At 40.8% G+C, this 144,179-nt stretch overlaps 1 protein-coding gene across 1 annotated transcript; it reads left to right on the forward strand.

Annotated features, from left to right (window-relative positions):
- The first annotated feature begins 4,784 nt into the window (after positions 1–4,784).
- Positions 4,785–98,904, forward strand: ALDH1A2 (aldehyde dehydrogenase 1 family member A2). The gene is made up of 13 exons (XM_060003745.1): positions 4,785–4,968; positions 40,693–40,797; positions 40,980–41,120; positions 43,995–44,124; positions 59,031–59,092; positions 61,089–61,217; positions 61,344–61,457; positions 86,780–86,882; positions 88,538–88,722; positions 90,667–90,831; positions 91,515–91,672; positions 91,984–92,058; positions 98,656–98,904. Exons 1-13 carry the CDS (start codon positions 4,852–4,854, stop codon positions 98,726–98,728), a joined length of 1,557 nt encoding a protein of 518 aa, XP_059859728.1. The 5' UTR covers positions 4,785–4,851; the 3' UTR covers positions 98,729–98,904.
- The last annotated feature ends 45,275 nt before the right edge of the window (positions 98,905–144,179 follow it).

Genomic DNA, 144,179 nt, shown 5'->3' on the forward strand with positions numbered 1-144,179 from the left:
AGGCTGCAGAGCTGGGATTTTAATTTCTCCCTACGCCTGTTAAGCGTGATTATTGATAATGTACTGAGCTCATCTCTGCACCCAAAATTAAGCCTCTAAAACATATATGAGGTGGAACTGGGCTTTACAACAAAGAGGAATCTAGTTTCCACTTTTAAAATAGTCTCCTGAGGCTCTGAAAAGATGGAGGATATATTTTAAAAGGAAAGAATTGTGTTTTGTAACAAAACATGATTTTTGGAGTCATGACCAATTAGGAATCTACTCCCTGCAACCATAAATACTCTTTTTCATAGAATATAGTGACCAGAGGCCACATTGGGCATGGGTACTTAATATGTAGAGAATTTTTATGGTTAATAAATGCCACAATCTCAGCCTCTTTTCTTCTAGATATTGGAAGGAAAAGAATAATTAAGTGAGCATTTAGATCCCAATAAAAAGTTAACATTCACATTAAATTAAAAATATAAGTGAATTTATTTTATAGAAGTTTTCATAATGGGTCGAAAATACTTCGTTAAGCATTTCTGGATAAAAATATGTAAAGCTCTTATAAGCTTTTGTTAATATATTAAATACCATTTCTCTATAAATATACCTTACATTAAGCTTTCCTGTTAGAGTTTTCAGGAAACATTTCAAATAAAGTAACCAGGCATATCCCATTTGAGATGAATGAGATCGTTAGGAAACACTTATATCTGAAATAAGCACTGAGATCATTCTGCATACAACCCAAGGGCCCTAATTTTTAAAATATGTCAAACACCATGCCTCTTTCAAATCATTAGACTTAGAGACATTTAAGGAACTGGTTCAATTAACTCAGAAGAAGGCAATGCTATAATGTGTGATTTATTTTTGCAGATAAATTAAAATGCAAGTGTATCTGTTAGAAAAGGTAGGCTGTCATCATGGTTAGTGATGGGAACAGGATGGCAATTAAGCAGGGCCACCTGAGGCTGAAATAGCCCCTAAACACGAAAGATTGAAGTTCAAGCTGGACATTCAGTTATTGTCAAAACCAAAAGTGTTCCTTCGTTGTGCTCTACTTAGTTTCCCTCATTGACTTCTAAAACATGTTCCTCAGTTTAACAAATACTTTTCCCCTTTAACTGTAATCTGAAGAGAAGCCTAAATTGCTATGGTTTCATACCTAAAGTCAAGCTTCATCACATAAAGCTGATGCCTGAAAATTACAACTTTGCAATTCTACTATTTAGGTGAGGAAATATGAAGCAAGAATTTATTTTTCTCCCTACAACCCCAAGATATTGGCTCCACCAGGCCTAATAAAATGTTTTCACAAGGAAATAAATAGAGCATGCTGTAGCTTATGTTCCCTTGTGCAGGGGGTTTTAAACAAATGTATCCTAAAAAATAGATAATTACAAGTGGGGGAGGGTGGGAGAAGGAAACATTATAAGGGTGGGCAAAAAATACGTTTCTTAGCCAAATCACGGAAAAGACTGAAATTCAAAATGTTAGAAACCTGAAGATAAAGACTGCTACTTCAACCATTGTTGAAATCTATGGAGGAAATGAGAGGACAACAAAACAAGATGATAAAAGAGAGAGAAAAGGAAAGAAGAATGTGAGAAGAGATTTTAAGGCAGCTTTGAAAGTAACAGCAGAATAAATTCTACTAATAGAAACCAAGAAGACTGAAGTAGTTATAATTCACTATTCTTTTCTGCTAAATCTTGTCCTGCATCTTGAATTAGAGTTTGGACCAAAAAATGGCCACAATCATGAGCTGAAGATAGGGGGAAAAGAGAATGATCATGCAAAGAAAAAAAATCTTAGAAATCTATGAACAGAAAAGCTTATAGTAAAAGATGGGGAAAAGTGAAACAAAACTTAAGATCAGGAAGAGAAAATGTCCCTCAATCAGAGAGCTTAGGAAAGTTACATTCATTTATGGTTGAAGTAGTCAGCAGAAATGGAAATGTTTAGGAGAAGAAATGTTTTGGATATGTTTAGGAGAAGAAGCCAAAAGATCCTCACTTTCTTGCCTGAACAAGAAGGGAATGTCTTATTATTCTTCCTCACTGTGTAAAAAACGCTAATAATTCTATCATCCTATTCCTTCCAGCCATGGTGATGGAACTGGAGTTAGCACACCAGAGTTAGGTCAAGGGTGAACACACCCTGTCATATACTTTGTGGAGAATATAAATCAATGGTTTCTGGTTTGTGATAGTCTTCCTTTTTTTTTTTTTTTAGTTTTTTTTAAACTTTATTCTATAAATTTATTTATTTATGACTGCGTTGGGTCTTCGTTGCTGTGCACAGGCTTTCTCTAGTTGTGGTGAATGGGGGTTACTCTTTGCTGCAGTGCGTGGCCTTCTCATTGCGGTGGCTTCTCTTGCTGTGGAGCAAGGGCTCTAGGCGCACGGGCTTCAGTAGTTGTGGCACACAGGCTCAGTAGTTGTGCTACACAAGCTTAGTTGCTCTGTGCCATGTGGGATCTTCCCATACCAGGGCTCGAACTCATGTCCCCTGCATTGGCAGGCGGATTCTTAACCACTGCGCCACCAGGGAAGTCCCTGTGATAGTCTTTCTTGACAATATTCATTTATCAGTTTAATTTATACAGGTTTTCCTTTTCTCTTCCTCAGAATCTTTTGATGACTTGTCCTTCTCAGTGCCTCAAGAATAAAGGCCCTTACAACCTTGAGTCATCTGCCTTGCCAGCCTCATCTGCTGCTCCCCCAGCACCACTGATGTCCTGTAAAAAGCATTCTCACATCTCTGCACCTTTGCTTTTGTGGACTCTTCTTCCTATACTGTCCTTCTCTCCCTTGTTGAAGCCTGACCTTTTAAGGCCTAGCTCAAAGATCAGCGTCCCCAGAGAGCTGGCCTCTTCCTTGATGGGGCACCCAGATCATGTTGTTGATGCTCTTTTGTAACTTTTCCCCACAGCCTCTCATAGTCAGTGATCTCCCTCTCCATGGGGAAGGGCTTAAGCTCACTAACGTCCAGGGCTGTCCATCTTGTTTGTAAACAAGTCTCTAGCACCTTGCCTTGCATTGGAAGGTGCAAGCATGTTTGTAGAATTGTTCCACAAGCATCACTGATTTCCCTTGCTATAGACTTCTCCCTCTCCTCACCTAACCTTACTTTTTATCTCTCAGTTGTATCTCTAACCCTATAAGGTTTTCATCTATTTCATGAACATATTAAGGCATAATTTTTGGCCATAGAGATCCCCTGTGAATTGAAATCTTGTAACTGCCTAAGCTAAGGTTCCTAGTTTCTCAAGAAAAACCAAACCAAAACAAAACAAAAACCCAATTCACTCTGGTAACCTTGTGTAGATAACTCTGGGTTCTGAGAGGCTGGAAGTTATTTCTTTAGACTTAATACTAAAATGAAATATTTAGGTCTATTTCTACTGTTGTTTAGTATCCAAGCAATGAGCATAGGGCAGTTTTAGTTACTGAAAGTATCTAAGGCAGGATCTTTTCTGGCTGACACTTAACATCCAAAGAATCAGTAGGCCTCCGCCAGGCTTACATTGAGAGTTAGGAAGGGAAGCGACCTATAAAGGTCTTTTTATCTGGACCCCAGATTTAGCGCATGGAGCCCAAAGCCCATTCTGACATGGGGTGTCTGTTCTTGACGTAGACCTACATACTGACCTCTAGCGTCCCACAAACTAGAAGACCTGTTAGAGCTACAGAAACGCTTAAATTAGGGGGGGTATAGGTATGGGAGCTCAACCCCAAAGGGGCAATTAAGTGAGAAGCCCAGTGTCTGGCGGGATGATAGCTGTTAGCGTGAAGAACAACAGAAAAGCAAAACTGGTGTATTCTTATGTGTTTGGGGGCGAGGAGAGTACGGGCTGGAAAGAGGGATGCGAGAAAGACCAGAGGGGTCAGTGCAACTTGCAATTCCCCAGAGCGTACCAGGGCCAAGGCTCCATCCTCCCAGCGCAGCCCAAACCGCCCGGGGTGGTCCCGGCCAGCAGAGGGCAGCAGCTGGGCGGGAGAGTTCTGGCGAGGGCCGCGCGGCGTCGACAGGCTCGCGGGGATACTCATTTTGAGTGTGGGGCGAGAGACTCGCGCCCATCACTACTCGTACCCTACCCTGTGGCCACTGCGCGCTTCAGCCCGCGTTTCGGGAAGTGCGTGTGCGCGGGGACTGGGGTCGCTGCGGAGGGCCGGGCGCACATGCCCGGGGAAGGAGAGCGGAGGGTGTCCCGCGGGTCCCCGGGAGAGAAGGGGAGACGGGCTTCCGCGGGCGCCGGGCGGTAGGGGATCTCCGCGTCCGCTGCAGCGTCGCTCGCCCCATCCTCTGCCGGGCCCCCTCAGCGCCCCAGGCTTCTCCCGCCGACACCGCGACCCGCTCTCGGGGCCGCGTCCGCACCGGGCCGCTCGGGTCCCCCGCCAGCCCCCGCTCTGCTTCCGGGACCCGCGCCCCATATCCACCAAGGTGTGCTTTCCGCTGACACTGCCCCGGCCGGAGCGAGGCCAGTCCACCCAGCTGAGACCCGCGCAGCCGCGGCGCAGGTTTGCGCTCCCGCCGTCGAGGACTGCGGCGGCCGCGTGGGCGTGGGCCGGTCCCTGCGGCCAGGGGGGACAGGGGTACGGCAGGCGCACTTGACCGTGGGCCCCAAGCGTCCGAGCCGCGCTGCTCCGGCGGCGGGCTTTATGTAAATCGGGGCTGAGCCGGGGCGTCCTAGGTAGGATGGACCAGCCCCCCGCGCCTCGGCCCTCACGTCCAATAAGAAGAGCCCCAGCTTGACACCTGCCTATATACAGGCGAGCGCGCCCCTGGCTCGCGGACCGAGCGCACATCCCGCACAAACCACGCCGCGGGCGAGCGAGACCTCGGCCCGCCTTCATGACTTCCAGTAAGATCGAGATGCCCGGCGAGGTGAAGGCCGACCCCGCCGCCCTCATGGCGTCCCTGCACCTCCTGCCGTCGCCCACGCCCAACCTCGAGATCAAGTACACCAAGGTAAGGCGCCGAGAGGGCCTGCCGTCCACGGAGACTTTCTAGATCCTTCCTTCCTCTCCATGGTCTGTTAGGGGGAGAGGGTGGCGTGACGGGGTCTGGGGCCCGGGTTTCCCGGGCCAGTGTGTCGTCCCCGCGCAGCAGAGGGACAACACCCCATCCTCGGCGTTGGGGTTTCTGAAGTCCTGCTGGGATATTGGGACGCGTCGGGGACTCGCCCCAGCCTGCCGCGCGGCGCTGAGGGTCGCCGTCAACGGCTCCTTCCCAAACCGCATTTGCCGCTGCCTTCTGGTCGGATTCTCAGCGTCCCGACTGCTGCGGGGAAGGCGTCGGCACCGCTTCCACTCCTCAAAGGGGTAAGAAGGGTTCCCTGCCAGGTCGGCTACGCAGCCTGGCCGTCTCTTCTTGGCCGTCCACCTTCAGGGGCCGCAGGGCTGCTGGCCGCGCTCGGGTCCTCGGCAGTCCGCACGGTGCGCCGCGAGTGGCTTTCGCGTAGGATCGTCCGGCACGCAGCACTCTGGCCGCCTTTGCAGATTTCATGGAAACCTGGCTGCTGAGTACAGTAGATCCGATGTCAGCATTTCATTCAAATTCTGTAGGCAGTGGCAGTTTTCCTGGAAAACTTGAGAAGTCTTTAAATTCGTGCAAATTAACGGGTTCGCTTTTGAACTGAAAAAAAAAATTTTTTTACAATGAACTCTGACATCTCGGGTTGACCAAGCAGGAATTTTTTGTTGCACCACAACATAAAAAGGAAATGAGTTCGCTACCTTAATGTAAATAGAATTTACTTCCCACAAATTCGACATGGAAAAAAATGCATTGATTACACACACGGTGGGGGGGTGCGGTTATGTTATGGCATTGGGGTGGGAGAGAGAGAGAAATAGATGCGATTTAAAATAATGTTTCTTGGAGTTCCTTTTACAGTTGTCCTGTTTGATTTTCTATTCCTTTTAGTTGATTTCTACTACAGACATCGCCCAATCAACTTAAACACATACTGCACACACACGGTTAAAGTTGTTTTCCATCATGCTTATTACGAGATAAACTAAATTTTGTCCAGAAGTAAATAGTTTGGTTTTGGCTTAAGGGTTGAAAGTGAAATTTATAAAAAAATCCATCAGAATATTGAAATTTTACCTGCTAAGTTTTAGGATAAAAATCAGGGTGACTTGTGTTTTGAATGCCAACTTAGATGGATTTAATGTACCTGTTAGCTTTTTAGATGGTGTGACAAATTCTTGAAAGCCATTTTAAGGAGAGGTCGTTAATGGTTACAACCATTTAGGCATTGTTTGCATAACAATGGTGCCAATGTGTGGCAATTCTCCGGGTTTAGGAACAAGCAGGGAAAGCATGCAGCAAAAGAGTTTTGTTTTATGAGAGTCCCTAACCTCTTCAGGCTCTCTTTAAAGGTCTTAGGAGGCAAGAGCTATGCTGGAGAGAGGACTTCAGATTTGGGAGGGTTTGATTTTAGTCTTACTTTGGATTGGATTTTCCTCACAGCCCCTGAAAGGAGTTTTAGGTATCTAGGAATTTAATTTTGAAACTCTTCCAGTTCTCTTTTACTCTGACAACCCTCGCTCTCTTTTTTTCTCTTGTTCTCCCCCAGTAGGAAAGACAACTGATTTATAGCTAATTGAAGCCTTTAATGTGGAGTCTTTTAGCTCAGGGGAGACTTTTATCCAGTATCCACTTTCCCACTTATTACAAAGAAAAACAATCAAAAATGAAATAATGGATTGTAACTTGATTCTTTAATTTGTGGGGAGGAGGCACCTTATTTTAGGCTTGGCAAACAACCCTCATAAACACTGAGTATTACTAATCTAAAGGCAAGCTCTTTTCACAAAACCTTGTAAAATCAGGTATCTGCGAACATTCCCAGCAGCTTTCCTCCTCAGCTCTTTAGTGAGACTTCTGAATTTTCTGAGACAAGCGGCATGGGCAAGCAGCATCTTTAACATGAAGAGCAGAAGCTGCTTTTTTGGTAGCTGAGGGTAATGGGTAATGATTTTTTTTTACTTAAAAGGAAAGTAAGATTAATGGAGAGTTTAAAAAATTCACTTATGATCATGAAATTATATTAGTGAGTTTAAGCAGAAGAGTGAAGAAGGTACAGTGCACAGTCCTTTAGAGCAGTGATACCACATTCATTAGGAATTTTAAAAAGGGTAATAGCTAAAACATTATTATGCTAGCATGATTGTTGAATAACATGTAGGAAAGAAATACAGTATTTGTGTCAGAAAATGGTACAAGACAAATATAGATGGATCCTTAATAATTTTTGTCTTGTTAAATAAAAACTCTTTAGTGAAGGATATATAATGACAGGACTTTAAAATATGACTTGAGGACCAGTATAAAGTCACTACTTTTATGTAAGTGGTGATACTTTGAGTATTTGAAGTAGCATGCATTCAGAAAACTTTGCACTTGTGATGTTGTATTTTTCTGTATTTTTTCACCATTTTCTTTCTTCTTCTAAAAGTATTTTACATTTTTTATAAAAGGGGAATAGGGGAGATCATAAGAAATAAAAGTTACTGCTATTGTCCGTCCATGGAAATGCTCCAAAATTAAAGTTCAATCCCAAAGAACGCTGAAAGGGCTGAACTCGTGGTTTTGTATTGACTCTCGGGCAATTACATTTAGTTTTTCAAATAAGCCTTCCTCTCTGAAGTTCCAACACCCATTTAGAACTGATCATCAATAGCAATATCATTTTTTGGAATATATCTATTTTTATTTTCCTAATACAGCAAGCTAGACCCCAAGTTTTAAAAGTGATTCTTTTTTTAAGTAATATGTTTAAACAAAACAAAACAAAAAACTGCAGACTGCCTTAGTCAAGAAAGACTGATAACTCCACCAACATCAAGTAGCGAGGGGACCACTTTGGGGCCGGGAGAATGTGCACTCTCCTCCTTGTATCCTAAGGAGACTGCTTAACAGCTAGCACAGGAGTGTTATTGTTTTTAGCTGTGCTTTTACGAATTAAAGATTTTCTGAGTTGTTCCTATTTTATCAGTCTGGTTTTTAAATTTTTGTATATCTGAATATATTATAGGAGTACACATATTATAAAATCAAGGCTTGCTCTTTGCTGACTGCCCCTAACTACAGGGGAGATCTCTTCCAGATTCCCAGAAGATCTTTGAAAACTACCGACTTTATCCCACCCCTACCTTCTCTATTGTCTCTATCATCTTTTCTGACTCTACTAGTCCCTCCTCCCCCCACCCACTATACACACATGCATTGTGCTGTCTCTCTGTTGATCACTCTGTTGATCTCTCTGTTAGTTTATGCCCATAACTAACACTAACATAAAGGGTTTTGTTTTCCTCTAGTATTTGATACTGTGAGGAGCTAAGACATAGGGAAGAAGGGGGTTATGGAGAGCTGACCCACTAAACTAGAAGAGAAAAAAATAAAAGGCAATTAACTGAAAATTAGAGCTAATGTGCATTGGGTAACTACTATTTATTCTTTTATTTATTCATTTAACAACCTTTTATTGAACACCTACTGTTTTCTGGGATCAATTTCAGTTCAGTTCGAAGGATTTTTAAGTGGCATCTTCCTAACAACAGCGCTTTTCGTTAAGCTGGTTGGGCTGAGGAAGCATGGGCCTCCTAGGAGCTTAAGGTCTTTTTAGAAAGATGGAATGCCAAAATTTGGTTACCAGTATGGCAGTAATTCAGTTGATCAATGTAATAATAACAATAATGATAATACTTATAATGCCACTTACATTGTGTATGGGACCTAATGGCTTACCTAGCACTTTCATATGTATCTTATTTGATCCTTGTAAAACCTTTTGAAGGAGACAGAGTAGGAAGAAGTAAGAATAATTGATAAGGAAGACCTTGGCCTTGACTTATAAAAAATTGATAAGAGCTTTCCTCACCATACACTTTGCTTTTCCTAACAGTCACATACTTTTTTGTGAGAGAGAAAGAGTTTTAAATCTTTATTTTTGTATATTGTTTCTGTTGCAAACATGGAGAGAATATGAACTGGTCTACTTCTTTTAAGAAGGAGCTACGTTTTGTGACTTCTGATTCCCTGGCTTTAAATTACTATATTTGCTATTTCTATGAGTTAGTGGGGGGGGGGGTTATAGATCTGAGGCAAGATTCTTGCCTATACCAGGGATTATTTCTTAAAAGATGGTACAGGTTTGGTTACTTCCAAAGCTCTAATCAAGATTGTCTGCTTGATCATTAGTTGTTAATCAAATTTCACGTTTAATGGGGACCTCAGGTTTTCAAAACTATACTTTTTCATAATTGGACAGCTTTTTGATGTTTGTATCATCTCCATTTAACCCAGGAAAGCTAAACAACTTCATTGTAGGATTTGAATTAGATAACTTTTCGGGGGTCCTGCCTGATGCCTTCTACTATACAGGCAGGAATCATATGGAATCATCATTTGCTGAGGTGCTTTTGTCCTTTATTTCTATAAAATGAGGAATTATAGTTTCTCTATGTAAGGGTAGAAGATTCTCTGAGGTGCGTGTTCTGTGAGGTCTGATTTCCTTGCAGCCTGGCTTAAGAGAAGCCAGGCATGCACAAGTTCTCTGTTGCATTCGACGATGATTAGCGTGATGATCAAACCATGACCAAAACAAAAACATCTCAAATATCAACATAGTTCTGTCTCCAGTCTTTCTCAGTTGGATAATAAAATACAAATACTAATGTCTATTTTTATCTTTTTAGTTATCTTAGTGACAGCTTGTAGGGGTCAGCAAACTACAGACTGTCTCTTTGATTTTGTAAATAAAGCTTTATTGTAACACAGCCACACCAATTCACTTACATATTGTCTGTAGCTGTTACTACAGTGGCAGAGTCAGGTAGTTACAACAGGACTGTATGACCCACATTTCAGAAAAAGTTTATAAGCCCTTGACTTACTTAGAAAAAAGAAAGGCTCTGAATAAAAATAGGCCTTTGTTCAAATCTTGGTCAGATTTGTACTTATTAGCTGTGTGCGCAGATAACATTTATTCACCACACAATGCCAGGTATGGTGCCAGATTCTGGAGATGCAATAGTAAGTAAGGTATGGACAGTGTCTCTTCTCAGGGAGTTTCTTCACTGAGTATCAGTTTCTACATCTGTCAAAATTAAAGGTAATGGTAGTACCTACCTTACATGATGGTTATTGTCAGGACTAGGCGAGCAGGTGTGTGAAAGTAAGTGGCATATAATGATAATCAGCTAAGGGCTAGATCCATTTCATTTTTAGGAAGTGATGAATACATCTTTTGTTTCAAATTAATGGATGCCCATTTTAAGAAAGATCAGAAATGTATGACCCATAAAGTTTTCTGAAACAGGCCATTGTTTACCATTTTAATTAAGTATAAGAGTTTAATATTCTGGGTAGCTGTGGAATCCTTATATGTTTACACTGGATTTTCATCAAATGGGATCCCTTGGAGGTTTCCCTACCAAGGACTTCTCTTTACTAAAAAGTTACTAAAACAATTTCCCAGCCAGTATTTTAATAATCAAATTAGATGTCTGACACTTGTGCCAAAATTGTGCATCCATTTGCCTCAGTATACCCAATTGGCTGGGCCTGAATGTCAGATGGCAAAGAGTCATTTCTGGTATTTTAAGTAGTTTGAAGAAAGATCTTGCCAAGTCATTGGTGCAAAAATCTGGGAAGTATGGCAGCACAGGAGGACATTTTCAGAAGATACCTTTTGGAAATGGGAAGGTATCTTAGTTTATGAAATTGAAAATTGAAGAGTCTTTCAGTGCCCAATCTGGGGGCACTTCACCCTCCAAAAAGTAAAAGCACGCACGTAGTGACTATTTTGAAAGTTCTCCTAGCGTTTCTTTAATTTCTTTGTTTGCTGTGACAGGTAATTTCAAAGCCAGTCCTTTCCCCTCAAACACCAAACCATTGCAGAGAAATGATTGCCATAGTGTCACCTTGGTTAATTTTTAATTGCCTTTTCAGACATGTCTTTGAGCTTTATTCCATTTTACCTTTCAGATATATGAGATAACCCAAATTGGGAATTTCTTATCTCTGGCATTTCTCTATTGCTAGTCTGTCTGCTTGTAAGATGATGGAGTTATGTGTAAGTTGTTTCCCTTCAAAATCTTAATGAGTTTATTTACAGTAAGTCTCTGTTTTGTCACATGATTTGAAAACACTTCCAGCCTTTGAAAATTCCAGTTGGAATAATAATTGAGTGCTTTCACCATCTAGACTTTTTCGGGGCTCTCAACAAAACTTCCCTGGGGCTAAACATGGGGATTTATTGACTTTTGTAGAATGTGGTTAAAAATTAGAATGTCTGTGAGTGAACATTCTAATTTTTATTATAGAAGGAATCTTTCCTTTTACTGCAGTTCAGCTCTGTTACCTCCAGAAGTAGATACCTGCTCTATTTCCTTTCCTTACCACAATCTGACCTTTGGAGAGCCAAAGTAGCAGTTTCTTTATCCCTAGATCTCTGGAAAGATAAAACCTATTGTCCAGTTGAAACTGGAAACACCTTATTTAGACAGAATTTAGGATATCATGGGTACCAAAACACTTTCCAATATTGATTATCGGGGGGAAATTCAAAATAATTAAAGATTATATTTTTATATATTTTCTTATACATAATTTTAATTTGTCTAGCCTGTCTTCAGATTTCAAGTCCAATGACTCTTAGGATATTTTGCCCTGGGTCATTTCTAGGGATTTCTAAGAGATTAAGCTGAGTCAGAAAATGGTATAAGATGTATGGTTCTTCCCTCAGTAAGGATGGAGCCTACCTCCAGGTAAGTGGATCTACCAAAGTAGTGTGAATTTAGTAAACCCACTAACAGGCAGAAATCACCTATTTCCCTCCTCCTCCAACCCCCACCATTGACACACACCAAATATATGGATTGAGGTGTGTGTAATGATGGAGGGTGTAGGGTGAAGGAAGAGGGGAAATAAGAAGACCTTCCCTGGGAAGACAAAATGATGAAATGTCTCTACAGATCTGCAGAGGATAACTTAAAGTCTTATTTCCCCAGGTGTGAAAATTGGACTCTCTCGCTGAATCCTTTTTGGGAGGAAATTAGGAAATAGTATGAGACTGATTGGTTGAACATGAAACCAGTGAATTCTGCCTTATCTATATTTTAGAGTCTGATAACCAGCATACCAATATAACTTGATTTTCACAGGGAAGGTTATCTAATTGTATTATCTCAGGGTTATTTTTATCTTTAACTTCAGTCAGAGCTACCCTTTTGCTCCCCTGAATTTATTTGCTTGTTTCTTCATCTGATGTTTATTAGAACCTCTTGTGTACAAAGCATTGTTAATCACTGTCTGGCACAAAAAGATACATAGATGTGTACCCTGTCCTGAAGAGGCTGGAGAGGATTCCTATTTGGGTGTGGGATGAGAACATACACACAGATAACTATGGTGCATGATAGAAGATGCTAAATTCTTGACATGAATGCACTTAAAGCACCATGATGATTCAGAAGGTAAAGAGATGTTTCAGCCTCAGCACAGCAACAGCACATTGTATTGTTAGACATACTTGAGACGAAATCAAATATTTCAATCATACAGCAGAGTATAGACAATATAACAAGCATGCATACATATACCCAGATTTGTTTGTTCTTAACTGTTTGCCCTATTTGCTTCTAATCTTTTTAAAGAAATACACTGTCACTTCCCCTATGAACTTCTCCAGTTCCCCTGTCTCCTCTCCTTCCTTTCTCAGAGGTATTTGGCATTTATCTTTCCCATTGGTGTACGTATTCATACATGTATATGCATTCATAAATGATATATGTTATTTATTTATTTTTACTTAGTAAATATTTATTGAATTAATTCATGCTTTCTTATATTGTCCACGGAGGTTATTCTGCTGGATCCCATTAATAAATAAAATAACCATTTAAACAATTTGTACTTAATAATCACATATTTCCTGGCAAAATAATGAGTCCAGCAGCCAGGCAGCCTGGACTTCAACATTGACTCTGTCACTTGCCTAACTGTGTAACCGTGGGCGAGCAAAAGTGTGCCTCACTTTTACTATCTGTGAGATAAGGAAGGTGTTGTGAAGATTAAATGATTTAATACATGGAAAGCACTTAGAAAAGTACCAGACGGTAATGCCTCAATAAGTTATTATTATTACTACTAGTGCAACTATCAATATTATTATTCCAGAAATAAAACACTCTTTTAAAACAATACTAAATATGCTATATTACTCAGTTTTTTGTTTTTGTTTTTTTTCGAGTTTCTATGTGTTTCTTTTTTAACATCTTTATTGGAGTATAATTGCTTTACAATAGTGTGTTAGTTTCTGCTTTATAACAAAGTGAATCAGTTATACATATGTTTCCATATCTCTTCCCTCTTGCGTCTCCCTCCCTCCCACCCTCCCTATCCCACCCCTCTAGGTGGTCACAAACCACCGAGCTGATCTCCCTGTGCTATGCTGCTGCTTCCCACTAGCTATCTACCTTACATTTGGTAGTGTATATATGTCCATGCCTCTCTCTTGCTTTGTCACAGCTTACCCTTCCCCCTCCCCATATCCTCAAGTCCATGCTGTAGTAGGTCTGTGTCTTTATTCCCATCTTACCCCTAGGTTCTTCATGACCTTTTTTTTTTTTCTTAGATTCCATATATATGTGTTAGCAATGATATGTGTTATTGTCTCGCATGATAAACCTTTTAATATAAATGGTACCATTTATATCTTGGCTAACTAATTCAGTACTATACTTCATCCTGTTAGTTTAGAGAATTTAAATTATTCCTTAGCACCAGGCTTGAAAATAGCATTACTTTGTTTTTTGTTAATATTTGAACTTATTGTGTTTTAAACTCAAAGCTGATGTTATACATTCACCTTCGTATTTGGATTTCGTAAGTTATTTGATATGTGCATGTGTGCCTCTAATTCTAAAGAACCTACCGAAGAATGAAATTCTCCAACCTTAAAACTGAATCTAGCCCTTCTGTGGATGTTACTTATGTAATACCTAACAGATGAACATATTCTCTGAAAGCCCTTGTTACTTGTTTGCACTACTACTAAAATGTGTAATTTTTGCCTTGTATTATATTTTTCTGCGTAATCTTCTACTCCTAAACTGTACTAGATTATAAACTTTCATTCATGTTAGTATTTTGGAAGCATCTAGTTCAGTGTCTTACAGTGTAAATGCTTAGGGCATATTTGTTGAATGAATACTTGTTATATTTTATCATTAATAGCTACTAATAGCAGTGAATTATCTTTTTATTAATACTTTATTAATTAATATATTATCCTTTCATTATTAATGCTATGGTTTCCAAAGTACTTTTCACATATGATTGCTTTTAATAATTGTGGCAGTCCTATTATGTGAATATTATATTAATATCCCCATTTTATAAGTGATACAATCAAGCATATTAAAGTTAATTAATTTTTCCAGGATCAGTAGCTATAGGTGACAATTCCAAGACTCAAATAATCCTTTTCCTTCTCTCCTCATAACAATAAGAACAAGCACAAAAACCACAACAAAGACAAAACATTTTGGATTATTAGCCTAAAGCTCTGCTAAATGTTTTGCAGGATAATCCCAAACCCAGTTCTCTGACTACAAATCCCAACCTTAAGTCCAGTTGGTATTGTAGCTATCATTAGCAACAATTTCAGCCTGACATAAAGATGAGAGTGTGTGTTCAAACAAAAAAAAAAAGTTGATATAATCAACACTTTAGGTATGAATCACCTGGGTAGGTGTGATTCTTTAGGCTATGGGAAAGAACTGTATTTTTGGATTCTCACTGGTTGGGTAGTCACACATGGCCCTTAATAACACCTGCTTGTTTGTTTTTTCAGTCAAAAAGTGCTTTTCTTTGGTATGGTTATTCAGATTCACTTGGGAGTGAGGATTAATGAGACTGTTGAAAGCGAATATATTTCATAGTCTTTCAAATCTTCCTCTCTCCCCATAGGCCATCATTTTGTGTTATTTGACTATAAATTGTGTGGGAGAGGCACTTGCCAGAAAGAGTTGGGTGGATATGTTCTATCTTGCCTTTATGAGCAACCGTTTCTCACTAAGGCTTAACTACTGTTAGATCCATCTATTACATGTAACCTCAGCGGGGATGCAGAATAGAGAAACAGTGGTCCGCAGGAGTTCATGCAATAACCAAACTTTAACAGAGTTAAAGTGACAGAGCGTGGTGGTGATTGGGATGCACAATTAATGTTTCATTGTAAATGGCTCAAAAATCCTGTCTAAAGAAACTACTGTCAGGTTATTGCCTTTAAGCCAGATTTTATAATCTCCAAATTTCTGTCTTCACTTTTATTTAGAGAGAACACATTGCTCTTCCTCCTCTACTTCCCAGTCAAACATCCCTTCTTCTCACCTTTCCCATCTCCTTTAAAATTTTTACGCACTTGTGCTTCTCTTCCCCTTCCCTAAGTATTTCTCTCAGACAGGCCCTTGATGACCCTCATTCCTTGGTTAGACTCATTTACCTGTTTTCATAAAGTGCTTAGCTGTGCCTGGGAACCTTTGTAGTCAGCTCTTCCAGCTGTTGGCCCGAATGGTCCCTAGGGAGACCAGAAGCAATGAACCTGGAATAACCACATTTGACTTCTGTGAGCCCTCTTGAGAATTTAGTAATTACTTAATGGATTGAATTGGTGACATATACTATTCCAGATAACAGCCTAGGTTGCATTAAATTAACCTTCACAAATGGGTATTTATTGGGTACTCTTAAAAGACTACATGTGTTGGCTGTAATTGCTCTTCCATGTTTCTCCATGCTGATAGGTATTTGTACCGAGTGAAAAATTTCTCAGATTAAAGCCTGGGTGGTAGTTGTAGCCATTTAGTGATGTGTGTCATTGTGTTCAGCACATTGAGCATAAATCCTGTCTTGTAAACAGCAGGGAGACTAATGAGGTTTGCCCACATTCTGGTATCATTACCAGGAATTCCAACAGAGAAAAAGAGAAGAAAGAAAGAAAAGAAGTTTTTTTCAGAGTGATTTTTGGAACTCCTGATGATCCAAATTAAGGAGAGAGATGATTGCTCAACATTAAGTATAGTCACGTATGTATAAATATGAGTACGTAAACTACATTTAGCTAAAACAGAAACCAAACATTCTGCTTTTATGAACACTGGCAAAGTCAGTGACTTAGTTCTATAGAGAGCTAATGAAGGGCTTATTTATGAGTGTCTTTAATTGTGAGGGTGTAGTGGGATGGCTATTGAAATAATGCAGCTGTTAACATGATAGCACACTTTTTGCTTTCTCAGAACTCCTTATCATTACAGCCAATTAAAATTTCACATTATTTTTTGTCTTACAATTTTTGGAGTGATTCTGCTGTTATTTTTATAGTCACAAATGACTTCTGAACAAACCAGCTGTCTTGTGAGAAATCTTTCAAATGTGTTTTTTTAGGTTTATCTAAGGTCTTTATTATTACTGCTAAATAACTTGTGTGTTTTGATAATGTCACATCAAGGGATTCAATTATTGCTTAATGCCTGGGCTACTTATCTTCCTGGATTCAAATTTTCATGAAAGCTGGTATCATCGCACCTTTGGCACAAAGTGTGGTCCGCACATTTTTGTGTTTGGATAAATGAGTAAATGGATGAATACTAGAAAATAATATTGTCTGATCCATTTGCAGAGTTACTAATACACAGAATGCTGGGACTAGAAAGTGAATTCCAGGGTAAAGTGTTTTGAAATAAATAGCTTTCTCTCTTTAAAGAAAGCGCATGCATATTCTCTGTCTCTCTCAAGGAGAACTCCCTTCCTCCACTCCCACTTACCCCTTCCTTTGAAATAGAAGCCCTCAGGGTACATTGTAGAGTAGTGAGCAAGGCAGTGGCCTGTGCATTAGAAGACCTGTGTTCTGGTCCCAGCTCTGCCAGGGATGTATGCTCATTTAGCAGTTCTTTGTACATGTGGGCACACGATAAATAGTCACTGAATTAGTGAATGAACAAATTACTCGATTGCTTATTTAGTACTTCCTCGTACGCTAGGCTCTCAGGATGTGAAAATGCTTTGTGATATTGGGTAACTTACTTAAATTCCTTAGACGTCACTTTTATTACTTATAAAGTGATAGGACAGAGCGAGTTGCTTATTTACTAACCCACCTAGTACTTATAAAAATGACTGGATTAGAAGAGTTGTAAGATTTCTTTATCCCACCCTGACTCGGCAGAACTCTTTAATTTCCTGGGTCCCGACCTGGGATCATGAGATCAGAAGGACAATACCAAACTTGTTTGTATATCTAGTTACAGTCTTTCTGGGACCCAAAATTTTCACTCAGAACAGTGTTTTTTAAAAATATTTTCCCAAGGATGTCCTTATAATTACCAAAAAGTAGTCCACAGAAATCTCTGTTTATGATTCTCCTTATGTAAATGAGTGATTAGCAGTGTCATAAAGACCCACTGGAAATAAAAATTTTTGTGTTCGCTGAACACTTAGAGTACTAGAAATTAGAGCAGTGACTCCCAAGAGAATTCCTCCTTTAAGTCTTAGGGAACATTGATTTTAATACTTGGTGATAGTGGTAGAAAGAAAAGGTTTGTTGGCACTTTTCCTCCAAACCATTTTGGCAGCTTCTTTGTCAACCTAAGCTCATGAAAACCACGGTGGGTCGGGTAAACTCTGTGGAGAGGGAACTTGTCAGAAGCTACGGCTTTTCACTTGAGTCTAATAGAGACTTAGCACTTTGCAGGTCAGTGCCACTGCTATTTGTCTCTGACCCAAGAGATCTGGAGTTCTTCACATCAAAACCACATCTTGCTGAGCAGAGATCAAACGTAGGAAGGTAAGGATTCTGCCAGTGATTTATCATGCCAAGGAGAGTGATCAGGCCATATGGGGCTGCTGCAAATGAAGTTGACATTCCGGCAGTTTCTCTTATAAGTCTCACATGTAGTTATGGCTAGTTTTTCTTGTAGAGGAATTCCGGGTCAAGTGGCAGCTTTCAGTGGCATTTCTTAGCAAGCCTTACCCCCAACATGAGGTTTACTTCAAAATCACGTCCTAGCAAGATATTTTCTTATGGTTTATGTAAATAGCAAAAAAGGATTTCTTAACCAAATATTTGAAGGTTAATTTGAACTTTTCATTTGATGTCTCCTTTTTTTCCCTTTTCTGGGAAGGTAACTATTAAAAAACAAAAGAAAAAGAAGAAAGAAAGAAAGAAAGGAAAAGAAAAATTAAGGTGATTTGAGGTCTACAAAAAAACACTTTCTTCCTAAATATTAGATGTGACTTTAAGGTAATGAAATTGACTCTATACGCTATGCTTAATTAGGCTCATTAGTTCATCACATTTTATTAACTCAGGGCTTTAGGAATGAATGACTACGAATATTACAATCCAATTCCTGGGGTAAGGAAGGTATCACGTAGACCTTTCTGTATATTTGTAATGGCCAAGAGCAAAGAGGAAGGATTTAATTATTTAAGTACAAAATAGGTATAATTATGTTTGAAAGTATTTGCTAACATTTAAGTCAAGGACAAAAATTTTAATTTTAATTGATAGAAAAAATTCAATAATCCCCCTGTTCTTTTAACTATCTATATCAACAGATACATGAAAATAGTTGTGCAACATAAAATTCAGCTTGTTGTTTGTTTACTGTCACAAGGAAATGTTTAGTCTCCTGTGGAGAAATCACTCATTTATTGGTTCAAAGGCCTCTTCAACCTTAGGATATGCACTGGGGTGTTTCAGCCCCTCTTTGCACAGGATCTTTGCTTTGTAACATCAATGAAAGATGATATTGGCCTTTAAATGTAGTAGTTCATGACATTAACTTCTAATTCAACTGAAGATATCAGTTGTCCCTTTTGTGTTTTACTTTTTCTTAATGAAAAAAATTACTATAAATGGAATGGGCTTCGGTAGTTAGAACTGGGTCTCATCCAGTAGTCAAAATTCACTTGATTTCCTGAGGTGTCAGTATATGTGTTTATTAACTGGGAATTATTATTCTGACTGATGAAGTACTTCAAATCTGCAGGAGGCAAGTTTAAATATAGTAATAAAATGGACTTTCTCCCAGTTTTCATCCTTGGCATCCTTGGAGTGTGTACAACATCCACAAAAACCTGGTAGGGTTGCCAGGTAAAACATAGGGTGCCTGGTTAAACTTGAATTTTAGGTGAATAATGAATACTTTTTAAATATAAGTATGCCCCATGATTTGCTAGTGATTTAGGACATACTTATTCTGAAATTTAATTAGCTGTTTTTCTGAAATTCATATTTAACTGGCATCCTGTATTCTTACTTGCTAAAACTGGCAACCCTAAACTGTTACACACATGGTTTGTGATTTTTATCTGTGACCAGCAAATAAACATCATTTTAATGGAAAATTAATTGGCAATAAAATCAAAGACCAAAGGAATCCTTTAAAATTATTGCACTTGAATAATGAAAAGGCATGTCGTAGAAAGATTTTTTTTTTTAACCCTATCAGTACTAGTAAATAAATAGGGCAACTAGGCCCATTGTAAGACAGCTTAATCTCCTAAATGAATTGCCCCAACCTTTTAATTCAAAATCATACAAACAAAAACATTGAGATAAGCTGGGTGCTTTTTCAAATGGGGACCCCTGTGGCTTTGAAAATAAACACTTCAGTCTCCTCCCCACCACTAACGCCCACACCCACACTCACTAGCCTTTCTGATGTCTTCCATTTGCAAATGAACAGGCTGAATTCTGAGCAAGAAGACTAATTAAACCTGGGAAAGATAGGCAAAGGAACATTTGTTTCCAAGCAGAAGTCAAAAAGAAATCAAGTCACATTCTGCTTTCTCAAGACTGACAGGAGGGCCTTAAAGTCCTTCCTGAAGTTCCTTCTTCTCCAAGCGTATTTCCCACACCACTGCTCAGACCCTCTCAGGGCCAGGCTACAGTAGTGTGTTTGAACCGACCCGCATTAGTCTGTCTTCATGGCCGAATCAGGCAAGGGTCACAATCAGAAATTCTGAGAGACTTAGTCAGAGTGTGGGATGACCTTCACCATCTTTACCTTCTTCTCCCATCCTTTTGCCCTGTGTGTCTCTCGTGGTTTGGCAAAGGGGTCTTACTGGCAATAGAGAGAAGAATAAGTGGAACAAATAAACACAGAACAAGGAGTGTCTAGCTTTTTAAGAGCACTAATAAATTGCCTTGAATTGATGGTTTACATTCAGAATCAGAATCAATTAAGAGTTTGAGTGCACACTATACCAGACTTTTCAGTAATCCAATACTTTAATCCTTACAACCACTGGATGAGGTGATTTTCTTATTTTAGAGTTGAGAAAATTGAGCCACAGAAAGATTAAATGACACACCTAAGTCACACCATTTAGTAATCTTTATACATGTAGAAATCTGATCCGTAAAGAAATAGTTTGAGAGCAATGGGGAGGCAGAATTTGATCTTAGGACACCTAAGAAGACCAAAAAGACCTCCATGATATTCAACATAGGTGCTAGTCAAACCTGGTGATATGACTGAGGCTGGGAAAGTCACACAGTTTAGGTCTGTGGTAGAGATACCTGCCGTAACCCTTGGGATCCTGAATCACTAGGTCTGCTCTAATCTGTGTCACAGGTTCTTGGAATTACCCCCAGAGCCCTTTAATCTCAGTAATCCTAGCTGCCTCATTCTGGGAAAGAAGGCAGCCCCCTACCCCCCATACTTCGCCTCCTAGTTCATTTGGATGGAGCCTCGTCCCCTGAAGTCTGGCCAAACTGAACTGTCCTCTGGGGGACGTGACTAATGATCTTTTGTCTCTGTACTCTCATCAGTGTCCTTTCACTTTCAGAAACAGACCTTGAGGTTAGATGGATATGTGAGAAGCTGGGTGGATCTTGGCTACCTAACTGCTAATATCCTAACTTATTTCTGTTTACAGCGTTAACACAATTTGTGTAATCATGGCATGTTAGTGTAATATGTTGGACATACAGCATTTATTTTAAAATACTCTGGCACAATCAATTTAGATTAATATTTTAAAGCTATTTTAAAATGTTGCCTCTAGTTTCTCATTTCTTTGACTTTGTGCTATTTACATACTTTCAAAGTCTAGTTTGCAGTCTTTTCTGTTGAAGCCTTTTCCTTTCTCCTGCCTTTCAGCCTAAGACTCAGGATGAGTGGGATTCAAGGCATACAATGTTGAGTCTATTATTTAAAACTGTTAATTGATTAAAATTAAGATTGATAAACTAGTCCTTGTCAAAGCAGGCTTTGTAAAACCATGCTTTTTGCCAGGAAACAATTACACCTATTGAACAAAGGCCACGTCTCGATAATATCAAAACATTGACTTTAAAGCGAAAAATGCAATCAATCATCTAGGTGTTTTCCTATACAATGCCATTTGGGTGTTTTTTCACTTTTTAGCCAGATGTTTTGGCGTGAAGCAAAGCGAAGAATGGAAGGCAACAGAACCACTGTTGCTCTCACTACCTTAGATATTTCAATAGGAAGCTTCTCCTCTCACCCCATAAGTGATCTGGACATTTGCTTCTTTGTTTTATTTTATATAGGTGGCCTCTTAATTAGAAGTAAAATAAGGTGGGGATTTTTGTTCATTAAAGTTAAAAATACCTTTATTGCCTTTGATTATAATATTTATAGGCTACCAGCTTTGCAAGGTAGCATACTGAGGTGATCATCAATATAATTTTTTATAACAGTAGAAATTTAATTTTATATAGGTAGATGATAGTGCTGTCTGTACTTTGTTGTCTGTAAATCTCTTTAAAGTACATCAGCAGAAACAATGGAACAGTCATGTAAAAGGATATAACTAACGTATGACAAGTCCTCAAACTACTTCTTTCCTTTCTTAATTAAAAGTAATTGAACTTTTTCCTATAAATAGATCAGTCTGGTTATTGATTTGCTGTCTGGTACTCTCCTTTGATGAACCAAAAGCAGTTTAGCGGCAAGCCGAGTAAAATTCAACTCTCCAAGGCATAATCTACTGCAGGATTTAATACAAATCATTTGAAGCATTTACTATTAAAAAAACAAAACATTTTATTAGTGAAATAAAACATGGCAGCTTTATGTCAAAGATTCATTGAGGATAGGAAGTTATTTACACCTAACTCCTATTAATGCCTGCTGCTTTGAGAACTCCTCAGGGGTTTAGATTCTCCAATTAGAAAATTCATGGCAGCCTCTCTGTATGGTCACAGCCACTTTGCTGTGGGCTGGAAGTGTGGTGAGCCTGATTTGTCCTTGACTGTTTTCCTGCTGCAGAAGTGGCCAAGTGATGTGGCTTGGCTTGCATGGCTAAGCTTCACTGTTTTGAATCTTTATCCAAGTAACTCCTGAGATTTATAAAACAAATTAAAGCAATTTTTAGAAGAATCAAATTCCTGTTGACAGCCAGTCTGAATTCCTTATCCCACCTTCGCTTCTTTCCCCAGTAACATGATTTATTAAATCTTTCGAAAACTGTCTGCATGTTAAGTGCTGTGTTAGAATGTGGGGGGAATCCAAATGATGCCGGGAGACCTTTCTTCAAGGAACTTAGAAAAGGCAGAAACTTCCGCTTTAGCCAACTAAGCCTTACGCACATTCACATTTTATCTCACCTAATTGTACAATAGCCCCGCAAGGAACAGGCCTTATTTCTGCTTTTATAGAAAAGGAAACAAAGCTCAAAGAGTTTCAAAGTCTATTTTAGATGGCTCCGGATTTACACAAGTGGTAAAAGGAAGACTGATTTTAAATGGAGATTCAACTCTAGTACTTCCATTCTAGTTTGTTCTATAAGGAAGATACAGAAGTACATGCAAGATTAATCACCTCAGTGCAGTGCTCAATGAATTTCCTACTTCGTTTTACATACATAGACATGACCCTCATGACATCTTACCATGACTGTTGAATAATTAAGCAACTTCAGTCTCTCTAGTTGTCTTGGGGAGAACAGACTTGCATGTTACTTTGTTATCCTGGTGGTATGTTTTGGAAAAAATTGTATAAACCAACCTAGTCATCTTGAATTGGCTTTCAAAAAGCCTGCCTTTATCATCTTTACTGTTTAAAGCCAGGGACACAACCATATATTTCATTCATACTTCAGGCCACCTCTCTTGGATGCTATGAGATGTCTGTTCCTTTCAGGTTCGGGAAGGGACACTTCTGTTCGGCAGAAGGCATGTGGAGTATTGTCCTTGTTAGAGTTCTTAAAAGCATTCCACCAGGAAGGGAATAAAATTTGTGAGATGGGGAAATAGATGACATTTCCTGACCAGGTTCTCAGAATTCTAGGATGCTATGAAGTAATTACAGAAGGAAACTGTACTTACAGATTTTTTCCAAATGCCTGTGTGGCATGTCCCTAATTAACTGCCATTATGAATTTTAATTTTAATTCCCTTAGCTGGGTGAGGCAACTGAGGGCCAGGTAGCTGTGATCGTTTCATAAAGACTGGCATTTGATGCCTGTTTTGGTAACTAGATTCTTCAGAGAAAGAAACATATGAAAAAGGAAGCACTTTGATGCAGTGAATTTGTAACGAGCTTCTAAATCAGGCAAGGTTGGCCATTCCCTTTTTCTTCTGCGCATCCAAAACCAACCCTTCTGTGGAAGGTCGTTAGGATAGGAATTGGTTTTGAAGTCCCCTTCCTGGACCCTCAAATATAGCCCTGTGGTTGTAAGAGCACAAAACTTTTCTTTAATAAGCCTAGGAAAATAATTTTCTCTCTGAGGATCACAATATTGTGGCTGCTGTCCTCTGGCAGAAGTTCTTGCTTCTGCATGTGAGGAGAATGCAGAAAATGTCCCAGGACCTCACCTCTGAGTGGAATCCACTAGGAATGTAAATCACTACTGTTTCCATAACACATTTTGCCTTCTAGAAAGAAAATGAAAAAGTATTTTGCTGTCACCTGTGTTGATTGTGCTGAAGGAAAAAAGGACTCAAACAGAATTCCTTGTGCTGAATAATTTTAAAGAGACATTGTGAAAGAGGTGCTCATATTTCCTGGTCGACCATCAAATCTTCTTTCTAAAGAAACATCAACAAAATTTAAATTTAGAAAAAGCCCTGGGATGGGAATCAGGATATTGGGTTCCAGTCCCTATTCAGCCACTAATGGGCTGTATGACCATGGGCAAGTCATTGGACTTCTTTTGACAAGTTTATTTATATAACACTTTCCTTCTGCATAGATTGTATCTAAAGCCCTTTCCAGCTCTTTGAATCTAGCTCTTCTTTTTTTTTTTTTTTAGCTCTTCTTGATTAAAGCAGCCTTTACTATATTTAGACCAAGAAAAAAGTTATTCATTCATTAGTGCATTTAAAAATAGTACTTTAATAAGGCTTAGCTGTTAAAGTATGAGCTTGGCATCCTGCATAGTTTCAGAATAAGAAACTAAAACCAATTTGGGGGGAGGTGAGCTGTTTCCAGTTGTTCTTGGTGATCACTTTGCATAAGTTTAAACATGTTTGTTCTAGGACTTTTTTCCACCTAAATTTCACTTTTTTCAAATGGTATATTTCTAGCACATTAGTTGCATGTTCAAGTATAAGACATAATTGGAAAAGGAGGCAGTAACTTTTGAACCTGGAGGATGGAGTAGACTATGGGCATGGAGATATATGATTCAAGTAGTTATGAAACATCAACCTGCACTTAGAAAAGGAACAAAACAAATCTACAGTGTCACAGAACCTCTGATAAACTCTCTTATTGAGCGCCCACTGGTGGTCACATGTGTTCTATACCCAGTACCTCAGACAGGCAGAGTATTAGAACTAGGAAGTCCTTAGAGATGCCATCTTCCATTCAATTGGTAGTAGCTTTCTAACGTGCCATGTTGAGAAGTATTCAAGAGTTTAACTGGGAAGTGTCATGATCAGTTATCAATGTCTGTCAAGGGACTGGAAGGAAGATTTGTATCACAGGTGCCATCGATGAGCCTGTCTTCAGTTGCCAAGTCTGGTATTGTTATAGATGAATGAGGGACGGTGGGAGACTTGCCAAACATTTAGTGTGAAACCAAGACCGGAACACAAGCACTTCTCCTCCTCCTCCTCCTTTCGCTGTGGAAGAAAATAGAACTGTTAAAGTGGTATCCTCTTATAAATAAACCCCCAGGCATAATCAGCCTAAATAATGAACTATAAAATGGCCAAACTACATAATTGGTAGTGGTCAAAGAAGGACCACTGCCATGCTCCAGTTCCTTTACATAGCTGAGCTTCCACTTCCTCGCCTATGACGTGGAAATGATGACAGTGCCTACCTCATGTGGTAATTTTGAGGCTTAAACGAGTTAATACATGTAAAGTGTTTGGAACAGTGCCTGGAACATAGTAAGCACTCACATGTTAACTTTCATCATTATTCTTTTGATCCATTTGGTTTTCAATTCTGACTTTACAGTAAATTTTCTAATTATGTTCTTTCTACTGCCTTTCGCCTAACTGAACACAGATCTTTAACTTACTGTTATAGTTCAGCAGAGAAGAGGGGGGGAAACCAGTAATGTTAAGAGGAATGGAAAAGCTCTATACGTAACTTTGGGAGACCTAGGGTCAAACTTTTGCTCTGTAAGTTATTTGCAGTGTAAATTTAGACTTGTAACATAAATCTTAGTTTACTCATCTGGAAGGAAAATACCCACATCACAGATTTGTTATATAGATTAAGTGAAATAGTGAAAATGCTCAGTAAATGGTGGGTACCTAATAATGTTAATAATCAGAATTATTTTTTGAATGTGTATTATCCATATACTTGGAGTTAAAACGAATTTGATCTTCATGGTATAGTTGGGCCTGTGTAGGTGTGCTCTGTTAGCACAGCTCTTGGAGAAGGACTTACTTATCAAACAATTCTGTTTTTTCATCTGTGGGTTCAGAGATCTGGTGCTTTCTTTGATGAACCCCAAGTCCTCTCCTCAGAAGGATATTCTCTTGGCTTCTATCAGGCAGGTATGGTTCTTTGGTTGGATTTCTCCGAGGCACACAAATTACTTGTCTAGTGTTTGATAAAATTAGAATTTAAAATCTATTATCCTTAAAGCATATTCATAGTAGGTATTCAATAATACTTTTGAATGTTGTTACCCCATCATACCATTGGAGCTGTTCCTATGTTGGTCTTTCCCCACTACAGTGCTGAACACTTAGTTCGAGGGCAGGGGCTGACCCTATTTATTTCTGTATCCCTAGTGCCTTGCATAGTGCCTACCATATAGTGATTGTGAATAACAGAAAAATTAATAACTTTACGGGAGACAGGACAAAGACACTCCCTTTCACACAGGACTGTCCTTTTTCTTCTTTTCCCTCTCTTTTCAGCTCCTCCCTTCCTCCCAGTAACTAGTGTCATGAGTCATTTACTAGCCTTAATTCACCTTTTTAGAAGATAATATTTCCTTCATTTCCCCTTTTCACAAAAGTGAAAGGTGACATGTCTTCATATAAGGAAATGGCCTCGGCCAATTCTGGAAAAACTCTGTGGTTAATCAGTTACTTTTAATTTAAATATATATGTTTAATGCTGTATTACATTGTAAACTCCCAGGCTGATTTATGGTCTCAGTCTGCCTTAATTAACATCGATTCTAGGGGAATAGTAAATGGGAATGGCCTTCACAATTGAGGCTGAACAATGAACTCTCTGGGTGTTGTCCAATTTGTAACATGATTTACATGGAAGCCAGCCCTTCCTTTCCTGGGGTTATCCTTTTTTCATCTAGTGTTTAGGACGGGTTATATATAATCCATAGATAGGAACATTTGCTGTCAAATACTTTTGCTGATTTAGAGCTAGGCCACAAAATGGTCACTATTAATAAAGGAGGAGAAAAAAACCTAATCTGAGGCTTTGCAGGGATTCCAGGTTCTTGCTATGTGTCATCGCTTGTCCAGTCTGTGGCATTTTTATGAAGTGACCATAATGAAAGTCAGATTAAACGCACAGGATATATACATTTAATCAACAGCCATTGGAGTCTGTGGTGCTGGAACAGTTATAAGAGCCCCATGAATGCAAATTTATTGCAAAAGAATCCAAGGGGTGGGGAATGAATGTCTGCTGAATGGTACTACCTGACACGGGACACCAAAAAACTTTCCAGAGTGAGTGATTTAAGTGTAAGGTTTGGCTTGTAAAGCTGCCAGCTGCTTGGTTTCAAAACTTGAAACATTTCCAAAACATTGGATGAGGCACTTTATATGTGCACTAGAGTAAATACTCTGGTTTTACTGCCAATTTAAATGTGCTCAGTTTACAGTAATGAGCTTGTATAGGCATTACCTTGTTTATAGAAAGTGGAACAGGAAGAAATGAACATTAACCATTACCAGTAGCAATTCCCGTTGCCTTCTGCCATATCACTGATGGCAAGCAAAGTTTCTTCCAATTTGAGAATATGTCACAACTGACATTGGTGTGTACTTGGCTTTAACGCCGTGTTGCTTCAACATGTAACAGAGTAACAAATGCTGTAATCCACTGTGGCTCTGATAAGGCTGCTCAGACCAGTTGACTGTTGCCTTACTATTTTTCCTAGAACAGATGTGAAAAGCATTCCCAGATACGGGAATCATGGGACAGTAGAGTAGGTAGGTACCCTGGCTATACACAATTGAGTTTATTTTAGCCAGGTCTGTTTTCTACAAGCAAATCAGTAATGTGAGTCATTTATTTTCTCCTAAACAAATTATTTGGGTGTGTTTTGGTGCTGTACATGGAAGCATTGGCCTTTGTCTTTTGGGATGACTGGCACAGGAACCCCTTTAGCCCTCTCGTACTCTTGAGATCATATACTGGAGACAGACAGATATATTTAGCCTGAAAGACATAATTTGCTCAGCCTGGAAAAGAAAGAAAGTATAGAAATCTAAGGAGATGTTAGTGAGCACAGTGCCTAGAAGGGAGTAGGCACTCAATAAACATTGTTGAAGGAGATAAGAAAAGAAGGGAAGAAGGGAAGGGAGGGTGTTCAATAGGAAGAGACCATGGAAACCCATATTTTAAGAGACATATCCTCATGAGTTCAGCTGTGTTTAGAATCGACTTTTTAAAACAAAGAAGTCCCTACTGATCGCCAGGGACTCCTTGTCTTTATTTCTGCGTTTCTTTGCGTGGCTTCTGAGAACCTTTTGGCCCAAGTACGCATACTTACGAATATCTGGATTATGCTACCCAAGGAATACCACACTTCCCCTACAGTATAATTCCTTTTCCATTGCGTGGGATACTAGCGAAATGCAGAAATTGACCAGAACCACGAGCACGGTATATGTCTGCAAATAGTAGGATTCTGATGATGCAAGTATATGGCTATGAAATTGATCTTATGACACAGACTATGCATGTTTTCTAGCTGGTCTTGCCTTAAATGCTTTTTCTAACAGTATTTTCATGGTGCAAAAAGAAAAGAAAGCTAGTCATTCAGCACTGAATAGTTCAAAATATTGAATACCTGAACTTTCATGACAGGTGAGCTCTACCTCTGTCTATTTTCCCTGTCGTACCCTCTCCCTTTTCCTCCATCCCCACCTCCTTTCATCCTTGGTTCCCTTCTCAGTTCATTGTTTCTCAGTATGAAATCAATAAGGCTTATTTTTCTTAGTCTCTTCTATTCAAACAGAACTGTATTTTTAAAAATAAATGTGTTTTCTAACATTATTTTTCAATATTCATTTCCTTATCTTTTAAAAGTCTCCTCGTCTCCTCTACAGTATTTTTCACGCCTTTAATTGCTGCTATTAAATGTGATTAGTTTATATTTTAAAAATTCTTCTCTCTTTTCTCGTGTCTTCCTTCTTTATATGACTCTGTTTGACTAGGTTTATGTTTTTCTGACCTATTTACTCTGACTGTGAGTTTTCATGGCTTTTTTGGCCCTGCTTGCCTGAAGGTACCCTGCTCACTCTGAAGACAGTGCTGTGGTAGAGGCCAGTACTGAGCGTGCTGGGGTCCTCAGCCACTGGAGCTACTTGTAGCGTCTGGGGACTTTAGGTGGGAAGGAGAGAAGCTACACTTGTATTTCTTCCTTCTCTGTCACACATCTTCAACCCGGGTATCAGATAATCTTTGAGAGGAGCTGAAGTCAAGGAGGAGGGACTGATGAGGCCAGCTGAATAATTTTATTAGGGATAAAGTTTCTTTCTTCTACCTTATCCGTTCCCTACCCCAGGTCATACTCCCTCATTATTTCTTGTTTCCCTGAAGTGTTCTTCTAACATGTCAGCCCACACCAATATCTCCCTTCTCTGAAGCAAACTCCTGCAGTGCTTATCTCTACCATTCATCTTGGCACTAAATCATAGAGTGTCTTAACATTATTTAACTTTCCTGAAAGTAATCTTGTCTTTGAAGCATGATTATAAGCTCAAGGACAGCAGAGTACACATCTTCTGTAGATTTTCAGTGGTACCTATAAACAGCTCCCTGTTTAGAATAGGCCTTTAATGAACATTTTGCAGTTGTTTTCTGTGAAATCAAATTTCTGCTCAGCTATTCCTTTCCCACTTAATTTGAACTCAGGCTGTTTTTGTTCTATCAAACCTGCTTCACGGAGGAGGATTGATAGGGTTTAGCAGCTCCCTCAATTTTATGAAGTGGTTGCATTGCAACTTAGAGCCATTAACTCTTTTTTAGACTCTTCTTTAGATTATTATTTTTTAATTTACATCATTTAAAAGATTAATAGTTGCTGCCCAGGATTTCCACCTTGGGCATTAAACTATCATACTCTAAAGGATCCTTCAATCTCAATGCAACTAGCTCTTGTATGAATTAACGTGTGTGAGTAAATACATGTACTTGAATTTCAGTTTCCAATGATTTGTTGATAGTATACTGATCTTGTATCCTGGGACTTTGCTAAATTATACTTCTAGTACTTTTTTTGGTAGATTTCTTAGGAATTTCTACACAATCATGTCGTCTGAAAATAAAAACTTATTTTATTTTCAATCTTTTGGCCTCATAACATCAAATATTATTACAATATTAAATAGAAATAGTGGGAGCAGCTATCCTTACATATATTATTTTTAATGTATTGCTTACTTAAAAGAACAATGATCTGAAAACAAATCAAGGGGCTGAAGGAAAATGCAAAGGCTGAGTTTTCTCTAGAAGCAAAATGCCAATACAAGTTCTAGGAATAGTAAACTAAACCTCCATCCAGCAACAGCAGAATACACATTTTTCTCAAGTTCACATGAAGCATTCAACCAAGTTAGATCACATTCTGGGCCATAAAGCACACTTTGGCAAAATTGAAAGCATAGAAATCATATAAAAAATATACTCTCAGATTACAGTGAAATTAAGCCATAAATTAATAACAGAAAGATAACCTGGAAAAATCCCAAAATATTTGGAGATTAAACAACACATTTCTAAATAACACATGGATCAAGGAATAAGTCTCAAGATAAATTAAAAATATTTTGAAATAAATGAAAATACAACTTATCAAAATTGGTGAGATGCAATGACAGAAGTATTTAGAGGGGAAGTTATAGCACTGAGTACATATATTAGAAAATAAATATTCTAAGCTTCTACCTTAACAAACGAGAAAAAGAAGAGCAATATAAACCTAAGTCAAGCAGAAGAAAAATAATAATAAATTATACCAGGAATCAGTGAAATTGAAAACAGGAAAACAATAGAGAAAATAAATGAAACCATAGGCTGGTTCTTTGAAAAGATCAATAAAATTGATAAACATCTAGCCTGGCTAATAAAGAGAAAAAGAGAGAAGACACAAATTACTAATATCAGAAATGAGAGAGAAGTCATCATGGACGTTAAAAGGATAACAGAGGAATATTATGAGCAACTCCATGCTCACAAATTTGATAACTAATGGACAAATTTTTTAAAAGACATTCTACTAAAACTCACACAAGAAGAAATAGATAATTTGAATAGCTCCGTATTTATTAAAGAAATAGAGTTTGTTGCTAAAAAACTTTTTCACAAAGAAAACTCCAGGCCCAGATGCCTTTGCTGGTGAATTCTACCAAATGTTTAAGGAAAAAATAATGCCACTACTACATAAACTCTTCCAGAAAATTAAAGAGGAGAGAATACTTCCCAGCTTATTCTTTGAGACCAGCATTACCCTGACACCAAAACCAAAGACATTACCAATATATATTTAAAATCCCAACATCTACCAAATTGGCACCCAGTCCTGAAATAGTCATCACTTCTTGCCTGCCCCTCCATGGTTCTTTTGATTGTAAGTTATCCTGACCCAGGACTTAGAGTTTAAATGGCCTCAAACCCTACTGCATGACTTTCTGCTTCCTGGTTCCAGGTGTTTGGACCCAAGGGCAGTCATTTAATTTACATCTGAAGACTGGCTTGAAAAGATGTACTGGAACCCAATCAACTGCCGTTCTCCTGAGATTGACCTAAGAGACACAAAAGGAAGGAATAGTTGATGGTGAGAGCTGAGGATGGAGACTCATGCTGGCTAAGCCTGGATAGACCTATACCTGTTTAAGAAATTGAATCATCCCCCATTAAACATCCATCAGTCCACATGGTTTCAGTGGTGACTTCTACCAAGCATACCAATCCCTATAATCTCTTCCAGAAAATAGAAGCAGAAGAAACACTTCCTAATTCATTTTATAAGGCCGGCATTACTCTAATACTAAAACCAGAAAGACATTACAGGAAAGGAAAACAACAAACTGATGTCTCTCGTTAACATAAATACAAAATCCTCAAAAATAAAATCTAACAATGTTTAAAAAGTATTATATACCACAGCCAACTGGAATTCATTCCATGTGTACAAGACTGGTTCAGTAGTCAAAAATCAATTACTGTAATCTGTCACATCAACAGGCGAATGAAGAAAAATCATGTGGTAATATCTATACATACAAAAATAGCGTTTGACAAAATCCAACAACCATTCATGTTAAAACCTCTCAGTAAACCAGGAATAGAAGGGAACTCCTTAACTTGATGAAGAACATCTATATGAAACCTATAGCTAATATCATACTTAATGGTGAGGAACTAGATGCTTTCCCTCTATGACTGGGAACAAGGCAAAATATTCTCTCTTCAATGTTGAGTTCCTATTCAACATTGTACCGGAAGTCCTAGCTAATACAGTTAAGATAAGAAAAAGAAATAAAAGGTATACAGATTGGGAAGGAAGAAATAAAACTGTCTTTGCTTATGACATGGTTTCTATGTAGAAAATCCCTAGAATTGACCAAAAAAAAAAAAAAAACCCCAGAAAAACAAAAATAGCCTCTGGAATTAATAAGTGATTATAACAAGGTTGCATGACACAAAGTTAATATACAAAAGTCATTTGCTTTCCTATACACCAACAATGAATACTTGGAATTTGAAATAAGAAAAACAGTGCCATTTGTATTGCCACAAAAATGAGAAATACTTAGGTACAAACCTAATAAAATATGTACAAGATCTTTATGAGGAAAAATGTAGAACTCTGATGGAATTAATTAAAGGAAATCTAGATAAATGGGGAGATATCCCATGGATAGGACAACTCAGTATTGTCAAGATGTCAGTTCTTTCCAACTTGATCTGTAGATTAAATGCAGTCCCAATCACAATCCTGATAAGTTATTTTGTAGATATCAATAAACAGATTCTAAGGTTTATATGGAAAGGCAGAAGAGCCAATAATATTGAAGCAGAAGAAAAAAGTTGTAGAATCGACAGTACCCAACTTCAAGACTCACTGTGAAGCTACAGTAATCAAGACAATGTACTATTGGTAAAAGAACAGACAAATAGGTCAATGGAATAGAATAGAGAGCCCAGAAGTAAATCCACACAAATATAGTCAATGATCTTTAACAAAGGAGTAAAGGCAGTAATTGAGAAAGGATAGTCTTTTTGACATGGTGCTAGAACTAGACATCCACATGCAAAAATGAATCGAGACACTGACCTTGCACCTTTCACAAAAATTAGCTCAAAATGGATCATAGACCTAATGTAAAATGCAAAACTATAAAAATCTTAGAAGATAGTGTAGGAGAAAATATAGATGACCTTGGGTTTGGCAATGAGTTTTTAGATACAACACTAAAAGCATGATCCATGGAAGGAAAAAATGATATGTTGGACTTCCTTAAAATGAAAACCTGATCTGCAAAATGTACTGCAAAAGAGAAAAGACAAGCCACAAGCTAACAGAAAATATTTGCAAATCACATGTTAGATGAAGGACTTGTGTCCGAATTATATCAAGAACTCTAAAATTCAGCACTAAGAAAACAACTCAATTAAATAATGGGCAAAAGATCTAAGATTCCTCATCCAGGAATATACACAGACAGCAAATAAGCATATGAAAAAATTCTTAACACCATATGTCATTGGGGAATTTCAAACTAAAATGAGGTGCCATTGAACATCTATTAAAATGACTAAGATCCAAACAAAGCGAAACAAAACAAACCTGACAACACCAAATGCTGACAAGGATGTGAAGCAACAAGAGCTCTCATTCATTGCTGGTAGGAATGCAAAATGGTACAGTCACTTTGGAAGACAGTTTGGCACTTTCTAACAAAGCTAAGAATAGTCTTGCTATGTGATCCAGCACTCTCCTAGGCATTTACCCAAGTGGGTTGATAATTTATGTTCACACAAAAACCTGCATATGGCTGTTAATAGCAAATTTATTCTTAATTCCTCCAAACTGGAAGCAACCAAGATGTCCTTTAAAAAGTGAATGGATAAACAGACTGTGGCACACCCATAAATGGAATATTATTCAGCATTAAGAAATAATGAGCTAGTAAGCCATGAAAAAACATGAAGGATGCAATATTTTTTATGCATTGCATCCTTAATGCAAATTACTAAGTGAAAGAAACCAGTCTGAAAAGGCTACCTCCTATATGATTCTAGCTATATGATGTTCTGGAAGAGGCAAAATGAAGGAGACAGTAAAAAGATCAGTGTTTGTCAGGAGTTTAGGGGGAACAGGGAGGGATAAATTGGTGGAGCACAGGATATTTAGGGCAGTGAAGAAACTATTCTGTGCTAAGTGATGGTGGATACATGACATTATGCATTTTTAAAAACCCATAGAACTGTATAACACAAAGAGTGAAGCCTGATATAATCTATGGACTTTATCAATACTGGTCCATCAGTTGTAACAAATGTACAACACTAAAGCAAGATATTAAAAACAGAAGAAACTGAGGAGGGGAATAGCAGGTATATGGAACCTCTCTGTACTGTCTGCTCAGTTTTCTGTAAACCTAAAACTGTTTTAAAAATTAAAGTATTAAGTTTTAATACAAAAACAAAAAGACCACGCAGATTTGAAAAAGAACAAAGCAGAACTTTTAGAAATAAAAATATAAACATTGAAATTAGCAGATTAGACCCTACTAAAGAGAGCTGAATGATAGATCTGAATAAATTATTCAACTGCCGCACAGAGGAAAAAGGAGAACAGAAACAACTTAAATGTCTTTCAGTAGAGGGCTGATTGAATACATTAAGCTACACCCATGCACACACATGCATGCGTGCACACACGCACCTATATACATACACACAGAAATACGCATTGGAGTCCAAAGAAACCATTAAAAGCGTCTATAGCGTATTGTTAACTTTTAAAAAAGCAAATTCTAAAGCTCATGTACAATTGATCTTGTTTCGTAAAATTGTGTGTGTGTGTATATCTGCCTAAAGACATGTCTAGAAGGATGGTCGTGAATATGTGAACTTTAGTTATTTCTGGATGATGAAATTTGAGGTGATTTTTTACCTTCTCTTTGCTTTCCTTTATAGTTTGAATTGTTTAGAAGAGTATATTTTCACACATTTACAAACACAACAAAGCTATGTTTACAGAAAATATTTTTAAAAAGAGATGGAAAATATGAATGGTTAAAGACACTGAGGATGGACTAAAAAGGTATAACACTTGGAGTTCCAGAGCAGAGAATAGAAAGAGTGATATTCAAGGAAATGATGATAGTGATTAAGAATATCCAGAAATTATAAGAGACAAAAACTCAGAGATGCTGCAAGCACAATGCTTAACTATCAAAATAAAAAAGAAATTGATACATAGACATATTGTGATGAATCTTAAAACACTGAGACAAAGACAAGATCTGAAAAGCAACCAGACAGAAGAGGCAAATCATCAGCAAAGAAATGATAACCAGAGACTTACAGCAGAGATTTCTTGTAAACACCATTGCAAGATAGAAAATATTGGAATAATATACTTATTATAATAATACTTATTATATCACAATAATAAGTATTGTGAGAAAATGATTGTCTTCCTAGAATTGAGTAACCTTCTGGGAGTATCTTTTGAGTATGAGGGTGCAATAAATATATGTTCAGAATTGAGTCTTTACCCCCAACAAATATTTACTAAATGATATTCTAAGAAATCATTAGGGTAAAAATTTTTAAATCTTATTAAATATAAGAAATCCTTCTCTGTATAAAATAATAATTTTATAACATGCCCCTGGAGAAGGGTGATTAGATTTTGTGTTCTAAGGCCCTTGTAATTGTTTGGGAGGAATGTTAAGATATATATTAACTTTATACTTAATTTTCTTAGATATGCATGATAAAATATCATGGATAATCAGTGAAAGAACATGAAAGATGTTCATGTTCTTGAAAGATGTACGTGTTCATGTACATGAAAGATCATGTACAATTTCCAAACCAATAAAAGAGGGAAATTATAAAACAAACAACAAACATTAATCAAGTTGAAAAAAGAGGCAAGATGGGAGAAGACAGGAAGTAAAGTAAAGCAAGACAAATAAAAAGCATTAAGTCCAAATATCACACGGTACATTATTTAACACAAAATATGATCACAATAAATACAAATGTATTAAACTTGCCAGTTAAAAGACAGAGATTTTCATATTGAATAAAATAAAACATAGCCATACATCATTTAAAGGGACACATGAAAATAATAAAGATGTAATTGAGAGAGAGTAATATGATGGGAAAAGATCTATCAGGAAAATACTAAAGAAAAGCTTACGTGGCTTTACTAATATTAAACAAAATAGTCTTTAAGACACAAAGCTTCATTAGTAATAAAGAGGGTCACTTCATATTGATAAATGGTTTTGTTTTATCAGAGAATCTTAATAGTTCCATTTAAATTCACTAATAAAATAACCTAAAATTTATAAGTATAAAAATGATAGAGCTAAGGGATCTATTGACAAATCTACCACCAAAGTGGGAGATTTCAACACAGCTTTCTAATTATCAGTAGGACAAGCAGATGAAATGTTAAGAAAGATCAGTTTCTCCCATTACTGGTGATGTTAGCTTTGATCACTTGATTAAGGTGCTGCCTGCCAAGTTTCTCCAATGGTAAGTTACTATTTTCTACTTTGTCATTAGTAAGCATCTTGAGGGGAGATACTTCGAGACTACAAAAACATCCAGTTTTTCATTATACTTTTACCCACTAATTTTACCATCCATTGATGATATTTGCCTGAAGCAATTACAATTGTGGGGTTTGACACATTGGTGGTAATCTAATTCCATCATTCTTTGTCAGCTATTAGTTTGAATTCTACTGTTAAGAACAGCTTTTCCTTATCCCCCATTTATTTATTCATAAAAAATTTATATCATTTTGGACTCTTGGATGCCTTTTTTATTCTTTGGGTAATAATCCATTACTATCACTATTTGTTTTGTTGCTTAAATTGTCCCAGTATTGGCCATTGGGAGCCCCTTCATGTTGGCTCCTGTGTCCTTTTGATATGTCCCCATCAGTTTCTGAGCATGTACTTGATTTCTGGCACCAAAGTATTCCAGGATCATCTTGTCCTTTCCCTCTAGAGCCTTGAGATATATTGTTTTTTAAGGAGCCCTGGTCAGAGAAGAACACTTTAGACAGCATTCAAAACTTTTGAAATTGCTCAGAGAAGATGAAAACCTTCAAGTATTTTGGAGGAATTTGCTTTCCTTTGTTTTTTAACTGTCATAAGGCTAGCTCTATAAGAAATAATAGTATAGTAAAACTATCAAATATTTTAATGTTTGGCATACCAGGAAAAATAGTCATCACATTTACCATCTGGGTCCAATGGAGGCTATAAAGTTTTAAAATTAAGTTATTTTATGAAAAATTTAGAAAAGTGAAAGTAAAGAGACAGTGAAAACAACAGAACAAGAATTTAAACATAACAAAACCAATTTTTCTTCCATATTTTCCTGGTATTGGAGGTATATGTACATGAAGTGAGCAATGGCCTTTGAATACAACTAACTACTCATCAGCCATCATGTTTGAAACTGGAAATATTTATGCCATAAATACTGATTGCAGATTTTAAACACATCTCTTATAGGTTATATCTTACTGTTACTTCTGGTTCTTCTTGCATTTGCATTATCATAATGTAATACTGTTGAAAAGTTTGAAGGCTCATAATTTTGTAAAGGGAGCATGGCCATTTTTGCTCCATAATTACAAAAGCATTTTCATTTTTAGTTTTATAAATGTAAATTAGATTGATCAATCCAATGAACTTTTTTATTTCTACATAATATCTGTACTCCAGTCGCCTTGGTGTATACACCTACCTTCAGCATTTGTCCACTTTTGAATCACATCAAGTAAATTTTTACCCACAAATATCATGAAAGATAAAAGAATTCTTACATGTTCTCTTATCAAAACAGGATGGTTTTAAATTATTAAGTCCTTCCTATTAATGACTAGTTGGATTAGACTGTCATATTTCCTTTTTGTGTTGATAAGTATCTTGTTTGCTCTCTGATTATTAATTTGGAGAAAATGCATTTATTTATCCTAAAGACTCATAGTCCAAGATTTTGCTTATACAGTCAATTTCACCCTCATCAGCAGTCTCTAGTGTTTCTGTCTCTTTGCCTTCAGCTTCTGACTCATCTAACGGTTATGAAATGTCTTTTTCTATTAGTTTTCTTCTCTTTCTCATTATGGACAGAAATGAAAAATTCTGAATTCTTAACTGTGTTCAGTGAAAGGTAAAAAGAATATGACAAAGATGGTGTCTCCACACTTCTTTATTTATACCCTTTTGAGACATAAGGCATTATTTTGGATAGTACAATAATAAAACCAAAGGATGATGAAATAGTGGGGATGTGTTTATTTATTCATTTCTAGACAGTTCCATAATGTTTTTGTTTCCTTATTATTTTAGGGTTTTTTTAAGCATACTTGGAAATAATTGATGAGTGATGAAATAATTCCGAGAATGATGAAATTAGCAATATGTTTCAAGACACAGGAAAAGCTCACTAAGATCCCATAAGGTATTTTAGATTGATAAAATGATCAGTGTACTTAAATGATAACAGTAAGAGAATGAATTTTATTCTATTAAAAAATAAGTAATTTTTCTCTTTGATCTTCGGAAGACCTCTAAGAAACAATAAAAGTCATGAAATATCAATCCTTACATACATTTAGAACTGTTCAACAAAGAAGCTTAAAACTATAATTGGATCTGATGATGTTCCAAGGGTTAAGAAGTTTCAGTCAAATAGTGAATAAAAGGAATAAGGAATATTGGCAAGACCCATTCTCCTTTAAACCTGATAATCTCTAGAAGTGAATCTTTAATGAAACTAACCTCTTAATTTTTTTCTTTTGCTACCTTTGAGATCATATTGTATTTCAAAGGAGTGTGCAGATTTGATGAGCTGTGAAATGATAGGAAATTTGTTAAATGGAGTGAAAAGAGAACTAGATCAGGAGTCCAAGAACTATAGATCTAATTTAGGCTTGGACATAACTAGTTGTGTTTCTTTGGGCTGAGCAGTCCTGGAAACCACGGTGTAGTGGAAAGAGCAGCAGACTTTGAATCAGAGCCACGATGAGAACCTGCTTCTTAGGACTTTTAACCTCTCAATTTTTTCATCTTCAGTTGAGATAATAAAATCCTGCCATTAGGGTTGTTGTGAGTATTTAATGAACTACTAGAGACTGTTGACCCTGGAAGGCTGGAACTCTTAATCATCTTTGCCTCTCCTGTGTCTAGAAATATCTATGCATTTATTGAATACATTATACAAATGAATACAGTATGTTAAGCATGTTTAGACATTCATAGTAAAAACTTAAAAAAATCGTTACTCAATTACAAGGTCACTGTGTTTGTGCTCAATACATTTGTATTAAGTGCTTTTACAGGTTTAAGGTCTTCCCCCCCCGCCCCGCCTTTATCTTAAAAAGCCTTCAGGAAAAGAAGACTCCTTCAACACAGACTCATTGTTTTATCAAATCAAGGAATAAGCAAAGCTTTGGCATAATCTAGAACTTAATTTTTAAAATTGTAGATCTACACTCAGCCTCGTCTGTGATTATTAAAATGCCAGGCAGTAGCAAATCAGTTTATCATTGTGTTTGTTCTAAACTGACTGACTACTGAATGGTTCATAGGTTCAGAAATTTTCACTGTTGTGCCATAATTTTTTTATTTTATTATTATTATTATTTTTGCGGTACGCGGGCCTCTCACTGTTGTGGCTTCTCCTGTTGCGGAGCACAGGCTCCGGACGCTCAGGCTCAGCGGCCATGGCTCCCGGGCCCAGCCGCTCCGCAGCATGTGGGATCTTCCCGGACCGGGACACGAACCCGTGTCCCCTGCATTGGCAGGCGGACTCTCAACCACTGCGCCACCAGGGAAGCCCCATAAATATTATAGGGTAAAATATCTTTGTGTATTCTTTGGGCTTTCATAGTCCAAAAATATTAGTTTGGATTTCTCTCTTAATATCAATAAAATTTTTTAAATGTTTTTGCCTATATTTTCCCTCCTTTGTTAATGCATATCTTACAAATCTTCTGAGAAATTGACTTGAATAATTTCTTAAACCATTTCTCTGCCATTTTAATATAATCTTTATTTTCTATATAAAGAAACCAAGGCTCTTAAGAAATCCTAGAGAGACCCATTTGAAAGTTATAGGCCTTTTCCCTTTGCTGAGCCACATAGCCTACCCAGCAAAAGGAAAGAAATCTAACTTGGATTTACACATGTAAGTTGTTTAACTCACCAGTTGGTTTGGTCAGAGTCATTGCTCAGTTCAGGATCTGACTGTAAATTAGGCAAATGCTTATTCCAGCACCCTTCAGATTTCCCTGTGAAGTCACTTATTTCTCTGACAGAGAAACTAGTAGCTAAGGCCAGATGACTGTCAGTTTGATCCACGATCTACCCTTTTGGGATATTGGCCAGAGCTTGGATTATAATAAATACTTTCTCAATCTCAGTGTGTGGTTTGTAGGTATGTGAGACGGTCTATCCTTCCTTCCTTGTTTGACTCTCTGAGTAGTTGACAGGTTCACTAAAGGTAAGAATTATATTTAATCTTTGGCTGATGTTGAGTTAAAAATATAACAAAGGAAATTTCTGAATTGGGGGTGAGGCTGGACTGCATAATGGTCTAGGGTTTCTTGTAACACTTCAAATTCTATACTTTAATTATATAGCAGCAAGCACACAGAGCCAGTATTACTACTATGGTACTTCCATATAATATGGCACCATTGACTGACTTCCTGTCACCTGTCTCATGGATCCCATTCTGTTGTCTACTCCCTTAGATTTTTATTAACAACGAGTGGCAGAACTCGGAGAGTGGGAGAGTGTTCCCTGTCTATAATCCAGCCACAGGAGAACAGGTGTGTGAAGTTCAAGAAGCAGACAAGGTATGTTTGTCTTAGAAAAAAATTTCGTATGAAATAACTACCTTCAGACAACAAAGCAATAAACTTATGCTCTCCAGACATCACCACTGACATTCATTCATCACCTTTTTTGTGAAAGCAGATGGTTCTTCCTTTATTTGTAGCGATCCCTCTCTTCACTTGTGCCTCTTCCTCTCTAACAGGCAGATATAGACAAAGCAGTGCAGGCAGCCCGCCTGGCTTTCTCTCTTGGCTCAGTGTGGAGAAGGATGGATGCTTCAGAAAGAGGACGTCTGTTGGATAAGCTTGCAGACTTGGTGGAACGAGACAGGGCAGTCCTTGCAGTAAGTGACCTAAGAAAGCATCATGTCTTTACCCCAAATTTACCATTCCATTGAAAGTTAGATTCCTCAGTCTTTCTGAAAGTATGATGTGAAGCAGACCTGGGGAACAAGCTAAGGAGTACGTAATACACATGAAAAATGGGAGAGGTTTGGCTTTTGGGATCAGATGGGAAAGTGGAGGACCAGCTGAGTGTCTCTTCTTATTGAATTTTGAAGAACAAAACCATAGCTTCCCATGACTGGTAAGGACCTTCCTGCTTTCCTCGTCCCCCTTCCTCCCACCCTCAACAAAAAGAACAAAAACAGTCAAGCAACAGGAGAGTCACCATGCTCCTTGCAGGAAACCAATACCAAATTACTGTTGACAGTCAAAAGAGTTTTACCTCTCCAGAGTTAGCCCCTCTTGGCTAAAGAGAATCCTTCAGAAGCAGAGAGCATGATATGGACCTCTCATATCCTTCTGCTCCCTTTGTTCTTTTAGAACTAATAGGAGAGACAGAAGGAGACAGCAACTTTCTTTCACTAAAACAATCATTTTCTCACATAAGGAATGTCCCCTCTCCTAGTGGTTTATTGTTGTTATTGTTGTTGCTATTTTAAAAATAAAAGTCAGTTTCTTAGAGAATACCAACTTTTTTGGAAATTGGAACCATTTAGGAATGCCTGTGCAGTATACCTGTCTTGCAGGGATCTCCACCTGCATGACCCATAGTTGATCATTTAATATTTAGGGCATCCTCGTTGAGTCAGGGCATTAAAGCCATGAATACTATATTCTACCCTCTGCTTGGGAAATCAGATCACTATTGGGTTCGCTTTGGGAGAGGGAAGCATTAGTACTCTTCCTCAGTGTCGTTTCTACCATGGCTCTCCCTCCTACCATCCCTTTCGTGCGTCTGTTCATAGTGTGGAAACAAAAATGAATCCTTTATGGAGATGGTTTAGAACTCTTGCTATATATAACATTTATTTATCTATAAAAATACTTTCTAGTTTGGTACTTCAAGGAATACTGTTTCCAATGAGGTGTTTATATATATTGGGAAAAGGTGTTCCATGGAAATTCATAAGACACTTAGCATATTAAAGATTCTGTCAAGCCCTACTCAGTGTTTCTCAAACCTGTCGGAGCCTCAACACTATTTTTCTGGCTAACCTGTCAATATCGTACAAAACAGAATTCTTTGGAGTACCTTGGGGGAATGCTGGTCTATATGCTGCCTCTTTGCTGGATTATGATTTCTTTGAGAGTGAAAATTATATTTTACTCCATTTTTTGTAATCCTAGCATAGTTTGTGACAGACACATAAACGGTGAATGGGGGCACATTGGTGGTCTGTAAGTATCTGTTTAATTGAGTTAAATCCATACAATATTTATAACATTAGATTAGCAGTACTTACTAGATGATGATATAGTTAATTTCTGCTGTTATATTTTCATGTCATAAAATTCATATGCCATCCTGTTTCTGACATATGTCTCACTGTGGTCAAGTCCTTTTTCCCATCACACTTAAATGTGATTTCTACTTTTAAACACTCCCAAGCCATGAGGGGAGTGACTTTTGTTAAGAGGTAGCCTCTCGAATATTGGGGGAGCTCCTGACCAGAATACTGAAGTTAATACTGCACCCAGGTAAACACAATTGAAAATAAACTTAGGGCTGGCAACTCTCAGGTAAGTTTAGCTGGTGTCAACAACTCATAGGGATGGACCATTTAGGTGGCCCAATTCTGGTTATTGACTCTACTTCAGTCTATGCTGTCAGGACCTTGGCTCTCTGCCTGCTGTGTGGAGAATGTAATGCTCATCTCACAGACGTATAAATATTCTAACAAGAACTGGGAAATAACTTGATTTCCTTTAATAAAGGTGAGCCAATATACACTGAATAGGTCACATGATATTTTAAAATGAGTTCCATCTTATACACATGGTAAGTGGAAAAATTGCACTGTAGATAATATTTTCATGTCATTGAATGGAAAATATTTCAATTTTAGTTTTGTCAGCACTCAAATAATTTTTGTACCAGTATGTGTTGTAAAATGTCCTTGAAGAGAAGGACATGAGATTACAAACATGTTTTTTTTATTTTATTTGTTAAATATGTAACACCTTTACTATTTCTTAGGTTGAAATACTCTTCTCATTTCATTGTGTTCATTTGTAATTCTTTATGTTACAGATTTACCCTATTTAGGAATGTGTCATTAAAATAATAACATTTATCATCTAAAACTGCATAATAACTCTAACTCTATTTTTATTAAATGGACCAGATACTTCTGTCTTAATAGATAATGGTTATTAATGTAAATATTTATGAAAAAACAGCCCTCAAGTTATTATAGTATGAGCTTCCCTAGAGGAGATCTTGTTTACTTGGTGGTAATAAATAAACTCGCTGTACACCGTGGCTATTCCATTTCTCAGCAGGGGTCTTGGCAGTGTGGAGAACGTTTTATAGTCTCATCAACTGCATAAAAGCCCATGTCCCTGCCCCTCATTTTGGATTCAGAATACTGGTGTAGACTCCGAAAAATCCCCACGCAGCTCTGATCATTAATACAACAGAAGCTGGTTTGACAAGCAGAACACTTCTTTATCACCAGTTGTGTTTATATATTGGGATAGTGGTTACTGGAAACACACAGGCACAAGAACACACACATATAAGTTCATTGTGGTTTTTACTGGAAACTAAACTAAACAGATGGTCCTAAAAATCTTTTCATTTGGGAAATCAGAGTTGACCAGGTATGCATCATTGTTCAGATTCATTTGTATTCTCTCTATTCCTGTTTTCTTCTGCTGTAGAAGTTACTTAGTGTATCATTGGAAAGTTCTCTCCATTTCTTTTCCTACAGACCATGGAATCCCTAAATGGTGGCAAACCGTTCATGCAAGCTTTTTACGTCGATTTGCAAGGAGTCATCAAAACCCTTCGGTATTACGCAGGCTGGGCTGATAAAATTCACGGGATGACCATTCCTGTAGGTATGTGTAATCTGAGTATGTTGAAAAGGGAAACATGAGGCTTCACCAGAAACACACTTTCACCACCAAACACAAACAGCAGTCACATGGAGTACAGATCTGAGCACACTTTTACAGCAGCTTGAACCGAACAAAGAACTAAACAGATTATGTCACTAATTCTGACAGTGTCCTTATTTCAGTATGCAGACAGTCCACACACAGGTGTGGGGGCAAGCCACATCGGTACGTCTCTCAGCTAAGGAACAGGCCTGTGTTTTTCAGCTGCAAAGTGCTTAGCACTGTGGTAGGTTAGGTGCTGGGAGTGTGGAGAGGCGCTAGGTGTGGGGAAGCCAGGGAGGATTCTGAGAAGATTAAGACTTGGCCCTTGCTCTCCTGAAACTAAGATCTTGTTTGGAAGGAAATCCTCTAAAATGTTAACAGTTGTTTTTTCTTAGTGGTGAGATTATGGATTATTTATTATTTCTTTTTCATATTTTTCTATATTTTCTGTATTTCCTATAAGTTACTTTCACAGTCTGTAAAAACAACCACCATCCTGACACTTTGTTTTAAGATCCAGGTTTGGAGACAAAACCAGTAACACAAAACAAAGATCTCTACAGGAGAGTTACAGTTAGGTGCTAAGTCATGTGGCTTGGCCTGTCAGTGCTGTAGCCCTTTAAAGGAGAGGGAAAGTATCCAAACTACGTTGGGGGAAAGGTCTCGGTCTGAGCATGAATACGAGCTGTAGCTAAGGTCAAATGAAATGCTTTCACAGCAGCCCCAAGGGGAAGGCACTGTTATTATTAACATCTTCATTGACAGAGGAGAAAACTGAGGCCTAGAAAGGTGAGTTTTCCTGATTCACCCAGCAAATAAATTGTAGAGCTGAAACTTTGACGTTAGAGCCTGGTGAATCACTTCACTAGAAGATCCATTTTAGATACTGGGTAGAAGAGATATCACAACAGGAAAGGGACCAACTGGAAGAGATAGGATGATATTGGCAGTGGTGAATACATATAAAGAAAGAAAATACATGTCTTTGAGTGGCTTCTGGATGCTGCTGAGTCACGTGCCAGGTACTCTACCCGTGTTCTCTGGAAAACAGCCTGCTTTCCATGTACACACTAGGAAGAGTGGAAAGTGATGCTGGGGGCTCTGGAGTGCCCAGTTCAGGCCTTCCTAGGCTCGGGAGGATTGGTTTACCAGACAAGGGGATGATTGGCTGATACTGTAGCTGGCTTAGAGCAGTGCTTCTCAAACTTGAATGTGCATATGTGTCACCTGGAATCTTCTTCAAGTGCAGGTCTAGGACAGGGCCTGAGATTCTGTATTCCTAACAAGCTGCCAGGTGATGCCTGTGCTGCCGGGTTCTCTGCCTTGCGTAGTGAGGAGACAATACAGAGACCAGCACCAACCATGTGGCCATTGCGATGCCTCATTTAGCAAGAAGAGAAGAAGTCACAGTGAGACGGGAGAAGGGACAGAGATGAGGCTTCAAAGGACTATTTTAAAATTACCTCCGTGAATGATGGTGACACGTGGAATGTTAGTCTTTAGAAAATGTGTTTCTGGCTATAGGGACTCTTCCCTGCCGTCCAGAAGTTTCCCACGTTCAGCAGACTCAGAAGGATGGAGAAGACTGTTCTTAAGGAACGTCAGAATCTTACTTCATTCCTGCCTCTGGGATATTGCAGACCACTGTTCTCTGGCCTCATTTGTAGGAATGAGGAATGGCCTAAGTGAGGCAGAGTCATTGCCTGGCATAAGCGTACCTGTGGGAGGGCCTGGGAACGAAAACCGTTGTCAAGAGCAGGACATGCGCCAGCCTTTTCAGATTGACCTCTTCTGTTTCAGTGCAGAAAGGAAATTATCAGGATCAAAGGCCCTGGTTGTTTTGCACCCCACCCCACCTGCCATTTCACTAAGACAACAAATATGTTTCAGGTATTTAAACATCTTTTCAAATGATTTAGAGATATCTTAGAAATAAGGCGAAACAGAAGGCTGTACACATTTGACCTGGTATTTCACCTAACGGTGTCTTCGTTTTCTTTTGCCTCCTTAGGAGAGAAGACCTTGATTGATTAGATAAAGATTTATTGGAGTTCCTGATAATGTTTGATAACTTCACTGTAACTTTATCTGGCAGAGGTGGTTGGTCTATAAGTCTCACTGTTTTCATCTGATGCTCTTTGGGGATTCTGAGTTAGAAATACAGGGCTTAGAAAAGTCTTTCACAGTAGTCTCTCCCACCTTTACTCATAAACTGGTGTCCAGCCTGTGAAGGAAAAAAAGTGAGGAATTCCCTTAAATGGCAAGTAATTTTTGTTTCCCCAGTTTTTCCTAAAGTGCGTTTAGAGGGATACCAGGATGAGGGACTCTCCAGGGATTCAGGTCATTCAGCAGAGCTCCTAGAAAGCTGAGGGTCTGGGATGTAAGACCTTTTTGCTGTGGTGTCTCAAGCAGTTGAAAGGAAGGATGACAGCAAATGTGAACTTGGCCGCTTTCCCTTCTGTTCCAGTTTTAGATACATTTGGACATGGCTGTAGGCTCCTGAGAATTCATCTCACAACCCTTTTGGCTAGTTCAGTGCTTAGGGAATCTAGTTGGCTAAGCCAGAGGGGTGATAGTGGAGGATCAGGGAAAGGGAGTGTCATTATTATTTACTTATTTATTCTCAAATTTGTTCAGTCAATCCATTTGTGCTTTATTTGTCATTTGTAACTTCATAATGTAACATCAGCTTGATTTTTGTCTCTGTGTTCTTGGCTTTTTTCAATGAAATCTGGAATATAGGAAAGCTGTTAGCCTTTAACCATGAGGTCTTCGTTGTGTTACATACATTTCCCTGTGAAACACCCTAATTTTGTTTGAAATTATAATATAAAGGGATAATGTACTTTATGTTTGCAAAGCACTTGAGCATGTAAAAGTTTCCTTCACATACAGGATCTATGTGATTCTGTGTATGATCCTGTGAAACGGGTCAGATTTTAAAAGGTATTGTACCCATTTTGCAGGTGAGAAAATGAGACGGCGAGGGTTTAGTGTCTTGAACAAGGTCACATGTGAGTAAGTGGCAGGCCTGAGATTTAAACCCAAGTCTCTTTCTGCCTAAGCCGTTGTAGACCCTCTTGTGGAGACCTGTACAGCAGGGCGGGAAAAGGAAGAGGCCAGTCACCCTCTTCCGATTTTTAGATTAACATCCAGCTGATTCTCATTATTCATGGTAGTTATGTTCTATAAAGTTGGTGTGGACACTGGGTTAGTAAATACTGAACCATTGCTCCTAGGAGAAATACAAGGACGGAAAGCACAGGTCTGCCTGGTCACCCATAAAAATAAACCTGAAAGGTTTTTTTTAATATAAGGCTGCTTTGTTACATTGAATCGTACTCCATAGTTCATCCAGCTTAGTATCCCTGACACTAAAGGATAAGAACCAGAAAGAGTGGGAAGAATTATGCTATTGTCTCTTGGACCCCTTCCCATTTAGGAAGCCTGGGCGTTCTGCCTTGTAATGGGAAGAGCTCTTCCTTCACCTGCTCTACCAGACTTCAACCTCGGTCTCTCAGGCATCCCCTCATTCCTTCATACATTCATTCATTCAACAGATTTTTTTTTTTTGAGCACCTGTGTTAAGCACTGCAGTTGCAAAGGTGGACAAGTAAGATGTCCATAGTATAGTAAAGAAAACAAACAGGTAGACAGCCAAGTGCAATACAGAGTGGCTTATTCACATATGGAAGTGCAAAGTACAATGGTACTCCATAGAAAAGGCATCTCACCCAATATTAAGGCTACCTGGAGAAGGAAGTGGGATGTACAAGCTGATGCCTGTACAAGGGCAGGTAAGTGAAGATGGAGATAGGGCCATCACCAGCAGTGATAATAACCTGTGCGAGGTATGGAGAGAGGAGAGTACAGTGTGCTAGTGGATCTGAAAGTATAGCCAGATTTACAAGACAGAGGGGCTCTGGGCCTGGGGAAACCGTGCTGCAAGTTTTATGCCACAGTAATGGTGAGTCACTGAATTATTTTAAGTAAATGAATGCATTGATCAGAATTGTGTTTTAGAAAGAGATTTTGATTACATGATGGATAATCAGTTGGAGAGAGCAAGTATGTACTTTTTCCCCTTCCCCTGAAGGGTAGCCTCCCTCTAGAATATTTGGGAGGAGGAGAAAAGGGTTATGGCCTGACCACTTTTGAGCCATCCACTGGACAGCTGTTTCTCCCTCTGAATTGAAAGATCCTCCCATCCCTTTCTGTCACATCCCCCTCAAGGCCCACAGTTGGATGTTATCACAGAATCATGCAGTATTAGTTTGATTCACAAGGGTCTTGACGTTCTTCCCTTTACAACATTGTCTATTATTCCCTGCCATGGTACTCGATGGAGCCATTCTTTCTGACCATAAATCCTGTGCTTTGACCCGTCTGTAATAACATCTGCTAATTATGATGATAAATAATTATTATTATGATTTATTGTACACCTTCTTTGTGCCCATTACAATATCTCTAATCTCATAGAAGCTCTCCAGGGGAAGTAGTTTTATCCCCATTTTGATTATTTTTAACCTCTCATGGCCACAAACTCCTTGTGATGGGGGAAGGAACAAAGATTGTTTTTAGTTCACTGAAGGAAAAATAGAGGATAATGGATTTACATTACTTAGATTTTTTTCTTTAACAGTATTGATTTTATTTATTTTGTGATACGTAAGCAGAGAAAATGTGGTCCAGCTTTAAGCTGAATTCTGACATAAAAATGACCTTATGATACATTAGCATATAGAAAAGTTTAAAAAGCTACTCAGGCCATCTGTAATTATTTATCTACTTCACCTCCTTTCAGTTTTACCTGTTGAACTAAATAGGCTAAAAATGTGCGGAAATTGACTCACATCCTAAGGTTTTGCCTTTAACAGCTCGATCTAATTTAGCGTTGTCAGCAGATAACCCATATGGTGAGATCTTACTGTTCACTCAGAATGAGAATGAGGAGCTATTTGCTGTGCCCACCTAAGAACCCAGGGTAGGTAGTTACCTGAATTGGTGGTGACAGGAGATCGCAAAGTCTGCTTCACATGTAACCTCCTTGAGAGGTTAAGGCTGAAGAAGAACTCAGGGATCACGAAGGCCAGTCTCCTCATTTTTCAGACAGAGAAACTGAGGTCCGGAGAAGTAAAGTAACTTTCCAAGATGATGTAATGGAGTAGTAGTAGAGCTAAGATATCTTCATAACTGACTCAGGAGCATGTAGTTTAACTTCTGAGATGCTACCAGCAGCCTCCTGGGAGAAATAGTGTTAGCACCACTGTATGCTAATGTCGTCTCCAGTGTCTGTATAAGCATTTATAGAGTTTATCCTTATAGCTATAAAATGTTCAGTGAGGTCTGTTCAGTCTCAGAATACATAGGAATCTGCTAGAGGATAAAATGAACTAGTTCAATGTAGTTGGTCTAATTGTTTAATACTGGGGTCACCAAAAGGGTTGCTAGCTCCTTGAAAGGTAATTCTGTATACAAATTAGAGATTAGAAGATGGCCATCCGTTCATTGAATTCTGTAACAGATTTTGATGCTGTTAAGTAAACTCATTTTTAGTGTTACCCGATATATAAGATTTGTAGCAATTCTTGAAATACTCTTCGTATTGTAGTTGGGAGCCATTTCTTTGTTTTTTTTTTAACATCTTTATTGGAGTATAATTGCTTTACAATAGTGTGTTACTTTCTGCTGTATAACAAAGTGAATCAGCTGTACATATACATATATCCCCATGTCCCCTCCCTCTTGCGTCTCCCTCCTACCCTCCCTATCCCACCCCTCTAGGTGGACACAAAGCACCGGGCTGATCTCCCTGTGCCATGCGGGTGCTTCCCACTAGCTATCTGTTTTGCATTTGGTAGTGTATATATGTCCATGCCACACCCTCACTTCATCCCAGCTTACTTTTCCCCCTCCCTGTGTCCTCAAGTCCATTCTCTACATCTGCGTCTTTATTCCTGTCCTGCCCCCAGGTTCTTCAGAACCTTTTTTTTTTTTAGATTCCATATAGATGTGTTAGCATACGGTTACTTCACTCTGTATGACAGACTCTATCCATCCACCTCACTACAAATAACTCAGTTTCGTTTCTTTTTATAGCTGAGTAATATTCCATTGTATATATGTGCCACATCTTCTTTATCCATTCATCTGTCGATGGACACTTAGGTTGCTTCCATGTCCTGGCTATTGTAAATAGAGCTGCAATGAACATTGTGGTATTTGACTCTTTTTGAATTATGATTTTCTCAGGGTATATGCCCAGTAGTGGGATGGCTGGGTCATATGGTAGTTCTATTTTTAGTTTTTTTAAGGAACCTCCATACTGTTCTCCATAGTGACTATATCAATTTACATTCCCACCAACAGTGCAAGAGTGTTCCCTTTTCTCCACACCTTCTCCAGCATTTATTGTTTGTAGACTTTTTTTGTTTGTTTGTTTGTTTTTTGCGGTATGTGGGCCTCTCACTGTTGTGGCCTCTCCTGTTGTGGAGCACAGGCTCCGACACGCAGGCTCAGCGGCCATGGCTCACAGGCCCAGCCGCTCCACAGCATGTGGGATCCTCCCGGACCGGGGCACGAACCCGTGTCCCCTGCATCTGCAGGCGGACTCTCAACCACCGCGCCATCAGGGAAGCCCCTATTGGTTTTTTATGGGGGTTTTTTTGTGTTTTTTTGTTTGTTTGTTTTGTGTAGACTTTTTGATGATGGCCATTCTGACCGGTGTGAAGTGATACCTCATTGTAGTTTTGATTTGAGTTTCTCTAATGATTAGTGATGTTGAGCATCCTTTCATGTGTTTGTTGGCAATCTGTATATCTTCTTTGGAGGAATGTCTGTTTAGGTCTTCCGCCCATTTTTGGATTTGGTTGTTTGTTTTTTTGATACTGAGCAGCATGAGCCACTTGTATATTTTGGAGGTTAATCCTTTGTCAGTTGCTTCGTTTGCAAATATTTTCTGCCATTCTGAGGCCTGTCTTTTCGTCTTGATTATGGTTTCCTTTCCTGTGCAAACGCTTTTAAGTTTCATTAGGTCCCATTTGTTTATTTTTGTTTTTATTTCCATTTCTCTAGGAGGTCGGTCAAAAAGTATCTTGCTGATTAATGTCATAGAGTGTTCTGCCTATATTTTCCTCTAAGAGTTTTATAGTGTCTGGCCTTACATTTAGATCTTTAATCCATTTTGAGCTTATTTTTGTGTATGGTGTTAGGAAGTGTTCTAACTTCATTCTTTTACATGTAGCTGTCCAGTTTTCCCAGCACCACTTATTGAAAAGGCTGTCTTTTCTCCATTGTATAATATTGCCTCCTTAATCAAAGATAAGGTGACTATAAGTATGTGGACTTATCTCTGCACTTTCTATCCTGTTCGATTGATCTAGATTTCTTTTTTTGTGCCAGTACCGTACTCTCTTGATTACTGTAGATTTGTAGTATAATCTGAAGTCTGGGAGCCTGATTCCTCCAACTCCGTTTTTCTTTCTCAAGATTGCTTTGGCTATTTGGGGTCTTCTGTGTTTCCATACAAATTGTGAAATTTTTAGTTCTAGTTCTGTGAAAAATGCCATTGGTAGTTTGACAGGGATTGCATTGCATCTGTAGATTGCTTTGGGTAATATAGTCATTTTCACAGTGTTGATTCTTCCAATCCAAGAACATGGTATAACTCTCCATCTATTTGTATCATCTTTAATTTCTTTCATCAGTGTCTTATAGTTTTCTGCATACAGGTCTTTTGTCTCCTTAGGTAGGTTTATTCCTAGGTATTTTATTCTTTTTGTTGCAATGGTAAATAGGAGTGTTTCCTTAATTTCTCTTTCAGATTTTCCATCATTAGGCCCACAAATGGCCCTAAGTGTGTTCACTTTAGCTGGCCAGAGTTTTACTATATAGATCACAATACATTATCCTTAATGGAAGAACTATTTGGTAGCATTTAATAGTTAATGTTTACCTTTTTCTTGGAGCCATTCATTTAAAAAATGAAAGATTTCACATTTAGATGGGCCAAACAAAGTCCTGAGAGCTTGCATCAGAAATCAAATGGCAATTCAGTGTAAGTGAACCCTAAACTTTGATGAGAACTTTGGCAAAATTTCATCAGTTCTATGAAAATACTTCTGCATTGCTGAGTAAATGATATGAGGAAGTAAAATGGGAAGAGGACTAAGTAAATAGCTCCAAAAAGGGAAAACTTTTTAAAATAGAAAAAAAAAAAGTCCCTGTCTTTAATTTTTTTCCCCATTACAACCACCTCCTTTCCTTGGCCTAGCTGGAATGCACAGTAACATTGTGTATAGGAATGCCAGAGATTTCTGTGCATTAATTTTGTATCCTGCTACTTTACCCAATTCATTGATTAGCTCTAGTAGTTTTCTGATAGCATCTTTAGGATTCTCTATGTATAGTATCATGTCATCCGCAAACAGTGACAGCTTTACTTCTTCTTTTCCGATTTGGATTCCTTTTATTTCCTTTTCTTCTCTGATTGCTGTGGCTAAAACTTGCAAAACTATGTTGAATAAGAGTGGTGAGAGTGGGCAACCTTGTCTTGTTCCTGATCTTAGTGGAAATGGTTTCAGTGTTTGACCACTGCGACTGATGCTGGCTGTGGGTTTGTCATATATGGCCGTTATTATGTTGAGGTAAGTTCCCTCTATGCCTACTTTCTGGAGGGCTTTTATCATGAATGGGTGTTGAGTTTTGTTGAAAGCTTTTTCTGCATCTATTGAGATGATCATATGGTATCCTTCAATTTGTTAATATGGTGTATCACATTGATTGATTTGCGTATATTGAAGAATCCATGCATTCCTGGGAGCCATTTCTTGGGGTCCATATTTGATAAATTTCTTCTCAATTTCTGGCACATTTCAGATTCTTCTGATTTCATTGACCATAGGTATTACCTTATCATACTCTGTCTAGTTTATATGTAGATTATGTCAATGCCAGATATTCTTATGAGAATAATAATTCTGTCAAATTTTTTTTCAAACAACTATAAAATCTGCTTTAAGAAGTAATGTTTACGCTGAAGAAATAATCCAAATATTTAAATTGTTCTAAATAACTAAGTAATTGCTATATTGCTTGTGTAATTTAATGAGCCCCCATCAAAGAACATAGAATAGTGCCTTGACATTCACAAATGTGGAAGAGGTTTTTCTATTACTCATCTCTAGAGACAAAGACTCTTCTTAGTTTAATTCTAGAAATGGCTCAATCTATACATACTCAGTAAAATTTGATCCATAGTTCAACCAAATTCATGGTAAAATAGAGTTTTTAATTGTAAGATTTTTATATTCTTCATAAAGGGTACAACATTCAGGTATGAAAACACATAAGAGAAGCTGTCTCTGGGTGTGTCTTAAAATAAACTCCTTTTAAGAACAGTATATTTTACTTGAGTGAAATGGAAAAGAGGCTGAGAGATAAAACGTTCTAAACGTGAATTAGTATCTCTGTTTCGGTGTGTCATCACTTCTTTAGTTTTCTCTACCATAGTTATATATGCTAACTTGTTGTCTCAGAATGTGATATTCAGAATATTTATTTAGTATTTTCATCACATGCAGTCCTTCCTTGCTGAGTCTGAACTCTCTCTGTAATGCCTCATATTTCGTAAGAAGACCTAAGATCATCATAACCTCAAATGGAGTATCAGAGTTTGGATGGAGATTTTTTCTATGTCAGGCTGATTTATAGCACAAAAGTAGAGAAATGAAGGGAACAATCTTTTTAATCATCTTGCCATATTTAGAGAGCGTTATTAATGTAAAAGATGGGAAAAAATGGGCTGCAATTTTTCTTCTAGGCAGAGAGCAGTACTCATTATACATCATCTTAAGTGTAGAAGAGAGGGAGAAGTAACACTCCACACCCTCTTGGAGTCGACTCATCCCAGATGCAGAGAGGTGCTCAGCCTTCGGCTCCCCCACCTGAGGAGAGGGCTGTTGCTCTGTAGCGTTCCCTTTATAACTTTAGATACAAGAGTCTATGTGAGTTCTCTGTCCACACACCACATCCTCAAAGAATCATCTTCACCCTTCGTAAAAGGGTTGTCTTTTCCCCCCCATTTGCACTCCTTGACGTTACACTCTGATTCCATGGTTTGTGATAGCCACCTAAATCCAATATCTTTTTCACAAAAGAGCCTTTAATATGTTTCTGAGGGAAGTGAATTTGAAGTCTGATGATGCAGATGCAAGTGCAGGAGCCACAACTTAACCAGTGATATCACTTTAGACTTAACCTCTCTGTGCCATATTTTCTCTAATTGTAAATTTCTAATAATAGTACTTGCCCTAATTTTCCATAGTGTTGTTTTGACCATGAAATGAGGCAAGAATGTAAAAATATTTTGTAAGGTTCTGTAGAAGTATATATGTTTTTGTTCTTATCTTCCTATTTTAAAAGTGTTAAAAACATTGTTTAGATTCTCCTACACTTCAAACTCCTTTCGGGCAAATTAGTTATCAGAGAGGCAAAAAGTAAATAGAAATGAAGTCAGCAGCTGTAGGTCATGACAATACACATGGACTACCCTTTACCTGCTTGGTTCCTCTGAACCTCACTACTTGGAGTGTGGTCTGTGGATCAGAAGCATTGGCATAATCTGGGAGCTTATAGAAATGCCAACCCTTAGGTCCCACCCTAGATTTACAGATTCATAATCTGCATTTTAACAAGAACTCTAGGTGCTTTGTGTACACATTTAAATTCGAGAAGCACAATATGGCAAAACATGTGGCACCAGTAGCCTGCAAGGTGATTCTATAGAAATGCAAATCGGAACCACAGGTCAGAATGGCCATCATCAAAAAGTCTACAAACAATAAATGCTGGAGAGGGTGTGGAGAAAAGGGAATCCTCCTACACTGTTGGTGGGAATGTAAATTGTTGCAGCCACTATGGAGAACAGAATGGAGGTTCCTCAAAAAACTAAAAATAGAGCTATCATATGATCCAGCAATCCTACTCCTGGGCATAGGTCCGGAGGAAACTCTAACTCAGAAAGAATCATGCACCCAGTGTTGATAGCAGCACTATTCACAATAGCCAAGACATGGAAGCAATCTAAATGTCCATCGACAGATGAATGGATAAAGAAGATGTGAGATATATATATATATATATATATATATATACACACACACATACATACACACACACACACACACACACATATACACACACGTGTGTGTGTATATACACAATGGAATATTACTCAGCCATATAAAGAAAGAAAGAATGCCATTTGCACCAATGTGGATGGGCCTAGAGATTATCATACTAAGTGAAGTAAATCAGACAGAGAAAGGCAAATATCATATGATATCACTTATATGTAGAATCTTAAAAAAATGATACAAATGAACTTATTTACAAAACAGAAATAGACCCACAGACATAGAAAACATACCAAAGGGGAAAGGTGGGGGAGGGATAAACTTGGAATTTGGGATTAACAGATACAGACTACTATATATAAAATAGACAAACAACAAGGATCTACTGTATAGCACAGGGAACTATATTCAATATCTTGTAATAACCTATAATGGGAAAGAATCTCGAAAAGAATATGTATATATTTATAACTGAATCACTTTGCTGTGTACCTGAAACATAAATCAACTATACTTCAATAAAAAATAAAAATAAAGATGATTCTTTACAGTAATGCAGTAAGCATGTTTTATTTTAATCATTAGGTTTGAAGAATATTAGAAGAAAATATTGCTAGCTCATGAAATCTGTTATTTCATAGATTTTCCCTAAGGTGAGGCTAACAAATAGCTGACAAATAGCTTTTAAAAGACGAGTTAATTTAAGAAATTATAAGTAATAGGGTAAGTGATACTTGAACATGGCAAAAATTAAGAAGGTGGCTCTTGAGTGATTGGCCTTTGGGTAACCTTAGCCTAGAAGCTTGGTGAGATCCAGAGCAGGGTCATAGTAGCTGTGTGGGACCTCTGAGGTGCCTCCAGCCCTGGCCAAGGGTGCACGTAGGAGGTATAGTTCTCGTGTGTTCTGGGCACCCTGTTCAGACTAAGGGTGTTCAGAATCCTCTTCCATTAACCAGATGAGAATACGGACTGAGTACAAGGTCTGGGACCCTTTCTTTATCTCTTTCACTCAGCGGTGTTTTGGGAAGAGCTCAAGCACCAAAATACCCTTTATTTATCTACTGCTTAGAGGAACTTAGATGGAAGATTCTTCGATTTCTTTCACTGTGCCAGCCATTGTCAAATCTGTGAACAGTTTATCCAAGAAAGTTTTCATTCCCCATAACTCAAGTTTCTCTTGGGATCAGTTATGGAGTCGAGTTCAATTCCTTATGAGGTCAGCTTTTTAAGATTTTCCTATATTTTTTCTTCTCTTTCATTCCTTCAGTAACTTTCAAAATAATAAAAGTAATACAACTAAATTCTTCAGCATTTAGAATGTAGAGGGGGGAAACGCTTCATGAATTACAATGCTGTGCTTGTGCAAGTGCCCTGTGAATTCTCTCTGAACCATTCTAGTGCTGCTAAAATAAACACCTGTGTGGTTCTTCAGTTCATATTCCCATTTTTTTTCTCAGGTCATTTGTACTCCATCTTGACATTACACTCTCTTTCTATGGTCTTTGATTAATACCCGAATCCATCACCTTAGCCAGATTATGGAGTTTACTTGAGAAGGATTTCCTTGCAAATGAAACTCTCTAGCCTGTTGATCAGTGTTTTTGCTCCCCGTGAAAAACCTTCCCAGGAAGAGGAGCCTAATATTGCATTTATGTCTTCTGGGGAAAAAATGTGAAACATTAAAACGTATTAATAGGAAAAAACTTTTTCAGAGATTTATAAATTGAAGAAGGGTGGTAACTTGCACTATTGTAAACAAAGATATCTATGAAAGTTCTTGAATTGTCTGCCTACAAAGCTGAGATAGTTAAACTTGATTTTTAAAATATTACTCAGACTTCTTATTGTCATCCTGTGGACAGTTTCCACATTTTGGCTATTTTTTTTGTTGTAGTGGAGATACATTCTAAAATAATTTCCTTCCTACAGTTGCTGAGCTTACCTACTTCCTAAATTCTTCCATTTAAAGTAATATACATGAAACAAAATTAGGAGACAAGTAGCAGACTAGGGTAAAACTTCGCATATACACATGACAAAGGCCTAATTTTCTTAATATACACAGAGTTCTGTAAATGATTAAAAAAGAATAACCTAGTAGAAAAATGAGAAAGGATATAAACCTGAAGAAAAAATTTTAAATGACCATTAAACATGAAAAAATATTCAATCCATGTATCATCAAAACAGGTTGTCATTTTCTTACCTATCAGGTTGACCAAAATTAAAATGTTTGAAAAACCCCAGTGTTAAAGGGTAGGGAAAAAAACATGTTGTTTTGGAATTATGAATTATGTAATTTTTCTGAAGAGTGATTTGGCAATATTGATCAAAATGTGAAATGCATGTACACTCTGACCATGAAATTTCACAGATACACAGAGAGATATAAAATGATAGTGTTACAGCATTATTTATAATAGCTTGAACTGAAAGCAACCTCTGTCGTCCTTCAGGACAGTTTACAGTGGTACCATTATTTATTGAGCCAGTGGAATAACATTCAGCAGCTTAAAAAAATGTATTAGATTTATATGAAAAAAGTGGGAAAAACCAAAGTATAGAAGACTGTGAATAATATGACCCCATTTGTATTTTTTTTTAAAAAAAGAGGGGATAAAAGGATGCTAATGTATGTGGGAAGAAAAAGTTCTTTGAAAAGATGTACCAGCAACAGATAGCTGTTAATTCTAGGAAGAATTAGCATCTCCTCCTGTCCCCACTTTCATTCCCATCCCTAATAGTAATGCTCTTCCTGAGTATTAACTGAGGGTCTTCACTTTCCCTAGTGAATGGCTTTTGAGAGAGAAAACAAGTATCAGTGAAGCAGCCAAAGGGTTGGCAACTGAGGGAAAAACAAAGACCCAATATCAGAAATGAAAAGCTTTATGCTAAGAAAAACAAGCCATTCTTTGGCTTGTTTAAGTGGCTCAATTAGCCACTTAAAATAATTCAGATAAACATAATGGTATTTTCCTAAAGAAGAATTTGGTTTGGATTTCCTGGGTATTTATTCCAATTTCCCATTGCTCCTATAGGGAAAACAAGGTTATTAAATTGTCCTCATTTCCATGGCTGGCTTGAGGGGGGAGGCTTTGGGTTATTGATGTAATCTTCTTTGAAGTGAACTTTTGCCTTCTTGAAATAGACCTAGACATGCCTGGGTTCCCCCAGTGCCTGGAAGTGCATTTGGACACCAGGATTGAGTTATGAAATAGATCCTACTTTTACACCTCACCTTTTCCAGTTACCTGGCATTTTAAATTTATCCAATAGCATTTTACTTAGTTTCTTTTTTTTTAGTACTTCCAGAAAACTATTTAAAATTTTGAGGTACCTCAGTTTTTAACTCAACTGTTCTATATATAAATATCATTTTAATATTTAATATAATATTTAGTATTTTCCAGTTCCCTGGCCCGCCTGCCCCCGTCCCTGCCCCACCCTTCACCCCCAGGACTGCATCTAGTGTCATAAACTTGTCTTTTATTTTGCCTTTGAGGGCCTCTTACCAGTACTCTGTTTGGGTGTCTGGGGACCATATCTGGAGAAACCCTTTGCCAAGTGACAGCTCTTCTACCAGCTTTCATACACAGTTGAGTAGGAACCATGGAAAAAAAAGTTTTCTCAACTTTATTTCTGCTTTTTGCTGCCACCCAAGTTCTCCCTCTGCAGTTTTTCTTCTAGTCTGAACTCTGTGGTAGTGACGGTGCTCGTTTCTTTCAGATGGAGACTATTTTACCTTTACAAGACACGAACCTGTTGGAGTGTGTGGACAGATCATCCCAGTGAGTGTATCTCCTCACGCCTCATATTTATTTTCATTTGAACCAGTTCTCTTAAAGATACATAAAACATGGACCTCAGCAATGTGTGTTTTCCATTACTGGGGGAAAAAAAAACTGAGTTCATGTTGACATATCTTTAACAGCCTCCCTGCAAATGCTTATTTGAACAGGTTAATAGGGTTTCAGCTTTGTTACCAGGAGTTGAGTTCTCAAGTCATGGAATTCTCATGATTAAAATAAGCAAAGCAAAGTCTAGTGTATTAATAACCTGCCCTTGGTTATGGATGTCCATTCTGCTTATGGAAAATTAATACTTTGTTATATTTGCTTGTTTATTTTTTAGAACTGTGACTCACCATTTTTCCAGGCATATTGTTTTATATGATCTTTTAATCCCATTCTTTCCCACTGTTTCTTTTCATAAGAATCTAGATAGAAGACTCTACAGAAGACACAGCAGTACAATTAACGTCACAGTCATAATTGAAACCATGCCGGGCTGTTGTGTATCTTGTACAGGGAAATATATGTAGTGCTTAGTGTTTGGATTGGAACATTAAACATTTTTTTTTCTCTCTGTCTCATACACAGCCTTGGCACTATACAAAACATCATCGAATCTGCCAACAGAAGATTCTAGCTAATCGTTCTGGCAAGGGTTTCAGGGAAGGCTCAATTTAAATTCTTACAGTATAGACAAGAAGTTTTCTCTTCTCAAAATATAGGAGAACAATTCGAGATAATCTTTGGCTTTGGAAACCACAGATTTTTGAGAAGTATTAATATATTATTTTAGTGGTCCATAAGCTCTAGGTTACTGTGAGATTTATTAGAGAATGAAAAGGGAAGATGAGAGATTTGGTTTAACTTCTTCTGCTCCTAAACCACCCAGGGAAATCCTACTCAGCTCAGAGCAGGGTTGAGGTCTGTCACCTTAATTGCAGGAACTCAAACCTGCTTTTCCTGCCCTTCCCCAGACTCTTGGAGCTGCAGCTTTCACTGACAGGACAAGAGCCGCTTGTCAGCCAGCTCGGCTCAATTACTGCACTCCAAGATTTATATACTGTAGATGGAATTAAAACATCACTGTGTACTCCCAAGTTTATAAACAACTAAGGGGAAAAGAAATTGGGTGTTTGGTGAAGGCAAGACACTTGTATATTTTTGCAAGCTTGCCAGGGCCAGTGAGAATCTTTCAAGGATGGCAGCTGAGATGCTTCAGGCAGAAACACATTGTGGTCAGGGGCTGAAGCCAGGGGACCAGGATTTTTGTTTTCTTTCTTAATGAAATTATCAACGACACCTGATAGTACTGAGGCTCATGCCTGCACTTATAACAATACAAGCTTAATATCCTTTTAAAATCAGTTTAAACCATTTTAGGCTGCAGACTCAGATACTCACATATATTTTTTAGTCTCCATTAGCTTTTTTTTGCAGTGTCAAAGAGACAAACTAAAACTTTTGCATACTCATCAGTAGATGCACTTTATTTTTTGTAATCATTTGTTTTGTGACAATACATGTAGGTAAAAAAAAAGGTGCTGCCTGGAAATATACACTGACTTCTAGTTCTTCCACACTGAAGAGCTTTCATACCAGCCTGAAATCCTGGTGTAAAAATCACAAGTGCAAGAAGAAGTTTTCATACACAAGAACTTACTGGAACCAAAGGCTAATTTTAAAAACATATAAAGTAACACCAATGAAAAACCAAAACAAAACAAAGAAAAAACAAAGACTCCCTTTTTACCATGAGATTTCTTTTTGTGGGTAGCTGGAAATAGTAATTTGCTGACCAGAGAGAACAGGAGAGATTTTCACGGTTAATCCTATTCTGTTCTTAATGAAGTAATTAAAAAATCCAAACATCTATACTCTGGTGGGACAAGATTTATGTTGAGGACTGGTCTGAGACATCTGAGAAGTCACAGCTTGAAAACAAAGTAATGGAGGAATATTGTTCATCTATCAACCTGGAGTTTTTGCCTTTCAGTGGAACTTCCCCCTGCTGATGTTTGCCTGGAAAATTGCTCCAGCTCTGTGCTGTGGCAATACAGTAGTTATTAAACCAGCAGAACAAACACCACTCAGCGCTCTCTACATGGGAGCCCTCATCAAGGAGGTAAGAGAAACTGACTTCAGGAGCGGCTCCCACTCTCCTTACAGTGGGGGCCTACTGGAGCATATCTGATTTAACGTGCTTCATCAGCTTTCACAAGCCACGTTTCCTCCAATTCTGTTTTGTTAGGCTGGCTTTCCACCGGGAGTCATCAATATTTTGCCAGGATACGGGCCAACGGCCGGGGCAGCAATAGCTTCTCACGTTGGCATAGACAAGATTGCGTTCACAGGGTCTACTGAGGTAGGTGCCTGAGAAACCATAGCTTGAAGAACAGTTCTGCAAATGAGTAGAGGATTTAAGAGAAAATTGAAAATGTCACCCATAGGCTGAACACCTAAAGAGCAGTGAATGCCCAAGGTCTCAAGGAGCAGCGTTGGTATCATAGCTAGAAGACTGATGAATGTCAAAGTAAAGGTGTACATTGACTATTTGATGCCACAGATCTCTGAGGTCTTTTGGTATGCCATTTGTGGGACTGAGACCAGTCCCAGAAAAACAAACAAAACCCTATTATATTTTGAAATAAAAGGAACACATATCAGAGGCAAAAACAAACTAACAAACTGTCCCACAAAAGTGTCCCAGAAGCTGGGATTCTGAACACTTTCTTAAATCAAGATCATAAGATAAGAACTGGAGATCTAGGGACTTCCCTGGCGGTCCAGTGGTTAAGAGTTCACCTTCCAATGCAGGGGGGTGCGGGTTTGATCCCTGGTTGGGGAGCTGAGATCCCACATGCCTCGCGGACATAAAATAGAAGCAGAATTGTAACAAATTCAATAAAGACTTTAAAAATGGTCCACATCAAAAAAATCTTAAAAAAAAATATAAAGAACTGGAGATCTAAATTAATCTCTGGTCTTATTATATCAGCAAATCCTGTAGATGCAGTTTGCAGCTTACTATGGCCATGAGCCATAAGGGGTGATATAGAGTAGAGGTCAGCAAAGTTTTTCTGTAAAAGGCCAGTTGGCAAATATTGTAGACTTTGCCGGCAATATGGTCTCTGCTGCAACTATTTAACTCTGCCCCTGGAGCACGAAGTAGCCATAGGTAATGTATAAGCTGAACAAGGCTACAGGCCAGCACTTCATGTCCTGTGCTGGCTTTGCTCTGGGGGCAGTCAGCTCTGCTTGCCTGCCTCTTGGCTCAAGCACTACCGAGCCACACAGCTTTCACGAGTTATCAGCCCTTCTGGTCACATGGGGCCGGAAGACACTCTACAGTGGGTGGTGCCGTGATTCAGCTCCTTGTCTGGGCGGGGCAAACTGGGCTCTAGGGCTAGCAAAAGTCCTTATTTGAGTAGCTGAATCAGGCAGATCTGCCACCCTCTGTGTTCCCTGATCAGAGTGTGCCCCCAGTTTGGTTCTGCAGATGAGCAAAGCCACTGGTTGGGATTACTGCTTGGTCACCGCAGGTAGGAATTCAGCCTGCCAAGATTTGTGTGCTGCAAGCCCCTACCCGCTTCACTGTCACAGTCACGTTCCCAGTGCTTGAGCTCTGCAGAGTCTCCTGCGATCCCTGTGGTACGAGATCAGAGTAGTGGCTCCCACAAATTAACTCACAATTCTGACTTCTCTTTTCCCACTGGAGGAACCAGAGGGTCCAGAGAGATCTCTTCACATGGTGCTGCAATGGCCTGGGGGAGGGGCAATGCGGTCACAGTGTAGGCCGCTTTTCATAACCCTTCTAATGGAGTCTGTCTGGGTCTCTATGGTGCAGGGGAGTGCTTCAGGCTTAACCTTGTGTTCTAGGATTCTCTCAGTGATGTCTTGTTTTTTTTAATAGTTGTTAGTTATGCTTCTCGTGAAGGGAAGCAAAGTCTGGAACAACCTATGTTGCCATCTCTGTAACATCAGTCCTCAGTATTTTCACTAGTACCAGGTTGCTTTAATTATTAGGTTTTAAAAGATGTGTTGTAATATGGTAGGCAAGATGCCCTCTTATTTGATTTTTCAGAACCTTTTGGCTATTCTTTCCCATTCTTTCAGATAAAATATCAAATTAGTTTTCCAAGTATCTTACCTTCCTCTACAAAACTCTCATTGGAATTTTGATTGGTGTCATATTACCTGTCTATATTAAATTGAGGGATAAGTGCTCTCTCTAGAAGATTGACTTCTCATCTAGGAACATAATATAAATCTCTTCATTTATTTGTCCTATAATGTTCATCACTGATATCATCATTTACGTGTTAGGCTTTTCTTGATAAATTAATTTCTGGGGATTTAACTTTTTGTTCCAAGGATATTTCAGTTTAAAAACTGAGCACTTTTTTTTTTTTAAGTCACAGTACCATGTATTGGAAAGTTATATTGAAATGATGACTTAATCTTTCAGGCCAGACAAGAAGTGACATAGTGAATCAATAAGAACATAAGTGCTTGTTGCCAAGTTGCCTGGGTTTAAATCTCTGTTTTGCCATTTAAAAAGTTTTTAAACTTTTAAAAAGACTTCATTGAAGTATAATTTACACACAGTAAAATGCACCCATTTAAGTACCAAATGTACACAGTCATGTAACCATCACTCAAATTAAGATATAGAATATTTCCATACCCTAAAAAGATTTGTCATACCTTTGGCCCCAGGCAACCACTGACCCTTTTTATTAATTTTTCTTATTCTATTAGTTCACATAAATGGACTGATACAATATGTACTCTCCTGTGCCTGATTTTTTTTTTTTTTTGGTGAGGGGGTTGTTGTTCAGTATTTAACGAATTTTTGATATGATTGGGTTTGAATCTCCCATTTTGATTTTATTTTCTACTTGTCCCATTTGCTTTTTGTTCTTTTTCTCCTCTTTTTCTGCCTTATTTTGGATGAATTTAGTACTCCATTTTATCTTTTATTTTGGATTATTAGCTAAGCCTCTTTTTTATATAAATTTATTTATTTTATTTAGTTTTATTTTTGGCTGTGTTGTGTCTTTGTTGCTGTGTGCAGGCTTTTCTCTAGTTGCGGTGAGCGGGTGCCACTCTTTGCTGCAGTGCGCAGGCTTCTTATTGCAGTAGCTTCTCTCGTTGTGGAGCACGGGCTCTAGGTGTGTGGGCCTCAGTAGTTGTGGCATGCGGGCTCAGTAGTTGTGGCTCACGGGCTCCAGAGCACAGGCTCAGTAGTTGTGGTGCATAGGCTCAGTAGTTGTGGCTTGTGGGCTCTAGAGTGCAGGCTCAGTAGTTGTGGCTCACAGGCTTAGTTGCTTTGCGGCATGTGGGATCTCCACGGACCAGGGCTCGAACCTGTGTCCCCTGCATTGGCAGACGGATTCCCAACCACTGCGCCACCAGGGGTGCCCCAGCTAAGCCTCTTTTTAAAGTGCTTGCTTTAGTAATTACAACATGCATCTTAATCACAGTCTATTATTTAAAAGTATTATGTTACTTCATATATAATGTAATAACAGTACAACAGAATTCTTATATTTCTCATTCCATCCTTCATGCTACTGTTGTTCTGTAATTCACTACTGATGTACGTTATATAGCCCATAGTACATTGCTACACTTTTTGTTTTAAAAAGTCAACTATCTTTTCAAAAAAATTTTTAAATGAGAAAACAAAATTATTTTACATTTACTCACATACTTGCCTTTTCTGACCCTCTTCTTTTTTTTGGGGGGGGGGTTTGGTCCATGTTTCTTTCTGATATCATTTTCCTTCTATATAAAGATCTTTCTTTAGCATTTCTTATAGTGCCGGTCCGTTAGTGAAAAATTCTCTCAGCTTCTGTTTGTCTGAAAATGTCTTTATTTTGTTTTCATTTTTTATGACTTTTTCCTGAATATAAAATTCTGATTCAACAGTTTTTATTTTATTTTATTTTACTTTCAACACTTGAAAGATGTCATTCTGTTTTTTTATGACTTGCTCTGTTTCTGATAAGAAGTTAGCAGTCATTCTTATCTTTGTTTTACTGTATATAACTCTTTTTCTCTGGGGGCTTTAAAAATGTTTTCTTTTTACTGATTTTCAACAATTTGATTATGATGTGCTTCTGTGTAGTTTTCTTTGTTTTTCTTCCCATTTGAGGTTCATTGGAAATTCTTGGATCTATGAGTTTATATTTTCATCAAATTTGGAAAACTTTGGCAGTTATTTTTCAAATATATATGCTTTTTTCATGTCTGTTAATTTTTGAAAGAATGCTGAACATTGTGACCATTACCTTATTGAACATGTGGATTTTGTTTTCTTTCTTTAAAGAGTGCTGGACTTTCTTCTGTAAAGTGGTTAAGTCACTTGCAGTACAGCTTGACCCTTTTGACACTTAATTTTAAGCTTTGTTAAGTACTAGCTTATCTTTTACTAAGATACTAAACTTTATTAAGATTACTAAGTTGGGATCCTTCTGGAGTTTCTGCTGAATGTTCTCAGTGTTCAGCTAGGTCTTTCCACTCTGGCTAGTCAGAACTCAAATGTCCCCAACTCTGTATGAGCTCTGGGGATTATTCAGCATACAAATTACCTGGTCTTTGTTCTTTATCCAGTCTTGTGGAGTTTCACCATATGTATACCCAGTTTAGCCTTCAGCCAAAGACTTGGTGGGACCCCCGTAAGGTTTCTTGACTGCATTGTCTCCCTCTGGTACTAAGCCCCTCACATTTTAACCACCTTATTCTCTCTAAACTCTGATCTATTTCATCAATTCAGTGAGACCACCGTGTTCTACTTTGGTCTCCCCATCCCATGCTGCAATCTAGAAAGTCTTTTGGCAGAAAGGTCTTCCCTTGTTTGTTTCTTTTATCTCTAGAATCACAGTCCCATACTGCCTGATATCTCATTTAAAGAAAGCAATTCCTTGTACCTTTCTAGTTTACCATGAGAGGGCAAGTCCAGTGACAGTTTTTGACAAATAGACTGCCAGTTATTCCTACAGCCAAAATGGGTTTATTCAGAATCAGCAAAGAATTGCAGTTTGGGGTCTGCAACCATGGCAAACCACATGCAAGTCCTTCCACAGCAAGGAGAGGACTCTTAAAGAAGGGAAAGGGAAATTCGAGGGCTATAGTAAACAGAGTCCGTTGGAGAAATTGACAGTTTGAAGTATAGTGGCTTTTCATTGGCTGAGGTTGTGACAGTCTCCTCTAATTGGATGAGCTCTTGCCAGGCAAGAAGAGGAAGTCTTTCTTTTTCCTGTTAGGCTCTACTCTTGTCATAGGTGTTAGAGCTCCCCTTTCTGGTCTCCCAGCTCTATCTTAATTGAGGTTTCTGTTTATTAATTTTTACACTTCCCCCGTTTGATCAAGAGCTTTCTCTGAAAGCATTGCTGATCAAGAGTCCAGTTTTCTGGTTTCAGCAGCTTTTTGTCTCTCAATGCACGGAAGGACCTTGGGTGTAGTTTCCCATGTCAGAGGGAAAGTACACAGATTGAAAACCTATTGAGGTCGCATTCTAGTAACAAGGAGGGATAGGAGGGAGAACTCTCAGGCACTTTTTGTGTAAAATCCATGTGTTATCAAGATCGTAGACATAGGAGATCTTCTGAAGTGTTATGTCATCATTAAAGGTCTGGCAGGCAAGCTTCCAACAGGACTGGTCCAGATTATCTTGAGAAAGCTATCTCATCAGGTGTTGTCTGCTTCAATTCTAGAAAATTTTTACTTTCAGGACCCCAGATGATATGCAGGTCCAGTCAGGGTTTGGTGCTTTCTTTTAGTGTATCACGTGAATCCAAAAGTCTATTCCCTGGAGTTCAGTGGCACAGGGGTTGGTTAGCAGTACCAGATAGGGGATCTTTCCAGCAAGGTTGGAGAAAGTCTTTCTGGAGGTCTTTTCCAATTAGATAAAATCTCCAGGGTGTAAGGTGTGATGCTGAACGTCTTTGTCTCCCAAGAGCACACTGTAAAAAAGGTTGCTCTAACAAAACATGGTTATTTTTAATAGAAGCAATTAGGCCTTTGCAATATTGCAGTATCTCTCTTATCAGTGAGTCAAAAGGGGCAGGAGCCAAGTTCATTGGGTATTCTATGACTGTTTCAAAGTATGAGAGTTTATGAGTTCCAAAAGGGATGGATCTAAGATTTAGAAGGACCTATGGCAATGCTTTTGGCCAAGGTGTTTTTAGGGACTCTACAAATTTGCCGTTTGAGTCTTAATAATATCATTAGTGCATTTGACTAAACTAGAGGGTTAACAGTGGTACACATGGTGAAAGCGTTGTAAAACTGGCCAAACAGTGCACAGTTGTCAAAGTACTGACTAGTAAGATGAGTTCCTTGATCACTATGAAGTTCAAGAGGAGTTACCCAGGTAAGGATAATCTTTTTCAAAGGGACTTCAGCCACAGAAGAGGCAGTAGCCTGTCTGCAAGAGATGCCTTCAGCCCAGTGTGAAAACAGACAGACCAGGACTAAAACATATTTATATTCATGAGACAGAGGAAGTTGTATGAAATGCTTTTTCCAGACCTCAAATGGTTATTAGGCAGTTTGAAATGTCCGGGAGCAGTGCAAACAGGCTTCTCTGGGTTATATTTCAGACGCGTGGGATAAGTGAGGTAGGAACTTCTTGCAGCCTTCTTAATGTTTCTTCACCAATATTGATTCATGAATGCTATCATTATGTCAGTAGACCAATGGTTTAATGTATGTACAGTGGTTAGGATTGGGAATTCTAGAATCACTGCTAGGACTGAGTTGTTATTTGGTCCAAACCAGAGCTTTCTCTTTTTGTCAAACCAAGAATTGTTGAACTTCCAGTCTTGTTTTTCCTTCTCTGAGGCCAATTGTGTTCAGCTTCTCTAGCCAGTTTTTCTAAGTTCTAATTTGGGGAAATATCTCTTTGGACCATGCCAGAGGTTTGGCTGTTGTTGGTTCCTTTAAGGACAGCATTCCTTGTGGAAATGTCAACAAGGTGATTTCTTTTAGCTTCCAGAAAGTCAACTTTAGAATCTTAATAATAGCTAAAGCAGCAGATGAAAGTATTGCATCTAGCAATTCCTGAATATAAGAGCCATTTAAAATTTTATTTCCACTACAAGTAAGGAAGCCATACTGCTTCCTCAACATTCCAAAAGTATGGGCTACTCTGAAAGCACATCTACTATCAGTGGCACTTTTGTCCTTGGCTGAAGTACAAGCCTGTGTAAGAGCACATAATTCAGCCTGTTACGCCAAAGTAGCCATAAGTAAAGATGCTGCTTCAACAACATTAAAAGGAGTTGTAATAGCATGTCCAGCACAATATTTGTCATTGTCACTTTTTAAATAGAAACCATCAGTGAACCATGAGAAATCAGTGTTACCCAAAGCATTTCCCTGCAGATCATCTCAAGGAGTCGCGAGGTGATCTATCAGCGTTAAGCAGTCATGAGGGACTTCATCAGTGACAGAGGGGAGAAGAGTAGCAGGGTTACCGTCACTCTGTAAAAGAGTGATGTGAGGAGCAGTTAACAAAAAGACTTCAGAGGAGGTGAGGCAGCTGACTGAGAATTGTTGAATATGATGAGAATTCAGGTGAGCTTTTACTGCATGAGGTACAAAAATGGTTAAAGGGGATCCCATAATAGTTTTCTTGGTGGCTTTCACCAAACGGGCAGTGGCAGTAATGAATTTTTCTCCTGTTTTGGGAGAAAGAAATTCTGGCATGATACTTCCCTAAGAAGTCTTAGCTAAAAATGGATAGGGGTGGAGGAACTAAGGAGAAAAGAGTATGTATTTCTCAAAGGGTCTAAACAAAAGGGTATAGGTTCAAAGACAGGAACCTCTTGTGGTTCAGTAGAGATCCCTGATATTTGAACTGTTCAGTACTCCAAGGCAGGGGCTGCTTTATAGTAGCAGAGTTGAGCACCGGGTGTGTTGGCTTTGGTGTCAGTTAGGACTGGAGGAGATTCAGCCCCAATCTGGAGAAACATTTCCCTAAGATGGTTAAGAGGGAGGATTGGGAAGATCCCCTGTAGTTCCTCAGAGCCACTTCCTTGAGGACTGGGAGAGCAATGGAAAAACTGGTTAGAGGCCTCAAGGTGCCGGAAGTGCTCGAATTTATAACAATCTCTTTTCCAGTGTCCCGGCTGTTTTGCAAAGATAGCAGAAACTTAGGAGGGTTTTGGTTTCATTTAGGGACCTTCATTTGCTGGAGTTGAAGATGAAGAATTTTGTTGGTCTTCCTTTTAGGTGACTGCTCTAGAGTGCGAGAGAGCTGGTTCACCAGATTACCTAAATCTGAAGTGGACATAGTTTCCCATTCCATCCTGGTCCTTTATACCAGAAGGGAAAGGTCCCGGTTCATCCTATTGATAAACATAAAATTAGAGGCTCCCCAGGTGGGATCAACATTTGAAGGAAGACCAGAATTTTCCTTAACAATCTGGAGTTAATTATAATAGTCATGAACAGATTCATCAGATTTGCGTGCAAGCTTGAATTTTGTCCCAGTCAACAGGCTTTGGAAAAGTCCTAGGAATTGCTTGATGAAGTTGTCTAGCAGTTGCCTGAGCCTGATCACATAACTTAGCGGGCTGGTCTCTAGCTTTAACTCTAGAGACCTTTCAGGAATTTCCCAATTAGCAGCTTTCATTCCAATGCTGGGCCTAGCCTTCACCAGCAAGCATATGAACTAGCAGAGATGAATCAGAGAAACCAGGTTGATAAGTTTTGTTTTGTGTATCCCTTAACTACTTATTGTGGATATAGATGATTTTACTACTTTTGTCTTTTAATTTTCCTGCTAGCTTTATAAGTGGTTGATCTGCTCTCTTTATCGTATATTTGCCTTTACCAATGAGGTTTTTCCCTCTCATACTTTTCATATTTCCAATTGTGGCCTTTTCTTTTCTGCTTAGAGAAGTCCCTTTAACATTTATAAAGCCTGTTTTGTGCCACTGAACACTTTTAGCTTTTACTTGTCGGTAAGACTCTTGATCTCCCCTTCAACTATGAATGATAGTCTTGCTGGGTATTCTTGGTTTTTTCCTTTCATCATTTTAAACATATCATGCCACTCCCTTCTGGCCTGCAGAGTTTGTGCTGAAAAGTCAGCTCATAGCCTTACGGGAATTCCCTTGTATATAACTAGTTGTTTTTCCTTTGCTGTTTTAAATATTCTCTCTTTATCTTCAATTTTTGTCATTTTAATTACAATGTGCCTTGGTATGTTCCTCTTTGCATTAATCCTGTATGGGACTCTCTGTGCTTCCTTTCCCAGGTTAGGGGAGTTTTCAGCTATTATGTCTTCAAATATGTTCTCTGCCCCTTTCTCTCTTTATTTTTCTGGGACCACCGGCACATTTGATGTTGTCCCAGAGGTCTCTTAAACTGTCCTTATTTTTAAAAAGTCTTTTTTCTTTTTTTGCTTGGGTGATATCCCCTCCTCTGTCTTCTAGTTCACTGATCTGTTCCTCTGTATCATACAATCTACTGTTGATGCCTTCCAGTGTATTTTTTATTTCAGTTATTGTATTCTTCAGCTCTGTTTGGTTCCTCTTTATATTTTCTAACTCTTTGTCAAAATTCTCATTGTGTTCATCTGTTCTTCTTCTAAGTTCTTTGAGCATCTTTATGATTATTACCTTGAACTCTTTATTGGGTAGATTGCTTACCTCCAGTTCACTTAGTTCTTCTGGTGTTTTATCTTGTTCTTTCATTTGGAACATATTCCTTTGTCACCTCATTTTGCCTAATTTTCTATTTCTATGTATTTGGTATGTTGGTTATGTTTCCTGATCTTGGCAAAGTGGCCTTATGTAGGAGACATCCTATGGGACCCAGCAGCACATTCCCCTTTGTTCAGCAGAGCTACCTGCCCTAGGGGGCCCTCTGTGTGGGTTTTGTGGGCCCTTCTGTTGTGGCGAGCTGACTACTGTTAGCCTACTTGTAGGCATGGCTGGCCCCTGGCCTGATTGGTTGATAGGCTCTGCCTAATGTGGAGGCTGCTGGCTGCTGGTGGGCAGGGTGAGGTCCTGGCATAACTGGCTACACAGGGCATGGGATTTGTGGTCCTGGTGCTGGCCCATTGGTGGGCAGGACTGGGTCACAGGGCACCTTGTTGCAGAGCTTCAGAGGTTCTGGGGCTAGTGCTGGACCACTGGTGGGCAGAGCTGGGTCCCAGGGGAGGGGGTGGCAGGTTGCAGGGGCAGGAGTCTCGGAGCTAGTGTCAGCCTGCTGGTGAGTGGTCTGGGTCTTGACCAGTGCTGGGTGTGGCTGGGCCCAAGGGATCCCAGAGCTTGGTACTCACCCACTGGTGAGTGAGGCTGGGTCCTGGGGCTAGTGCCAGCCCACTGATGGATTGGGCCAGTCCCGACAGCTGGCTGCAAGGTCCTGGGGACCTGGGGCTAGTGCTGGCCCACTGGTGGGTATAGCAGGGCCCTGGGCCCTCTGGTGGCTGGGGCCAGTTCCAGGGCATCTTGGGGCTCAGGGTGTCCTATGGCAACAGCCCTGCTAGTAGGTGGGACTGTGTCCCTGCACCACTATGTGCTAGGACTGGGGTGTCCCAGGACTGGTGGTTACTGGTTGATGGGCAGGGCCAGGTCTTGGTGCTAATAAGCTAGAGGGTGAATTCCAAAATGGCAGTTGCCAATAGCAGTGCCCTCGTGGTAAAATGAGCTCCCCAAAATGGTTGTTGCCAGCGTTGGTGTCCCCAGGGTGAGCCCCAGTTGCCCCCTTCCTCTCTGGTAGGCTCTCTAAGATCAGCAGGTGGGTATGACCCAGGCTACTTTCAAATTACTGCTGCTGCCTTTGGTCTCAGAACATGTGTTGTGTGTGCCCTTTAAGAGTGGAGTCTCTATTTCCCACAGCTCTTTGGGTCTCCTGAAAGTAAGCTCTGTTAATGTTTGGAAGCATCAAATTACCAATTGAAATAGGTGCTCCATTCAGTTTGGGAAATTTTAGAGCTGTGTAAGTTTGAGGATTTCAAAAGTTTCCTATAATCACCATTGATATTCTAAATTGCCTTTGGTTAGGTAGGTGTCAGGTAGGTCACCGATTCTCATAGTTTATCATTGTCTCAAATTGAATATATTATACTCAATGAGGTTACAAATTTATATACTTCTGTTGATACAACTAAAGTCTTAAGAATACAACCCTAACGATGTTTGGATTTAAAAGTCATTGGTTTCTTCAGTGTAGAATATTTTTAAAGTATTTTAATCCCATAAATGACTAATTTCTAATCTTTTAAAAAAATTATTTTAATTTTATTTATTATACAAATGATAACATTTCTATGCAAGATTTGCCTATAAAACACTAATTTCTAATCTTTTGGGGTGAGATAATTTGCTTATCAGTTTAGTGGCGATTTTTTAGCATTAATTTTTGAAGATTACAGTTTCTGCTCAAACATACCGATTTTGGGGTAGTGGTGGTTTGCATTCTCTTTGGACTCTATCCTTTAGTCATTCTTCTCACTACCCCGCGTAGCATCTGATGTGTAGTCAGCATGAATTATAAGTATTTATTAGGTACACGAAGGAGGAAAGACTGAATTTGAGAAATAAAAGCTTAATCTCAGAACTAGAAGGTGATATATCAGTGGAACACTTTCTTCAAAATGTCACTAATAGCTTAGGGTTTAATGTTTTTTACTTTGTAGCTATATAATTATGGACCACTTAATTCTGTACAAAATTTGCTTAATAGTAAGCACACATTTCTCAGGGTTGTGAGAATTAAATGCACAATGAGTTTTATAAGTTGTAAGCAACAAGCAAATGTTAGTTTGTAATATGTCATTAGCATTCTAAAAAATGAGAGAGCTCTGTGAGTTGGATGATCTGTCAAGGCTTCAAGAGAAAGAGGGATTTGATACAGGTTTTGTAAGATATGGGTAAGTAGAGTGAACGGAGAAGAAGTAGAATTAGTCAACAACTAGAAGCTGGAGTGTACAGAAAGTCTTAGTGGAGTAGAATAGGGATAGGGAAGGGGTTGGAGAGAAAGGTTGGGAGGCAGATGAACTAGAAAGTAATATTCTGCAAATCAAGCCATTGAAAATAATTCTCAGTTTAAAAATTGAGGCCAGATAGTAGAAGACCTTTCAGACAAAGACATCCCATGGAAACTCTACACCAGTATCCTTTATGAATATAGATGCAAGAATCCTCAACAAAATACTAGCAAACAGAAATCAGCAACTTAAAGGATTATATACCATGACCAAGTGGGATTTATCCCAGGAATGGAAGGTTAGTTTAATATCCAAAAAATCAGTCAATGTAATATTCCATATGGATAGAATAAAGGACAAAACCGCACCATCATCTCCATAGACATGGAAAAAAGCATTTGACAAAATCAACCACCACACAGAAACATACAGAAATATTATTCCTAATTCCCAAAAAGTGGAAACAATCAAGATAGCCATCAAATGATGAGTTGATAAGCAAAATGTGGGTGTACCCATATCCATACAGTGGAATATTATTCAGTCACAGAAAAGAAGGAAGTACTAATAGAGGCCGACATGGGTGAACCTTAAAAACATGCTAAATGAAAGAAGCCAGTCACAAAAGGCCACATGTCGTGCGATCCTATTTCTATGAAGTCTCAAGTATAGGCAGATCTATAGACAGAAAGTAGATTAGTAGTTTCCAGGGGCAGGAAAAAGGGGAGAATGGGGAATGACTACTAATAGATATGAAATGTTCTGGAATTAGATACTAGTAATCATTGAGATGATTGCACAATTGTCTGAATATACTAAAATTGAATTTTAAAGTTCAAAAGGTAGATTTTATGGTATATGAATTATATCTCAATAAAGCTGTTAAAAATGGATGTTTTTAAAGAAGTATATAAGGCTTAAAATTGTGGATATTAATAGCCAACATCGATTGAGCACTTACTGTATGCCAGATACCTGCTAAGTGCTTTGCATATATCATCTCACTGCATCTTTACAGTAGCTCTAGGAGATACACAGTTGAGCAAGTGTGGCTAGGAGAGGTTAAATTACCTGCCCGTAGTCACGTGCTAGTAAGTTGTGGGTCTGAGAATCATACCCAGAGCTTATACTTCAAATGACAGTGCTATGCTGCTAAGGGGCTGTACTCGGTACCATAGAAGGAGGGAGCCATTAAAATCAGGAATGACATATCAAAGGGGATACTTAGGAAGGATAATATCAGTGGAACATATTCTGTTCAAAGCATGGTCAAACGTATGTAATTCTGAAAGGTCATAGACACTATGCTAGCTCAACTTTTTTTCCTTTTTTCTAAAATTTACTTTAAAATCGCATCTTTAGCCTCTTGAAAACTTATTCGATACATTATAGGGCTTCCAGTGGATGATCTCTGGCATAGAACTTACAGTTTTAAACCTAAGCTGTCTTGTCCACTCTGCAAATATTTATTGAGCACTTACTAAATATCAGCTACAACGTTAGACCTTAGAGAAATTGTGCAATTCAGTCTAACCCAGTGATAGTCTGCGAATATGTAACTAGTATAGTGTGATGTGTATGGGAGCATGGAGAAAGAGAAGAAGAATTCTGCACCATTTCTCTTAATACTTCCTTATTGAAGATGCCTTCTAAGACCAAGGCTAGAACTAAAATTCTTTTGCTCAACATGGTTTTCAAATGTATCTATATCTGTACATTAAGGAGAAATATAATTTATTCAAGATGCTTAAATTCAAACGAAAAGCTATTTCATTCAAAGGTAACACCATTTAAGAAAAAGATAATTCTACATCTTAATTCCACAGTTGTTAGTACTCACAACTGTGGGAAATATAGGTCTATCTTCCTTTTCTCTTTGGAGAAAATGAAATTATGGTGGTATGGTATGGGAGCCAAAGTACGAAAAGGACTTGTGGGGAAGGAACCCCAGCTGTGGGGACCCTTGTGAGTAATGTATTGCTTGATATTGGCGAAGAATCATCAAACACTGGTATCATTCAATTCTCAGAATCATTTCCCATGCCTGATAGTCCAGCACTTTCAAAAGGCTTGATACATATTTTGCTGGAATGTAAAATGGGATGTTAGGTTTCACTGTTGCCTCTCAATAGCAAATGCAGTTTTTGTTTTTTGCATTTTAGTCAGCTCTGCTTTTAACAGGCATTTTAACTCCAGAGCTGTGGATTTTATACTAATTCAGTATATCCTTAAAATCTCTTCTAAAGTGAAAAGGCTAATAGAGATGGGGGAAAAAATAGCCCTATGAATCTAAATCACAACAGATGGGACTTGTTGAGGAGTTAGTGGGTGTCTGATTTCCTCGTGCCCCGAACACTTGGTAGAGTGATCTAGTGCTGGACACCAGATGTTCAGTCAGTGACTGCTAAACACATAATTCCAGTGTTCTGGTGGAAGTATTTTTATATTTAAGGGACACACAAGTGTGCAAAAGCGAGGAAAAATATTAGGTTTTCCCGTATACCCATTTTCCGTAAATCATCTTTCTAATGCTCAGATTATATTACTCTCACCTACATTCAGGCCAAGTTAATTTCCATCTACAAAACTATCCAGTGGTTTATGATAAGCAAAGGTAATAACTGAGCCGAAGGGTTAATAGTCAATCTGATCCATCTCACGATCAACAAAGACCTCCTCACAGGATTTTATATTAGGGAGTTTAGAGCTTTAATGAAGTTCACCTTGAGTTTATTTCTTTCAATCCTTTATTTAGAGTCTCTGAAAGAAAAATAAAGTACTCCTCATGGCTCTGCTAAAATGAAAGCTTGAAAGAATGCTGCATCACACTACCTCTAAGAAAACTAGAAGAAGGTATTTTTTCAGTAAGAAATGCCAAACATAGTCTTCAAATCATACTAAAAGCAATCAAGATTAAATATCAGATCTAGATGAGAAAACTAGACATAATTTAAACCTCTCTCATGGTAGTGTGCATTTGTTCACAGTACATGTTAATATGTAATCTTTCCCACCCTCAGATTCCGTCTGTAGGTAAGGGATGACTGTACCTGACTCATCGAGTGTGAGGAGGAAGTAAGCTAGTGTATCTAAAGTATGCAGCACAGGGCCTGGCCCTTAGCAAAGTGTCAATAAATAGTAGCTGTTACTGTTTTCTATTTATTGTTAAATGAAATTTGTATAACAATGTAGTCTTGGGAAAATGTGGTGTAATATAGAAGGGGGCTGGGTTCAACCAAGCTTGGATCAGATCCCAGCTCTCTTTGGCATATTATTTAGTCTTTCTGATCTCTCATTCATCTGTTAAGAGGGGTTATGAAGAACTGCTTACATGTTTACTTGTGGATTAATGGAGATAGTGTATTTGAAAGTTCCAGTCCTATTGCTGTCACATTGTAAGAATTCAGTGAATATTAGTTGAATCTGATTGATTCTAGTTGAATCTATTTGCAAAGGATATGTCTGTCGAAAACTAATTCCTGCTTTCCTCTAGAAATTTTACTTTCCTTTTGTTTTATGACTTTTATAAATATTTTACAAATATTTTTGTCTTCTAATACATGTTTATTTTTGTTTTGTTTTGCTTTTCTATTTCACTTTTTTGGAAGATTGCCTGGGTGCTTGCTTGAATAAACTGATTTTTAATTTTTTTTTTTCGGCTGCATTGGGTCTTCATTGTTATGCATGGGCTTTCTCTGGTTGTGGTGAGTGGGGCTACTCTTCCTTGCGGTGCATGGGCTTCTCATTGTGGTGGCCTCTCGTTGCGGAGCATGGGCTCTAGACGCATGGGCTTCAGTAGTTGCGGCACGTGGGCTCAGTAGTTGCGGCACGTGGGCTTCAGTCGTTGCAGCACACGGGCTCAGTAGTTGTGGCTTGAGGGCTCTAGAGCACAGGCTCAGTAGTGTGGCTCACGGGCTGAGTTGCTCCGTGGCATGTGGGATCTTCCCGGACCAGGGATTGAACCCGTGTCCCCCGCATTGGCAGGTGGATTCTTAACCACTGCAATGCCAGGGAAGTCCCCACAGTTCTGTGACTTTGCACATGTCATTTCTTCTGACAAAAATGACCACCCTTCCCTTGTCTACCCAATGAGATCTTAGCTCAACGATTTTGTTCTATCTGTGCAGATAACTGAGAACTGGTCAATTTCTATAATGAGTATGATGCTTTATTCTTATTTAGATTGATGGTCTCAAATTTTACCACCCTTTTACTTCCAATAATTTCTTTTATTGGCTTCTAATCTGTTCTTTGTTTTCACCACCTTTTGCTTTCCCTTAAGTTTAGTTTTTTTTCCTCTTCACTTGTTCTCTTTCCCTTTCAGGCTTTAATTATTTTAAAATTTAATTAACCTATTCTAATGCATTTAACTTTAATTAAAACCATTAAATCATATTTTAAATAGTCATGTGGATTCAATATCATTTCCCCACCAATAATTCACAAAGGTCAACAAAAAGAAGTGTGGCATAATTACTCTAATAAAGTAACATTTTTATTGCTTAATATATCTTTATTAACAGCTTTATTGAGGTATAATTGATATACAATAAATTTCACATAAAGTGTACAGTTTGGTAAGTTTTGACATATGTATCCACCTGTGAAACCATCACCACAGTTCACATAGTACATACATCCATCAGCCTCAAACGTTTCCTACTGCCCCTGTGTAATCTCGCTTGCGTCTTTCGCTCTGCTCCTCCCCCCATTCCCATTCCCAGGCACTGATCTGCTTTATGCCACTGTAGGTCATTTGCATTTTCTAGAATTTTATGTAAATAGAAACATACAGTATGTACTGTTTTGTCTGACTGTTTTTACTCAGCACAGTTATTTTCAGATCCATGCACATTTTTGCATATATATCAAAAATTAATTCCTCTTTATTGCTGAGTAGTGTTCGATTTTATGGATACATCACAATTTGTTCATCTGCCTGTTGATGGACATTTAGGTTGTTTCCAGTTTGGAACTACTATACATAAAAGCTCCTGTGAACATTTTATGTGCCAGTCCGTGTGTGTGTGTGTGTGTGTGTGTGTGTGTGTGTGTGTGCGCGCGCGCGTGCATGTAGGTGGATAGTTAGATAGATTGATTGATTCTTTTTTTCTCTTGGGTAAATGCCTAGCAGTGGAATGGCTGGATCTTCTTAGGTTCAGAAACTACTAAATTGTTTTCCAAGGTGGGTGTATCATCTTACCAGCAATGTATTAGACTTCTAGCTCCTTCACATCCTCAGCAGCATTTGGTATGGTCAGTCTTTATAATTTTAGCCATTCTAACAGGGGTATAGTGCTATCTCACTGTTGCTTTATATAACACAGGAAATTCTTTATCTTCACAGGAAGAATATTAACAACTAAATATGTTATCTTCAACAATGCAGGTATCCAATGGGGGAGCTGAGAGAGAAGGGAGAGTTGGGGAAAGAGAATAAGACGGAAGGTGGCCCCATGAAGTATTTTGCTGTTAGGAACATTCACACAGTGAGATAGCTTACAGCAGTGTGCATAGAGCAAGTTTCACCTAAAGTTTTCTGGTGGAGTCTATTGATATTTCTCTCTCTAGAGGGGTTTACATTCACTAGGAGGGAAACAAATCCTGTGGCATCTTGAGTATCTCCAAGTTTCTTCTCTAGGATGATATCATTGACAGATAACAGAGGACCAGAGGGAGAAGTATTTGACTAGACTACAAAAGCCACCTTATAATTATATTAATGGTGGCAGGTGGAGAACTTTCACAGGCAAATCTAATGATCATGTAATCACCAAACCCCTTTACAGCTTGTAGTTTTTTACTTCTTTATTTATCTACCCTCTCTTAGTTTTGTAGGTTACTTGGGAAACCGTATAGGTTCTTCCAGAGGGTACATGCCACTTAAATATGGATTTGAATGTGGCTCCAGTAATGATTATCCTAGTAGAGGGGACCTGTTTATACATCACAAAATGTCTGGAACAGTCAGCAACAAGAAGCTTATTTGAGGTGGCTGCTTTCCATTTTACTTTAGCAAAAGGCCTTTAAAAAGAAAACAAAGTTACTCAAAGATAGGATTAATTTCTCCTTATGCAGCTAAATACATAAGCAATGAATGTAAATATTTGATAAGTGAATATAAAAGGGCTCTTATAAGCACAGAGTAAATAAACAACCTCAATAAAGTACAGGAAAACAGTTTGCATTTTGCTTGGTATGATGTTTTCTTTATTCAGTTAAATTAACAAACCATGATTTCATCATTAGTCAACAAGATAGTAGAGGGACCATCAAAGCAAACTACAGGAGTGTCCGGATTGATCTGTGCCAAACAAATGTTTGTAGCTAACAGCTGTATTATCACTGATTCTAATTTACGCAGCCAGGGTTCTCCTTTCATTTCCTAAGTGAGATGAATGTCATCTTACATGATACAGACACCCTCTCTGCTGCTTGAGTAATGAATCAGGTCAGCTCTCCCCTCTGGGTAGCCTCACCCCTCTTTGTAGGTGGGGAGAAGTGGCCTGCTAGAGTTTTTCTGTTATTTTTTTTTAAAACAACTTATAAGCCTCTTTCTAAGGTTGTATGAGTCCATTAGTAAACTATCCAGCATTTGAATGAAAAATACCAGTTTGTTGTGTCAAAACCTTTGGATGTACAGGTTTTAAATTATGTGCTTTCTTCCTTTTCTTGTTTAATACTTAAATAAAACCTTGAGTGCTGAAGAATAGGAAACAGTATGCTGTAGTCTTTGCCTGCTAGCTGAGATTCTTTGATTCATTCTGCAGTAGATTTATCTCCTCAGAGCTCAGGCTGAGAATGAACCGATCCTAAGAAGCCCATCCGTTTAGTCCACCTGGTTAGTGGGACATGTAGTACCTTTGACTTGAGGATTCCAGGCTTCTTCCCATCAAAGCAGAGCCCCTCCCCCAAAATCAAAATCTTGATTTTTTAAAATTTATTTGAGATTAAAAGGGAGAGTCTTATGTAACAGAAGGAGGGCTAAGGGTACAGGGCAGTCGCTCTGGAATATGTGTTAGCTGTGGATGGTGTGTTTAGCCATCAGAATTCTGCTCATAGCAGAGGGTATATAACCCCAGGAGAACATCTGGAGAAGAGAAGCAGTCCTGGCTCTGCCACTCAGTGGGTGCCTGTCAGCAAGTCATTTCTTGACCTGAGTCATGCTTTTTTTCAACTCTAAAATGGGGTAATAATTCTTACCTCACAGGATCACCATGAGGATTAAATAATGTTTGTGAGAACAAGCAGCACAAAATAGGTGCTCAATAAATGATAATGTTCGACCATTGGAAAACAGAACCAACGATGAAAGGTTAGAGACAGTATGAGAGAAACGCCCTTAAGGATTCTTTAATTCCACGGTTCTTAACCCTAGCAGCACATTAAACTACCCATGCCCACGGGCTCCACTGCAGACGAAGATGATCGGAATCTCTGGGGGCAGAGCCCAGACAAAGAAAACGATTTTAAGTGCTCCGGGAGCTCCAACGTGCAGTCATGTCAGAACCATGAAGCCATCCCCTTCATTAAAGATGTGGAAATTTCAGCCAAAGATAAGTAAGAAGAGGAAAGCTCAAAATCATTCTGCCAGTGGTGTCAAGGCAAAAGCCTTGGACATAGGCATTCTGTGTTCTAATCACTCACCTCTGTTTCCTTGAAGACTTCATAGTCTCTGATTTCCAGAGACTTCAAGAGCAGGTGTCCTGTTCTGGCCCATTGGCTCATCAAATGTTGCTGACAATCTGTGTGTGTGCGTGCGCGTGCATGTGCGTGCACAGGAGTCCCTCTGCTGACGGTCAATCTGGTAGGGAAGACAGCTAATTAAGCAAGAGCAGTATGAGAGTTATGTAGGATCAGAAAAGTGGGAAAACCAAACCCTATAGCCAGGGTGGATCTAGAAAGCTAGCTTCTCAGAGGACGTGGCAAAGGTAGGGCTGAAAAATGAGTAAGCAAGGAGAGGAAAGACATTTCAGGCAGAGGAAACAACTAATACAGAGACACGGTCATATTCCAGGAAGGGCAAGTGGTTTCATGTGCTGTAGTGATGAGTGTGTGGTGGTGAGGATGGTGGTGGAGGAGAGGGGCTGGAAGCATAGTCAGAGGCTGCATTGTTTTTCACAATCTGAATTTCACAAAGTTTTGAAATTGCTATTATCCCTTAAATTAAGGGAACTGCTTAGATGCCTTGGTCCTGTGACTTTCTGGTGCAGATCTGCGAAGACTGATTTGGTCTGTTATTTCTGGATATTTCAGAAAGACAAGAAATGTCCAATTATACATATTTTGGGCATTTCTATTTCTATCATAGAACCAGTAGCACAATGAAAATCAAGAAAGGAGAGGAGGAAAGAAGCACAGAGTCAATCTGTTTGGGGTTTAAGAAAGGAAAATATATTGGAAAAAGCATTCATCTTCAACCTGTTTACTGAGATCTCTACTAGAGAGTTTTCCATCTTTTAAAAAAGGTGGCATATCTCTGAGAAGGAATCCACCCCAATATGTATACTTAACTGATCAAGAAAAAGAAATATCTCTGAGAAGAAGCCCATCCTAGAAATATGGGTAATTAACTAATGAATAAAAAGAAAAATTTTACCAGACTTTAGAAACTCTGTTCAGGGAGCAACAGCCTTGAATAAAGAGGGCACGGAAAGCCTTCCATGGTCTTTTTTGTCCTGTATAACTAATTATTTTCCATGCAAAGCTCCAAATTGCATTTCCTACCCTGCTGCATTGCTGTGAGCATGATTCTGGTACATTGTGGCTCTTCCAGGGATACTCCTGATATCAATCGTGAAGACTATTCAGAATGAGGATGGGAGTCAGAGTTGATTTGTGCCAACATTCCTGCTGAGAATTAGCCCAGTTCCATTATGTGTGGGCGAGCCCCTGGTTCCTCGCCCTTGCCTGTTTGAGGTACACAGATACAGCTGAGAGACTCTGCAGGGAGTGCCAAGTTAAGACACCCCATGATAGGAACATTATCACTTACTCTTTCATAATGAGCTCTTTGTGGGAAACCGAAAAAGATCAGGTTTATCTACCATTCAGTGCAGCTGTGGTGCCTCTATGAAAAGCGAGGTCTGCTTAGTAAGACAAGAAGAATCCAGAAGAATTGGATTCTTCTGGACAGACTCTCAGAATGAGCAGGGGCCCTGAGTCTTTTTTAACTCTTCCAACTAACTGGGGTGCTAAGGGCCAGCGTAACTGCTTGGTTTGTGTCTTCGTTCATCAGTTGGAGAAACCGAGGCCCAAGGAGGTGAAGTGGCTTCCCCAAATCAAAGGTTAGTTAGAGGCCAAGCCAGAACCTATAGTAACTAGGTCTTCTCCCTCCTGTGGGCCGAACTGTCATCCATAAACCTGGTTATGATTATAATTAGCTAGGTTGTCAGAGATAGGACAGGATGTATATAAGAAGAGTATATTGTGAAATCTTTTCTGATTTGGAAAAAAAGATAATGATGAACTTGGTCAAAATTTGTTCTCTGTGCTTTATTCTATTTAATCTGTGTTCACATACAAGATTTAATTTCTCAAACTGTGTATTTCTCTGTTTTATCTCACAGGTTGCCTATTTATCAGAATAGGGCTTGGTGTTACGAAGTCCACCCCTGTTGACTTGAACCACTCAGAAGACCTGTGCATCCTGGCAGCCTCATTTATCTCACCTCATGCTCCCACCTTGTAGTCGTGTATAAATATGACTGGCGTAGCACATACATATCCCCGTGGAACTTACTACTTTTCTATCTAAGATGGGTCACTTAATCCCAGGCCTTTCTTTCATGTCTGTACTTCATTCTTTCCTGGACTTTCCTACCCCATAGATTTTAACTTTGGAAACCTTTGCATGGGATTTGTACAAGTAATATTTTAGGTTGGTTTGCACAGGACCTATCATATTTTGTAAGAGTTGGCTCTCACATGAGCTCTTTATTTTTAAACATTACTCTTTCCTGTTAAGAATTCCCTGCTTTGGAGTTGCATCTATTCTTCCTATTGTCTCTTTCCCCCTCATGGTAATAACAGTGAGGAGTGCCTCCCTTCAGGGTCACTTAACCTCGTTCCACGCGCAGGGAGAATTCATGAGTAGTAATATGTTCTCCAAAGAGAGTCTGACCTGCAAACTGAGAGTATTATGGGAAGGCAGATGATGATACCCAATCACATAATTAATGAAGATTTTTACACCTAGCCCACTTCTGTGGGTGAGGCCCAGAGGAGCCTGACTCTGGGTTATAACAAAATGCTGCACAACCATAATTTCACTGTTCAGATCTAATATTAAATCAGGCCCAGATTTTTCTGTACTTATTGAACACCTGTTAGGTTTACATGGGAATCCTCTTAGCTGTGAGCTCCTTGTGGATGAGGAACTGTGCCTAGCATTGCACTTGGCACATAGTAGGAGAACCAGGAATAAGTGTGGAATGAAGGGGATTGGTGAACAACTGGGGTTTTTCAGAGTATCCTGTCCTGAGGCCACTGCAGATGGAAGTGGTTCTCCTGTAGCATAACACATCCAGTTCTTTCTTGAGGTTGGGCTGCAACTTGACCTTCTTCCAAAGATGAAAAGGAAAATCATTATTCATCTGAGATTTGCCTTTCGGTGTTTAGCACGAATTTGGTTTCTAAGGAAAAAATGGCAAAGCATTCCTGCAGGAAAAATTATTCTTTAGGTATTCTTCTCTGATGACCATAGACTGAGCAAGATTTTTGTATAGTTACTGTAGCCATGAAAATACTAATCATTGGACAACATTCCCAATGCAACAAATATCAACCCATAGAGCACTTTGATGAACGTCAGGGAGCAGAGCTAACAGAAATGTAATGCTAGTGAGTCGGCACTCTCTTTACCAACTCCACACGTTTATTCAGCATCTTCCTATGTGTAAAACCCGTGATTTCTCCTTGCTTTTGTTTGTTTTTCAAATGTCAGTCTGAAGGCAGAATATACCTTTTGTAACTGATGAACTGTGATCATTATTTGTGTCTATAAAAAGTGATATTCCTCCTCACTTTTAAATTAATTTGGAGTTTCAGGGATAAGGTTTTGGTGGTATGTGGCATGCATTAGGTGCTCAGTAAGTATAGAAGGGAAGGCAGAGTGCTGGGAGGAGGTTACGGGAAGGAGAGGAAGTGATCCACACTTGGGCCCTGGAGTCAACCTGCACAGAGTCCAGCAGACTCTGCGTGTAACTGCCAGGTAACCTGGTAACATCCATTGACTTCTAACCTGAGTTTAATATTCTTTAAAATGAGATAATACCTACTTCGTAGGGTTTTTGAGAGGCTTAAATGCATGAATACATGTAAATGTCTGATATAAACCAACTCAATAAATGCTAGTTTTTTAAATATAATTAATAATAATGTTCATGATGTCCAGTGATTATCTTCTTTGAGAAAGCACTTGTCTCTTTATCTTCCTGGACTTTGAAATGAGTCCCCTTCAGTTGATATGGATTCCTCAGGGCAGAGAGAGACAAGCACAGTAGAATTGCTCAGAACAGGCAGCTGCAGGCGACAGCCTCCTCAGGGACGCCCCATGGTGTTACTGCCCTGCTGCCCTCGTGTGGGTTCCCCTCTGCTAGGGTCTCAGGCTTCAGTCCTAATCTTACCTGACTGCTGTTCTCTTGCCAGGATGGAGGGCCAGATTCTCGTTTCCTTTGTGTATCCATACTTTCCTCTTGCAGGAGAGCATGTTTGCCTGAGAATGGGACCTTTATTAGCCCATCTTCCTAGGGGGTTTACCTTGAGGTCGAAGAGAGACAAGCCGGCCCAGTGGGGAAGGGCCGTCTGGCTGTGGGCTGACGTCTGCCCATTAATCCTTAGGGCCAGATGTTGGTGTTTCTTAAACCTTTGATGAGTAACAGTGTTCTGCATCTAAGAGACTCTAATTTTACCTCTTTCAGAGACATCACTATTTTTTCACCAAAGTTAGATTTCCTCAGAACGAGAGTACATTTTCTAAAAATGTTTTGGCACGAGGTAGAGTAACAATAAAAACGTGTAAAGCATTTAGCCCAGCTAATGAGCAATACTGGAGACTGGTGGCAAGTCAGAGGGCTTCCTCGGGGTTTTCCTGAGGTAATTGACACGCACAGAGAGTGGAGGGGCCCTGGGAGGAGACCTGCTTTGGAAGGTTCTGCCCCCTACAGCCACCTCCATTTCTCTGCGCCCAGCGTGGAAGAAGGGGCCCTGGCCTCTCATACCTGCGCGCGGCTAACTGGTGCAGGCGCTTACTGCGTGCCAGTCTGGGTTCTGAGGGCCGTCGACCCTAAATCACTTCATCCTCAGGACACCTAAGTTCTGAGGTGGATACTGTTTCTAGCTCCATTTACAGAGGAGGGGACGGAGGCTCAGAGAAGATAAAAAATTTCCCAAGGTCAAACAGTCGTTAAGTGATATAATCAATAAAAAAAAAAACCACCCAGGCTCCAGAGCCTTTTCTCTTAACCACTGCTCTACTACACTGCTTGAGGAGTTACCCGTCCTTCCTGAGGATCGCAGGCAGGGACCAGAGGGGTCCAGCATATATTTAGCATTTTTCTTCCCCAGCTTTTTAAAATACTTTATTTTCAGTAGGATTCCAGGCATAAGTAGCAGTCTTCATCTCAACAAGGGCAAACTGCCTATAAGAGCTATAGGGTGGCCCAGCACTTTCCGTAGAGTGACCTCTGCCCTCCAGTAGGGCAGCACCCTGTCACAGGCCAGGTGCCCTGGAAGGGGTTTCTGAGATGGAGTTTGCCATGCAGGTTATCTATTAGGGGTCCCAGCCAAAGGGCAGTTGACACAACGGGAAGTTGAGCTGCAGTGCAGGCCTGATGGCCTCAGCCAAGCACCTGGCTGTGGTGGAGCAGACGTGGTCTCTCAGAGCTGCCTGGTGGTACCACCGCCACCATCCGGCGGTGGATGTGGGACACCTGAAGGAGGGCGTCCCCTTGGGCAAGGAAGCTCTTTTCAGCTGAGGTGACTCTGAAGGAGCTGACAGCATTCCTTGTCACTGAGGCAGTGCGTTCTTCCTTGAAAGGGGGCTCTAGGCGCTGCATCCGTGTTTCCATCTTGACGCTTTCAATTTTATTAGCATTGTGAGTCTACACAATGGGAAATGCTTTCTTCAAACTCAGCCTCTGTTTGCTTGGATTCTAGATAAATAGGCACTGCACAAATAAAGACAGATCCTCGGCTTTCTGGAATCCTTTTACTATAGCCCTAGGCAGAAGCAAAGGTATCACATCAATATATATATTTGGACCATGTGATTAAAGTCATACCTGGCATTTTTGGAGGCACTTAAAGAGTTTGTTTTACGCTCATCATGTCTTTCAAGTGGAGCCAGTTGGCTTTTTTCTGGAGGCCAGAGTCCAAAGCTAAAAGCCACAATGCAGTGATGGAAAATCTCTAGTTACATTTTGCTTGCTAGTTGTCTTTCAGAGAAATCTTTCAGTGATTAAGATTCCAGGTTTAACTCCCCTTTCCTTGCTCCTTCCATCATGATACTAAAGCAGTCTTCCAGCTCACTTCAGAACAGACATTAACCTGCATCCCAACTGACTTATTTCTTGTCCACGCGAGTTGACCACAGATTCGTTCCTGTGTATCCGGTGGGTGCTTTGCCCTGCAGGATCCATTACTGCTGTGTCCCACTGTTGCCCACAGCTGGCTCTGGCCACTGACGGTCTCAACTGCAAGGTGCGCAAAACCTTTCTCCATTTCCCTTCTTTCAGGTTGGAAAGCTTATCCAAGAAGCAGCTGGAAGAAGTAATTTGAAACGAGTCACTCTGGAACTTGGAGGGAAAAGTCCCAATATTATTTTTGCAGATGCTGATTGTAAGTCAACCACAGATCTCTTACATGCCCTGGCATACTGGCCTGCGGTGCTCACTTTTATTATCTCCACTTTCAATAGGACACTAAGAAAAAGGTCTTTGAAGCTAAGTGGCATTCAAGGAGAAAAATCTAGACCCTTCCTTTTAAGGACAAAATGATATTGGTAAAGACCACTTATCAGTTGACAATCAGAGTTTGTTTTCTAGACATAATAAGCCATTTTGACTCTGTGTTGTTGTAAAATAGGGTAGAAGAGGTGAAGGCCTGGTTGGTATTGTATAGTGGAAAGAGCAGTGGTCTAAGCCTCTGAACACTGGAAATGTAACTTCTGCCTAGATTCGAGAAACCTGAAACGTCTCATGTATGCCTGGTGGCTTTGTAGATCATTAAAAATTTTTAGTTCACTAGCTCTACCAACGTTGTCCCAAACCCACACCCCCTTCTCTGTTTAGCCATCCCCACGCCTTTCTGTTGCCCCCATGGCTTTTAGTCAGGATGACAACACACTATGGTCAGTTGTGTATGAATAGACCTAAATTGGAGGTGATTACACCTTGGCAGTAGGACTCTACAGAGGCCTAGAGCTATAACCTAGAAACCCCATGTCTCCAGGCAGGACGCTCTCTAGTCCACTCTGCACGGGTGTGCTCCTCATGTTTGGAAAAACTTGCCAGGGAATGAAATTACAAAACCTCTTTCAGTCATCCTTTTTCTTCTTCACATCCTGCCAGGCAGCACTGCTTCCTCAATTTCACTACTAGAGAGATCAGAGAACAGAAAGCACATTGCCTGAATTTCAGCCCCAGCTTGGAATTTGCAAGTTCAGCTTCAGCTGTATACTAGTTGTCAAGAGGATCAGGATTCTGTACCTAAATTCCTATTAAGGTGTAGGCACTGCACCGACAGTACATTGATTCATTCAGTCAGTGAGTCATTTAGCAACTAGCAGACACCAGATTTATTAATACTATATTGAGTATTATTTAGTATCTCTTATTTTCACACGAGATGAAAACGAGTTACCATATGCTACTATACAATTCCATGTAAATATAGAGGAAATTGAGCGTCTTCAAAGACGATCATTGCTGTCACAGTTTAATTTGCCAAAATACTAATTAAGAGTATAGCTGCAAGGTCCTATAGATTAGGGATTGCAAATTGGCAGTCTATAGGCCAAATGCAAGGTATGGCTATGTTTACTTCTAAGTATTACACAAAATATTGGTTTCCGTTTTTTCTTAAAACTGGAAATCTGGCAACCCTGGGCTATGTTTATGCATAGCAACAGCCAAAGGTAGTACTTTCCTTCTGAGTCTCTGTCACATTGCTTTACTGTTATCTACACAGCCCCTTTGGTTATTGGGGTTTGAGACTCCTGTTATAGATAACGCGGTCTAATCCCTCTTTTTACAGAAGAAAGGTTTTCCAAGAAGTGAAGACGTCCAAGTTAACACAGCCAATAACGTCAGGGTCTGGTTAGAACTAGAACCAAGTTGTGTTCTCAATCCAGTGCTTTTCACTGGGCTGCTCACAGTTCTGCTCTGTGGTGAGCATGACATTACACCTGGGGCTTTGGGGAGGGAAGAGGGTCGGTCCCTTAGGCCCCTCCACAGGCAAAGCAGTGTTGAGAGCATGGCTGTTTCCTCTTGTAGTGGACTATGCCGTGGAGCAGGCTCACCAGGGTGTGTTCTTCAACCAAGGCCAGTGCTGCACTGCAGGATCTCGCATCTTTGTGGAGGAGTCCATCTATGAAGAGTTTGTGAGAAGAAGCGTGGAGCGGGCTAAGAGGCGCATAGTGGGCAGCCCCTTTGACCCCACCACCGAGCAGGGACCCCAGGTAGAGAAATCACAGACATGCCCGTTCTTTTTTTTTTTTTTAAACATCTTTATTGGAGTATCATTGCTTTACAGTGGTGTGTTAGTTTCTGCTGTATAACAAAGTGAATCGGCTATACATGTACTTATATCCCCATATCTCCTCCCTCTTGTGTCTCCCTCCCTCCCACCTTCCCTTTCCCACCCCTCTAGGTGGTCACAAAGCACCGAGCTGATCTCCCTGTGCTATGCGGCTGCTTCCCACTAGCTATCTATTTTACATTTGGTAGTGTATATATGTCCATGCCACTCTCTCACTTTGTCCCAGCTTACCCTTCCCCCTCCCCGTGTCCTCAAGTCCATTCTCTACGTCTGTGTCTTTATTCCTGTCCTGCCCCTAGGTTCTTCGGAACCTGTTTTCTTTCTTTAGATTCCATACATATGTGTTAGCATACGGTATTTGTTTTTCTCTTTCTGACTTACTTCACTCTGTATGATGGACTCTAGGTCCATCCACCTCACTACAAATAACTCAATTTCGTTTCTTTTTATGTCTGAGTAATATTCCATTGCATGTATGTGCCACATCTTCTTTATCCATTCATCTGTCGATGGACACTTAGGTTGCTTCCATGTCCTGGACATGCCTTTTCTTTACTTAATCTCTTATGAACACAGAAACCAGACACCCTGGTGCAACCCGACAAAGCATCATCTTCCTTCTTCTGCTGACCCCTTACTCTTCTTCCTCATCTGTCTTCATGGCTGGAAATGTAGCCAGTGAGGCATTGCTTGCTTACGTCTTGTGCTTCTCTTTCTGTTTCTAAATTTTATCCTTGAAAAACCGAGAGATTAGGATTGCCTTAAGGATATCTTGAACTTTGGGGGTAGGTTGGAGTCTCTCAGCTCCAAAAAAGGACCCAGGCATGGCAAGATGGATCTTGACTAGAACCCAGTCCCAGTCCTTAACTGCTGGAGTCAAGACATCCCCACAGGTGCCACAGTCAAGGAGGGCAGGTATCTCTCATTCCCAGAAACCCATTTATACTTTTACCAGCTGCCAAGGATTCTCTCCACCAACCTGACCTACTCTGGGATGACCACGTGCAGTTTGTAATTGTGTAGGGAATGGAGAGCTGTCTGCTCTCTCTTCTGCCATATAGTTCTCTCTTACTGTGAATGCTTCATGCACTGTGGTGGATGAGGAGGGCCACAAAGGTCCCTGCTGGCTGCACTCTTGAGCTCTGCAGGTTCTCCGTGGTCATCAAGGTATATTTCCAGTTAGAACTCTGGTTTTGAACTGAGAATTTTTAAAGGAATATGTAGACCAGATCTCATCTGGATCACTAGAGCATGGGTTTTCCTGATAAGAAGCAATATCTCCTTAGTTTTGGGACCATTTGAGAGAAGATTGAAGTTGTAACAGCAATTCAAACTCAGGTGAATGTAGGTTTCTTTTTTATTTACCATAATAATTGAGTGATAAGTCTATAACTTGGGGACTTGCGGGGGGCGAGAATGACCTTATTTTATGGACTAGGATGCTAGCTCTCACTCTTTAAACTTAATCCTTTCCTCTGACGGTATAACAGTAGTTCCATAAAAATATACCCCGATATTCATTTGTCTATAAGGTTAATTTTTACTTATGTAAACAGTGAATAATCAATTAGCCAGTATCTCCATCATTTAGAAATATTGCTTAACTCTTGAACTGGTACTTATGACTTGTCAGTATCATCAGAGCAGTGCATTCACTGGAATTCTTGATGTATTAGGTTGAACCATACAAAATTACCCTTTTTCATAGGTCAAAAATGGTTAATTAACAGCAGTTCCATATGATTTGACTAGGTATAATGAAGCTTTGGCCAAAAATCACAAATGAGAGAGATTCTTGAGCACATGCTTATTTCCATTTTCATAGAAGATTTTACTTGGAGTCATCAGGCACTTTCTTCTGTAGATTGATAAGAAACAGTACAACAGGATCCTGGAACTCATCCAGAGTGGTGTGGCCGAAGGCGCCAAGCTGGAGTGTGGAGGCAAAGGGCTGGGCCGAAAGGGGTTTTTCATCGAGCCCACGGTGTTTTCCAACGTCACTGACGACATGCGGATCGCCAAGGAGGAGGTATCACATAGATTTTAACAGCAGCCACATCTTCCTTGGGATGGTTTCCAGGGCATTTCTAGTAGACAATATTAGAGGTTTAGTTCTTTGTATTTTATATACATTGTACAATAGCAATAAACATGGCTATGAAAATCCCCAGTTTCAAGAAAGAAGTTAGACAAAGAGGCAAGCAAGCTAGATGGAGGCCAGGTGATGTGCTTTATGATCTTAATTGTTATTAGCCAACAGAACCATCATAAAAGCCAATCACTGGTCTCAGTGATACATTGTCAACAGTTCAGTTCCCCCAAATATGGGTCATTAGGCTGTTAATCAGGAAATAGAAAGCACCCAAGCATCCTCGCGCTTCTGCAGGAGAGGACCAGTTGCAGATCAGCCACCTCTCCAGAGCGGTAGTTCTCAGTTCTGGAGCAGTGCCTGGGGGATCATGGAGAACACAGCTTTAGAACACACTGTGGAATCAAGTGCTGCCAGGCAGGGTGGGGGAGCGGAGGAGTTAAGCTCTAAGGGTAGACTTATGTAATCTTATTCTGGGGAAGTTTGGGATATTTTTACAGTTATGTTTTGCTAAAGCTAAACATCATTTAAATGATGAAGGCAGAATAAACTTGCCTTGAAACATAGAAAACAGGTGAAAGGATGGCGAAGCAACCATGTTGGGTCAACCTATTTTATTGCAGATCTTTGGGCCCGTTCAGGAAATTTTGAGGTTTAAGACTATGGATGAAGTTATTGAAAGAGCCAATAACTCAGACTTTGGACTTGTAGCAGCTGTCTTTACTAATGACATCAACAAGGCCCTCACGGTGTCTTCTGCAATGCAAGCTGGGACTGTTTGGTAAGACCAGAGTCAGTCTCGTTCTGGCCATAACACATTCCATGAGGGTGGGAGGGGGCTTGTAATTCTCCAGAGCCTGCGTGAAATAAAAGCATATGCTCTGGAAGGATGGGGGAGACCGAAGACTTCACCCTGAGAAGGGATACTTCCTATTGGTAGATCAGGAAGTCAAAGTGAATCTTAAATTATAAAACTTTCATGTGGGAAAAAAGGAATTAAAAAATAGAACTTATAAAAGAAATATCATGCCAGTGCTATTGTTTCTGTGTAAGCAGAATACACACTAACAGTACCATGTTTTCTTCTTTCAGGATCAATTGTTACAATGCCTTAAATGCCCAGAGTCCCTTTGGGGGATTCAAGATGTCTGGAAATGGGAGAGAAATGTAAGTGTCCAAAGTTGCTGGTGCCTGAAGAGAAACAGGGTTGCGAATAGCAGCATAGAGGGGCACTCAACAGCATCAGTGAATTCTCTTACTCTCATCCATTCACTAAACAAACACTTGGTTGAAAACATAAATGTATAAGCAAAGCACACATTACAAAGATGAATAAAACACAATAATACCCTTACCTTAAGTGGGAATGGAGAAAAATTCATGTACCAATAATTCCATGTAATAGGTGCTATTATGCAAGTATGTCAAATATCTTGTTAAGTACAGAGGAAAAATCAATCAATTTTGCCTGATGAGGTCACAGAAGACTTTACAGAGGAAATAACATTTCAGTTTCTTAGGAGCAGGCATTCCAGGTAGAGGGAATAGCAAGAACAAAGGCATGAAGGCATAGCAACTACAGAATAGTCCAGACACAAAACAGAGTTTGGCATGTTTAAAACAGACGTCACCAACTGCCCACCCAGGGACAAATCTGGCTTAGAGAAATGTTTTGGTTTTTTTTTTTTTCCTTATAACATTTAAAAACCTTTACCTGACATTCAAAATGAGGAGACTTTCCATAAAAACCTAGATTTCTTGCTTATTTTCATTCCCCAAAGCAAAATTGCTGCAGCTGTGAGCTCTGCAGTTTTCCCTATTCCCCATCATGCCTGCTTCTGGGAACTGAATATTGGCTGTGTTAGTTTTACACATACCCAATTCACTCACTGTCACCTGCTCAGTGCCTATAGGATCTTTGAGTCTGGGACTGCAGAGCCTAGGGCACAGGATGCATGGAGGAGACTTGCTGAAGATACAAGTGGAGAGGTTGCTTTAAACCCAATCTCAAAGGGTTTTTAAAGGGCATACTGTGGGAGCTGAGGGGATACCAACGTTCTTATGGCCAACATTCTTGGTGTATAGAGGATGTTTTGGCAGAGATCACAGGAAGATGACCCATTACAAGGATTTTGCAATAATAGGTATTAATTAAATGCCTGCTCTGCATATGGCTTTATTCTGCCTTCTTACCTAACATTGTCTCATTTGCTTTTCACAGTGATTCTATGGGATAGATACATTTATCTTTATCTTACGGATGGTTCAGATGAGGAACTAAGGGTTGGAGTGGTTAAGTAGCTTGCCCAAGTCTCACAGCCAGTAAGTGGCAGATCTGAGCTTTGAACCTAAATTTTAGTGGCTTAGTTTCTGTGATGTCTGGCCAAGGAAGCATGGGAACCAGGTATAAGGAGTCTTCCGGGTCAGAATCAGAGCTGGGCTGCCCTCTTGTGATGCTGAGGACCTGAAAAATGGGACTGTGGCAGAGGAAAACTAGAGTGATTGCATTTGCAACTTCACATACGAATGGATTTTTAGAATTGCTTTCGGAGAATGAATGGTAGCTAGGGTCTTCCCGAGCTGACATCTCCCCTCGTCCCAAAAAACTTTCATTTTCCCTCATTTCGAAAGGAGCTAGATCCATGTTTTCTAAATCCTGTGACTCATAAGAGGAAACATCTTCCATGCCTGTTCCCTCGGGCATTACTGAATGCATACTTTTTTGAACAAATGCTTAGTTCGCAATCAATCTGCTAAAAAGTATTGAGCACATTCATACTTTGTGCAAAGCATGATGCTTGGTCTGTAGGGGAAGGTGCAGCTCATTAAATTACTTGAAATTTTGTTGGATAAATGAAATATACAACATTGAAAGAATCAAAAGAATTCCAGAAAAGCCTGTGGAGTGGTAGAGGAATGCAGGGGTGATAGAGATCGTTGTGAGCTGGAGAAGTCCAGGAAACCATTAGATGTGATCTCTTATACGGATTTGAATTGGCCTTTAAAGGAGAGGAACATTTGAGTAGATGAGGAGAGAGGAATAGTTTTTCATGGTTGGTGGGCAAAACAGGATAGCAGTGGGGGAAGAGTTAGCAGAGGCATTGTGGGAGAAATAAGTATGGTATTTGGGGGGAAGTGCAGTGAACCCATGACTAGCACAGGGGATTTACATCTTCAGATACTGTAGCTGGTAATCTCTAGTCCCGAGCCATTAAACCATAAAGTAGATACAGCTTTGAGGCTAAGAGCAGAGTTTCTAGAATCACACTGCACAGATATGTACCCTGGCTCTACTGCTTAATACCTGTGCAGCCTTGGACAAACTATTTAATCTCACCGAGCCTCAGTTTCCTCATCTATAAAATGGGAATAATTATAGATAGTACTTACCCTACAGAGTTGCTGTTAGGATTAAATGTTAGAATCATGTATGCCAAACATCCAGCAAGGTATCTGGCAAACCTTCAGAAAATGTGAGCTACTATCATCATTATTGATCAAGTAGATGACTGTTACGTAGGCAGTCCTTCTTTTTCTTAATAAATGTATTAAGAAAGGGAGAAACTGCTCTTGCTTGAACCTTTGCTTCTGGCCTTCAGTACCTCCCACTTGCTTTATAGCCAGAACCCAAACCCAGTCTGGATCCTATTTGCTAAGTTATTAGTATTCCTTCAGCTTTTATAAAGTCTTCATGTACTCTAAGTATCTCTTCTTAACTTGCACATGGCCTTAACTTTCTGCTTCCACTTTTGAAGATGCATTCAACTTCTTTCATTTCCTGCCCCTGTGTTTGTGCTCTCCCAGCCTCTGAAATGTTGGGGCCATCGCCGGCTCTGGGAATGCTGCGCACATTGACTGTTACAGATCATTAACAGGGTGCATCATGGGCATAAAATACACTTGAAATAACTAATTGCTGGTTGATGGTTTCTCATCTCAGGCTAGCCCTGGACTCTCATCACAGGCAAACCTCCTACCAGGATTCGGGCTTGGGACATTGTTCAGGCGCAGTCTCTTCCTGTCAGAAACATCGCCCTCGCCTAGAAAGAAGGTCCAAGAGACAGTTTGGCTGTGTCAGAACCACACAGAACAGTGGCCTTTCTCGACTCGTCTCATGGGCACAGTAGTGATTTGGTCTTCCCAGTGCAGTTAAAAAATAATTAGGAAGCAGTGCTCTTTGATGAGACTCACTTCATCTTATCTAAATTATATGAGTCTTTGTTCCTGTTTGCCCCCAAAACATGTTTTCTCTTCCTTAAATGACCTGGAGTGGTAGGAAATGCTTCAGATAAAAGAACCTGCCCTGTCCTGGTTCCCCACTCTTCTTCTCATTTAATACAGTCCTGGAAGCTCTGCTTAGCCTTCCACTTGGACAGAATTGTTTATCTCACGGCCTGCAGGCTCCATGCAGCTTTGGTCCCTGACATCTCTTTGCCTACCTCTAAGAGGAACAGGGAAGGGAAGTAGCATTTTCTGGAAATGAGCTCCAAGGAAGGCTGTTGGAGCCCCTGAGTGCTACCCCACAGAGAGCTGTGGAGAGGGCTGCCCTCTACAGGTTATCTGATGGGCTGGCCTCTAATTCCCAGGGTCAGAGACTTGGGCTGAGTTTCTCTCCGTTCTGCTTGTCCAGCTAATTCCATCTATTTCAGCCTTCCCATCCTTTTCCGTCTCATTTAAGCTCTCCTGAGACAAGGGGTCATAGAGTCCAAGCTATAAAATATGTATCACAAACCTAGGGGATGGAAAGAACGCTGTGAACCTCAGCATTTTAAAAACTAAGGACACACGCTTTGAAGACGAGAAGTGTTGTTCAGATGCTCTGAGTCAGTGTGTGTGTGCACAGCATTGCGTATGCGCAGAAAGTCACCTGTAGGCTGGGAGAGGGGCTTTCTAACCCTGCCTATCTGGCGATCCACTCTCAGAGATTCTGATTTAGTAGATCTGGGCTAGGGCCCAGGACCTAGATTCTTAACAAGCTTCTGGAATGATTCTCGTGCAGGTGGTCTGGGGATGCTGCTCTGAGAAATGCTGCTGTAAGTCAAAGAAAAGGGCAGGGAAATATACACCCTAAGCAGAAATCCTTATTTGTTTTATGTGTGAGTCTGAGTGACTTCCTAAAATGGCTGGCTGAGAGACACCCAGATCTAACGTCTTACCTTACCTTTACGTATGCCGAGTTTGGTTCATCTTTGGGAATATAACCTAGTCTGGCCAAGAAGCAGGAATACAGGCTTCTAAATGTGCTGTGCCCTGACACATGGCCCCGCTGGAAAGGTAACTATACAAAGAGATTGGGGCATGTCAACAACAATACGTCTGCCTTTTGTGCAGTAGTGGACTTCTTCCTTAACTATGGAACTATGTGCCACAGAATTTAACTGGATTGAGAAAAATTTTAGTAGATTTGAGAGAAAGACCCTAGAATGAGATGGCGAAATAGCTGAAGAATCCACATGTTAGGGATTGGATTCAGAGACCTTATAGCAGTGTTGCTCAAAGAGTGGGTCCAGTAGCCACCCATCTCGTGGTCTCTTGGGCTCCTCCCTAGACCTACTGGAACAGAATCTTTGGTGGGAGATGGTCAGGAACCTACAGTTTAAGCAAGCTTCATGGGTGGTATGTGTATAATAAGGTTCAGGAACTGATGTCAGAGAGACGACTGGGTGCCAAGAGGAGGGAGAGAGTCAGCTGGAGTCATACAGCCAGTTTAATGCAGAGCTGAGTTGGCACTCCTGTCTGCCGATCCCCACCCTCAGTGTTCTGCTCCACGCGCTGCCCTGAGACTTCTCATTGGCTTTCCTTGAGGCCTGGGCCCATGGGCAGTCTTTCCTTTCATGGCAGATGTGAGTCCACTCCAACATCTCGGAGCAGGCTGTGTGCCGGCCATGCAGCAGATGGCCGCCTGGGACCCGAGAGAGGAGCACCTCCAGTCCAGAATTTTCCATTGCTTTGAGCACCCAGAGATTTGGGATCCGGCAGTCACACTCGAAAGCAAGGTTTCTAGCTCTGTAGACTTTCTTACATCCCTCACAACTTAGTTAGAGATCTGAGTGGGAGGAAAGTGGTTCAGGGTCTGCCCCACGTGTGTGCACAAGCGAGGGAACAAGAAGGGAGTAGCCACACTTCAGACAGGAGGCAGATGATGTCCGTGATGAAGAGACACATGCACAGCTGCCCAAGGGCAGGAGAAAGGCCAGCGAGAGCCAGAGTTGAGCTGGTAATAAAGAGACAGCCTGGACAGAGCCGGTGAGGGAGCCACATACTGAGTGGGGCAATCCCAAGCTTATTCTTCCCATTCCTGCAAGCAGAATGGCCAGTGCAGACGAGAGAGCAGCATGCTGCCTGAGTCGCTGATGTTCTGGGGGCTGTGGGGGAGGAGGGGGGCGCGACCACTCAGGTGCCCTGGTGCTCAGAGGAGCTGCTGGCACAGCAAGGGCAGCTCTGTGTCGGGCCAGGGAAGCAGAATGAATCCTTTACAGCGGGCCTTCGCTGTAAAGCCCAGTTGCAGTAACTTTATACCTTTTATATAAGAGTGTTTTTAAAAACGGCCTGTCTTAATCCTTTCTTATTCAAATATATCTCTAAGCGTTCTTTCATGTTTTTTTCTGGCAGAGATGGTCAGTCAGCAGGGTAGAACTGGGGAAGAGGGGGTAGGAAGAAGCCTGCCCCTCCTTCCTCGCTCCCACAGTTATCAAGTGCTTTCTTTCAGCCTGATGCTGTGGGCCGCATGCTAGGTTTGGGGGAGGACAGAAAGCAAGATCAGGAAGATGCAGATCGGTGGGCGAGACAGAGTACCCCCGCCCTCCCTCCTGGTATTACAGGGCTGTGGTAGAGGTGGGTACAAGGTGCTCTGAACACAGAGCAGGAGGGGCACTCCTTCTGCTGAGAACTTGAGGAGAAGCTTCACAGAGGAGTGACTTTGAAAAGAAAAGAAGAAGAAAATGTCAAGTATTTTGCAGAAAATAATTAAGAGAACATGCTTGATGTGACAATGAAATCGAGAAAAGGAAGAAAGACAGAGGTAGGAATAAGAAGGAACGAGAGAAGAGACGTGAAGGAAAGGAGCACCTCACTGCACCGTAGCAGTGAGGCTTTTCCACGTGCCAGCGCCCTTCAGGCAGTGGTCGGAGGGGCTGTTTCTCCTAGGGCCGCTGAGGCAGGTGACCTGGCTCCCCCTCCCCCCTCTCAGGCCCGGCCACCTACAGGCCCCTCAGAGGCCGGGCCGATTATCTGGTTTCTCCTGCACCCGGCCCAGCACGGTGCTGCCCCATAGTAACAGTGCAATAAATGTTCGTTTGCCTGATGACAGAAATCCCTGATCAAGGCCCCAGAGGGTGCCATGAGCCAGGAGGGGAAGTGGCCGAGGGCAGGTCGCGGGAGACAGCTGACTCACACTTCCCAATTCCTTTCCCGTCCGTGGTTTTGATTTCCTCTTTCCCCTGACTCTGTGGAGGCCGCAGATGGTATTTGTTCAGGGTTCTGTCTTTAAGGCATTGCGTGTGATCTGTACTCTTCTGTGGTGGGCCTTTGGGTATTGTTGCCGCTTATTAAACCGAAGGACCAGTGAGAAGGAATGTAGAACATCAAGCCAAGAGGACCCTCGTGGTTTTCTTTCAGGTAAAGTGGACTGGGTCTCGAGGAGAGCCATTAGAGCACAGGCACATCCTGGGCGTCCAGTGGTTGGAACAGGGTTTTTGAAGAGGAAAGCCCATGCTGAGCTGCCTGGGCCTCTGGTACCTGATACAGCCCGTTTCTGTTTTTCAGGGGAGAATTTGGTTTGCGAGAGTACTCCGAAGTTAAGACCGTGACAGTAAAGATCCCCCAGAAGAACTCTTAAGATGGCCAAGAAGGAAGGTGAAGGCCAGCCTGCACGACTCTCCCCCTCTGCTTTCCCTGTGGGGCCCAGCTCTCAGGAACCCAAACTTGATACTCAGTCCTTACTTAAGATTTAAATGACAGCAGGTAGGCCAGGCCATTCGCTGCGTAAAGAAAGCAAACCAGTTGGGCGTGGTTTCTTGGCACCCTGTGAGGAATCACCTTAACAGTACCAAACATTGGGGAACGTGGGACAAAGGCACGAGGAGTAGCTGTGGGGCATACCCAGTATTTCTTTCTGGGGTGAGGGAGCTGTATTATTTGATGCCTTCTGTCACAAAGGACTTTGCTTGTGAGCAAAGGTAGCCTTTCCATTGTCTTCATTTCCCCCTTCCAGGCTCTCCCTGCTCACGCACCCCTCCCGCTCCTCCAAGGAGATCTCAGCTGAGCTCATCTGGGGCAGATGTTTGGGCCGGGAACAATTTTCCAAGGTTTTGCAGCCAAATTACCGTTTCATGTCATCCATTTCTTCAAAGCAAAACATGAAATGGTTTTAGTTAGAGCCAGACCAGACTGAAAATGCCAGGAGCTGGTACACTGCAGATGTCCTAAGGAGAAAGAACTTGGGATATTCCTGACCCAGTCTGGCTTTCTTACATCCACATATAACAGGAGTGAAAGATCAGGAGATGGAGCTCCAGCGATCATCATGTGTAGTTCACAGCCTCGGAGCTCATCACCGCATGGTTTGAGGGGGTAAGAGAGAGGGGTGTGTGTGTGTGTGCGCGTTCACGCGCGCATCTGTGCATTTAATTCCTTCTTGAGTATTCTGGAATAAGTCAGGGGGTGGGTTGTTTTTCATGGATTGATCTTTTCCAAAGCTCGTCTTTAAAATCAACCAAAAACTGATCTGAGCAGGCTTGAGAATTTGGAAAAAGGTAATGCTGGGTGCCTTGTAGAAATAATTCCATTTCCAATACTGCTGACAATTCATACGAAATGAATTATCTCTGCAGTTGGAATCTATAGCTTCTTCCGCCTCCCACCCCCACCCCGTCCCTGTCCCTGTCCCTGGTGCACGCCACCTCCCAGTCCCAGTGCTGTGGGTGTGACTCCAGCTTCCCATGCCCTAGGTCAACTGGCAGTAACCTTGGAAAATCCGGCCAGGCTCAGAGGTTTCCTTCTCCATTTGTAGAGTTCCGGTGTGCCACGACTGCCACGCTGCACCAGATCTCCGCTTGTCACGCCCGTGGCTCGTCCACACACCACTCTTGCTCTTGGCCTCCCAAGGGGGAAGCATGAAGCAGGCTGGCTCCCTGTCCTCCAGCCACACGTTCCTCTTCTGCTTTCCACTGAAGGCTCCATCTCTGACATGGGCAGTGTCAGCTTCCTTTCCTTCTTCCCTCTTTCCAGCTGCCAAATCCAATTCGTTCTCTAACCTAGATGAAGATCATTTATTTAAAAGTACCAAACATAACCTAGAGTATATGAAATATGGGCAACACATATATAGCCTTCTGTATTTAACGGTTTTCTGCTTTCTAACCATAGCGGTTTTCTATTTATAACCCTTGACTATTCATGATGTTTTAAAGAAACCTCTCCTTGCTGTTATTGACAAAGGACAGTGGCCAGATGCCTTGAGAGATGCCACATTTCTGAGTTCTTTCGTGTGAATGTCGTGCTCTCCTCCTATAGCCTGTGTCCCAGTGAACATATCCATTAACCAGCTAGTTACCTTTGAACTGCAATATAGAATGTGAAAATGAAGATTTATTTCGTTTAATTTACTTAAAAAAGAAACCTCTGTGTTAGCAATAAAGCGTTTATATTGTGTACTCCTCGGGATCATTTGGCCGTGTTTATCAGTGTCTTTGTGTCACACCGAGTCCATCTAGGTCCTTCTCTCAGCCGCTGGGCTTTTCAGGTATGTTGCTGCCTCTGGATACTGAGCAGAATTTGGAGGGTATTCTTGCCATAAGGTAAACAAGACCCTTATTTCTGACACTGTTTAAAATCCAGGCATACATACAGTTCTGTGTGGCAAACAAGTATAACCATGTATGAAACATATGAAATGACAATTTTCATCCAAAGGAGCCTCTGTGAAAGCTAACATGTAGAGGAGTCTTCAGGCCTGTTCTCACAAACATGGACCACGTGATGAGAGCTCACATTCGCTAATGGCATCTATCGGTAGCTTTATTTTTATTTACCGAAGTGGAACAAAGTCAAAAACTGACAACCTGATGTAATATTTTTGCAGCTGTAGAAAGGAAGCTGTAAATGGTGACTATAGGACCAGCCAGAGCTTGTTTGCTTTCTGTGTGTTCTCAGGGTTGTGCTTTTGGAGAGCGGTTTCCACCCTTTAGACCTGCACATCCCCTCCTTCCAACCGTGCTTCCCCACCCAAGTCCTGGTCAAGCGAAGCAAAAACAAAAACTGATGACTTAGACACAAAGGAAGTGAGACCCAGGGAGAGACATGTTGCTCTGGACTGGGATTCCTTGCTCTGACTGCTGGTATCTTGTTCCTCAGAGGAACAAACTGGGCGTCGGAGAATGCCGTCCCTGGGGCATGGGGTGAACTCTGAAACGTAGGCTGTAGGCTTTCTGCGAATTTACCTCGTGTTCAATATTTCGGGCATCGGAGAGAAAATGAGAACAAGATGGACACAGAGTAATCATGTAAAAGTCCTTTGTTAGGTGCCAAGTAGATGTTATAGATAGCAGGAATCCGGAATAAGGTAAGGCATAATTTGATAGTTCTTCAGAGCATAAAGTCCCTCAGACCTCATCCATTTATGATGCTGACATAAAGGAAAATGAAGAGAGAGGGCATTAATGAAGAGAGGTGTCATTAATGAAACCAACACGGAGACACCAACTGGTGATTTGTCATCAGCCCTACATAATTACAGTCTTTTTGTTAACCCCTGAGATCTTCATTGTACCTTTTCCTCCGAAACACCCTCAGTGCATTCATATTGACAGTGTCGTTCTTTTAAATGACATTTTAGATAATAAAAGACAAAAATATTGCAATGTAGGGAGTAAAGAACAGAAAGGAACAGGGACTCTACTGGAGTGTGTCGTTAAAACAGGAAGGCACCCAAGAAAAGAGGACAGTCAGAGACAAGTGAATGGAAGAGGTGGGTTTTGAACAAGGCTTGAGGAAGGAATGTAATTTCAGTAGGCAAGGGAGCAAGAAGAAGGCAATCCTGCTCAAAGGAGTAACCTGCAGAGGCACAGAGGTGAGGGAGGCCAAGGCATGCTTTTGTGATAGGGGATGGACCAGCAAGAGCAGGTACCACGTGCCGTAACTTGGTCAGATGGGGGTCGGCCAGAGAGTTCCATGGCACTGCCCTGCCCCATGCTCCTGCCAGCCTCAGAGCTCCTCAGAGCTCACAAGTAGCACATGCTACATTCAGTTAGAAGAAACTAGAGCTGTATTTAGCTAGCTGAGGTCAGGGAGGAGGAAACTGTCCGTGTAGTAGATGTTAAAGAGTGAGTAGAATTTGGAAAGGTATGAAGAGGAGGGATAGCAAGACTGCTGGGAAAAAAAATCTCCCCACAGAATTTGTTAATGTCACATGGGCTGCATTCTTGGCAGGGGGAGGGGCACAAATAGAACAGAAATGCCCATTGTTACTTACATGTGTTTATACAGCTATTTATTCACTTTTCTAGGGGTTTTTTTTTGTTGTTGGTTTTTTTTTTTGGTTGACTAATATCCCAGAAATATTTAGTCAGCAACAACAATGCTTAAAGTATAACAGAAAAAATGAAAACAACAAAATCACATGAATTAAAAAGCAAGAGTAAAGGAAAAAACAAAACCACGGTGAGAAACGAATGCAGCCAAAATGAGACCAGAAAATACACATTCTACAAAGTCCTATCATCACTCGTCTTAGGGGAATCTGATAATCTAGTGAGAGAAGAGCCAACACCGCAGGCCAGTGATCCTAAGAAATTAACCTCCCTTCCTCCCTCCTGTACTCGCCCCTTCCCTACCTCCACAAATGTTTACTATGCCAGATGCTGACACAGGTGCTGGGATACAGAGCGGGCCAGGCATGGCTACTGCCCTCGTGAAGCTCATGGTCTCATATGGCAACTCAGAGCCAAGAGTTGGTAGTTTGCTTTGCTATCTCGCTGTTACTCCTTGCCAGGCACATACATTCAATTTATGGAAGGATAATGTAGAACCTTTTCCAGGTCCTCTTGGTAATCCAGAGTGACAACTTTGCACACAGAAACAGCCGATTAGCAACATCGCAGAGTGAAAAGCATCAGAGGGTCAGGGAAGTGATCAGAAGTCCTCACCTGAAGTCCCTTATTGGCCATTTGCAAGTGTGTGTCTTTGCGTAAGTCACTTGACTTTCATGGGCCTCCACTTCCTCCTCTGTAGGATCCAGATGATCATTCCTGCCCTGCCTACCTCACAACGTTGTGTGAGGATTAAACAACATCATGGATGATGTATCTCTTCTGTTGGTCTGAGACGTCATGCTGCACACATTCAACTCTAAACAACTACAAAAAGTGCAAACAAAATGACTCTGTTGCTTTGCTGCTCAGTCCATAGGACATTAGAATCCATCATTTCTCATCCAGTGTTGAGGCCATCATGTAGAACCTGACTCTTTAGGGTGGGTTTCGTGTGGTTTCCAGGAGGCCTCCTTTCCCAAAGGTGGACCTCATCCGAACTCCTCAAGCCAGCTGGGAGTAAGGCGGTGAATGCGGCTCCAACTGTTCCCCAGGTTTTGGTTGTGTATATTCAGTACATTGTTCCGACATTCTATAGCGTGATTACAAGACCTCCAAGCTCTGGCCCGACTGTCTGTGCCACCGTGAATGTTTTACACAACAACCGCTCCTCAGTGGGGACCAGCTGGGAATGAGAATGCAGGGAAGTCCACTCTGGAAAGGCATGAAGTCCTCTTCCTAAACATGTACATTGTCTAATCCTCATTTGGTTATTGGACAGATTAAAGGGAAAATCAGCCTGCCATTTAGCCTTTGATGTGGAACTCTTGGATAATGTTTCCTTTGGCCATTTATGTAGCAAGGAGGAACTTGAAACTAGCATGGCCCAGGCGCCATTACTGCTGGAGCAAGAACGCCTCTGAATGGTTTCGAGGTCTTTTAGCCCTGCTTTTTTGGTTTGTTTCTCAAGAGCAGGTCCCTGTCGTCCTTCTCGTGAAACGAAATATATGTTATTTGCCAAGCCGGCTCGAGTTGACTAATTTCGTTTACTACATGGTTTTGTTACCGACCCTCCCAAGTCAGTCCCCAACAAGGATCTTCTTGCCCCGTGTTGTCTGAACCAACAGAATGAGACTGAGTTCGGTTTAGAAGCAAAGGGAACTCTGTTCTTTGATCAGAGAAGGGAAAGGTGCGGGCTCCGACTCTAGAGTCCAAGCGCTCCCCCGACACGCCATGGGCGGGCTGGGGCTGCTTTACAGGGATCCTATCAGCTGGGAGGGGGTGGGGTTCTAGGGTGGGGTGGGGCGCAGGCGCAGGCGCAGGCGCAGTTCAGGGCTCCAGATCTCAGCACCTGGGGCAGCGTCTCTACGCACAGCCCGCCCCCACCGTCGCCGCCGCCGCGGCCGCCGCCATCTTGAATTGCAGTGTTGCGCTTCGCGCTTCAGCTCACGCCCCTGAGCTGAGGTGCTGGGCGCCGCCGTTTTGCACCAGGAGCGCTGGTGTGAAGGGCCGGGTGAGAGGCCTCTGCACGCGGCCCCGTCTAAGCAAGAGCAACCAGACTAAACACCAAGAAAAAGAAAAAAGGTTAGGCTTTATTTTATTACCCAAACTCTATTTTTATTTCCTGTGAATGGTTAATGGGCTTTGCCGGTGACAAGTCCCTCCTCTGTCTTTTGTCCTGCTCTTCAGTATTTTTTTTTTTTGCGGTACGCGGGCCCCTCACTGTTGTGGCCTCTCCCGTTGCGGAGCACAGGCTCCGGACGCTCAGGCTCAGCGGCCATGGCTCACGGGCCCAGCCGCTCCGCGCGGCATGTGGGATCCTCACGGACCGGGGCACGAACCCGTGTCCCCTGCATCGGCAGGCGGACTCTCAACCACTGCGCCACCAGGGAAGCCCTCGTGTTAGTCTTTAAATTCAGATCTCACACACTAATTCCGGAAAGGGAAGCCTGTTAGTAACATGAAGAGTTTCTCCAATGCCCAAAGGAGCAGAATCCTAAAGTGTTCCACGGCTCACCAGCTGTGTGCCCTTGGAAAATCAGTTAGCCATCCCAACCCTCAGTTTCCTGACATGGAAAATGGGGTGATAAAATTATCTACCTCACACAGTTGTTGTAAGAGTGGAACAAGAAAGTACATGTAGGGGCTTCCCTGGTGGCGCAGTGGTTGAGAGTCCGCCTGCCGAGGCAGGGGACACGGGTTCGTGCCCCGGTCCAGGAAGATCCCACATGCCGCGGAGCGGCTGGGCCCGTGAGCCATGGCCGCTGAGCCTGCGCGTCCGCAGCCTGTGCTCCGCAACGGGAGAGGCCGCAGCAGTGAGAGGCCCGCGTACCACAAAAAAAGAAAGAAAGTTACATGTAAAGAGCTGAATAGTTCCCATTGTAAGAGCGCAAAAAAAAAAAAAAAAAAAAAAAAAAATTAGCAACTATTAAAAATGAATAAATATGTAAGTTTTCACTAGCGCTATAGTCCCAAAGAAGGTGTAAATCTCACTTTCCCTTGGCCTTGGTCTAGCACATTGGGGCTTTGGGTTCTTGTGCAGAAGCCAGGCAGGAGGACACCTGTGTTAGATGGTGGGATTGGAACTAGGAATCTTGGTGAATGCTGGGAGGCTGGAAGGATAATCACCATTTAAAATCACATCGGTGCGCAGTCAGTTTTGCTGAGTCACCGAGATCTAAGGATTTCTTAACACAGAGGATATCATGGCTCCCGTTTGTTTAAAAGCACAGGTAGCAGGGTTGAGAGAGGCCAGTGTTAACCTAGAAGAGGGTTTTACCACCTTGTGCTGAATAAATGTCAGCTGTATTGACGTTATTATTTTATTATCTATAGTAACAAAATAATAGAATATTATTAAATTATAATTGTTGTTGTCATTGTTCTCTAATTCAAGGAACATGGTGGCTTTTTTGCCTGGGAGGGGAATCACTTGTCTGGTTTGAATATATAAATTGAAGCCCAGCAGTGATTCTCAGGAAGGGGATGGTAACCCCTATGGAAGAGTGACAATCTGAAAGATCTCTTCCCTGAAGCTACAGAGTATGACTCTCTGCAAGTTCTTGGCCCTTTCAGAGGAGCTCAGGCCCAGATGTTGGAAACAGGAACCCTGTCCCAAGCAGGGACCTAGATCAAATCAGCTAAGCCTAAAGGGCCACGGAGAGCAAACCTGAAAAATGCCCAGAACACATTCTTCTGCTGCCTGTTTGTCTGTTTCATTCCCACAAGAAACTGTTATTCTTACAAACTGGTTACAAGGCTTACCCACAAGAAGAATCAATAACCTTAAAGAACCTAGGGAAAATAAAACCACCCTGGAAACTCAATCCCAAGGGCTGGGCTTGGGGCATGATGACCCAGGATTCTGATTTGGCTTTTTTTTTCTTTTCCTTCTCAAAGATAACAAATAAATTAATGCACAAAGCCACATCCATATTGGAAACACTTGTCTTTTTTTTTTTTTCCACTTAACGCTCAGAGCCATCAAGGGCTTTGTAATAAGTAAGCTTGTCAGGAATTCTTTTCAGGAAACTCAACCACAGTTTTAGTCTTGTCTATTCAACACATTGTTCAGAAATGTTTTGGTAACCTTTAAAGTCCTACTCTAGGAGAGAGGTTCCCATACCCTCCAATTAAATTTTTTCCTATTTTGAAGGTCATTAAGACTTCGGAAGATATTCTTATACGTGAGTTTGAGTCACGAATCCGTGTCCTCAGCTGAAGAGGCAGGAAGGTCCATGCTTGTGAGGAAAATGTTCCACAGAGCCACCAAGTTGTGCTGTTCCAGGCCCTTCCTGGTTAGGAAGGAGAGCCGGGGGGTGTTGGACACAGCTGCCAACTAGCGAGGGCTCACTGGTGTGTGGGGCTCCATCTGCTGTGATAGATGCCAGGGTGTGAACAGACCTAAAGCAATGAGGGTGGGGGACCTGTGCCATGGGAAGGCTATGAGAAACCCTGAAGTAGGGAGTTGGTTCTCCCACTCCGCCAAAACCTGGTCGTAACAGGGACTCAAACAGATATTTGGATACCCACGTTCACAGTAGTGTTATTTACAGTAAAGACAGAAGCAATCCAAGTGTCCTTGAATGGGTAAACAAAATGTGCTACATACATACAATGGAATATTATTCAGCCTTTAAAAAGGAAGGACATTCTGACATGTTACAATATGGATGAACCTTAAAGACATTGTACTAAGTGAAATCAGCCAGTCACAAAAGGACAAAGATTGCGTGATTCCACGTATACGAGGTACCAGAATAGTCAAATCCATAGAGATGGAAAGTAGAATAGCAGTTGCTGGCAGTGGGGGAGGAGGAAATGTGGAGTTATTATTTAATGGGTTCAGAGTTTCAGCTGGAAAGGATGAAAAAGTTCTGGAGATGGATGGTGGTATTGATTGCACAATTATGAATGTATTTATTGCCACTAAACTATACACTTCAAAATGGTTAACATGGTACATTTTATGTTATGTATATTTTACCACAATTTTAAAAGCCCTACTCATAAAAAGACTTGATAAATTCATACGCACTTGGGGTGATTATATGGCTGATAAGACTTAGAGTATTGACTCTCAGGACACTTGCATTTTAGCAGGAGAGAAGCCTTAGATCAAGCCTCCTTATCCCAGCTGGTACAGGCGGACCTAAGGGAATGAAAAATAGAGCATCTCTTCTTGAGCATTCTTTCTCAGACGTATACCTGGCTTTCTTCCCTCAGCAGGAGCAGAAATCACTAGAGATCAGGCGTGTCCATGCTGTCCTGCAGCTTCCTGTGCTGGGTCTTCTCCTATTCTAATAGGCTATTTTCCATGTTTAACTTTTGTTTGGTTTCAGTTTCTTTTAGCGAATCCCAAGCTATTCCTCTTTCTCGTGATCAAGACTGAATTTGCACTGAATGGTCCCCTTTGCCACCCACCTAATCCTGAAATGGCTAAAACCATGCTACTCGTGCTCAGAGCTACAAAGTATTTAGTTACTGAGAACTCTTTTCCAAAAGGACAATTATATCTTCTAGTGCCTATGGTTGAAAATATAGATTTAAACAGAAAAGACAGATTTAGGCAGGGATTATATAATAGAATTTTAAGCATTAAAGGGGACCTTTGAATTATTCAGTCTACTGCCCTCATTTTACAGATGTAGAAAATGAGCCAAAAAGAGAGATGACTTCCACACGGTAAACCTTTCAACCCAGGTCTTGGAACTTAAGTCTGTTGCTTTTTCTCCCCTGCCTCCTGGGATAGAATTTTAGAAAAATTGTTATACTGAATCCCCCATATTACTTTACAGAAGTGAAACGCAGTCATTGATTGCAAATGTTTCCAGAAGGGTTCATGAGTGTCTTTTAATAAAGCGCATTTGCCCATTATTACCCACTAAACACATCATCACTCAGTTTACCAGATTAGCTTGAAGGAAGGGTTTGAAGGGCAAGGGATCTGAGACAAGAAAAGTCTTTCTTGTGTAGAGAAGTAGAATTGAGAGGAGAAGATGCTGGGGGCCCTAGTGGGATTGAGGGTTAAGGGATAGCATGTTTGAAGATCTGGGCCCTGGAAACCTAGATTTTACTTACTGTTCTGTTTCTAAGCAACAGTGTGACTTGGTCTCATCCTTAACCTTCTCAGAACTCAGTTTTATCTGTAAAACAGGGTCCTTCGTCAGGAGGGAAGTGTCATCCTCGAGGACAGGAGTCCTTGAATCTGGCATCAGAGGCATTTTGGAGAATTGGTTAAAAACACTGCCCCATTTCTTCTGGACTCAGGTAGGACCTGGAAATCTATATTTGTGGTTCATCTTATTTTAAATGTGAGTTATTTTAATTATTTTTGAATAATTACATGCGGTACATTCAAAACTCAAAAGACAAAAAAAAAAAAGTATTTGTATACTGGAAAGCTTCCTTCCAATGCCCTGCTCTCATCCCCCATCCCTCTTTCCAGAAGTAGACCTGATATCAGTTTCTTGGTGTCTTTCCAAAGATGTCATCAGTGCTTTTAGCATGTAGCCCAAGTGATTGTGGTACAGCTGGCTTGATTATAGGTATTTGGGGTGTCTCCTCTAGAGCTTCCCTACTGTAGATGGGGGCACTAAAGCTCACAGACATTAAAACGTCATCCTCATGGAGTGTTTGGGAACTGACAGAAGCGCTGATGTATGGTGCCCTTGAATCTGTGCTTGGCGTGTCTTAAGGCCTATGCTTGCTGTTGTCATTGCCTTGCTGAAGGCCACTGCTGTATGGGACTGATGGGCTATGGTGTGTCCAGCCCCAGATTCTCTCTCCACTCCTGAAGCTGGGAGAACTGACTTTGCCCCTAGCATGGAACCTTGCCAGGAAGTGTCTCCTGCGCTCAGAGCTAGACACCTGGCTGGGCTTCTGAATTGCTGGATGAATGACTGGGACCCCCAGGTGCTGCCTCAGAAGGGAGCCTGGCAAGGTGAAAAAAATGCATCTCCCCAGGCCCCTGGGAAGATAAGAGCTCCACCAGGGGCACTGCCTCCTTCCCTCCTCTCTTCCCTCCTCCCTTCCCTGTCTTTGGTGACATCAAGAACTTAAATGCAGAAATTTTTTCCCAAAGTTGACTGATTTCATGTCTGAAAAATCTTCCCAGAAAAGGAGATGGAAATCCTGGAGAGTAAAGAGCCTTCGTTCCTGATATTTGAGTTAGTAATGGCCTTAAGGTTCTTCTAGCAGTGGTCCCAGCAACCCTCCATTTCCACATACTCCTGCCCTTAGCTAATAAATAACACAGTGAAGCTTCACGAGGGGTCTGTTTTTGGACAAATTATCTTTTCAACACTTGGATCAGTTTACTTCATAGCTTGGTTGTTTCCTGTTTCTCAGCATCCAATTGGCTCGCCTTGGAGCTGGCCATGAGTATGGGCTTTGTGTGTGAGCATACGAAGAATTTCTTCGCCTTACTTAAAATCCAACGTTCCTCACTCTAGAGCTCCCATGGGGGCAGCCCTCTGCAGTGGGAGGGACCTCTGACTAACAGTCCAGGCACCTGGGTTCTGGTCCTGGCTGTGTACTGACGCCACACCCTTGGAGCCAGCTTCCTCCTCTGCACGTGCTGGCGCCTCTCCTCTGCGCAGTTTCTTCACATTGCGTTGTTCCACTTCAGTCTCACCACTGCCCTGAGAGGGAGGTACGTGAGTCCCGTTTCGTTGATGGCAGTGAGATTTGAGAGGAACTCAGGAGCAGCAGTATATGAACTAGAGTTCCAGGCATTGGGGTGGAGTATCAGAAGTGATGGGACCCTAACCCCCAGCCTCTGCCCAGCCACACATCTCCATCACCACATCCCCCTACTCATCTCCTCCTCCAACCCCAGCTCACGCATTTGTTATTGTTCCCACTCTGCTCGCTGACACTTACTCCCCGCCGCCACCCACCCAGAACCCATCCCCACTTCCCTTGACTTCCCCTTTCTTTCTGTCATTTATTTATGCTTTCAGCAGGATGATTGCCCTGTGCTCGGTTTCAGGCGTATACTAGGTGCTGGGAATACCTAGCCAGTGAGAAGTGTTGGTCATCTGGAGCTCACAGTCTAATGTGCGAGACAGAGAAATAAATAAATCACTGTAATATCATAAGTGCTGTACTAGGAAGAAGAAAATTTGCAATGGGAAGGCAGCGGAAGAAAGTGGTAAACTTTGATTTGAGCAGGAGCTAGGGTGAGTTTGGGGGGACGTTACATGCAGAAGGTGACATTTTAGTTTTTTTAATACCTCCCTGCTTCCAAAAGTATTTTAGAAGGATGACTACTGGGTAGGGATCAGAGAGTGAGAACGTTATGATTTACCATGTAGCCTATTACATAGCAGGCATTTTTTACTTGCCCAGTGGCCCATAGCTAGGAGATTCAGAGGCATATCCAAAGCCCAGAATCTTACTTAACCTCATACTGACTCTGGGACAGTAACTTCTAGGGGAAAAGAAAGTGCGGATATAAGCCACAAAAGAAAACCCAAAGTACATGGAGTCAACCTCAAGGGGAAAATATCTGTCTGCCAAACAGGGATAGATTCTAAGTGTGCATAAGCAGAACAGTGAGGTGCTGGCAGAGCCTTGAAGACTGATTCAGAAAGGGAGGGGAAAGCGACCAAGAACTGAAGGCAACAAATGGAAGGGATGACTGCACACTCTTCTCTGAAATTCTAAATGGACCTTGCAGGAGGTGGATGGGGCACATTCTGGAAGAGGGTCTCTTGAAGATAAATGCAATTTCAAGGTCCACTTCTCCTTTGCTCTGTGATCTTTAGCCCCTGGTCTAGTGTACCAGGCTGGCAAGTGGACTGAAAGCTGCTCTGCTGGAATCCAGGAGGAGCAGTGAATGGTCAGGAAGAGGGAACCCACTACAGGGCAAGATCTAGTCACACAGCTCTTAACCCAGGCTTCAGGATAGGGATGCATTGGTGGAAAGACATCCCCATGGACACCAAAGAACACAAATCCTTCCATGGGTGGCAACACCAGGCAAGTAAAACTCTGCCTGCTAGAGATAGAAACTTTCACCTCATGGATTCCAGCACGTCCACATACCAGGCACTGCAGTGGGCTCTGGTGTAGCACCGTGAGCAAGATTTGGCTCCGGCCTTAAGAGGCTTGTGGTTTGATTTATACTTCTTGGACCTGCTTGCATATTGTCACACCAAATGACATTAATGGAAAATGGATGAGAACTTACTAGTTGAATTAAAGAGTTTATATTCATTGTCTGTTATAAGAATCCTTGTATTTGGCCAAGTGGAACTGTTAGAATAGACAAGTCAAGAGTGATAGTAAGACTGAGTCTGGAATAAGACGGGTAGGCTTCAAATTCTGACTCTGTTGTCTGTGTATGACTTGAGGCAAGATGCTTATCCTCTGCATCTCATGTTCCTTTCCTGTAAAACTGAAGAGAGAGTAATATATAGTTTGCAGTGCTATGAAGATTTAAAGCATGTACCCAACAAACTAGGAGAAAATATTTGCAATATATGTAACAGACAAATTATCAGTATTTAGAATATATAAAGAGCTCCTAGAAATCAATAAGAAAAAGAAAAGCCAATAGAAAACTATTGAAGAATAAATATATTCTTCAAGAGAAAAATAATAGAAGAATAAACATAAAGTCCTGTTCAGTTATCATATGAAAAGATCCTCATTCTTACTAGTAATCCCAGCAGTGCAGATTCACAGTGAGATGCCATCAGTATTGGTTAAGTATACTTTATGTAGCTCTACCATGAAATAAATTACACTTACTGACTCCTTTGCACATGCTGGGAAGAGGGAAAACAATGTGTTTTTAAATATAATGTTAAGTGAAGAAAGCTTCTTGCAGAATAATACATAAAGCATGATACCATGTAGGTTGAAACACACACACAAACATACTATATATGTCCATAGTGCACTTGTATTTTTGTAAATGTCTAGAAAAAGACTGAAAAAGATTCACACCAAATGTTTATCAGTGGCTACCTCAAGGGAGAGGCCTGCCATCGGTTGGTAGGGGAGAGTTGTCAAAGGGCACTTTAGCTCTATCAGGAAAGTTTCAATTTCTTATAAGAATGTGTTTGTAGATTAGTTTATATATATATATATATATATATATATATATATATATATATGAGAAAGAATTTATCTCAACATGGTGTATGGTTAACATTTCCAGCTCTGAACTTAGACTGTCTTGTGCATACCTTGGCTCCACCACTTACTCTGTCTGAGCTTAGCCAAGTCATCTAACTTCTCCTGCCTTAGTTTCCTCATTCTTGATATAAGCGTAGTAGCAGTACTTGCCAAGGGCAGTTGTTGTGCAGATAGATGAAACAATACATGTGAACAACTTAGTGGCTGGCATGTAGAAGGGGCTCAGTAATGTAGCTTTTACTGTCATTACCTTCCTTCCTACAATGGGTCAGCAAAAATCATTCCATATGGGAGATGGGAAGGCCCACATTTAGCCTAATGCCATTCTACAGATAAGGAAACTAAGACCAGAGAGATTCAATTACGCTCCTGGTTCAGATTCTGGTTCCAAGGCTTAGTGCTCTAATAATACAAAGTTAAATTCTCCAAGGCATAAAAGCACTCAGAATCAGCTTCATTTCTGTGCCTGTAAAAAGTTAATGTCTTTTTCTTTACACACATCTCGCCAGACTTCCTTAGGAAAAGTGCAGCCCCAGTAAAAGGCTAACTCATGGCATGAATATTTTACTTGAGGGCAAAGACAAAACACATCCTGGTTATGATGGTTCTCTTGTTCCCAATCAGTGCTCCAAGGAAATCACTAACAATGAATATTTGTATTCCAAAGCACTTTCACATATTATCTGATTTGGTCCCTAAGACTCAGGGAGGCAAGTAGCATTATTATCCCCAAATTACAGAGGGGGAAACTGAGACTCAGAGAGTTTGAGTAGTTTGCCCAAGAGTTTTAGAGAGGATTTAACTTTCTACTAAATTAAGTGGCAACTTTAAAATTAAGTTTTAAAAACCAGGCAATGAAAAAGGTTTGAAATACAGTTTTTGTTGTTTTTACAGAGGTGGGATAGAAACATGTTAAAACATCCTCTATGAGAACATATATTTGTGTAGGTAGTCTCTAACAGAGCCATTTTCAAACATGTTGCCTTATGGGCAGAATTTGCATACTGGTATCTTTTTAAGGAAAAGTAGTTACCTTTCCTACGAAGAAATATTTTAATCCAAGATTCATTAAAGGTCAGAAATATCATTATGAAACAGTGATCATAATTTCCAACTGTTTCACTTTTATCTTAGTTTTGGGTGGCAAATAAGCGTAAGTAGATAAATAGAGCCAAGTAACCTTTAAAGAAAAGTTTCAAAAACTCATCCAAACATGCTGTGAACCATGTGAGGGGGCGCCCCTTCACAGGGTGCCAACTGTCAATAGGTCCAGAAGTAGCTGGAGATGACAGAAATATTAAGAAAAATACTTGTCTCTGTGGGAGTCAGTGCTCAGCGCCTCCAGAAGATGCCTCTGGGAACAACGATGCTCAGCTCTCAAACGCAGGGTGTGTATCTGCAGAGAAGTGTTGGTTGATCCCACTCCATCTGGTCAGGCCCACTGTCCATACAAAAGTTTATGTGAATAGAGTCAAGTGCTTAACTCTCTCTAACCCACAAAGTTAATCTAAGGAGGCTTATTAGAGTGGGGTAGATATGTCCAAGGAGACGTGAAATTTAGATATAAATGAGAAGAGGAAGGGGCTCGGAAAACAAAGGAGAAGCTTCTGAGCACCAAGTTCCTTTGTCTTGAAGAAAAAGGACCACCTTGGACTTCCCTGAAGTCTTTTCCTATGGGAAAAGGGAAACCCTATCTCCTGAGGGAGGAGGATATTTTAATGAACTTCTACCTTTGGGTACTGACAAGTGGTGAAGTGCAAAATGCAAACAGTGCAACAAAGAAATGCAAATGGGACACTTGTTTGCCCAGCGGAGCCCACCCTGGTAAGCACTCCCACCCAGGCTGCTGCTTTGAAGGTGATGGATGGAGCGTGGGCTCTTCAGCCTAGCCATCTTTCAGGCTCCCACTGCCCCCTGAACCACTCTGGGTGATGGGGTTCTCACAATAGCATCTGAGAATTTTTGTTTTTCTAGTACAGACCTACCATATTTTACATGCATTCAGGAGATTGTTAGTGGCATATCTTCCTTTTCCAGTGTCTGAGTGTCTATAGCAGTTGTTGAGCACACTCCTCAATGCATAGGATTTACTTCCAGCATCTCTCCTCTAACTTCAGTGCTTGTTGATGAAGCCAGGGATGTCAGTGAATGTCCCTCTGTATGCCAAAAGATTTTTTTAAATCTCCACCCTAAGAAATAACTCGGACAGATTTGTAATAATGACCAGTGAGTGCCACCAGCAAGAATTAATATTTTAAAAGCTTGTTCATAAAGTGAATTCTCTTTGGGGTTGGTGAAGAACCTACACATTGTTGTTGAGGCTTAGACCCTAATACCAAGATAATGTCTGTCCATCAGAGCAGCCATGGCAAATAAATTGCTAAGAAGGGAAAGGAAAGGATATAGTACCAATAGCTTTGAGGGAAAGTTATGCTTACAAATCTCAATTCCTTAAAGAAATAGGAAATGCACTGTTAGTAGAATGCTTTCCAAATTATCACTGAAAGTTACTGAAACTGAAAAGAAACTCACATGGCAAGGTCTGCTGTTGGCGGTAGGTAGACTGTACTACCAATGTACGTGATATGGGGTGAAGTGAAGAAGAATGTGAGGGAAACCTCCAGCTACTAACACGTGGTGTGAGACTCATTCAGTGCACCCTAGGTTTCAAATATCTGGGACTGGGGTGAATTACATGAAAGAAAGAGGGAAAAAGAAAGAAGGGAGGGAGGGAGGAAGGAAGAAATGAGAGACTTTGCCTACATACACTTTGTTGCAGCCCCTCTGTGCAGCAGTCCACTGGGGTCTCCTCAGAGGGAAGCAGTAGGACCATGAGCTGTTCTCTGCTGCAGAGGAACTGGTCTGATCTGAAGGAAAAGTCGAGCACAAGGTGGTGACTAGATGGAGGGAATGAATCCTCATAGACACTGTTCTTGACAACTACCAAAGAGAAAGATGGAACATGTGCTGGTTATTCAGACACTTGAACATAGTACAGGGCCTTGAACATAGTACAGGGAAAGGGCTTCTTTTAACATTACTGATTTTTTGAGATTGGGGAGGAACTGGAGATCCTGAAAACAGGACTGTGCAATGACAGAGTCAGTTGTCAGCATTAAGGAAACACATACTAGCCACACAATTGTTTCCTTTGGTCAAGGGTCTTAATCCCTCGTCCCAGGGTTAACCGTTCAAGGTTGGAAAAGGAAGGGCTGTGGCCTGGGTGTTTATCACAATCCTAGGTTTCAGAGTCAGCATGGCCACTGACATCTCTATGGCCTGAGATGACACAATTGATCTGGGCTTTGGTGCCTCATCTGTAAAGACAGGACTGGATAAGGGCCTCACTATGTTCATTTCACCTTGAAGAACCAGTGATTCTAGGATTCATCTCTACACAATTCTAGAGATAATAAGTATCTGGGTTTAGGGTGAAATATGTAAAATGTGTTGAGGTTTTGAAATGATCTCTGCTACTAGTGCTGATCTCCTGAACACTTGGATTCATGCTACTTAACTTAAAATTCTCTCTCTCAATAGCAGCAGTTTTGTCTGCTGTTGCCTAGTTAATTGTCTTCCCTTTGGGGAAATTCCTTTTATAACAAGAAATCAAGGAACTAAGGAAAAGCAAACTAAGAAATACAAATCTATATCTATTCATTCCAACTTATAACAAAGAAAAACGAGGATTCAGCTACTTCTCCAAACTTAAATTACTTTCTTTGCCTAGATAGGAATAGTACAATCAGCTGGAGTGATTTTTTAAAATTCTTTTTCCCATGTTTGTGAGCAAGATAATTTAAATATTAAAATATTCTTTAGGGACCTCCCTCACAGTCCAGTAGTTAAGACTCCACACTTCCAGTGCAGGGGGCATGGGTTTGATCCCTGGTCGGGGAGCTAAGATCCCGCAAGCTGCGTGGTGTGGCCAAAAATAAATAAATAAATAATTTTAAAAATATATTCTTTAAAATCTATTATACATATCTAATGACAAATAAGGAAGTGTAGAGTGCTTAATGGTTTGTATTGAAAGAAACAATTTGATGTCCAGTGGGCACCTGCTGCCTTGGACATGAGCCATCTTCCAATAACTCACTGTTTCTGCTTGACCCAGCTTTCAAAATAAAAGAGTCCAGCCATTACTGGGTGTCCTAAGGTGGCTACATCCCCATTCATCCTTGAAGAGCTTTCCCAGAACATTTATCCCTCAGTCAGGCCTCTGATATACAGCTGGGAGAACAGGCTGAGGTATCTGATTTCTGCTGACCTCGGGGGGAGAGGCCCTTGCATTTAGATGCATGGGCCAGATCCGTACCAGATGAAGAGGACAGTCTATCTTGAAAGACTTGGTCTTTCCCACCCTCGTCTGAGAAAAACTTCAGAATTCGTGCGAGCAGAGGCTGCTGAAGAGTGGCTTTTCTTAGGCCATTTCACTTCTCTTACGTAATAGAATTTCTCCAGAATAATCTGTGACAAATCACTTACATATGAAGAGGCTGTTGACTGCCCAAGAATACCAAAATTTGGCTCTCTGAGTGGCAAACACATTTTCATTTAGCCTGTGGCTCTCGCTGTAGAACACCAGCATGCAGGGCACTGCCACATATTTTAGGTCCTGACAGAGATGCCACTTAAAGAAGTACCAAGATGCTATCTTAAATTACACCCATACAAGGTGAAGGATGGGATGGGAGTGGACCTCAAACCCAACTTCGCATCAACATTAGTTGGGGCTTTGCAAAGGTACAGGTTTCCAGGCTCCCCGAAACTCAGACACACCAAATCAGTATCTATTGGGTTGACCAAAAAGTTCGTTTGGGTTTTTCCAAGCATCTTATGGAAAAACCCAAAACAAACTTTTGGGCCAACCCAATATCTAGGGGGATCTGGAAATAACACTTTTGAAAATCTCCTTTCAAGCTCCATGTGCCACCTGCCTTACACTAATCCTTGGGTTAGTACTTGTGAACCACTGAACCAGATTACTGTTCCCAGTATAGCAACTTCCTAGAAAATAAGTTGGTTTCATCTAGAACTCTGGCTAAGCCCAAGAAATATTTCTAAAGAGAGGCTTTCAGTGGACATTATTCATTTTAATTTAGCTGAAGTTGTTGCTGTTGCTTTTAGCCACACAGGATTTCTCATTTGTAATCAGATTAGCAAAAATTAAAAGTTAAATCTATATCTATTTTTAGGTTATTATATATGCTGGTTGATGGGGAAAATTCAGAACAGAATATATATATATGAATTAATATTTAGTCAACTAATTAAAATGTCTCTGACATTTTGGCTTTGAGACTATACACCTAAATACAGTGTATCTCCAAAACAGCTGTGGTTAACCCACTGAATTGGAATAGGTTTTCATGAAAAAATAACAGAAATATGCCTCAGCTTGCAGAATTTATATAGTTTCCTTTTGATGGGAAGAACAGCTCTGAATCTTGCTCCTTTGGATAACATGGTGGCGTCAATGACATTCTAGTTGTTTCTGTTAAACCACTGAGAAGAGCAGATAAGGGAGTTGTGGGGAGTTCATTTTCCTGGATTAATTGGCTGGCAGAGATTTTGTTCAAACCTTGTGCTGAACCAAAATCTTTTCTTCTTCCAATTAAAAAAAAAAGCTTTCTTTTTGGCTTACTTGCTTTAAGATAATTTACCTACCACCCACTCCCCCAACTCAGGAATAATCAGAAGTAGCCATATCACATCATAAGATCTGAATACAGTCTCTACAGTTGTTGAAAAACTCATGAAAATTTGTAGAACGCAGACAGTGAACTGAACAAAGAGAATAGGAAGACCCATCTTGCGTTCAAGCCCAATTCCAAATTTAGAGGCTCATTCATCCTTTCAGACAACCTCTCTCAAGTGCCTTCTATGTGCCAGACACCAATACTGGGGATTATAGTTCTAGAGATTAACACACAGTTCCCACAGCTAAGAAATCCTCAGTGAGAATGACAGGTATTAAATTATTACAGTACTGTTGGATAATTCAAGTACAGTCCAATCAGAATATACAGAAGGACAATTCATGAATTGGACCTCGCATAGGAGTTCTCTAGGTAAGGAAGGGAAGCACACCTTTTCCACCTCCCAAAGGTTGAGAGAGGAAATGTCAGGCATGGGCAATGGCCAGTGCTTCCATGTGGCTGGAATATAGGGCTGTGAGATGTGGCTGAGGCTGCAGGTCCTAGCAGTGTCTGGGTCCTAAAGGGCAGTAACTCATGCTCGGAATTTAGACACAATTCTTCAAAGAACTGTGTAGCCGTTGAAGGGTAAGGTTTCTGATGGCAGGGTGGAGGAAAGGGATGAGACTAGAGGTATAGAGAACAGGTAGAGGCTGTGACAAGGTGAGTGGCGATGGGAGTGAGATGTGAGAGCTCTTTGGGGGATGCATCTGACAGAATTTGATTGGTTGAGGACTGCAGGCTAGGAGGCAAGAGGGAAAGTAACTGACCTGAGGGTTGACACTGCAACATCTTGTCTTCTCTCTTCTTTCCACAACACTGAGTTGCCCTTGTTGTCTTAGATCCCTTTCCTGTTTTCTTGCTTCTACTTGATTTTACACTTCATCCGTTAAGAATTGAAATATCACCACTACTGTCCACATAGACCCCCATCCCCACAAACTATCCTACAAATTACAAGAGCTCAGGCTACAGAGGCTCATGAGGCAGCGGGTCCCTGGTGCTCCTCACTTCACCATAAAATGACAAACATTTGCATATTGTTTCACAGGCCCACATTTTTTTTCACATCCGTACCTCCTTCGAGTCTTATAACCACCCTCTCTGTAGGAAAGACAAGTCTTACTGTTCCCATTTCAGGGAGGAAGACGCTGAGGCCGCATCCACAGCTCACTCCCAGGGAAGCAATAGGGAGCAGCCTGGGAAACCTGTCCTGACACCCCCAGACTGAGCTCTTACGTCCTGCCTCTGTGATGTTAGGCCTGTTACCCAAACTCTAAAAATCTCAATTTCCTTCTTGGAAAATGGGGACAACAAACGTACCTGCCTCCTGGAATCACTGCATAGGCCAAAGGAAATCATGCACGTAAAGTGCTTGGCACAGACCTGGTGAAGTCTCAATGAATGTCAGCTGTTGCTTTTCCAGCTCTTCTAGCTCCGAAGTCCCAGATCATTCTCCTCTACCAAAGTGTCCCCCACTCCTGGGAGGGGGGACATTTTTTTCAGAAGACACTAGTTTACCACTGGATAAATCGGCTTGCTGACAAAAGAAAAACAGCTAAAGGAAACATGACTATTTCACTGGGCCTGTTACATCATTCAATAGCCACAACTCATGCCCTGAAGTTTCTTCAAATACAAAACAGATAGTGCCAATGGAGAGATGTTAGTTTTTCAAGACCTGCTCTCAGGCTCCGAGAGAGCTTCCTGTACTTACAGGAAGTATAAGTTTGATGGAGTGAAAGTCAGCATGTCTATGGGTCTCATAAGAGGACCATCTGCTGGCTCATGTGGGGTTTTTGGCTTGTCCTGCTTGGCTTCAGAAGAAGCTGCAATCAGAGCCATCAGGGTGTTCCAGAGATGCTGGCAACACTGTGCCTCTGCATTGGTGACAAGACCAAGGAGCCAAGCAGTGTTTTCTCCTTGCAGCCACTTAGCAGCTTGAAATCTTTCTTAAGAAAAACATACCTCCAGTTCCCACATCAGGATCTTTGTTCATCTCGTATGACTTTTTCTACACACTTCTACTCTGTACCAGTGATCCATAATGAACAACGTAAAGATGGTGGGGGCCCAGGAAGGGGACACGAGTATTGGCATATTACTTGGGGACGTGATGGGGAAGGATATTGTAAGGAAAATAATTCAAGAAGAAAGGAAGAGGACTTCCATTCTGCTGGGTGGAATAAATGTTTGACTGAGCAGCATTCTGTCCAGCTGGGGAAAGGCCAAGACTAATTTAACCTTTGGTCAAATGGTTGGGAGTTAGCTGGTTTCCTTTTTCCTCTTACATCACTCCCAGAGATTCAGACAAAAATAACATGGTCCCGATTACATGACATTATGGTCTCTGAAAATACACTAGGGAGGATAGTGTTGAAACCCCTCGGAGACAAATTAATCCTAGCAAGGCAACAGCTGTAAGATTGATACAAACAGAAGAAACAACAGCATATTGGTTCCAGGCTTGTTTAAGAGTTGATTTTAATCCAAGCAATTAAAAAAAAAGGGTTAAAAGCACTAATTTGGGAGCGTTTCTGTTACTTTAAAATGGTGCTTTATGAAATACTCATCAGTCCTCCGTGTGTTATAGTCTGTTGTTTGGCACACTTTTGGATTTAATTCCTAAATTTGATTTTTTAAATCCTTATTGTTTAAAATTGAAATAAATGCAATGAGAAAGAGATGCAGCAGAGCTTCAGCATCCTTCTGTTGGGAAGCCAAGGTGTGAGAATCACCGCTGTCCTGGGCCCACACTTGACATTCAGAGGTTGGGCACCTGCCCCTCCTCCCTGGGCTGATCACATCCAGAGTGGATACTTGAGCATTTCCTGAAAGCACAGCCTGCAGCCCCAGGAGGACAATCTGCAGAACTTGTATGCACCATTGACACTCAAAAATCAAAATATTTCCTCTCCCCAGGACACAGCAGCCCTCTCCACACCCACCCGCTTTGCAGTTGGGCATTACTTGGAGACCCAATATGAACCCTAGAATGGAAATCTCACAGCTGGAGCCGGAACTCAACGGAAAGGAACACACTTTTAGGACAAGAGGAAATTATCGTATGGCTACAGGCATGGTCTCTGTACTCAGACTGCCTGAATCCAAATTCATCTCAGCCCATTGCTACTTGCATGACTATGGACAGGCCCCCTCTGTGCCTCAGTGCCCTCATCTGGGAAGTGGAGGCAAGAATAGCATCTATGTCACAGGATGGCTGGGAGAATGAATGATGATGTGGAAGTGCTCAGCGCAGCCTGACAAGTAATAAGGACATAATAATGGAGCTGCTGTCATTGTCAGGACCACAGTCATCTTGGAGATATTGGCAAACTCTTGGCAAACCAGAAATTGGATGGCAGTTAGTCCCCGTGAAGTAATCTTCAGAACTGGGCTAATTTCTAACCCTTCTAGTCACAGAAGCAAAGACTACCAGGACAGCAGGCACAGAAGTAGTAAAAAGAGTCCCACTGCTGAGCCTGGCACGTGAGCTGAAGAGATCTGGGTCTTCTCCTGGGACCAAGGAAAGTGGCGTGGACTCTGCTAGGGTGGGGGATGGGAGCAGTCATTGGGGAAGAAGGAGTGAATTTATCAAAAATAGAAGACAGAAGTCCCAGTACAACAGGGAATGTTGAAGCATGGGAACTGCTGTTTCCATATTCGCTCGCTCACACACTCCTCCATCCATCCATCCATCCATCCATCCATCCATCCATTCATTCATCTATTCAACCATCCATCCATCCATTCATTCAACAGATCTCCATTTACTCTGTGCCTGGCAGGCACTGTGCTAAGTTCTGTTCATACAGAATGGTCATTTAATAGAACTTACAGCCTGGTGGCAGAGACACATTTGAAACATAATCACACAAATATTTAGTTTAAAGTTGTGCAATTTGTATAGTTTATTTCAAAATTAGGGCACTATGATAGGAAATAATGGGGGGGCCCACTTTAGGTTGGGGTTCAGGGGTGCCTTATTGATGAGCCGACAGAGTGACCCCAGGTGGCTGGAGATTTAAACTTGTGCCTCCTGGTATCAGGTCAGCAGCCTCATCCCACCAACTCTGACCTCCTTGATTTTAGCCTTGTAAGCTACCACCTCTCCTGCCTCTGCAGCAGCACCCCCAAAACCTAGTGCCACCCTGGGAATCAGCATTAAATTAGTACAAGGCCTTCATTCTCCACATGCAGAAACTCAGGCTCTGGCTGGGTTGGGGCTAGCTTCTCCATCACCACATGGCAGGTTGGGTCTGGAACCAGGACTCCTGAGGCTGGGCTCCCACCTTCCCCCACGTGACTCAGAGCTCACACCCTAACCCCTCTGACCTCTGACTTCTTCCCAAGGAAAGAATGATGGAAGGCAAATGTCTTTTAGAGAAATGTCTCCTAGAGAAATTCCTTTTGGGGAAGCCCCACTGTTGGGGGGAAACTCAGTCCCTTCTTGGAGACCCCTGATCTACTCTGAGGCCCCTCTAGGACCCCACCATTTAAAAATAATAAAAATGAAATGATAAAGTAAAATAAGCTATTACAGGTATATTAAAGCTAGCACCTTCAGAATGATAATCACCACTTCTCAGTTTGCTGTGTTTATATTCTGACTGGCCTGGCTTCCAGGTTGCTCTACCCAAGAGGGAACATGTTTCTGAATATTTCTGACTCATCTGTAGACCTTTGGCTAACATAGCGCATAACTAGTAGGTTTTCAACCCAGATCTTTTGATTCCAAGCCCAGTGCTTTTCAACTCCCAACATGCAAGGTTAGTTACAAATTCAGTTTGGGATACATGGAGGCTACAGAAATGGCGAATGTTTCAAATGGCACACGGACCGAGGCAGATGGTCACTAATCTATTCAACAAACATTTGCTGAATGCCAGCAAGTCAGGCCCTGTGGATTTCCTGGTGAATGAGACCAACTCTAGTCCCACCCTCGTGGAATGAATAATTGTCCAGAAAATTCATACAGTAAACACATAACTACCCAGATGGTGATTAATGACAACACTGTTGAGCGCTGGGTGGGTTTGTACAGGGAGGGCATAATAGAACTCATGATCTGCCCTCCCAAACCAGGTCTTATTGTAGTCCTATCCATCTGGGAACACAGAACTCCCACCCGCAACGCCTGTGTGAAAGCCAGTAACCAAGGACTCATCCTCATACCCTCTCACTCCCGATTACCAATCCCACACCATAGCCCCTGGATTGTGCTCGTAAGCATCTTCCAGAATTTTGCACCCCTCTCCATTTTCACTGCCATTGTCTCCACTAGCACTGTTGTCTCTTGCCTTTACCACTGTAGTACCCCTTTACCACTGTAGTACCGGGTCTACCCCCAACCCTGGGGCCCCTGCAGTCCATTCTACACAATGCAGCCACGGTGGTCTTCTGAAAGGAAAACCTGATCATGCCACCCTTACCCTCACCTCTATTCATCTACACTTCCACACCGCCACCCCCTTCCCAACACTGAAAATCTCAATGTCTCTTTGCTCTTAAGAGTCAAGACAAACTCCAGAGCATATCCTACAAAGTCCTGATATTCTGTCCTTTTCCCTCTCCCCAAACTCGTACTAAAACAGCCTACACTCTCTGCCTCAGGCACCCCAGCCCTCTTTCAATCCCTAATACGTGCTTTGCTCCCTCCTGATGAACGACCTTTCCATGGGTTGTTCCCCTGCTTGGAATGCTCATACATCTCCCTTGTTGCCCTCCCTAAATGGGTCCAATTTGTCCAGTGATGCATTCCTGGAGCTTATCACAGTGGCACTCTATGCCTTCAAACTTGATTGTCTGCTCCCACAAAACTATGAGCTCCATAAGGGACATGCTTGTCTTGGCTCATCTTTGTATCTCCAACATCTGGTCCAGGGCCTGGTACAGAGCTAGGAAGTAAGGAATGAATGAATGAATGAACGAACGAACGAACGAGCGAGCGAGCGAACTCCCTGAGGAACTTTGAGCTGAGAAGTGAAAGACAATCAGAAGCCATTTAGATAATGGAACTGGGGAGGAAGGAACATTGCAGTCTGAAGGAAAAGCATGCCTGTGGAGAGGAACTGAAATGGACCCTCCCTCATTTTCCAGGGAGAAGCTGTGTGGAGATAGTGCCCTCCATCCTGAAATGCAATCTCAGATAATGTGGGGGTGAAGGTTGAGGTGAGGGGCTTTTTGTAATGAACATAGTTCAGAAAGGAGACAAATACACATATGGCATAAAAAGGCAAGTGTTATTTCACAAGGTCAGAGTTAGGTTTTCTTCATAGACTAGACTGTCATTCTCAGAAAAAAATTGGTTTCCATAGTGGCATATGCTTGTAGGTGATTCAGGAAGAAAGCAGTGATGGGCATCCCCTGGGGAGAAAGACCAAAGTGCAGATGAAGCAATCACTGGGACTCTGCCTCTCCAGGCAAGAAGAAGCCTGGGAGGAGGAATGGCCCATTAGCATCTCCCAACACCTGAGCCAGAGGCACAGTGGTTTCCCCTTGAGAGGGGTAAGTGTTCTGAGGAATGTCTTAGTCAGCTCAGGCTGCTATAACAAAATACCATAGACTGGCTTACACAACAGGTATTTATCTCTCACAGTTCTGGAGGCTAGAAGTCCAAGATCAAGGGGCTGGCAGATTCAGTGTCAGGTGAGGGCCCCCTTCCTGGGTTACAGACAGCCACCCTCTCACTGTGTCTTCATATGGCCTTTTCTTGGTGTGTGTGCACATGGAAAAGAAGTTCTGGTGTCTTTTCCTCTTCTTCTAAGGGCACTAATCCCATTATGGGGACCCTACCCTCATGACCTCATCTATATCTAATTACCTCCCAAAGACCCCCACCTCCTAATACTATCCCCATAGGAGGTTAGGGCTTCAACATATGAATTTTGGGGAGCCACAGATATTCAGTCCACAACAGCTTTGGATTTGGATAGTTCAGAGAGGAGCTCAAAAGTGGGTACAAAGTTGCATAGCAAGGGTGGAGAAATAGGGCCATTGTCTATTCAAAGACTAATGTGAGGCTTTACACCCTCACTTCAGCCCAAGGGACAAGTTAGCCTAAGTGAGAACTCCCTGTTCTTCCACTGGGTACATTTAGGGATGCTCTTTTAAACCTTCAGGAAAACAACTACTAATGACTAATTTGGAGTTACTATGTAGTCTGTCAGTGGGAACAGACATGGTGGTGTTGGAGGTAAGGAGACGGGGGAGCTACTTGGGGTTTTCCAAGGACTTTGTGTTACATCCTGCAATTACTAAAGGGGCAGAGAGTACAGACCAGCAGAGGACCCTGGAAGCCAGGGAGACTATATGGCCCCCTTCTGTTGATATTTCCCTTCCCTCAGCAGGTTCTAAGGGATAATGCCTGTACCACAGAAAGAAGAGACCCTGACATACAGATTACAGATGCTAAAGCCATGTGACAGAAAAGAAATTTGTGCATTCACAGGACTGGAAGAAGGCCAGGGGGTCCAGCAGTGGAGAGGGGGAGAGTTGTAGCATGGAGCTAGAGAGATAGCAGAGACCAATCCCAGCAGATGTTGTAGCCCGGGCTCAATCTCTTGGACTTGATTCGAGGGCAGTGAGAAGCTATAAGCAAGCTACCATGAGAGTAGCATTTTTTTTAGATCATCCGGCTACAGGGTGGACAGTGGATTAGAGGGAGCAAGCACAGCTGCAGGGAGGCCATTGGGAAGCTACCCCAGGTGAGATGGGATGGTGGCCTGAGCCATGTTTACAATTTCGAGGATGTGGGGATGGATAATAATGGAGGGGGAGGGGGAGGAGTCCAGGTAGACTGGGACAGGGTTTCTGATATGCGCCAACTGGATTGTGGGTGGCACTGTTGCCTGGACTGGGGGACACTGGAGGGGGATTCACACTCTTCAGAAAACCACAGTGAGGCTGTTTCCTCAAGAGGATTCTCGAGCATTCCTGGGGTTGGCGGTTCCCGTAGATCTAGTGACTCCCCTCTGCATAGGAGGATTGTGTGGATTGGGTGCCTGTGGGGCTTTTACTTTGCTTTTTTGCTTTTGAAATGACCGGTTCTCATTTCCTCCTCCGCACACTCTCTGAAGTGGTGTGTTTGGAAATGTTACATGACGGCCTTTCCCCATCTCTCTCATATTTATCTTTGTCTGTGGCTCTCCCTCCCCAACAGGATGGGGGACCACATCGGTTTCAACGACATGAGTTTGCCAAGTACCTGCCTTGGATGTCAGGCAGGGCTGAGTTCTCTGTAACTTCTCAAAAGACAACCAAAGACTTGGGGATGTCCTTGGGTCCTTGTTCCCGAAAAGGTTTAGATCTCTGTAGCTCCCTTTCCTGTGGCCTCAGGCACATTTTTGGGATGGGCCCCCTGGTTAACATAATATAGGACATGGTAAAAAAATAATAACAAAGGAAGAATACTTAAGAACATTACATAAAACTTGGCTAACGAATGCCAACAAAGTGCCAGCTACCATGGTTGCAGTTTCTGGACTTGTAGCCAAAGCACTTTATCTTTTGGTGGTTTCAGTTTTTCCACATGCAGGTTCTGCTTCTTTCTTAGGCCTCCCGTTCTACTTTGGCAGCTTGATCTGGGCCCTTCGTCTTCTTTCCTGCCTCCGTTTTTCTGGTCTAGTCCTCCTTGGCTCCCTTGCTGACTCCCGGCCCCTCACATATTTGTTCCCCTCCCCCACCCTCTGCCCCCTCATTCTCCTTCTCTCTCTTTCTCTCCTTGTCACCATTTGTTCTCTATCACCCTCCTTTCTGGCTGGCTGATGTTGGAAACATTTCAGGAATTTTTAATTGAAAATACCATGAGAACTGTTATCACCTCCCTTTCACTACAGAGCGGACCCGCGGCTCAGGGATGATGATGGGTGACTCCCGGGGTGGGTGGGGTTTAATATCTCACCTAGGTTAACTGGGGCAGCCGGGCTGTGCTAACCTAGGCCCCGGGGTGGAATGTGAGAAATGAAATATCGTCTGACAGGAAAGAGGGTGTGTTGAACAGCCAAAAATTCCTATAAAATCTGAAGAGGTGGGAGAGAAGTAAAGGATGAGGAATTAGTTAAAAGGAACAAAACAACCAGAAATTCTCCTGACCACCCCCGCCCCCCGACACACACTCTCCAACTGTCTGCCACAAAATGGCCATGAGGGCATAGCCAATTAACAATGTTGTGACAGTTTCAGGTGCACAGCAAAGCAATTCAGCCATACATATCTCCAATACAAAATAAAAAGTTAAAAAAAAAGAAATGGCTGTGAGGGAAAGCAGGTACCACCTGGACGTCGGAGAAGTATCAGGAGCCTCCTTCCTGCCTACCTGGAGGGCTCCCGTGTCCTCCCTCTGTTCTCACAGCTATCCCTGGCCCTGACTCTGCGGCCTGGGTCAGATGAGCTCAGCCTCCTTTGATCTCCTCCTCTGTGAAGTCACCAGCTCCCCCCACAAGGCCTTGTCCCAGGTCCCAGGTCAGCTTTCACATCTGCCAGGGCCTCGGCAACTGGGAGGCTGAGGAAGAAGGCAGCAGTGGGCCGTGGGGGGTGGGAGAGGGGGTGGGGAGGGGCATTTTTCCCTAATGTCAGGCCACAACCAAAGGATCCTGTTTTCACCCAGTCATTGTGGACTAGGGAAGGCAGGCAGGGATGCTGGGACACCAGGGAGAGAAGGTGATACTATGGTTCCTTACTTCTCTCCTGCATCATCAGTTGGAGTCAGGGGCAATGGCCCAAGTATCATCAAGTACTGGGACTGGAAGGATCCACAGTGGGCATCTCCTCCGCTGGCCCCCAGCCTGGACCCTGAATTCAGTGCCCAAGCCCTCCCATCCACGTTCAATCAGGGTAGCCCCACTTTTACCTGTTTCCTATAATGAGGTCCTATGCAAGATTTTGAGAAAAAGAAAAGAGGTAAAATTTTGAAATCCACTGATTTAGTACAAGCCTCTCCTGTTTATTTATAAATAAAGCAAGAGCCAGAGAAATTGTGTGATGAGCCAGAAAAATACAGTGGTAACTGTATAGCCAGCCCTGCCTTGGGTCTTCTACCCTCAGCTAATTTCCCTTGGGACTGAACAACCTCAAAGGAGGAGGAGCTGGACCGCAGTATGGGTGAGGCTGTGGGAGTAGATTTGCTTCTCTCCATCCTCCCAGACTCATAGCTGCTGTTACTCCGTGTGGGAACTGGGGCCCAGAAGGCCCCTTAGGTTTCCCAAAGGCATAAAGGTATGATATTTCAGTTCTAGAGCAGAGCAGTCTGTGTGAGTTTTGAGACAAAGCATCATGAGTATTTCCATCCAAACTGCTGGGCCTGACAAAGCCACTCATGCCACCTCACAGACATCTACGGCTACATGGTGAACTAAGAATCCTGGAACTCATTTTTTAAAAAAAAAAAAGGAAAGAGAGAAGAAAAGAGGCAAAGGAAGGAAAAGAAAGAGAAAAAGATTAAAATACATAAACATGAAAAAAAGAGAAGAAATAAAAAATAGATTTGCCAAATAGGATATGTGACCCTCTTATTCCTGAAGAATATGGAAAATGGGAGGTAAAGAAGACAGATGCTTTTAACCAGTTCCTACCATACGTCTCAGCTAAATATTGAGCTTTTGGGGAGCATTTCATCTGATTATTTTCTAAAACAAGACAAAAGCTGAGAAAATGAAAACCCAGGAAGAAGACATAAAGCTGAAAGCCTGCCATGGAAGGGGATGTCAGGGAAAGCCAGGCATCCAGGCAGGTGGATGGCAGCACCCAAGCGATGGGGAAGACTCCACTAGCATGTGACCGGAGACGGTGAATATTCCTCCCAGGCCCCCGAACCAGGCAACCCCCTTCCCTCCTCCCAGATGGCCCTCACTCAGCCCAAGCATGGGCATCTCTGCTAGCACATAAGGTTTTCTTTTTTCTCAAATAAAATATCATCACCTGATCTTAGCTAAGTAACTGTGAACTTGTAAAATCTGTTTGTTGTTCCCCAGGGACCCATTCAAGTGGTTTTTCATATGAATTTGTTCATTCAGACACATTGCAATGTTTCTTTAATTGTTTCTCACAGCCCCATTGTGAGGGATAATTGCTCCAGCAGCCTCTCTCAATCCTGTTGCAGATGAGTAAACTGAGTCGCGTGAAAGGGGTGACACGAGGGGCAGAAACCACCACGGATCCATCCTCCCCACCCTCAGACACTTGTGGGCATTTTCCAAATCTAGAATCTTGCAGGACTCAAAGATTGCATGTTTCCAGCTAACCCCAGACCAGCAAACAGGCATCTGTTTGGTTTGGCCAGAACACAGCATCCTGTTGATAACCATTTAGTAATTTTAGAGCATGTCAGAAGCATCAGTGAAGCTAGTACAATTCAGTCTTAGAAAACTAGGAGTTCAGGAGATGGAAACGAATGAGAATGGGGGTCCTAAGGAGTCTTTAAAGGTAATGCAAAGGTATATGAAAAGCATCTGGGGAAATACGTTTGGGATTTAGTTCTCACTCTTGTAACTAATGAAATATATTGCTCAGGATCCTTCTCTGTCTCCCTTAGGGTTTAGTCCTGCATGAGTATACAGAGATGTATTAATTATTAATGAATCAATTAGCAGTAAATAACATTTTATGTTATATATTATATATGTTAATACCATGTATTATATATAACATATAATATGACAGTATATTATATATATTACTATACATTATGTATTATATATAATATTGATTCACATAATACTGTGTTAATAAATATATATTTATAATACATAAATATTCTATAATATAAATATAACAAATGTATCAATAAATATAATGTATTAATAAATACAATAACGTATTAGAGTAATATATAATAAATATTAAACAAATAGCTGGTGCGGCATTGTTCCTGGTGCTGTGTGTATGTGTTGGGAATGCAAAGCTGCATGAGCGCCTCAGAGACAGGGTGGGCTGGAGATGGGAGTCAGATGTGTCTAAGGCAGGAGGAGAGTATGAACCCACCACCACTCTCCCTTAATGGTGATCTGAAGCTCCCCCATGGAGGCTGCTTTGAAGTCCTGTGCCAGCAGTATGGTGACATTAAGGGCTGTCAAGGGAGAAGGCATGAAAAGTTTTACAGAATTAGGGAACTGGACAGAAGGACACGCCCCTCCTTCACCTCCACCATTTCTACTCTGCAGTAGGTTATGACTCTTTCCCTCTTGGTCACAGATGGCCTTAAATACGTTATCTTGCACCCAGTGCTAGGGCAGGGATGGAGAGGGAAAATCACTGCTATCAAGAGTGGAGCGGGTTGGAAAGAGCCCTCACCTGGTTCTGAGAAGCTAGGAGGTAATTGGATATCAGTGAGGAAAGAGTCAGGAATTTCTTGAGGTAGGAAGTCAGGGCAACCTGGGGAGATAGTGGAAGAACATGGTCCTGGAGACCCAGGGGCTCTGGGTTCATCCCGTTTCTGCCTCTAACTTACTGTATGATGTGGGAAAAGTCACCTCTGCCTGGCCTTGGTGTCCTCGTTGGTGAAGTGTAACACCCCTTTCCTCAGATAGGGACTAAGGCTCCTTTCTGCCCTTAATTCTGATAGTCTGTCTGGACCCTGGCAAGAAAACTTTAGGAGAGAGTAAAGACACACTGCATAATTCTGGCCCAGAACCATAATATGGGTTTAAAAAAAAAAAAGGGAACTGACCTGGAAGCAGGAGAAATGGGTTCTGGCCTCACCTTGGACCCTTACTTAGCATGTACTTGGGAAAATCATTATACCTCTTTGGGTCTCTGTTTCCTCATTGGAAAAAACAGAGTATTGATCTTCAAATTTTTATAGCTATTTATTTTATTTTTTTTTTTAGCAAGAGAAATCTTTTACCAATGTCTCATATATGACAGAAAAAAACCCCCAAAACTTTCCTGGTTTAAGCCATAGGAAAGGCTCTTGAGTCTGTCCCTCTGACTGGTGAGTTATTTAATTTTTCCTGGGTCTCTATTCCCTCATCTGTAACATGGGAATAAGAATTCCTGCTCTAAGGATCTCACAATTAATCAGGGGGAAAATGAGACAAGATATGTGAAAGGGCTTTGCAAACTCTAAAGTGCTATGTAAATGTACAAATTCATATTCAGGCTTGTTGTCCACTCTTTATTATCTGATCTAGAAGTCAAGTCCTCTCAAAAGCATTCCCAGAGCCCACATGGCTGTAGAAGGAAAAAAGAAGTCCATTTCTCTCCAGCCCAAAGCATGGTATGGGTCTGGTAGCCCTGGAAGCCAGAGGCAGCCCCTGCCAGGTCTGTAGATGGGGCCAGAGCAGCTATGGTTAGGGATACACAGGGATAGAAGCCGGAGCCCCTGCTGCCCACACTTATTCACGCAGGGGTCCATAAACAGCAGAAAAGGAGACCCTCCATAGGAGGAAGAGGTTTCTCTGGGCTGGGGCAGGTGAGCACACCTTCCAGAAGAAGGTATGGCAGCAGGATCTGGCTTTAAAATATTTCCCTGAAACTTTGATGAGCACTTTTGTTTGGGATTCCTGTGTCCTCCGACCCCCATACCCCAGCTGGTTACTCTGGTGATCACCAGCAGCTCAGCCCTGGGAACCAGTTTCTATAAAAAGAGCTGTGATCTTCCCCCAGCCTCCTCAGGTCAGCCACCTTGCCTTCCTGCTCCAGCCCTCTCTCCTGCCCCCTGGTGCTCACAACACTCCTTGTGCTGCCCGTCACACATCCTGTGCCTTGGTATTAACCTGGGCTCCAGCCTATGGGGCTCCCAGGTTGGTTTCTAGCAGGACGAGGTGGGTTTGGCTTAGCTTGCTCTTTGCTGCCCTCACTCTTTTGCTCTTCTTGCTTCAAACAGGCTCCTGCTGGCTTTAATTAAGTCTGTGGAGCCTCCCCCAGGGCTGGCCCTCACAAAATGAGGTGACCCAGCTCACTAGGGCTGCTCCCCAGAGGCCTCTCAGCTCCGGGCTTATCACAACAATTTCTGCTTCACATTTTCCACAGAACATTGCAACCTGAACAGGAAAACATTGCCTGTAAGTGCAGGAGCCAGCCAGGGCACTAGATCCCAAACAGGAAGGCTCTGGATGCTCTTGGTGCCCAAGGGGTTCAGCCTTTGGAGAGATTGCCAGTGAGAGCCATAGCTTTTTAATACCCAGGAAAATGGCTCCTGGGCAGAGCCATAGAGGTGCAAGTCACAGAGTCAGCAGAGCTCTGCAGCCAGGCCACTGCTCTTTCATAGTTCTTTAAGACTGAATCCAGGATGTCCAGCTATGTGGGAGACCCAGTCACCTACTCAATAGAGTCTATACTTCTATTTTGGATTCAAGACCCTCAACAACTTTCTCCTCTCTGTTGTTCCAGGGTTATAACCTAACATTCTTACACAGACCCTCAGGTCTTACAAAAGAAAGCTACTGGGGAGTGTAACATAGTGGTTGTATCAGTTAGAACAGGATACTTTATGCTGTAGTAACAAACAGCCCCACCATCTATGGGTTAACTTGCAAAAGTTTATATTTCAGATAGTCATGGAAGTTCCATTGTTTTGTGGTGGATCATGTGGAATACACATAGTCTCCTTAGCTATCATTACAGAAGAAAGATTGAGAAATCGGGTACGTGACTGCCACTGTCTCTGCCATGGTTGATATGAACACAAGCTTTGGAGTCAGAACTGGATTCAGATCCCAATTTCACCACTCACTAATTATGGATCTTGGTCAGCTTGACCTCTGAATCTTATTGTTTTTTTCTTTTTATTTTAAAAATAAGGTATAATATACATACACATATAATAAGTTAACTCTCTTTGGTATACAGTTCTATAAGTTTTCATAAGTAAATACAGTTGGATAACTACCACCACAATTTAAATATAGAACAGTTCCATCAACCAGTCCCCACAAAACCCTCCATTTCCTGTTGTAGTCAACATCTCCCACTCCAATTCCTGGCAACCACTGGTCTGTTCCCTGTCCTTATAGTTTGCCTTTGTAAGAATGCCTTATAAATGGAATAATACAATATGTAGCACTTGAGTCTGGCTAAACTTGATGCATCTGAGATCCATGTTTGTGTGCATTAGTAGCTTATTCCTTTTTATTGCTGAGTAGTGTTCCTATGTATGGGTGTACCACAGTTTGTTTACCCATTCACCAGTTGAAGGAGATTTGGTTCCAGTTTTTGCCAATTATATATACAGTGGCTGTAAACATTTGTGTACAGGTTATTGTATGAACATTAGCTATCACTTCACTTGGGTAAATATCTAGGATATTTAAATACCCAGATTACTAGGTAACATAAGTGTATGTTTAACATTAAAAGAAATAGCTGAACTGTTTTTCAAAGTGGCAATACCATTTTGCATTCCTATGAGAAATGTATGAGAATTTCAGGCTTGGTACTTAAGGGGTTTTTTGTTGTTTGTCTTTTTAACATGTGAGTAATTGTATCACATTGTTGTTTTAATTAATATTTTCCAAAGTGATTTATGATGTTGAGCATCTTTTTTTTTTTTTTTTGCGGTACGTGGGCGTCTCACTGTTGTGACCTCTCCCGTTGCGGAGCACAGGCTCCGGATGCGCAGGCTCAGCGGCCATGGCTCACGGGCCCAGCCGCTCCGCGGCATGTGGGATCCTCCCAGACCCGGGCACGAACCCATGTCCCCTGCATCAGCAGGCGGACTCTCAACCACTGCGCCACCAGGGAAGCCCGAGCATCTTTTTTAATGTGCTTATTGTCACCTGTATTTCTTTGTTAGTGAAGTGTCTGATTAAACCTTTATTTTGTTTCTTTTCTTACTAACTTTTAAGAGTTCTTTATATATGTGGATTCAAGTGCTTTATCAGATATGCAATTTGCAAATATTTTCTCCCAATTCATGACTTGTATTTTCATTCTCCTGACACTGTCTTTCAATGTATCAGTTTTTTTCTTAGGTAAATCGTGCTGTTGCTTATGTTTTGAGGAAATTAAAGTTAGAAAAGATTTTCTTCTAAAAGTTTTATAGTTTTAAGTGTTACATTTATGTCTTATCAATTTTGAGTTAATTTTTTTATCTTTTAAAAGGTATGAGTTTTTAGCTTAGTTTTTTTCCATATGGCTATCTTTTTGGTCCAGTACTATTTGTTGAAAACATTCAATTGCCTTATTTTTTCATGAAATTGCCTTTGTTGAAAACATTAAATTGCCTTTGCACCTTTTTTTTAAAGACATTTATTTATTTATTTTTGGCTGCTTTGGGTCTTCGTTGTTGCGCGTGGGCTTTCTCTAGTTGTGGTGAGTGGGGGCTCCTCTTCGTTGCAGTGCGTGGGCTTTTCATTGTGGTGGCTTCTGTTGTTGCAGAGCACGGGCTCTAGGTGCACAGGCTTCAGTAGTTGTGGCTCATAGGCTCCATAGTTGTGGCTCATGGGCTCTAGAGTACAGTCTCAGTAGTTGTGGCTCACGGGCTCAGTTGTTCCACGGCATGTGGGATCTTCCCAGACCAGGGATCAAACCTGTGTCCCCTGCAGTGGCAGGCAGATTCTTAACCACTGCATCACTAGGGAAGTCCCGCCTTTGCACTTTTGACAGAAATCAATTGCTGTAATGTGTGGGTCTATTTATGGTTTCTCTATTCTGTTCCATTGGTCTATGTCTATTCTTGCATCAGTATCATACTATATGGATTATTGTATCTTTATGGAAAGTCTTGAAATCAGGTAGTGTGAATATCCAACTTTGTTCTTCTTTTTAGAAATTGTACCTTAGACTTTCCATAAAAATTTTTAATGAACTTTTTTTGTGAACTAGATTTTCACAAAAGTTTTTTTATTGAGATAGATTTTGAGTAGAATTGTATTGAACCTATAGATTTCTCTGTAGTGAATTAACATCTAATCCATGAACATGGTATTTCCATCTCTCCATTTATTTAGATCTTCTTTGATTTCTTTCATCAGTACTTTGTAGTTCTTTTTTTTTTGGTATGTTTTATAGCTTTTTTTGCATGTTTGTAATACAGACTTTTACACATATTTTGAAAGATTTATACCTAAATATTTCATGTTTTTTATACTATTGTAAAACTCATTTATTAGCTCTTCTGGCTTTTAAAAAGTTTCTTAGCATTTTCTAAATAAATGATTATGTCATCTTAAAGACAGCTTTATATCTGATGCCTTTCGTTTATTTCCTTGCCTTATTACATCTCCAGGACAATTTGAATGAGGTATTAGAAGCAGATATATGTGCCTTGTTCCTAATCTTAGGGGGAAAGCATTTTTTACCATTAAGATGTTAGCTGTCAGTTTTTCCATAGATGGCCTTCATCAGGTGAAAGAAGTTACCTTCTATTCCTAGTTTCCTGGTAGTTTTTTTTTTTAATCATAAATGGATATTTTATTTTGTCTTTTTTTTCATCTTTTGAGATGATCATATCATTTTTCTTTTTTACTCTGTTAATATAGTTAATTACATTGATTTTTGAATTTTAGACCTATCTTGCATTTTTGGAATAAACCTCATTTTTTTCATGATACATTATCTTTTTTTTCTTGGATTTGATCTGTTAAAGTTTTGTTAAGGGTTTTACGTCTGTGTTTATGAGTTTAGTCTATAATTTTATAATGTCTTTATCTAGTTTTCACATCAGAAGAATGCTGGTCTAATAGATTAAATTGGAAAATATTCCCTCCTCTTCAATTTTCTTGAAAAACATATATAGAATTTGTATTATTTCATCCTTAAATATTTAGTAGAATTCAGCAATAAATCCATTTGAGACTTGACATATTTGTTTGTTTCTGTGATGGAAAAGTTTATAACTTCAGATTCTGTCTAACATATGTATAGGGATTTTCAAGTTCTGTACTTCTTGAGTGAACTTTAGTTGTTTGTGTTCTTCAAGGAATTTGTCCATTTCATCAGAGTTGTCAAGTATATTGGTGTGAGTTTGTTCAGTTTATCTTCTTATCCTTTTAATGTCTTTTATACCTGTAGTGATGAGGCCTCCTTCATTCCTATTATTCTTAATTTCTTCATTCCTTATATTGTGTTATAATTTTTAAATTTTCAATCTGGGTAAATGTTTATTAATTTCATTGATCTTCTTAAGGAACCAGTTTTTGTTTTATTGATTTTTCTCTATGTTTTTTCTCTTTTCTATTTAATTGATTTCTGCTCTTTATTATTATTTGTTTCCTCTTTTAGCTTCTTAATAGTTTAGATCATTTGTTTGAGATCGTATTTTCTAATAGTATATGCATTCAGCTTATAATATTAGCATACAAATTGTCCTGTAAGCATTGATTGAGCTATATCCCATGAAGTTTGATATGTTATACTTTCATTGTTATTTGGTTCAAAATGCTTTCCAATTTCTCTTTTAATTTCTTCTTTGATCTGTGGACCTATGTATTATTCAGAAGTTTGTTATTTAGCTTCTAAATACTTGGGGATTTTCCAAATATCTATTTGCTATTTCTCATTAATTTCATTGTGGTCGGTGGATAAACTTTGTATGACTTTAATCCTTTAAAATGTAGTGAAACTTGATTCATGGCCCAGAATATAGTCTATCTTGGTAAATGTTCCACGTGCACTTAGAAAGAATGTATATTCTGCTGTTGTGGGGCTGTTTCAATGACATGTGAGCAAACACCAACTTAAGTTCAGCAAAGTATTAAGTAGTGCAATAACAGAAGAATTTTCCAAACTCTAATTATAAATTATAAATGTCAAGGTCTCTGTTACGATTCAGGAAAAGGACCAGGAATTTTATTCTCAAGAACAACATAAAAGATTTGGAATTGTGGTTATGATAGACTGAGCACTCATAGATATTATCTCATTTATTCCACTTAACAGCCTTTCAGGATAAGGACATCTATCCTGGTTTTAATTATGAAGATATTCAGACTTGTAGAAATTACATAATTTGTCCAAGTTCATAGAAAGTGACAGGTGAAGATTTGAACCTAGAACCTGAAAAGTCATGCTCCTTAGTGCTTCTGGTATGGAAAAAGCCCAGAATATGGAGTCATAAGTCAAGTGTGTCCTTGGGCAAGTCAACCCCTCTCTGATCTTTGTGATGGGAAGGATGTTCTTCCTTACTCTTAGGATAACAGTGGGGCTCAAATAAGATGAGTTATGAGACAGTGCTTTGAAAGCTGTAAAGCTAATCAAATAGTCATCACTATCCTGACAAATAAGACTCTCAGAGAAGGACATATGATGAAGGGAGTGGGACTGGATATGAACAGACAAATAGATTAGAACTCAGTCCTACAAAGGGTGAAGGCTGGGGAAAAACAGTCTCTAGAATCATAAAGTAGGAGAATCCACACACTTTATCTTTTGATGCTTGAGAAGGACAAATTCAGGGCAAGTAAGCAACTATTACTTTATGAATGGATGATAAATTTATGTGACACACTATCCCAGGATGTGGTACATGCCGAAAACATAATTGGGTTCCAGAAATTTGACATTAATTTATAGGTAATAGACATTAGGAGATGCTAAGACTGTTTAATTCACATATCTAAGCTTTCAAGATTGACATCGAGAAGATTCCTCAAAATCGCTTAGTGCTGTCAAAGAAAAACCAGAGCTTGACAGTAATTAAAGTGGTAAAAACAGATTTTATTCAGGACTATTGCAATAGGGTATGAGTGACCTCAGACTAGAACCGGGCTCAATTCTGAATATTGCATAGGCAAGTGGGAATTTATAGCCAAGGAACAGGGTGGGAGTCTCTGGATGGAAAATTACTAAGAGGAAATATCAGGGGTAAGGGGGATTCTTACTAAACTGACCTAACAGGATTCTTGCTGAAGACCGGCCAGGGCAGTCAGACACTTGGGGGAGGGTGGAGGATATGGAACCTGATCAGATGTAGAGTGTGAGCAGTTCTGGTTATTGACTTACCACAGTTCTTACTGGATTTTACAAGAAAGTGCACAGATGGACCTGGGAGAAGGTTCAGGAGCCTGATTAAAGTTTGGCAAAGCAAAGAAACTTTGTCAGTGCTTCTGTCAGAAAATGGAGTTGGATGGAAAATGCTCTATCTAGTATGGCTGGATGGGGCCTGGGTCAATGCCCCAGGCAGAGCTAATCCAGGAATATAGTACTTGCAGTGGCTGTGTTAACTGTCAGCTTATTTCATAGGACCTTCAGGGTAACATTCATGATAGAAATTTTGAGTTTTAATTATGGTCAGAAAAGACGAATAAAGGGTCAGGACATCATGTGTTCCACCACCACCAAGTGGGGATCTGAGCAGGGGCCCCAGTTTCCCTACCCAAAGAATAGGCTGTGATTCTTTGGTCTCATACTATGCTCCTCTCTAGCTAGCCACTTCTAAGGCCATCCTGAAGACTTGGTCATCTCCTAGAACTCCTCCACCTCTAAAGTCTCGAACCTGTGTCTCAGTGTCTGACCCCAGCATACTCACTTCCAGGCCTTCAACTCTTCAACTTGTTCTTGGCATCTGGCTTCCTGATTTTCTGCATTTCTCCCCATCATTCGGTCTCTTCCTGGCTCTATTTCTTTCTCCCCTCAGTCAAGATCCTTATTACCAGCAACTTCAACTTCTGTACCTCATCCTTCTACACAGCTTCCTGCAAACCTCCAACTCTGGGTTTTCCCAGTCGGCCTGGATTCCCGTTCCTGAACCTGAGCTTCTGAGAGATGCTAGAAAAAAAGTCCCATGGCCTTGGCTGGAAGTCACTTCTCATTTATTGCCTTCCCCTCTGCTCTGCAAAACTTCTCATCCCCTAGTAATGCTCTTTCCCACTCCCACAGTGGCCACTAAAAATTCCTACTGCCTTCCTCAAACTTCATACTAAGCCCTGTCCCTCTCGCTCAGCAGGTGACTTTGACCCCTGCTGTCAGGTAGTCTGTCTGTACTTCCACCTAAGATCTCTCTGCATCCACCACCACCTTCACCTCTTTCCCTCTGTCTCAGAGGAGGCAGTGTTCTTCTGACATTCAAGGTTTAATTTCTCCACTTGAGTTGTGTACCACACATCCTCCTATCTTCTCCAGGTTCTTGCTTTATTATTTCCTCTTTTTAAAATTTCCTCCTATTTATTCAACCTCACCCTCTTCACTGTCACCACCTTCTTACCCCATCAACACAGACAGGTATCTTCTATCTTAAAATTAAATAAAGAGCCTCTCTTGGTTCTTGGACATCTTTTCACCACAGCGGGAATTTGCATCCCTTCACAACTAATATTTTGGAACTTGTTCCCTACACTCACTGTTTCTGCAGTTTAACCTTCCATCCACTTTTCAATACCTTGATGAGGTAGAAAGAGAATTGTTCTGAGAACCACATGACCTGGTTTGTGGTTTCAATCATGCTGGTCCAAAATAGTGGGACCTCAAGAAGTCATTTAAAGACCTGGTATGCAGCTTCTTCATCCATGAAATAAATCATTTACTTTGTACTAGGCACTGATCTAAGGGCTTCACACGTATTAATTAACTTAATCCCCCCAACAACTCTATGTGGAAGGCACTATTATTATTCTCATCTTACTCTGAAGCATAGAGAGGTTGAATAGCTTGCCCAAGTTCACATGGCTGGTAGGTACAGAAACATTTCAAATCCATGAACCTGGCCTCAGTATCCATGCTCCTAACCTCTCTCCTGGATGGCCGTGCTAAGGTTCTTTTTAATTACACCACTAAGAATTGGAATAATGACTCTAAGAAAAGAGCTCTGGGAACAAGTCCTTCAAGGTGACAAAATGTTTCCCTCCACAAGTGACAAACACCTCTTTTCTTCACAATTCTAGACTGAGTTCCAGGAAGCCACCACCTTCTGGAAAGCAGCCAGTTGTCCTTCTCTTGCTCTTCTCCTGAAGTTCACCCCTCCAGGTATAAAGCTCCAGAGAAGGGAGTGGTGTTCTTGAAGCTCTGCTCGCTCTCAGCAAGTCTCTCTTCTCAGCTAAACAGAGACTCTTACTCTCTCCGAAGAAGTTCCTAGAGGTCAGTGGATGTAATGAAGTAAAGAGAACTTGGGCTAAGTCATCAGTGATCTGTGAGTTCTAACCAGAGAGGTTCAGTGATACAGACCAACCATGTTAATCCCCCAGTCTCAGTGCAATAAAAGTAATGTACTTGCCCTTTCTGTCACATAGGGCAAAAGAGAATAGGCAGAAGAGCATGAAGGAAGGATATAAGCCAGGGTTTGTTCTTCATAAAGCTCTCCCTTCTCTCTTACTTCTAAGTAGAAAACATTTTGGAAATAGAATGGTTCAACCTTGAAACAGACGACCAACAGAGATTGCGGAATATTTCAAAACAAAGTATGCAGTCTTTAATGGTGAGGCAGTGTTGTCTGAAGGCAGCAGGATTAACTGGATGACCTTTAGAGGTCCCTTCCAGCATGCAGCCCCTCTGAACTCCCAGGAACAGGGACTGGGGAACGGGGACACAGTGTGAGGGAAACGTTGTTCGCACCTGTCCCGTCTGGGGCCCAACTGGTAAAAGGTGAGAACACACTGGAGAAGTCAGGAAATGGCTTGAAGTTTTCTCATTTTCCATCCGTTCTGTATTCTGGCTCCATGTGCCAGGGGTGCAGCAGCTCAGATTTCATAAACAGGGTCTGAGGGGGCAGGAAGCTCATGCCGCGTGAGCTGTTTTCTTCCCCGGCTTGCCCACATTTTATGAATCTCTTTCCTCCTTTCCCTTTCTGGTTTTTCGCCCCCTTGCCTCTGGCACTGTAAATCTTGGCAAGCCCTGGAGTTAGGTTTGTTTTGGTTGAATAAACAGTTAAATGAGGTTTTATTTTCTTGTTTCTGCCCTGAATTGGAGGAAGGGGCGTTGCAATGCTCAGCTGGGCCTCTTGGGAAGCCATTACATAATCCTGCCATTCCTCCAGGAAGATTTCGTATAAATAACCCTTATTTACAATAAATCATCAAGATGTTGAGGAATATTAGGTCATTTCATACAAGAAAGGTGAGCAAATTGAAGGGAATGAGCCAGAGCCAAATTTGGAGGAGGACACCTCTCTGCATTGGCCCAGCCAGTTCTCTGGAACAGCCACTCTACACTGGCTCCTTTGTCCCTTTTTCTGAACAGAAAAGCTGCCTTTAAAAAGGGTCCCTTTGACATGATTGGTGATTGCTGTGAAGATATGTCCCATGATTTATTTCTTTTAAAATGCTGCAGTGACTTAGGAGGTACCTGTGGGTAAATACCTATTTATTAATTATATTTTGTTTTTTAAATCATAATTAAAATAATTTCAGGGTCAACAGTATTTATTAATCAGAGACTCCAAGGGCTAGGGATACATTCAGGGATGATCCCATCCAGTGGTTCCCACCCATGCACTGAGACTGCTATGAGTGTACAGATCCTGAGTGGTTTTTTTTCTCTTTGCACATTTTTGGTGATAGAGTAAAACGTAATGAAGATGCAGATAAAGGAGGTAGTGTGCGTGTGTGTGTGTACACACACACACATGCACATTTGTGAGAATGTACCCGATACTTTCATTGCCTAGGTGACTTACTCACTGTTCAAATGAATAATTCCAGAAACACAGCAGGAACATAGGTGTGATATACAAAATAATGGAGAACACAAAATAATCTGCTTGTCTGTCTCCACCACCATCCTTACTCCCTTGGACTTCATCTGTTGATAAGGAAACCACCCACTAAAAAGAATAAACTATATATAAATCTCCAATATAGAGATTTTTTAAAAGGAAAAAAAATCTCTCCACAATGCTTGCCAATGTCTAACAACCCACACCACCCAGAGGGTTTACAGCAGAACTAATCTGCTGTAAAGTTCACTCCTTCCAATTTTGTCTTCGGGGGAGAGGCCAAGTAGCTATTTTCCAAATATTTATATTACATTAGATAATGGACTATAGAAGGCCTAAGGGCCAAAGTGAAGAATCTTGAGCCATTGGAAAGTCTAATTCCTGGTTAGGAAATTGCACTTTGAGAGCATAGGTGCCCTGGTTAAACTCTCCTTCTCAAGGAAATAGGCCAGGGCTAGGGTTCCAGTTTGAGTTCCACAAACTAATGTGCTGACAAGTTTGTTAGCCTCCATTTCCTTGATCGCAAATATAAGATGAATTAAAGAGAGGAAGAGAGAGAAAGGCTAGACTTGCCTATCTTTAAAGACCCCTCCTCCTCTAATGTTCTAGGGTTTCAGAAAATGTTCAAGGGCTAGGGATCTTGTCATTTTGTATGGAAGAAACAATGAAAGCAATCGATTACTATTGGTCAAATCTTCATGTCTTTTGAGAGCATTTAAAGAATTGTCTCATCTCTTTGGCTAAGGAAAGAGACAAATGGCACCCCCTTCACTCTCTATTCCAATGTTAGTCCCATCTATCCCAAAGGAATCCTGCAGAAACCTCTATTAATATCTCCTCAATTGTGTCCAATAATAATGATGGTAATGATAATGATAATGTAATTATTCTAGTTTATTGATGTCAAGTGCATGTTGATTACAAATGGAACAGGAAGTATTTACTTGCCTCCTGCTTCTCCAAGCTGGTTGTGAAATCAGAGCCGGGCTTTAGAGCAAGCATGAAGCCTGCACCTTTCATAATTGTAATGGGATCCAGATGTGGCTCCGTCCACAAAGGCAAGTGATGAAAGCAGTAAATGGGTCCCATGCACATATGCTCTGCCCAGGTGGGATCCACTTCCAGCTCCCTCTCTGTGAGCCAATATTGTTCTGCATTTCTTCCAATTAAGTCTGATGATGTAAAAAAATTAAAATGCATTCCCACAGTGATTTGCACATAGTAGGTGCTTGTTTGTTAATATTTCAGGGATGGCAGAGTGTCTCAAGGAAAGGAATCTGAAAGCCACTGAACATGTGGCACTCTTAGGGTGTTGCTGGATGAGATGGAAATTTCTTGATATAGTGGGAGGCCAACATCACGGTGAGGGAGGAGCCTTTGAAGGGAACCACAGCAGAGTACTAAGGACTGAGCCCCAGGGTTGCTGAAATGGACAGAAGCCGAGTGTGAAGAGTTGGAGAGTCAAAGAATACAGTACCCTGGAAGCCAGGAGGTGGGAGTGTCAGGAAGGAAGGAGTGCTGTGGGCATCAGTGCTCAGAGGTTTCTTTCTTGCTATGGGAAGACCTGCAGCTCCCACTCTCCCATTACATTTAGTTTCTCTGTTTGAAAGGGGTGGGGTGGGCTCTTCTTTTCCTCTTTTATTTTCTTCAGCATTCACCATCCCTTTTTTCTCTCCTATTCCCCACCCAAATTTTAAAGTGTATTTCTGCAATGAATTTTATTGTTTAAAAAAATATTTATTTTCTCAGTTGAATAGAATAAGAAAGAGTTAACATAGTTTTCTTAAAACCATTCAGTACATTTTTATATTGGGTTTGTTTGCTTTTTTCCATAAGATGGTTCTGATAGTGTTTAGTTGTCTTTAACTTCATTTGAAACAATTTTGTTAGATTGTATTGCGACAGCTGTCATATCAGCTGTGCATTTTTAAAGAATGTACCAAAATTGGTGAATTTTTGTGTAGCCATTTTAATATTGAAGATGGAAGAAAAAAAGCAGCATTTTCCGCATATTATACTTTATTATTTCAAGAAAGGTTGAAACGCAGAAAAAGAGATTTGTGCAGCATATGGAGAAGGTGCTGTGACTGACTGAACGTGTTAAAAGTGGTGTGCGAAATTTCGTGCTGGAGATTTCTTGCTGGACGATGCTCCACAGTTGGGTAGATCAGTTGAAGTTGATAGCGATCAAATTGAGACATTAATTGAGAACAATCAAGGTTATACCACGCTGGAGGTAGCCAACATACTCAAAATACACAAATCAAGCATTGAAAATCATTTGCACCAGCTTGGTTATGTGAATCGCTTTGATGTTTGGGTTCCACATAAATTAAGCAAAAAAAACCTTCTTGACTGTATTTCCACATGCGATTCTCTACTGAAACGTAACAA

Source organism: Delphinus delphis, chromosome 2 (assembly GCF_949987515.2).
Source record: "Delphinus delphis chromosome 2, mDelDel1.2, whole genome shotgun sequence".
In the NCBI taxonomy this organism is placed as follows: domain Eukaryota; kingdom Metazoa; phylum Chordata; class Mammalia; order Artiodactyla; family Delphinidae; genus Delphinus; species Delphinus delphis.

Excerpts from the sequence above, each read along its gene's own strand:
- ALDH1A2 (XM_060003745.1), top strand. The coding sequence starts at position 4,852 with ATGACTTCCAGTAAGATCGAGATGCCCGGCGAGGTGAAGGCCGACCCC. Across the intron at positions 41,121-43,994 it reads GAGACAGGGCAGTCCTTGCA|ACCATGGAATCCCTAAATGG; the intron begins GTAAGTGACCTA and ends CTTTTCCTACAG. Across the intron at positions 90,832-91,514 it reads TGCGGATCGCCAAGGAGGAG|ATCTTTGGGCCCGTTCAGGA; the intron begins GTATCACATAGA and ends ATTTTATTGCAG.